The sequence below is a fragment of the Nycticebus coucang genome, chromosome 2 (genome assembly GCF_027406575.1).
Source record: "Nycticebus coucang isolate mNycCou1 chromosome 2, mNycCou1.pri, whole genome shotgun sequence".
Taxonomy (NCBI): Eukaryota; Metazoa; Chordata; class Mammalia; order Primates; family Lorisidae; genus Nycticebus; species Nycticebus coucang.
The window spans coordinates 129082940-129227118 of NC_069781.1; the positions used below are offsets into that span (position 1 = coordinate 129082940).

Consider the following 144179-nt stretch of genomic DNA (forward strand, 5'->3'; position numbering starts at 1 on the left):
CACTTCAAAATTATTCCAGGAAGAAATTAATATTTTTCAGTAGGTGATGGAGATCATCCAATGTACTTCTGAACTCTTCTAATGAAAGACAATTACTTTATGTTGCCTTAGGCTCTTTCCACCCAACAGAATGTCAGTGTCAAATTCTCCAATTAAAAGGGACATTTTTTTTGAAAAAGACTAATAAAAACTTGGAAGAATAAAGTTAGTTTGGCAACCATGCTAGCAAGCAGAACTTCCTATCAAGTAGCATGGCACCTACTGCCGGGCAGTAAAGACACCCAGAGAAGTCCCCAGGGCTGGGTTCAAATCCTCAACCTGCCACAGAAGCTCTATAAGATGAGCAAATCACCTTTCAGATGATGCATTTTCAAAATGTTTAGCAGTGAGCCACTTTTCTAATAAATCTTACCCAGAGTGCCAATGTATTGAAACCACGTGTTACAGGCTACGCTGCGTCTCCTCCAAAAGAGACATGCTGTAGTCCTAACTCCCGGTACCTCAGAATGTGATATCGGGTCTTCACAGAGGTGACCGAGTAAAATGGGGTGAGCCCTAATCTAATCTGGTGGTGTGGACACAGAGACACACACACAAGGAAGGTGATGGGAAGAGATTCAAGGAGAAGATGGCCCTCTGTCGGCCTGAGGCTACCAGAAACTGGGAGGGAGGCCTGCAGCAGGTCCTGCACACACACACACACACACACACACGCACATTCTGAACTCCCTGCCTGCAGATGGAGCACAGCCCTCCCTACACCTTGATTTCAGACTTCTGGCCTTCATAATTGTGGAGAGGAAGAACAGGTGGAATAGCCGAGACTCCTGAGGCTCCACCCACGAGCAAGGCACCACACAGAGCATGTCAGCATGTGACTTCCTTTTGCAAAAGGAAGGGGAAGAATTTTTTCTGAGTTCCTATTTCCACATGCATAGAATTGAAATGTGAAATCTCAAGAGTCAGGAAGGCAAACCGTCAAGACCCTGTTGCCTCCCTTTTTATAGGCACCATGCTCTGTGTTTCTAAGTCTCTGCTTCAGTGAACCCCCAAGTTCCCAACTCCCTCCACAAACTCAGAGAAAGAAACCATCTGCAGAGCAGAACTGCCTCAGAGCTCAAAAGGTGCATCCTCGCTAATGAACAGGAGTCTGGCTGGACAGCCCGGGCTGCTTGCCAAACTCATTTGTTTCCAGAATTTCAATTTGCCAGTTGAAGTTGCTGAGAATTAATAGGCCTCCAAAATATTTCCTCAGATGCATAACATAAGAGCTGCCAACTCTAGCCAGTTCCAATGATGTTAGAAGAAGCAAAGTTAAAACATAATGAAAAGAAAGAGCCGAGGTGCCATAAAGCACCCTCCAAATGGAAGCCATTCCAAAGGAACCATCAGGAAATCTGCCACATTCATAGAGAGGAATATTCATTCAAAATTCAGTTTCTAGTCTCAAGTGTCAGCAGGCTACTGCTGAGACCAGGGAAAGAGAAGCCTTCTTCTACCCTAAACAATAAATAAAGGTTCAAATTTACAGGACTATTCACTTAACACAGTCCAGATGGTGTGTATAACCTTCCTTGGAGGAAATGTCAGACAATTTTAACTGAAACAGAGAATAAAAAGCGAAGTAAAATGGAAAGAGGATCCTGGAATCCTGATAAAATGTTATTTCTTTAAAAACATGAGAGGGCACCTTTGAAAAATAAACTGATCAAATTCTTGTTTCAGTTCTGGCATGTAAGGAGTTGACAAGTAAAAAGCTGAACAAACTGAAAAAACTGAAAAATCAAAATTTTTTCTAGATCTGTTAGAGAACTGAGTTCATAAGGCAAACTGATGCCCGCCACAAGAAGAAAGATAAACAGACAGACATTAAAAAATCACAGCTTACCAGAACAAACACCTACAACAGAAACCTCCAGAGGCGCCAATACTGGAATAAGAAAATCATCGCTGTAACTGATGAATTACTGGAGGCTCCCTGTGGACAAATCTGAGAGTTAAAAATCTCTGGAGGGACTCAGTCACTGGAGCACAGTACTGCAATCATATCTCAGTACCTGCAGACATAATGATAGAAACTTCTAAAACAGAAAACCAAAGAGAAAAAAGACTGGAAAAAAAAATCAGAACAGAATATCAAGAACAACTAGGATAACTGTGAAAGGTATAACATATATGGGAATACCAGAAGAAAGAAAGAAAGGAGCAGACACTGTATTTGAAGGAAGAACGACAGAGAATTACCCAAAATCAAAGTCAGACCAAAAAAAAAAAGTTACACATGGGTACACAGGCACATCATATCCAAACTACTGAAAATCAAAGATAAGGAAAATAATCTTGAAATACTTCAGAGAGGAACAAAACACCTTACCTATACAGGAGCAAAGACAAGAATGCCACCTTCTCCTCAAAAACCAAGAAGAGAGAGAAGTGTAATATTTAGTACTGAGAGGTAAAACAACACCAGCCTAACTGGGTTATAGCTTTCATGTGAGAGCCCCAAATTAGTTTCATAGTAGGGCTGAGTACATTGAAAGCTATAACCCAGTTACAACTTAACAATAGGGGGAAGTGGGAAAGTGAGGGGTGGGTAGAGGGAGGGGGATCGGTGGGATCACACCTGTGGTGCATCTTACAGGGGTCTTTGCAAAACTTGGTAGATGTAGAATGTAAAGGTTTTGGCACAGTAACTGAGATAACGCCGGAAAGGCTATGTTAACCACTGTGATAAAAATGTGTCAAATGGTCTATGAAGCTATGAAGCGAGTGTATGATGCCCCATGATCATATCAATGTATACAGTTATGATTTAATAAAAAAATAAAAAAATAAAAAATAAATAAATAAATGACACAATTAAAAGGGAAAAAAAAAAAAAAACAACACCAGCCTAAAATTCTGCAACCTCTGAAATTATCCTTCAAAAGTGAAGGAGAAATAGAGACTTTTTCAGACAAAAATTGAGAGGATTTATTATCAATAGACCTGCCTCACAATAAATGTTAAAAGAAGCTCTTCAGAAAGGAGGGAAATGATATAGGTCAGAAACTCAGATCTACGTAAAGAAGAAAATCAGATGCTGGTGAGAGTATGGAGAGAAGGGAACACTTACACATTGCTGGCGGGAGGGCAAACTAATACAGCCTCTTTCGAAACAAGTATGGAGAATCCTCAAAGAGCTAAAAGTAGACTTTCCATTTGATCTATTACTACCATTTGCACTAGACTGTTTATCACAGCTCAATTCACAGTTGCCAAGATGTGGAAAGAACATAATGGCCCATCAATTCACAAACTGATTAATAAACTGTGGTGTATGTATTCCATAGAACACTATTTAGCCATAAAGAAAGAGATTTTACATCTTTTATATTTACCTGGGAAGATTTAGAGAACATCCTCCTAAGTAAAGTATCACAAGAATGGAAACGCAAGCATCCAGCATACTCAATACTAATATGAAACCAGTAGATGAACAATTACATGCTCACATAAGAGAAAAACACAATTAAATTTGAGTAGGGGGGAAGAGGAGGAAGGAGGGGGAAGGAAAGGGAGAGAGTTGGTAAGCTCTTAATTAACAGGCACAATGTAGAAGAAAGAAAGAAAGGACAGAAACTGTATTTGAAGGAAGAACGACAGAGAATTACCCAAAATTAAAGTCAGACCACACTTGATATATGACACACTTCCTAGGTGAAGTCCTCAACTACTACTTGGACTTTACCTAACAAATGCAAACAATGTTTACACGTTCATGTTAATCCGAAATAAAAAAATTTTTAAAGAAGAACAACATCAGAGAATCAGTAAGTGAAGGCAGTATTTTAAAATCTTATTTTAATAAGATGTTAATGCTATGTGAATATGTAAATAATTTATATACTAGACAACAGCTCATTCAAAATAGTAATAGTAACACATATTCAATTATTAAAATATAGGTATTTATATTTATGTATAAGTGAAATGAATAATAGTAATGATATAACGAACAGAAGATTGAGAATTATTTTCTTGTTATTAGGTATTTGTACTACCTGTGAAGTGGCATAGTGTTATTTGAAAGTGGACACCAGTTATTTTAAATATATGTTGAAAACTTTAGAGAAACCACTAAAAGAAGGGGAGAAAGTATAACTAATATATTAAAAAGGAGAGAATCATATAAAATGCTCAATTAAAACCACAACAGGCAGAGAAACCATAGATGACAAAAATAAGAACAAGGGCAATAAATATACAATATAATAAATCTTGTAGTAATTAATCCAACTACAGCCATAGTCATCTTAAATATTAATGGTAGTAATATGCCAATTAAAAGACACATTATCAGAGTGAATCAAAAAACAAGACCTAACCACATGTTGTTTATCAGATGCCAATTTTGTTTTATTTTTTTATTTATTTATTTTTTTTGTAGAGACAGAGTGTCACTTTTTGCCCTCGGTAGAGTGCCATGGCCTCACACAGCTCACAACAACCTCCAACTCCTGGGCTTAGGCCATTCTCTTGCCTCAGCCTCCCGAGTAGCTGGGATTACAGACACCCACCACAATGTCCAGCTATTTTTTTGTTGCAGTTGGGCCGGGGCTGGGTTCTAATCGGCCACCCTTGGTATATAGGGCCAGCGCCCTATCCACTGAGCCACAGGTGCCACCTCCCCCCACCTTTTTTTTTTTTTTTTTTGAGTCAGAGTCTCCAGCTGTCACCCTGGGTAGAGTGCCATGGTGACAGCTCACAGCAACCTCCAACTCCGGGACTTAAGCGATTCTCTTGGGATTCACCTGGGATTACAGGCGCCTGCCACAATGCCCAGCTATTTTTTGGTTGTAGTTGTCATTGTTGTTTTTGGCGGGCCTGGGCTGGATTCACAACTGCCAGCCTTGGTGTATGTGGTTGGTGCCTTAGCCACTTGAGCTACAGGCACCGAGCCCAGACACCAATTTTAAATAAAAAGACTATATAAATTAAGGATGAAGGGATAGAGAAATAAATACTAAGCTAGCATGTATACTAACCAGAAGAAAGTGGGAGTAGCTATATTAAACTCAGACAGAGGTGACTCCAGTGCAAGAAATGAAGAGGAACATTATGTAATGTTTACAGGATCAATTCTCTAATGGAACATAATAATTTTTATGTGTGTGTGGCTAACAACAGAACACCAAAATAGATGAGGGAAAGACAAATAGAAATGCAAAGAGAAAACACTATTGTTTTGGTTTTGGTTTTGTTTTTTGAGAAGGAGTCTCAAGCTGTCACCCTGGGTAGAGTACCGTGGCATCACAGCTCACAGCAACCTCAAACTCCTGGGCTTAAGCGATTCTCTTGCCTCAGCCTCCCAACTAGCTGGGACTACAGGTGCCTGCCACAATGCCTAGCTAGTTTTTGGTTGTAGTCATCATTTTTGTTTGGCAGGTCTGGGCTGGATTCAAACTGCCCAGCTCTGGTGTATGTGGCTGGCACCTTAGCCACTTGAGCTACAGGCGGCGAGTCAAGAGAAAACACTATTATATTTGGAAACTGTCATAGCCCTTCATCAGAAATGGACAGATCCAGCAGGCAGAAAATCAGTAAGGACATAGTCAAACTCTACAATACTACCAATGAACTGAATGTAAATTACATCTATAAACTACCTCATCCAAAAACAACAACATATTCTTCCCAAGACCACATGAAATAGTTACCAAGGTAGACCAAATCCTGGGCCATCGAATGCACCCTAACAAATCTAAAAGAATAAAAATCATATAGTATCTGCTGTAAGATAACAAAGGAATCAAACTGGAAATCGATGAAAGAAAGAGAATTTTTGGAAAATTCCAGAATAATGGGAAATTAAACAACACACTTCTAAATAATACATACGTTCAAAGGAGAAATCTCAAGAGAAATTAAAAATGAATTTTGGACTAAATGAAAATAGAACTACAAAAATTTGTGAAGTATAGCAAAATTGGTGCTTAGAAATTTATAGCATTGGATGCATATATTAGAAAAGAAGAAAAATCTAAACTCTAAAATTTCCCTAGGAAACTAGAAAAAAGAGCAAATTAAATTCAAAGTAAGCAGAAGAAAAAATTTTAAAAATTAGAGGAAAGGGCGGCGCCTGTGGCTCAGTGAGTAGGGCGCCAGCCCCATATGCCGAGGGTGGCGGGTTCAAAACCCAGCCCCGGCCAAACTGCAACAAAAAAATAGCCGGGCGTTGTGGCGGGCGCCTGTAGTCCCAGCTGCTCGGGAGGCTGAGGCAAGAGAATCGCACAAGCCCAAGAGTTAGAGGTTGCTGTGAGCCGCGTGACGCCACAGCACTCTACCCAGGGCGGTACAGTGAGACTCTGTCTCCACAAAAAAAAAAAAAAAAATTAGAGGAGAAATCAGTGAAGTTGAAAACAAGAAATCAATAGAGAAAAATCAACAAAAGCAAAAGCTGGTTCTCTGAAAAGATTAATAAAGTTAATAAGCCTCTAGCCAGGGTAACTAAGAGAAATGAGAGAAGGCATAAATTACTAATGTCAGAAATGAAAGCGGGACAACACTACAGATCTCATGGACATGGAGGATAATGAAAGAATATCATAAACAACTCAATGCCCACAAACTGGATAACCTAGGAGATATGGGCCAATTTCTTAAAAGACATAATCTGCTAAAACATAAAAAGCAGACATCTGAATGGGCCTATGTCTGTTAGAAAAACTGAATCAATAATTCATCTCATATTCCTATACTTATAGGAATCTGAAGTTAGAAGAGAATGTCTCCACCAAATGCTTATACCCATCTCAGAATATCTGGGACATGGTTTTTCCCCACTAGCCAGTCATGAGCTTTACAAGATCCAATACAGACATTTGTGTCAGGAAGCCTGTATTGGTCAGGGTTACTATCATTAGCTACTATAATAATCCCACCCCCAAAAAAAACAAATTCATCAATGACCACTGACAGGATAGACCATTGTAAGCTAGGCAGCTCCTCCAAGCATGTGTCAGACACTGAGCATTGGCTCAGCCAACGGGTCTTTTTAAATTCCCTCTGGATCTTCTGCATTCAAAAAGTCTACATCACACAGGACATTTTAGAGCCCAGAACTGAAAGCAGCAGAAATGACTTCTTCTCCCCACATCTTTGGTACAAACTCCCAATGTACAATATGATACCAGGTAGACCTGGAGAGAAGCAGTTTAGCTGTGTAGCCAGGAATGAGTGGAAACCCAGATACCTGCATGCATGCAGCTCAGCCAACAGTCTCTGTGATTCCTGGAGTTCTACCAAAGGCAGGAACATCTGGAGAGGAAGGAGGGATTCTTGCGGAAGCAGTGAGGGAGAAGGAAGAAGATGCCACTAAATTCAACCCAGCTCTGTCAGAGAACAACTTTGTGATCTCGGCCCAGATGTTGAACCTCTTGAAGCCTCATTTTCTCATATATAAAGCTGAAAATAACTAGCTCAAGGTCTGTTATGAGGACTGATTGAAGCAATGCATTAAGATACAAACTTTAAATAATTCAAGAGCAAATACTGGACCCTTCAACCAGGGAAGGACTTTGATAATGTAACCAGGTGGTGGAACTGATGACGCCTGCTGCTGGGAGAGGTGTTTTTAACAAGGTGCCCAGCCTCCATGTGTCCCCTATTCAAACCCAGAAGAACCTGCTCAGCACATAGGCCCCGCACCCCCGCCCTGGAGCCTCCAGTGCAAGGAAAGGAAACAACTTCAGGTGCAGGTTTAACTGGATTCAAACAGTGGTATCCTAAGAACAAAGCAAGCTGATAAGTAGAAATTCCCTCCTCTCTATCTAGACAGTGACCGTTCGGTATTTGCAGGAAGAGGAACTGAAGGGTTGGGTGTGGTGGTGGTGTTCTTGTTTGTTTTTGTTTTTTCTATTAACCTAAAGACATTGATACCAGCACACTTCATGTTCAACTTGGAATCCATCCAGAGCAAATGGAATTGACTGGAGCCCTGAAGGCAGTAATGTGACACACTGAGGGTGACCCGAGTCCCGAGTCGACCAAAAGAGCCACATCCCTCAGCCACATGCCCAGAAGGCATCAGGGCCTCCTCCGCCTTCCTTCCAGGCCCAGAAAACATGCTACAGCAGGCCTAGCCCATCTTCTTCGTGGCCAGGAGGAAGACATGGGTGTTTGCACTGAGTCCTTCCAAATGACACCCTATTTCTTTTGGCTCTATGCCTGAAATTAGGAAAAGGATTTTATTCTAAATCTAAACGCTTAGGGCTTCATCAGCTAAAACACCTGATCTCAGGGCTGCCTCCTTCCCATTAGCACGAGGAAATCACAAAGGAGCCAAGTTCCTTCTCGCTGCTGTCTCCACTGTTGGGGGTTGTCTCCACTGAACCAGGTGTTGAGCTAGAAAGTTCAACCGAGACACGCTGGTAACTGGAAGTAAAAACGAACGGAAACTGGAAATAAAACTGGAGCTGTACAGGCAGTAAGGACAGAAAGCAAAAACAGCATACAAACGTTTCAATAACGAGAGAGAGATTTTATTTAGGAGGAAAAAAAAAGAAAGTTTAGAGAATTGGAAACGAGTTCCCCTAGCGAAGGAGGGAAGGTGAAAGAGACCAAGATAGAAACGCTGTGCAAGGTATAAATTACCCTCTCCCTTCAAAATTGGCTGCAACTCTTTCCTGGGCTTCTCTGCACCGCCCGTCAGTATTGCTGTTTTCTGTTGACCACTGATTGTCTCTTTCTATTGGTCATTGGTTACCTAGGTTACTTCATAGCCATATTCTTATTGGCTCTCCAGACTTCCTGGTTCGGCAGGCCTGGTTTTCCGCCCACCTTCCTTGAAGCCCCTTTCTTAGCGTCACTTCTCGTCCACCATCCTTGGGACAGAATTGTTGTCACAGTGCTTACAAAAAGGCAGACCAAGCTCTAGGCTTTTCACTGCTGTCGAGGGCAGGGAAAAGAGAGGGAAGAGAGGTCAAAAGGCAAGGGGGAAAGATGCGCGCCAGCTTATCTTCTTCCTTTTTATCAGGAAAAAATAAATAGCCTTCAGAAGATCCACCAACAGACTTCACTTAAGTTTCTTTGGCCAAAAGCATGTCGGATGGTCACACTCACCTGCCAGATGTCTGACAAATTGCACTCTGTAGTGTGTAAAATGTCTCCCTAAAAAAAAAAAAAAATGTTAATAAAGAAATTGAGGGAACAGATATGAGGGTGGCAGCCAGCAGTATGGCTACAAAATATATCCAGAAAGCCAACAGAACTTCACTTGGGGGAAAAAAATTGAATCCGGAGTTGGGACTAAGTTGGATGCAATGCCCTATTTAGTGACCTCTTCTGACAGTTCGTTTTCACGGTGCCCCAATGCCTAGAACAAGGCTAGTGAGAGAACATCAGCCTCACTCTCTCAAATAGCTCAAAATGTGTGCATTTCCACATAATTACTGATTTCCTCAACAGATTCAATGTCTAAGTTTATCTTCACTTTAATCCAATTTCATGCCTGGAGCAGAGGGATTCCAGCAGCAGGTCTTTCTTAACCTTCTGATATCATTAATTATTGCTACATTGGGAGTTATGGCACAGAACAAGCAGGTTTTTAAATAGAAATCATTTGTCTCTCAGCAGGGAGACTCAACGGCTTTATTTCTGAACATTCAAACTGCTGCACTTGAGTAATCAGGGTTCATGGTGATCTCCCGGCACTCACCTCCAAGCAGAATAAATCCTTCTTCTTTGGTTCCCAGATCAGCCCAATTTGCCACCTGTAGCGGGAGGAGTCCATTTCCTCCTTTAATTGTTGAATAGGGTTTTCTGAAAGGAAAGGCCAGCCTTTCCCTGAGCTCTGGGCATTTGGTCATACTTCCTGGTGATTTTCTGCTAAAGGAAATCCCCTAACTCATTAAAAAATAATAATAATAGATTAATTGACCAGTTCAGTAACAAGCCGCTCCAGGACCCAATAAACTTTGCAAAGAGTACATTCCAATTACAACTGCGCCCAGCAGGAGCCCTGTGGGCAAGCCAGCATAATCTTTCTCAGCACGCAGGAATTTTTATGTTTTCTTCTCCCTTTATGTCACTCTTCTGCTTCAGCGTGGGCTTTGGGTCCATCTGCAGTTTCCATTGACAGACCTGCCACTTGGACTCCGGTGATTCAGAGTGCCAGCAAACTCCTGAAAGCACCAGGGTGGCAGAAAGGGTTACTGCAGGCTCGGGTTTGCAGAATTCCTTGAAGTGGAGCATTTGGATTGAGTAGAGACCTTGTCCCTGGAAACATCTGGGATGCTGAAAGAGTCCTGGCTGACCGTGCAGCTGCAGCTCGCCCCCCACACACTCGGGAGAAGGTCAGCGGGAAGCTGGGATTTGGTAACTAGCCTGATTGCAAAAGCAGGCAGAGGAAGTGTCGCCAAGTCTGCGATAATGAACCTGCTGAGAGGCAGCCGCTGCTTCTCTATGGGGCTGTTCCCTCTAGGTCCTAGGACAAGCTGCACCATCATTTGGAACCCTTTGACACCATAAAAACATTCCTCTGGAAAGGGCATCAGAGTGTAAGAGATTTCATGCAAAATCAAATTCCAAATCAACTCAACAAATGTTTATTAAACGTCTCCTTTGTGAGATGATAGGATATGTTGATTTGTTCCACCCTTTCACTATATACGTGTCTATCTTATAACATCATATTATACACCTTAAATATACAATAATATTAATTTCTTTTAGATAGAATCTTACTCTGTCCCCCTGGGAACAGTGCTGTGGCCATTCATAGTTCACAGCAACCTCAAACTCCTGGGCTAAAGCAATCCTTTTGCCCAACTGGGACAACAGGCGCCCACCACAATGTCCAGCTAGTATTTCTATTTTTAGTAGAGATAGGGTCTCGTTCTTGATCAGGCTGGTCTCAAACTCCTGAACTTAAGCGATCCACCCACCCTCAGCCTCCCAGGATTACAGGCATGAGCCACTGCACTCAGCCAATATTAATTTTTTTTTTTTTTTAAGGAAAGAAAGAAAGAAGCACCTCTGATGTAGCAGCTCTGACGTAGAACTCATGGGTTGCAAAAAACTAAGCCAAGGCCCCTCGCCTTTCTTGAATCACTACTGAACTGTCTCTACAAATAAAGCAATGACCTAGAAATAAAGTCCAGCTGTAGCGTTCTCAACTCAGCCTGTCTCTTCTTGACCCTTATGGGTTTTTGTTTTGTTTTGTTTTTTCTCATTTCAACGTCCCTTCATCAGTCTCACTTTTTTTAGAGGCCAAAAGAAAAGTCGATCCCAGGAATGCAGAAAAGGCAAGACTTATTTTTCACACAAGAAAAGGCAAAGCAGGCCAGGCATGGTTGGCTCATGGCTATAATCCTAGGACTTAAGGAGGCCAAGGTGGGAGGATCACTTGAGCTCGGGAGTTTAAAACCAGCCTGAGGAAGAGAGAGGCCTCATTTCTACTAAAAATAGAAGAACTAGCCAGGCATGGTGGCTTATGCCTATAGTCCCAGCTATTCCAGAGGGTGAGGAAGGAGGATCACTTGAGCCCAGGAGTTTGAGGTTGCAGTGAGCTATGATGACACCACTGCACTCTAGCGAGGGCAACAGAACAACTCCATTGGTCCTGGGAAAATCCTGATCTATGCATAGACCTGGGATGGGGGGTAGGGGGTGTGCTCCTGCTTCTAGAAACCCACCCACATCCCTGAGACCTTCAGTGATCTCCAGTTGTACATCTCCAACCTGTCACTTGCCGTCCATCTCAAGCTTCTCAAGGGCATGAATCAGGTCTAACTGATCCCCATATTCCAAGTGAATGGCACAGTATCCAGAAGCTCCTATCTACTAAATCAGGGACTCTAAACCTGACACTGTTGACACCTTGGGCCAGATAATTCTTTGTGGCAGTGGCTGTCCTGTGCACATAGGATGTTTAGCAGTGTCCCTGGCCTCTACCCACTGGCCACCAATAGCACAACCACTCTGTGACAACCAAAACTGTCTTTAGCCATTTCATCTGGCTGGGAAACCATGAACAAAATAAATATTTGTTAAATGAATTGCATAAGAGGACACTGTAGTGTCCGAGCATTTAGCTGCACCAGTGTCGCTCTTGAATTCTAATTTCCAGTATTATTAGTTTAATCTCAAAATTCAGATCTGTTTAACCTCAAAATTCGTAGAAGACAGACCTGGAGGCAATGCTGTAAGGAGAGAAGAGGGTGATTTACTTCTCCCGAGCCTTCAGTCACAGCGTATAAAATAGGCCCTTGGGCAGAGTTAGTGAGATTTTCCCAGTGTCAGTGCTGTGGCCCCTGAATTATTTACCACAAGTTCTCAAAGCACCTCACTCCATCCTGGAAATCCCCTTGGGTGAAAAATACACTTCCTTAGCTCAAATTGCAAGTTATTTCATGATGTCAAGTCCTGGTGTCTTTGCAGCCTCATCCCGCCCCACCCCCAACCTGTCTTCCATGGTCCCCTCCCTGCCAGACACCAAGCTGACCTGACAGCATTCCCCAAGCATGCTCTGTCCTTCCTGCTCTGCCTGGCTCAAACCACTGCTTCTTCTGGTTGTCCTTGACTCTGACCCCTTCCCTGTATCCCTGCAAGGTGCCTTCTGAGGGTTTGGCTCTGGGCTCTAAGCTGACCACCCTGCTCAGACAGGGTGAGATATTCCCTCTCTCAAACCCTACCTACCCCAGCCTTACAAATGCCTGCAGGGAGGACACTGCTGTGCCCCAACACAGGGCTAGGAACCTGACCTCTGTGCAGGTTTGATGAGGAATGTCATTCACAGGTCAAAGCCCAAATCACCATTGCTGTGCCCTCATCAACCTATGTGACATTGAGTGAACGTCACTGTCCATGGTCTGAGGCAGTAACACAAAGTTAACTCAGGAGCTATGTCTGTCAAACCAGTTTTTGTTTGTTTTAGACTAAGATGAAGTTATAAATGATTAGGTTATGTTGTTTGCGTTCATTAAGTAAAGTCCTTGTTGTAGTTGCGCCTCTCACCCAGGAGGTGTGCCATGTACCCTTACTTTGTGCCTGTTAGGTGAAGAACACTAATCCCCACCACCCTCTCCTCTGCCCCCTCTCTCCTCTCCTCTGCCCCCCCACCTCCCCATTCCCTCCAACTCGAGCTTAATTCAAACCAGTTTTTTTAACATCATTTAGAAAAATATAACAACCAAATTAAACCAGATTTCGTTGTTGTTTTCCTACTGGTGATTTAGGCACCATGAGTACACCATTAGAATTCTTGGTTCCCAGAGCCTTACAGTAGCGTTCTAAGCATGCTACAAATATTCAAAAATTACATACTGCAGTGGGAGGTGTTTTTTAAAAAACACATTAGTAAAATTGGATCTATAGCACCAAGTGTTAAGCGACAATTTAAAATATTAATGCATGTTAGATGCCAAGTTATTTTGAAGGCTCAAACAGACTTCTATTTGGCAGAAACAATTTTGCATAGACAATTAGATACACGTGCAAATACTCACTGGATGGTGATGCTTATACCATTGAACTACAGTGGTTAATCAACTAGTCTCCTACTTGGCAGAGCCAATTAATCCTCCCTCCCTTTTCCACATTCTGGAAATACAAACAATTGGGGGAAATGTAGGGGGAGGACAAGAAAGAATAAGAGACACCTCTGAATTCCAAATTCTCAATGGACGCCAAAGTGTTGGGTATATGTCAGCTGCCAACAAGTATCTATATATCACATGTCATGTCTCCTAAGAGAGTATCAATTGATGAGTTGAGTAAACACACTCAAAGTCCATCTTCGATTTGAGTGGGTTTTCAACAATTGCACATCCCATGTAAAACATGAACATTTTTTAAAAATAATTAGCATATCAAAGACAAGCTTCGTTTATATATATATATACACATAAATATATAAGTACACACACAGAGACATCACACACTGAACACACAGCTATGGAAATTTGTAAGGAAGCCAGAATCTTCTAATCTCTGACATTATCGCTTGTCCTAAAGAACTAAATGATAGGAAGTTCATCAAGCAGCAGTGAGGACTGGACGTGGGATCCACAGGTAGAATCTAGCCTGGCTATTTTGTTTAAAAGTATGTGACCTGCAGCAAGATAACCCCTCTGAGTCTATTTCTTCAGTGGCAAAATAGAGAAAACGACATCAGTCTTACAAGGTTGTGGCAAGAACTGAAATACAGGAAGCCAAGTGTTCACTTTTTTCACTTGAGAACTAAGGAAAACCAGCTCACAGGTCTGCCCTGGGCAGGGCCTCCTGGTCTGCTGGGAGGGGGAGGCACTGTTTTCAGTGCAGGGAGCTCTCTCTTGTTTGCAGAGAGTGCACTTTTGGGAGTGGTCTTTGAAAGCCATACATGCATCCTGAGACTTTTCTAAATTAATATGGCATTTTATTCCCAATTAGACTGACAATGGATGACACAGCATGATTTTCAGTGAAACTAGACCGAGTAACATGAAGTAATGTAGTGTTAAGTTGTAGGCATTCCAATAATTCCAAGAAACAGCATTTTTCAAACAAGGTATACCACACTTTAACAATGACACCCCAATTTCCTGCTTTTCAATCTACCAGTCCCTTCAAATTCCCTATCCCGAGAACTTTCAAATGTATACATTCTTTCTCATGAAGTCCAACATAGCAAATTTCTACAGCATTTTTTCTCTTACTTAAATATTGTGTACAAAAAAAAATCAAGGGCAGCGCCTATGGCTCAAAGGAGTAGAGCACCGGCCCCATATGCTGGAGGTGGCAGGTTCAAACCCGGCCAAAAACTGCAAAAAATATATATATATATTAATAATAAACCCAATACCAGAACATACCTTACTTCTTATTGCTCAGGCATTTTCTAATTCACAATGTGATCCTCAAAATCTAGGCATAGACACCTGTTAGTATCTTTACACTCAAACCTGGGAATTCGCCTCATTTTGTTTTATTACCAACACTAGACCAGACAAACTTCCCCCATGTTCACACCTTCTGTTCCTTGTAGCTCAGGTTCATCTGGAAAGCAGAATGGTGTGGGCGAGAAAGGACAAAATCTCTGCCTTTACATAATGAGGCCAATCTTGCTGATTACCAACTACATGACAAAGGACAGTCACCCCTTCTGAGTTTCCATTTCCTCATACATACAATGCAATAAAAATACCTTATAACTTTGGGTTGTTGTGTCACCACTGTGTCAGGGCACCCCCCCAAAACCAAAGCATTTGGCTAAGCCCTTCCCACTGCACAAATAAAATACCAAACACAGGGTGGCGCCTGTGGCTCAAGGAGTAGGGCGCCAGTCCCATATGCCAGAGGTGGTGGGTTCAAACCTAGCCCTGGCCAAAAATCCAAAAAAAAAAAAAAAAATACCAAACACAATGTGCTAGCCTTCTCCCTTACTGACATTACTGACATCCCATCATTTTTCCAGTCAACGAAAATTTCCTTTGTGATTTTCTGCTAATGTGGCAATAAGTCTTTGATAATTCAGGAAACCATGAAAGATTTTGTGGGGATATCCTCATATGATAGTCCTTTTGGTGGCTGAACTGATGTAGCAAGCTTATTACTAACCTCTCTTTAACGTGTGCAATTTTTTAAACTTTTATTTTGAGATAATTATATACTCACAGCAAGTTGGTCGGGGGGAAAAAGTCAGTGAATTGTGTGGTGCAGAACTATTTAACAGTGACCTCATATAGAACAGGAGGACAATATCAAAACTAGGAAAGTGACTTTAGTGCAATACTATTTTTTTAAGTAAATGTATTTCAGGTTAATGTGAGAGTACAAGCAACCAGGTCAAAATATTTGATTTAGTTAAGTAGAGTTCATCTTGTGGTTACGTCCCACACACAAAAGGTCTGTCAAACCCCTCCCACCCAGTGCCCATTCAGTGAGATGGTGCAATACTATTAACTATCCTATAGACCTTTATTCGTTTTCACCTGTTTTTCCATGTTTTTGGTGTGGGTGTGTTGTATGCGCATGTCTAGGCAGTTTAGTCCCATGAACAGATTCCTATAACTACCACCACCATCAGGACACAGAACATTCCATTACCACATAGGAATTCCCTAATGCAACCCTTTGATAGTCACACCCCAAAACCAACTTTCAAAATTGATTATGGTTTCACAACAGCATTATTCACAGTAGACAAAGATTGGGAGCAAATGAAATGCCCACTGGCAGGTGAATGGATAAGCAAAGTGAAAGTGTGGTATATTCCAACAAGGAAACACTAATACTTAAAAAGGAAGGAAATTCTGACGTAGGATACAACGTAGAGGTACTTAGAGTAGTCAAATCTATGGAGATGGAAAGTAGAATGGTAGTTGCCAAGGACTGGTGGGAGGGAAGAATGGAGAGTTGTTAATGGGCACAAAAGTTTCAATTTTACAAGATGAAAAAGTTCTGGAGCTGGGTGGTGGTGATGGTTACATAACAATGTAGATAGACTTAATGCCACTGAACTGTACACTTAGTACAGTACTTAGTAGTTGAAATGGCAAGTTTTAAGTTATTTCATTAATACAACTAAAAATTTTTAAAAATGAATTTGATCGTCACAATGGCTCATGCCTGTAATCCTGGCATTCTGGGAGGCTGTGGTGGGTGGATCACTTGAGCTCGGAAGGTTAAGATCAGCCTCAGCAAGAGCAAGAACCCACAGCTACTGCAAAATAAAAACTAGCCAGGCATAGAGGCACACACTCGTAGTCCCACCTACTCGGGAGGCTGAGGCAAGAAGATCACTTGAGCCCAAGAATTTGAGGTTACTGTGAGCTGTGATGCCATAGCACTCTAGCCCAGGCAACAGAGTGAGACTCTGTCTCAAAAAAAAAAAATCCCTCAAAATTAATTTGATTGTGATTATGTGGCCTGCAGACACTCCAAGTGGACTTTGTTGCCATCAAGAAGAGGAAAAAGTATGAGATGTGTTCAAACACACAGCCCCTGGAGTCTGGAAGACCCAGGTTCAAATCCCAGCCTGGGATGTTTACTCGGTGCTTAGCTTCAACCAGGCACTTAACCATTCTGTGCCTCCATTTCCCCATCTGAAAATGGCAATAATTATGGAACATACCTCATAGGGCTTTTATGAAGATTAAATAAGGTGATTTTTTTTTTAAAGATGCTTGGCCTGTGTTTGGCACTCAATGAATGAAAGACCTTGGCCTGTAAGGCCACCACCCTCCTCCCGTGTGCCCAGGACTTGCCTGCATGGTGGGACCTGGGACTTTCTGAAAGGGGTTGAGATAAGGTTTCCAGGTCAGCCTCTTCCACTGAACAACCTGTGAACCCAAACTCACTCCCAGGGCCCTCCAGCTAGTCACCCACCCCATTGCAGTTTTATCACATTTCTACTGATTTTAAGTCAAAACAGTTTTGTGAAGCTTTTTTGTTTCAGTCCTAAATCCCACTTGCCCTGCATTGGTAGCTCAAAAAAATGTGAAAGGTCAAAGAAAATATAGGCCAATGAAAATAGCATTGCAGCAAGAAATTAATTGCAAAGCCTGTTTAATATGACAGGGGATTCCCTAAAATCCTATTACGCCGCTCCCTGCCTCCCTCCGTCGTGTGCACTGATTCCGTGCACAAAGGCCAGGGCAGGCTCCCCAGTGCATTGCTGCATTAATTTGACATTTCTGGCTCCAATTAACCTTACATTTCAGCTATTTTCTAAAGATTGTTCTTTTAATTTATGATAAGGTTATTTTTTTTTTCTATTGGTGTTTCACTGGCTTGTGCACAAAGGCCTATTGCAGAAAATCCAGCCCACTTTCTCCATGTTTCACACCATTGTTTAAACTTTGCCCATTTGTAAGCAGAAGGGTTGAGGAGAGTCAGTTTCCTGTGATGCATGTTAGCATGGACAGAGAAGGATTCCAGTAGAGCTGGCTGAAGTGACATTTTGTTGGCAGAGTGGCATTGTGAGGCAGGATCCTGTACTCCAAGGCAAGAGCAAGGAAACAAAAGTGTAAACATAATGATAGATTCTGACTAGGTAGTTCTAGATGCAAATACCACCTTCATCTCCTACCAACTGCTACCATGGGCAACTTGGCTATTGCTGTGGAGCCTCTGGTGTTCTCATACACCAGAGGGTCACAGCCCATCCCTCTGCAGAGTATTAAATAATAGATCAGGAGGAAAGTGCCCTTTCAGAAGAGGCCTTCAGGACTCTGTTTGCCTATTTGCCTCTCCTAGTGTCACAGACAGGTCCAGAGCAATGGCCAGAAAATTATGGCCTAAGTGAAACTATGGCCCAAACTATGGCCTACAAACTGGCCCACTGCCTAGTTTTGTAAATAAAGTTTTATTTAAACACATTCATGCCCATTCATTTATTGTCTATGGGTGCTTTTTCACTGCAATGGCAAAGTTGAAATGTTCTGACAGGCCCCAGAAACCTAAAATATTTACAATCTGGCCCTATATAGACAATATTTGCCAACATCTATTCTTCTGGAAGAAAAACAAGCAGAGAGGCCACAGGTCATGGCACCACAGGACTGCTCCTTTACCACTGTGGTCTAGCTTAGGTGGTGATTGAACCCTGGCAGGATGGAGGACTAAGGAAGGTGCCTGTGTGTTTCTGCCTCCTCTGCTGTACTGCAGCCCCAGAACAAGGCTTCAGCTGGTGCCATGGCTCATGCCTCCTACTCAACACAGGACACTGAGATATATAGTTCTTAGTTTTAATAATCTATTTCCTGAGCTACCCCGACTCTAAAGATTTATCTTTCAAGTGGAAGCCCATTATGAAGGTAGGTCTGCCCTCTGAAAATATAGATGTTATTTCCTTTAAAGATAGTTTGAGCATAAGTTCTATACCCTCTCAACTTTTAGTTCCTTGCATGGGAAAGTAAGGTATGGTGCCATCTATACAGGACAGATGCAGGGGGAGAGAGGTGACGAAAATGACCAGACATGCATCCTTTTCTCCTCAATGCCCAAGGTCTGGTGAGAAAAACACATTTATAAAAATAAAACCGTGTCAAATGAGCTTCACTGCACCACGCGGAGTCCCAGGAAATGGTTAGACATGAAGAAGCACAGCCCCGTGCAACCCTGATGAGTTGCAATCTTAGCAAGGGATTGACCAGCAAGCATGACAGTTGTTTCTTCTGGGGGCGGACACACAGCTGGAGTCAGAAGTGCAAGAGGTCTATAAAGCCAATAGGGAACAGGACCAGGAAGGAGGCCTTGAACTTAGGGTGCAGGTCAGGCATGTGAGGAAGAAGAGGGAGAAGGAAGGGGAATTGGAAAGGAATAGCCTCCTCCCAGAGGGACAAAGTCATGGCCAGTCCACAGGAGGGTTCAAATGAACTCGAGGGTGTTGAGATCATTCCAGTCAGGATTCAGGTCATAGAGCTGAAAAGACTTCATCAACCATGCACTTCTTCACCACTGCACTGCCTTTTTTCCCTCTGGTCCTGAAGTCTTCTTCTACTCTTTTGTTTTATAAGCCTCAAAACTTACGTGTGTAAATATATATTTTTAAAATTCAAATATATCGGCCAGGCATGGTGGCTCATGCCTGTCCTCCTAGCGCTCTGGGGGGCCAAGGTGAGTGGATTTCTTGAGCTCAGGAGTTCAAGACCAACTCGAGCAAGAGGGAGACCCCGTCTCTACTAAAAATAGAAAAATTAGCCAGACGTTGTGGCAGGCACCTGTTGTTCCAGCTACTCAGGAGGCTGGGGCAAGAGGGATCATTCGAACGCAAGAGACTGAAGTGGCTGTGGGTGACTTTACCAGGGTAACAGAGTGCGATTCTGTCTCAAAAAAAGAGAGAGATTGATAGAATTTGAGTAATCATTTCTCAGAAGATTACTCTCTTCATAAACGTTTAGCCCACTTTTATACCAGACCAACACTTTAATGAAACTGTTGCTTGGTGAAATGTCTGGGATCGTTTCAAAGTGCTTCCTGTAATGACAGAGAGAGACACGGGCATCCTGTCAATGCTGTGAGCTCCCCCCATTAGTTAACAAAAACTTTTCCAGCATTTGGTACCCACAAAAAGGATTAACAAGATGCTTTTTGTTGGGTTTTTTTCTTTTTTTTTTTTTCACACTTCAGGCATCAGATGCTGGGTTTTAAAATACCCTACATGGTGTGAACTTAGCTTTCAACATCAAATGCAGCTTTTCCAGGTTTGAAACCAGGTGGCTGAGAAAAAAGGATGTTGGACGGCAAAATGCACAAGTGCAGAACACCGTCTTGTCTTGTTAGATCAACGTACGCGTGGGCAAGTGTGGCCTTTCCCATGTCCAAAGAGACAGCTGGAGGTCATCCAGATTCTAAGCTCCCATCCCCCGGGCATGCGTGCATAGGAGCATGCTCGCACACATACACACACATACACTTTATATCAGTTACTAAACACACCAGCTGCAGCTCTGTGTGTCTTTGCCTTGATGCCTGGTTCCAGCCATAGGCATATTTGACTTCAGCATAAGGCAGAGAATGCTCAGAAAATCCCTGAGGAAACAAAGTTACTCTTCCTCCTCCCCTCTTAAAAAGAAATAGCCCTGTACACCTTAGATGTCACTAGCATTTTGGAACGTTCTGATTTGTTACATTTGAATGACCAAGAATGGCTTCAATAAAAAATATTCCCTAAGCATCTGCAGTATCTGGGCCTTGTTGGCTGTGTGACACAGCTGGCGATGTGTGTTGCTGGTTCCCACGCTCATTACACATTTCCAAGTTTAGCCTTTGTGAAGGGCTTGTGGCTATTCTGATTTTGCTGCATGCTAAACCTCAAAGAAGGAAGGTGGGCAATGCAGTAAAAAGCAACCCAATTTCACATCATAAGATCTGGCACAATGCTCCTTCTGTGTCCTGATTCAGCCTCAACGTCAACATCTGAAAAATGGGTCCATAGCACTCCCCTAGAGTAGTAACCCAAGTCAAGATTCAAATCATGTAGGTGAATGGACTTCATCAACCATGCAAGGGCTTGCAAATTAAAGAATCCATCCTTATTGCAGCCGTTACATATATAACTAAGCTGAATACATAACTATCACCAAGGAGAGGGCAGACCAGCGCCTGCCCAGATTTGAGGAAGCTCAGTGCTATAGTTTGAATAAATGTCCATTCCAAAACTCATGTCAAAATTTAATCACCAATGTGGCAATATTGAGAATGGGGCTTTTAAGAAGTGATTGATGAATGGGATTAACCATTCATAGATTAATGAGTTAATGAGTCATCACAGGTATGGGACTGGGGCATCCTAAGAAGAGACACCTGAGTCAGCACATTAGTGTGCTCAACTCCTCACTAAGAGATGTGCTGTGCTACCCGGGCCTCTGCAGAGAGTCCCCTCCAGAAAGAAGGCCCTCAATGGGGGTGGTCCCTCAACCTTGGACTTGCATTCATAACTGTAAGAAATAAATTCCTTTTCTTTACAAATTACCCAATTTCAGGTATTCTGTTATAAGCAACAGAAAACAGACTAAGACATTCAAGAAGTCAAGCGCTTCTTCCCAAGGAAAAATAGTATTTATTTGTTTATTTATTTTTGAGACAGAGTCTCACTCTGCCACTCTCGTTGAGTGCTGTGGCATCATAGCTCACAGCATCCTCAAATTCTTGGGCTCAAGTGATCCCCTTGCCTCAACCTCCCCAGTAGCTGGGACTTACAGGTGCCTACCACAATGCCCAGCTAGTTTTAGAGACGGGGTCTTGCTCTTGCTCAGGCTGATCTCTAACTCCTGAACTGGAGCAGTTCCCCCATCTCAGCCTCCAGGCACCTACAAAGCTCAGTCTTTGGAAAAATCAGGCTCCATTTTTGTTATGTTTAGGCCTGACTGAACTCATCATTTGAAAATGTTTAATCATAACCTTATAGCTACAGATATTGAGAGCTCACTATTAAGCTGAAAAGCACTGTGTTCTTCAACCCTCATAACAATCCCTATTTTATAGATGAGGAAAGTCAAAGCCCACAAGGTGAGATGACTTGCTGTAGGTCATAGAGCTGAGAAGGAGCTGTGCTAAGGTTCAAACTGAGCACTGTGCCATGCCCTGTGTGCTTAATGGCTGAGCTGTCCTGCCTTCCAGGGGGCTTCCTCAGAACGATCCCTCTTTGGTACTGTTCCTTTATATATCTTAAACTCACAGGAATATTCCAGAGAGCATGTCAGGCAAACACCAGGACAATGACGGTAGAACAAATGAAAGGAAAGGCTGTCACTGCTGGGGGGCCTAATGCAGCCACACATGAACCCCTCCCTCCCCCTCTTCCAGCTCCTGTCCTCCTAAGACAAAGACACAAAGGACCTACTCAGTCCCACTGCCCACCTGCTACAGCCCTACAAAAGGGGTCTCTAACTACCCCGCTCCCAGGTACGGATGCCACCTTTGCACTACCCAAGGCAGGTCACCCTCCCCTTTCAATAAACCTGGCCTGAACTTCTTCACTCCAGTCTTGGTGTCTGGGTGCCACTGCGTACACCTTTAAATTATTACATTTGCACCTCATTTCCAGGAAGACCACTCCTAATTCCCAGGGGACACCAGTTGTCCCAGATTAATTATTAATAGCTTCCTCTTTCACTTTTGGTAGTGGTCAGCCCAGGACAATAAACTATATGATCATCCTAGGCCTAAAACTTTTTCAAGAATAAATAGACATAAAGTGAATTATAAAGGAATTCCCAGAGACAACCTTTGTGGAAATTGCTGTTTCTCTGCAAAAACCTTGGCAGATATTACCTCACACTTTAAGAATCTTAGGCTCCAACTCCTTAAACTTTCCCTGGATTATAAATTGGAGTATTTTTCTATTAATCTGAATACCCAACATCTTAGCATGCAACACCACTCCTCCAAACCTTATCCTGATTTGATTAATTCACATTGTATTCCTATATTAATATATCACGTGTACCCTATAAAGATATATGCCCATAATAATTAAAAAATAAAAACTTTTTAAGCTTAAATATTAAAAATATTCTGTTTTAAAATGTTGTCACTTGCTATCTTAAAGTATGAGTTTTTGTGTCTGATTCTGTTTTGTTTTGCTTTTAAGTTACTTTCTGACTTCAGTTTACCTATTTCTAATTTATTCTGTGAGTACAAGGAATAAAGGTGACAATTATTTAAATCTTATCCCAACTGCATAGTTCATTTTAACTATGTTTACACTAACGCTGATTAATGTGTATATTTAATTGGGTTAATAAAGAGTCTCATTTTATAGAGTTATTTCCAGTTACCTCTGTACACTATAGCTAGTTGATAAGGAAAGTTGAACATAAAAATGTAAAATTCCTAAATCTTACCTGTTTAAATGTGGTATTTGAGTTAATAATAATTAAGCCATACTTACTCCTCTCTATATGTAAAGGGATAATTTTCAGAAACTCTCCTGTTAGTCTCTGGAGAGCCATGCCTACAGGACCTCCAAACTTCAAGGGGTCAGAGTGTCAATCCTATTTCTTCAAGGTACCAGGGAGAAAATAAAGAACCTTCTGGGTGTGAATCTCAGAATGTAAATTAAATGTCAGAGTCCCTAAAAACCTGAATTCTCTGCAGAGACTACAGCTTTTGTCCTTGAGACCTGATAGCCAATGTCCACCCACTCCTGGTGGTCAGCACAGGACACAGAGAAACACGGCATGGCCACCTCTGAGATGTGGCTCTGCACACTTCCTCCTCTTGTCTAAGCTGGGGAAACTGCAGACAGACAAAATTGTTGGTGAAAGAGTTTCAACTTAATCAACCTTATATAAACCATCCATTTTCCAGGAACAAGAATTTTTTGAAGCTGCCTTTGACATAATGAAATTACCCATATTTCAAATTCTTTTCTCAGAGCCCCAGAGCTGGAACATGAGTTTCCTGCAAAATCAGGACCTCTAACCCCTTCAGTGCTGAAGTGTATCCCAGGTTGGGCCACTGATTATCTCCTTTTTATTTGAGCTAGTTTCATTCAAAGGATAAGACATCCAGGCCTTGAGCACTTGACCCTTCTGGAAATATTTAACATCTGAATTAAACCGACAGCCTTGGCCATAAGTGCTCTTGGTATTTTATGTCTGAGGCTATTTTCCCCCAGCATTTAATCACCAAAACATAAGTAGATAAAGACAACTCTGATAAATTGTGTTCCCCGAACTAAATACCATCAAGGAAATGCTTTATTTTCTTTTTTTCACAGCAAGTGTTACAAAGTATTCTACACCCTCTGTGTCCCCACTGGATTCAATTATTCTGGAAACAAATGTTATTGTTCAAAATGAAGATCCAGGGGCTATTAGTGTGATCCAACAGCTGTACCAGGGGTGAACCCAGAAGCAATGAGGCAGAGATGTGGGTGGAGGCCAGGAAGCCTGCTCTGATGGAGGATCAGAGGTAATAAAATTATACAGCCATCTTGTTTACTGCCCTTTTGGGATTAATGCCAAAAGGCCCATTCTACAACAATTGACTGCAAAAAGCAATAATGGGGCTTACTGGCCATTTCCAGAAGGCATATCTAGACCACCTTCTTCCCAGTGAATCAGTCAACAATATTTATTAAGCATCTCCATCATATAAAACATGCTCAAAGTGCTGTAGGCATATAGAGAAGAAAGAAAATACTACGCCTTCCTTGAAAGTGATGTATTCTTCTCAGGGGTGAGCTGCATACTTATTTCTTACAAATTAACAGGCTGGACACCAGGGGTCTCAGAGAATAGTAAGACCTCACCCCAAGCTACAGGAGGCATGATCTGGAGCGTCTTCCCCACTACCGTCCTGCCTGTGGCTTTCATGGTCCTGTTAGGCCCCGTGGATCTGGCCATAGCTGCACTCAATGGATCAAAACCTACATCCAAGGTATAAACTTAACCCTTCTGAAGTCTGGCACAAACCAGTGGTGGTCTTTCTTGAGAAGGTGAGTCACCTGACACAGAGCAGTTGGAGATGTGGTCAGCCAAGTAGCCATAAGACCACATGGACTCAGCTTGCAAGAGAGGCTGGACAATGGAGGAGACAGGATACAGACACCAGCAAGAGCCTGTGTAGCCTACATACCGGGGGGGACCTCAAGGCCCTGGAGAAACAGCGGCTGACCTTGAAGCTTTGGTTTGTGAAGATTAAACAGGCACTTGGGGGAGCCAGGCAAGGGCCCCTGAACTATGGGGTGCAGGACCTGTGTATGGCCTGGGCCTGAGAAATCTAAAGGAAAGAACTGAACCAAGGTGGAGGGTCAGAGTCCCAGAGAGGGATCTGTGGGCTGGAGCCTGTCTTGGGAACATTACAAGAGGTCAAAGGTCTGAATGAGGTGCGCACCATCCCCTTCACAAGAGCCCTAGCCCTTGAAGGACCAGAAGACACATTTGAATAATAAGGAGGGGGCTCTGGAGATAGGCCTGATGCAGATAACTAACAGCACCTCACAGTAGCATGAGTCAACGCAAGGGACTGAACTGTGACCCCAGAATTCATACATTGAGGCCCAACCCCCAATGTGATGGTATTTAGAGGCCTTTGCTACATAACTAGGTTTATTTTTTTTTATTAAGTCATATATACATAGATCATGAATACATTTATGCCTTTGTGGTATTCAGTGTGTTGATTATTTGTACAAGTTGGAGTGCTTACATCCTACTAATTAACATAGCTTTCACCTTATTTACTTAATCACAGTGTTAAGACATTTGTGTTCAATACTTGACAGATTTGACCCTTGCAATATGCTCTATAGGTGTGGTCCCTCCATTAACCCTCCCTCTATCAAACCACCCTTCTCTCCCATCCCTCTCCCATTCCCTCCTTCATCCTGGGCTATAGTTGTAATTCATCTTTCCTATGAAAAGGGTGAGTGATTATAAATTGGTTTTATACTAGTACTGAGTACATTGGATTTTTTTCCCCATTCCTGAGATACTTTACTAAGAAGAATGTTTTCCAGCTCCATTCATGTAAACATAAAAGAGATAACGTCTCCATGTTTTTTTTAATGCTGCATAGTATTCCATGGTGTACATATACCACAATTTATTAATCCACTCTTGTGACCTTGGAGTCGCAGCTTGCCTCAGTAGAGGTGGCACGCAGTTACCACTCTTCTCTCTCAGCTCATCTCCCAGTCTTCAGTTTTATTGGGTACTTTCTGGTCATTATCCTTCCCTCTGGATGGGAGCTTCTGTCGAAAGCTGGCTCCAGTTGGCCATCTTGCCTTTGTCCAGAAATTCAGGTAGGCCTCGTGAGATCCATAACTAGGTTTAGATGGGGTCATGAAAGCAGAATCCTTGTGATGGGGCCAGTGCCCTTGTAAGAAGAAATAATAGAGAGCTTGCTCTGTCTTCTTCTGCCATATGAACACCCAGCAAGAAGGGGGCTGTCTGCAGCCCCAGGAGAGACCCCTCACCAGAACCAGGCCAGGCTGCCGCCTTGACCTGGGACTTCACAGCCTCCAGAATCATGAGAAATAAATGACTGTTGCCTAAGTCACCCCAGCTGAGGTATTCTGCAATTCAGCCTGAGCCAGCTAAGGCAAAAACTAAAGCTGCTCTTATCTCTTCTCTTTATCTGTATCCAGGCTTTAAACTTGAAGGTGACAGAAGCCAGAACTGGCAACCTAAAGGAAGAGAATCAGGCAAAGCAAGTGAGCTGACCCTATACCCTCCCATGGGGCACCCAGCCATCTCTAGTCAGGAAGGGGAGACACTTTAACTTCAATTAGATTTGGAGTGTCAAGTATCACCCTGGACCAGACATCTTCACTTCTGATGGAGATTGCATTTTCAGCAGAGGCTATAGGACCCTCTTTTTACTTCAGGGGAATCCCTGAGATCACAGAGCCCAGGCACCATGGAAAAATCCCCTCTGAGAAGGGACAATGGAGAGAAACACAGTCCTATTTTGATCACATCCCCAACTAATGCTTATTCAGAAAACCAAGCAAAAGAGACAGGATGGGGGGAACAGGTGACCCTTGAGGAAGGTTTTAAGAATGAACAGGGCTGAATGAGTCCGGGTAGGGAAGGAAGAAGGACAGGGAAGGAATTGTAAAGGTGATTTGTGGCCAGAGTGAGAAACAGTTTAGGCAAAGAAATGGCATGAACCAAGCCCTGTCTGGAAAAGACCTGACTGAAAATAATGAAATGGTCGAATTGGAAGTGAAGCGATCAGTTAAGAATTCACAATGCTTGAGAGCTCAAGGTTTGGTGGAAAAGAGTACTGTGCTTGGACTCAGAAACCCAAGTTTTGTGCTGACTTTGATAGTTGATAGTAGCTGGCTGTGTGACCCTGGACAAGTCATCTCTCCTTCAATCTCTCTCTTCCTCTATAAAATGGAGAGGATGAGAGTGATTTCCAAAGTCCTTTCTGGCCTCAACATTTGGTAAACCTATTCTTGTGACCACTACCAGAGAAGTGCTGTGAAGTAATTACAACATTTGAAGAAACCACTGAGTTACCATGGGTATGTGGCCACCTACAATACAAGCCTCACCTCTCAGTCTCTCTTGCACCATCTGTGGCCATGTGGCTAAATTCTAGCCCCTGTAATGTAAATTCAAGCATTACAGGGCAACTTATAGGGACTGTCCTTGACATCTGGTACGAGTCTTCTTAGTCCTCTTCTCATACCTGCCAGCTGGAATTTGGACAAGATGGCTGGAACCCAAGCAGCCTCCTTGAGACAAGGAAGAGGAAGGGGCTTATTAAAGATGTGGCGTTAACAAGATGGAAGATACCTGGTTCCCTGACACCAGAGAGGGATGTGCTGGGCTTGGAATGTCCTTCTCCAGATTTCTACATGAGAGAAATAAACAATCTTTTTAAGGTAAAAAAAAAATAAAATAAAAAAGAATTCACAATGCTTTAGCCAAGAATTCATTAAGGCCTGAGAAACAGAAGTGTGGAGGCAGCAGGGGCATTCAAGGGTGGACTCAGCACCATTTGATGCCTGGTCAGCCACCTGTGGAGATGACAGAAACAAACAGCCACAAACTTTCCAGCCTTTGGGACAAAGAGGGCAGGACACTTTGGAGCTGGAGAGAGAAAAGTTTTCGGGAAATATTTGCAACAGTCAGGGTTCTCCAGAGAAGCAGAACCAATAGAAGGAGATTGATCATGAAGAATTGGCTCACATGATGATGGAGGCTGCAAGTCCCCACCTGTGGTGTGGGGTGAAGTTGTGGAGGGATGCGGGTGACCTCTAGGAGCTGAGAGCAGCCCTGCCATGGACCTGATTCTTACCCGGGTACAGGAGAAGGGGATAGCCAACTCCCAGAGAACCCTGTCAGGTCCTGCTCAGACTTCTGACTTACAGAACTGAGTGCTGATAAGTGGGTCCTTTCAAATCACTAAGTGTGTGGCAATTTGTTACACAGCAGTCGAACAAGAGTACAATTGCTAACTCTCAGTGCTCTCTCTTTGCCAGGCAGTTATAAGTTGAGCTCATTCAATTAATTCTCACAGCTCTCTGAGGTGCAAGCTCTTAGCATCCTCGTGTTACTGACAGAAAACGAGAGCACAGAGCATTGAGCCAGCTCTCACGCACTTCCTCTAACAGTTCATCAGTGTAGAAATTCCGGGAGGCTGCTGGCCACCCCCCTCAGGGCTCTGGACCAAACCCCTCATGCTTTTAGTCATAATTCATCTGAGTGGTGCTTGCCACCCACTCTGCCATCAGCATTCCAGGCTGACCTTCTTCCCAGCTAGGGAATATTGGTCTGCTAGGGCAGCTGTAACATAGTATCACAGACTGTGGCTTAACCAAAAGGAATTTATTTTCTCACAGTCTTGGAGGCCAGAGATCCTCAAACCAAAGTATCAGCAGCAGGGTTGGCTTCCTCAGAGGCCTCTCTCCTTGGCTCACAGATGGTTGTCATTTCCCTTTGTCTCCAAATGATCTTCCCTCTGTGCATGTCTGTGTCCCAACCTCCCCTTCTAATAAGGACACCAGCCATATTGGATAGGGCCCATTTATAACCTCATTTAACCTCCATTACCTTTGTAAAGACCCTGTTCCCAAATACAGCCACATTTTGAGATATGGGGCAGGAGTTATGATTTCAGTATATACATTTTAAGGGCACACACCATTCAGCCCATGACTGGCAGCAAGTCCAAAGTCAAAGGTTTAAGCAAACTTGTCAGAGCCCAAGGGAAAGGCTACCTCCCAGTGCCCAGCAGGAGTTCACCAACTAATACCTAACAGAGCCACTGACATTTCCATCCCTGCCGTCTCCCCACCTGTATCCAAGATCCTCAGCACTGGGCCGTCATTCCCTGCCCCGCATTCCAAGAAGATACCTCTTAGAGTGCCAGGTACCATGCTGCAATCAGCTGGTCCCATCAGAATCTCAAAGGAGAGCAACATTTAGCATCTGAAGCAGGGCCAAGGGCTGACATTAAGCAAATTTCAAGGGTTATTTAAAATTAATTGAGTTTAATCATACAATGATTTTATAATTAGTCATAGTGTTCTTGTTTCTATGTGGGTGAACCCCAAGCTCTAAAGAAGAGGACTGAATTGGGCAAACAAGGGGCCTGGGCAGCGGCAGGAGGCAAAGGCAGGGCCAGGGAGGAGACAGTGGTGTGCGCCTGAGCCCATGAGATGTGAACGCTGGAAAGGGTAGGGTGGGGTTGCTGCAGGCAGCCACTGACTTGAGTCTTGGAAGGACAAGAAAATTCAGGTGGACAGGTGGGGAATGGTGAACCAGAATAGAGTGACAGCTCCTGGAAAGAAACACCATCCCTGCTTTCCAGGCCCTCCCCATCTTGTCAGACTTCTCATTCATGAGCTAAGAGTCTTGCTCACTAGAATCCAAAAAGTCTCCATAGAATGAGAAGGATACTATTTCCCCTGCTGGGGAAATTGTCAGGAGTCCGGGAGCTAGCGTTTGGGGTTGTAAGCCCCCTTCCCTGCAAAAGGCCCTCCTGCCGCCATCTCCCACCCCACATGTGCCCCTCCTCAGTTCACAGCCACGGTGTTGCCCTTGTTGCTTTTTTTACATCTCCAGATTTCAGCCTTCTGGTCATTTCACACACAGGCACACAAGAACACTACACACACTTACATGCTTAGTCCTCCAACCAGCTCGATTATTTCTTCCAACAGAACCCCACATCTTCCCAACTGTTCTCACTTCTACTGAGTCTCTGAGGCAACAGTCCAAAGACTTTAGCTTGGCTCTCTGGTCCTACCGTTCATCAGATAGCCACTTCTTCTAGTGCAGTGCCAGCTGTATCCCCGAGGCACCATGGTGAGTGAGGTCAGAATGAATGGCTTTGGTCGTATTGGACGCCTGGTCACCAGGGCTGCTTTTAACTCTGGCAAAGTGGATATTGTCACCATCAATGACCACTTCATTGACCTCAACTAAATGGTCTACATGTTCTAGTATGATTGCACCCATGGCAAATTGCATGGCACAGTCAAGGCTGAGAACGGGAAGCTTGTCATCAATGGAAAACTCATAACCATCTTCCAGGAGCGAGATCCCACCAAAATCAAATGGACAAGGCAGGCGTTGACCAAGTTGTGGAGTACACTGGTGTCTTCACCACCATGGAGAAGGCTGGGGCTCACCTACAGGGGTGTGCCAAAAGGGTCATCATCTCTGCCCCTTCTGCTGATGCCCCTATGTTTGTGATGGGTGTGAACCACAAGAAGTATGAAAACAGCCTCAGCATTATCACCAATGCCTCCTGCACCACCAACTGCTTAGCCCCCTTGGCTAAGGTCATCCATGACAACTTCATCATCGTGGAGGGAATCATGACCACAGTCCATGCCATCACTGCCACCCAGAAGACTGCGGATGACCCCTCTGGGAAGTTGTGGTGTGATGGTCATGGGGCTCTCAGAACATCATCCTGGCCTCAACTGGTGCAGCCAAGGCTCTAGGCAAGGTCATCCCTGAGCTGACTGGGAAGCTCACTGGCATGACCTTCTGTGTCCCCACTATTGGTTGTAGATCTCACCTGCCGTCTGGAGAAGGCTGCCAAATACAATGATATCAGGAAGGTGGTGATGCAGGCATCAGAGGGCCCCCTCAAGGGCATCCTGGACTACACCGAGCACCAGGTCGTCTCCTCTGACTTCAACGGTGACACCCATTCTTCCACCTTTGATGCTGGGGCTGGCATTGCTCTCAACGACCACTTTGTCAAACTCATTGCCTGGTATGACAATGAATTTGGCTACAACAACAGGGTGGAGGACTTTATGGCCCACATGGCCTCCAAGGAGTAAGAACCCCAGACCACCAGCCCCAGCCAGAGCACAAGAGGAAGAGAGAGGCCCTCAGTTGCTGGAGTACCCCTGTCTACTCAGTCCCCCACCTCACTGAGAATCTCCCCTCAACACAGTTTCCACACCAGAGCCTCTAAAGAACAGGAGAGGCCTAGGGAGCCCTACCTTGTCATGTAACATCAAAAAAGTTCCCTGAATTAAAAAAAAAAGACATTAGCTTAAAATATATATGTATGTGTGTGTATGTACATACATATATGTGTGTGGGTGTGTGTCTATCCTGGAAATTTATTGAAAATTCAGAATTATGAGCCCCACTCAAGGCAATTTAACCTCTTCTAGGCTTGGGGCCAGAAGTTTGCGATTTGAAGAGCTGACCTTGACACAGGTGTGCAGAGGGTATAGGATCACACCTCCCCTGAGATGTGTTTTCTTTGCTCCCTGTGCTTGCCAGGTGTGGAGCTCTTTGGATACCAGAAGGTGCCAGAGGCTGGTCTCTGACCATCTGGAGTTTTGCTGCTGCTTAGAGAAAAAACCACGTTAAGGCACCCCCTAAGGGTCATTTCCATCAGTCATGTGCTCATGACATCTCATTAAGGCACTTACATGCCTAAGTGGAACTGGCATTGTTGACCATCTAGCAACCTGCCTGCCCAAGGCTGGGGCATCCAACACCACCCCTGCTTCTCTCCTGCAGAGAGCTGCCCACTGAGACCTCTGGCAGGAGTTAATGTGTTTCTTTTCAGAGGTTCTATAACTCAAAAGTCCCTTCTCACACCCAATGATCCGAATTATGGGTTCGCCAGAGTTATCTGGCCCCATGTCAGGATCAAAGCTGATACCCAGGGTACCTACCACTGCCCATTGTGGGTGTTTTTGACCACAAGAGGTAGACAATCTGGATTCAAACAGGTTTTTTAATATGGACATTCATTACTTCCTATAACAGGGCATCCAGGATATTAGGTATTCATCTGCCAACTCAATGGTGTCATCAAAGATTGTGGAGGATCCTTACTTCCCTTCCCCTGGTCCCTGGGTGGTCCAAGGGTGAATGCTAGCAGAGGCCTTCCATCAGACAGGTGGGCTATGTCCACCAGGTCGGCTGGAAGGAGAACATTCTTACACTGCAGGAGGGAGAAGCCCTCCCACATGAGGAGCTTCAAGTACTTTTCTGATTGGGCCAAGGTCTGTCCTGTGTCTATCCCTCAACTCAGCTCAGTCACCAAGCTGAGGGTCTGCCACAGGCTGGCTCCGCATTCGCACTTCCCGCCTCCCACAGCTATACCCGAGGCAGGAGGAGTTAACAAAAGCAGGGGCCCTTTGAAAGAAAGCAAGGAACCTGGATGCTGGGTGGTTGGCACCAGCTCCTATAACATGGACTTATCTCTACATCAGCCTGGAATCAGACCCCCTTGACAGATGCTCAGAAGTTGGTGTGTGCTCGGTGCAGTCCCTCTCTCCAGAAAGAAGGGGCTCATAGGGGAGCGTCATGGGCAAATCTGGGCAAAGCCAGCTTCCCCCCATTGCTAGGCCTTTCATCAGTCATAAGGATTTTCAGGTCTTTTTAATGGCTTTTCTCTAAGCACCTGATTAAACATTAATGAAAGGTCATGGTCATAGAGCTAGAGACCTCCTGACACAATCCCTTTGCTTCTCTGCGCTTCAGGAAGCCTCCTACTTCCCATGGCTGAGAGGCCCATGGACAATCTGCCAGTGTTTCCTCATTGCTTTGGTTTGTAGGAACATTTTCAGGATTGCAGGCATTTGTGGCTCTAGTTTAGAGAGTTTTGTTTCCCCACAAAGCACTTACAGCCCAGAAGAAATGGATGGGCAATGTGATGGGATTTCTGCATTCAAGGCCACCTTTCCTGTAGGTTAGTATTATTGATCACCCACACTTCAGGGCCTGACAGATAATCAATAGACCCTGTGGCCCAGATATGTGACTTGGCCTGTGGGGCCTTTAAAAACAAGAAGTGAACATGGCAACTCTGGTTCACGCTTTTCATACACGAGAATTACATTTTTTTTCCCCAGAGCTGCAAAGCTATTTCTGCTCAAATTACCCCAGCCATCTTAGGAATGCATAATCAGACCATTCTTTTCATTTCTTTTTCCTGGCAGATAGTTCTGCAACCAACTCCAAGCCATTAAGAGCAAGCAACAGGCCAAACTTCAGAAAAAACTATTTATGCCCCAAAAGAGCTAGGATCCCAGATCACCATTCTTTAGGAGGAACCATTAACCTTGCAGGTGAAAGATGTAAAAAGTAATGAGGGGGGAGGAGCACAAGATGGGGGTATAACCTGCTGGGGGAAGAGAGTGGATTGCAGAAGCCAAAAACACAAGGACTATGGCTGGTGATACTGACATTGACATTCAAGCCGTGAACTGAATGGAACGGGGGTGAAAGACTCTCAAAGAGAAATAGAAGACAAAAACCTCTAAAACCATCATATCCTTCAGAAAGCATGCCCTGACACAACCCCGTCTAGACCACAAGCCACCTCCTCAGTGTATCACATTTGAACATATCTGTGACATTTTTGGTGTGCATACGTATATATAGATACACACACACACACACATATATACACCCTACTATTCCCCCAAGTCTAGGAGATTACTGAAGTTAAAGGCAGAAATTGTAACCGTTCACATCTAAATCCAAATCCCAAACAAAACCCAGCACCTGATAGACTCTCATCAAAGCCTCCTACTGATTGAGGGAGTGAAGGAACAAATGAGTGAATCAGTGAATAAACTTACAAAAGAATGGATTTACAAATGAGTAAGTAAGGAGTGAGTGAACTTATGAATGGGTGAATGAATGGAGAGTGGCATCCAACCAACCACAGAATATTAAGATGCTAATATTCTAGAAATCTACAAAGGATAACTGGTTAGGTGAAATTAAAAAAAAAAAAAATAGACATTTGCATCCAAAGTTGAGTCCAAATCTTGGCTCCACTAGAAAAGTGAGTTTAGGCAAGCTAGTTAGCCTCATTGCACACAGTTGTATCATCTGAGAAATATAAATGATGCACGGCCCACATTATGGAGTGGTAATAATAATTAGGGATAAGGTCTACTCAGTGCAGGGCACGTGTTTGGCACTGGGGCAGTTGTAGCTATAATATTAACCAAGCCCTGCAGGGAGGGGCATAACCAAAGATGGTGCATCTGTTTTTAAGCCAGGAAGGGCTAGCCTCACAAAGTACACCAAGGTCACTTTAAGATATCAGACTTCTGGGCCAAGCGGCCAAATATAATAGTGCACAACATCCCTCTTCCCAATTTTGAAAAGGATAATAAATTCTGATAGGCCATCAGTGAACATTCCCTTGAGGAATGTGAATGGATAAACCAGGAAAGTCATAGATGCTGCCTCTGTGCAAATGAAGTTACAGTAAATATAATATGAAGATACCAAAAGTGCCGACACTATGCTAGGCTGCGCTGCAGTAACAAACAGCTTCAGAATCTCAGTGGGGTAAAAATCACGTTACATGTCCCTTGTAGGTCAGCGACAGGACTCTGCTCAGAGATCCAGGCTTACTGAACAGTTACCCTCTCCAATGGTGCTGACCTTCAGTGACAGAAGGAAAAAGAGCTCTAGGGGACGGGAGGTGTCTCATCATGGCATTCAGTCAGTCTGTAGATGACATGGTCCACACACAGTCAGTGCCTTGAGCTAATCACTTGGCATTACCCAACCATGAGGGGGATTAGGAGGTGCAACCCTGGCACATGACTAGAGAGGGAAGAAAGGGCAACACCTGGCGAATAGCACTTACGGGCACCACACACCACAAGAGAAGCAGCAGCAAGTCCTTCCAAACCAGCCCCAGGCAGTGGTGCCCACAAGAATGACTGAAAGACAAAGGAATCACACCCCTCCCACGATTTAACAGCTCTGAGTGGAAGGGGCACCATTGCATTGCAGAAGACAGCTTTGTTCTGCATTTAGCAAAGTGTAAGGGACTCAGAATTTCTTTCCTGATCTCTTTAAAAGTCAACTATATTCAATGGGTGGGGCCACACTTACAGCGCATCTTAGAATGGGTACAGGTGAAACCTACTAAATGCAGAATACAAATGCCTATCAGGGGTCCTCAAACTACGGCCCGCGGGCCACATGCGGTGGTGTGAATTGTATTTGTTCCAATTTGTTTTTTACTTCAAAATAAGATATGTGCAGTGTGCATAAGAATTTGTTCATAGATTTTTTTTTTTTAACTATAGTCTGGCCCTCCAATGGTCTGAGGGACAGTGAATTGGCCCCCTGCTTAAAAAGTTTGAGGACGCCTGGAATAACTAAGAAAATGCTATGAAGGCTACGTTGAACAGTTTGATGAGAATATTTCAGATTGTATATGAAACCAGCACATTGTACCCCTTGATTGCACTAATGTACACAGCTATGATTTAACAATAAATAAATAAATAAAAGCCAACTATATTCATATCAATTGGGCATCCCCATCATATCGCAATACTACCAGTATTGGGTAAGAACAGGGCAGAACCACTCGAAAATGTGAATTCTTGTGCAGGAGTGGAGAAAGTGCTTCTTTCCATAATTTGGAAGTGAGTTTAAAAATGCACAAAGAAGCTGAAAGCCTTCTCTTAGGTGTGCCGTGAGTTATTAGCAGCAGCTTTGCCAGGTTAACAGGGAACTTAGGAAAGGACCTCATTTTCCAGATTAAGATCATTAGGGAGTTTACTGGCAGCTTGCTTTCAGAATCTCTATGTAACCCATTCTCTGAGGCCTACCTAACATTAACTGGGCTCCCCCTTCTTTGACAGGTGGAAGGCTCAGTGCTCCCCAAGATATCGTGAGCCTCTTGGATCTTACAGGGATCGGCCCCCAATTTGGGGGCTTCTTTTCTTGCCACCTCTTCACCTCACCTGCCCAGAGAAACAGGAGCCACGCACAAAGGCAGGAACCAACCCAGGCATCTGAACAGCAGAGGGTGTGGAGCTCAGGAACAAGGCTTGGGACCCTGGAGAGGATCAGCTGGTTGGGGGCCTGTCAGAGAGTCTTGAGCTCCACAGAAGGAGTTAGATTTTATCCAGTCATTGATACAAGGCCAGGGAAGGATTTAAACAAAGAATGGACCCTGTTACGCTTCAGAGTTTAGAGGAGTCCCAGGGAAACTCCAGACATTGGCTAAGAAGTAGGCAAAGGTGAAGAGAGAGAGCTGGGTGAGGATGCTCTTTCAGGACTCCTGGTGAGAGGACATGGGTCTGTCCCCAGAATCAGGGAGAGTCCCAGAGTGGGGGACTATTTGTGGAATAACTGAGAAAGTGAAGTCACAGGCCTTAGTGATTAACAACAGGTGTAGTGTACGGGAGAGGCAAGAGTTCAGAGGGCCCTGGAAATCAGCCGAAGCACAGGGTGTGGGTGCACAGAATATTTCCAGAAAAGAGCCAGTTGCCCAAGCAAAAAGAAGGTAGATGCTCCCTTGAGGAGCAAGAGAAGACATGGCCAGCAATGTTAGTGACCTGGAAGGTTGAGGGTGGCAGGGACTTTGTGTTGAGCAAGACCTGAATGTTTTAAGGAAAGAGATGGCAGGATCAGGTGGCTTATGCTGCCAACTTGCCTATCTAGACTGGGGAAACCAACAAGGACGAGCCTGATGGGCTAAATTGCCTGAAAACACAGACGGCAATGTTTATATTAGGGATGCAATCATTTTAAAATACATCCACAAATTCTTCAACACTGCTCCTTTCAAAAAGTGCAACCTAATTCCCCTTCCCTAAAGTGTGGGCTTGCTTACAACGAATAGAATATGGGGAAGAAATGGTATCTAGCATTCAAGACTAGGTCTTGAAAGATCGTCCTCCTAGCTCTTTCTTCCTCTTGGATCAGCTGCCCTGAGGAGAGACAGCCACCATGTCATGAGGATACTCAGCCCTGCACTGAAGGGAGACGAATGTGGCGAGAAATTGAGCTTTCCTATCAAAAACTAGAGGGAAAATGAGGCCTCCTACCATTATCCACATGAGTGCTCCTTCTCAGAAAAGGGCCCCCTCACCCCGACCCAGTCAAGCCTTCCAATGACTACAGCTCCAGCCAACATCCTGAATAAACCTCATGAGATACCCTGAGCCAGAACCAGCCAGCTAAGGTGTTCCCAAATTCCTGCCCCTCAGAGACTGTGTGACATAATAAATGTTTGTTGGTTATAGCCATTGCATGTTGGCTTAATCTGTTACACAGCACATGGTAACTAATGCAATGAGATGCCCAGGGAATAGCTGGAAGATGAATGATAACATGGAAGGGAGGAAGAATACAGCCTAGACAGCCTTTGCCAAAGTTTAGAAAAGACATACGTGGTGCCGAAGGAGGGTATTGGGAAGAGAAAGGAAGGGAACATCCATGTCTGATAAAAGATGGAAATTCTAGGAATTTCGGCAACCAGTTGATCATGAGATGGGCAGGGAAGAAAGATTTCAAAAATAATTCCAGGGTTTGGAGCCTGAGTGACTTGAAAGGGACCTATGTGCCTTTGGAAATAGAAATTATGTGGGTCTGTCATCATCGTCATCAACATGGTTGTCGTCACCATTGTAAGTTTTGGTATTTAGAACAGTTACCCTTCTAAAAGGAGATATTTTCAAAAATGGCATGATCACACGTCAGAGGGATCCCAACCTTGCCATTTCAATTTTGAAGCAGCCAAGGCATGTTCTGCAACACTAAAGTTTCCATGTAGGTATTTTGTTTTCTAAAATGCCCATAATTACTCCCTGAGTATTTGAGGAACTTGAAGCAGGCATGACCTTTTTCAATAGTCAAATGAGCCAGATAAAGTCGTTTCTGGAAGCATCTCCTAGCACTTCAAACCACTCCATGTTGACCAGGGAGCTAGCTCACATGCACATGGGCAGACAGCCGCCCCACCAGAATTCCCAGCTGAAACAAAAATTGCAAGAGCTACATCGATTGAGCTATCAACACTTTGGAGTTGAGCAGAAAGTAGAGGGACTCAGCTGGACGTGGGGAGGAAAAAGCAGTGGGTGTTGACAGCATCTTCTGTAATGGATTCTTGAGTCAGATGATCCCCTTCTGCTGGATGTCAGGGCAGCAGATGTACATGACCTCACAAGGGTCAGGTGCAACTAAACATTTGGCAGAAGCTGAGGATAGCCCCCCAGATAAGGTACAAAGAAAGCTAGTGGGGCCCTTTTCTTTGCCTCCCTGTGAAGGGGCCCCAGAAACACCAAGGGACTTTAGGGTTTACTGGAAAGGTAGAAAACCCTCTGGATGTTGGCCTGCAGCCAAATAAACTCATTCTCCCACACTGAAGTTACTTCAAGGGAAGAGAAAGGCTAGTAAGAACGAGACTAGTAAGGAAAGTCATTTCGTTCTTTATCTTGTTTGCAGATTTCTCCACTTGCTTTGGTGGAGGGCACCAAAGCACAGCAACTGTGACGAGCCCACCATGACATAAAGACAGTTTCTCCCTTGACTGGGGTTTTATTGGGGCCAATTACTTTCTCAACAGGCAGGTACTAAACACCTACTGTGAGTTCCACTGCCCCTGACTCTGAGCAAGAGAAGCCCCCTGAACAGACCCCACATCTGCAAGCCATGCTGCCCAGGCTTACTGGGCTGGCTGCCCCCGCTCCACTGGACCTTTGATTCTCAATCAGGGTGACTGTGACACCCAGAGAACACTGGGCAATGTCTACAGATAATTTTTGATTGCCAAAACCTCAAAAGTGAGGAAAGTGTTCCTGGCATCCAGGGTTTAGAGGCAGGGGGTGCCACTAAACATGTCATAAGGCACAAGACAGCCTCTCTCAGTGAAGAATTTTCCAGCTCAAAATGTTATTGAGGCTGAAGCTGAAGAATCCTGGCCTGGATTGAGAACTCCACGCAGGCAGACACTGGGCCTTCTCGTGTTCCCTGCCTTGTTCCAGGGTCTCAGATACAGAGACTGGTTCACAGTAGGGCAGGACAGGATGAGGGAAAGGTAAGAACAGAAGGAGAGAAGGATGGAGGGAGGAAGAAAGACACAGATCAAATGGTCTGGAGAGATTTAAAGGCTAGAGGAGGCTGGGCATGTGTGGTGGCCCCTGTGGTCCCCGCTACTGGGGAGGCTGAGGCAGGAGAATCACTTGAGCCCAGGAAGTAGAGGCTTCAAGGAGCTACAACTGTGCCACTGAACTCTAGTCTGGGTAACAGAGGATGACCCTGTCTCTAAAATAATAAAACATTAAAAAACATTTCTTAAAGGCTCAATAAAGGGTCCTTACTAATTTTTGGCTTGCCCAAAGTGCTATAGTCTCCTTGACAAGAAAGTTTTACCATCCTTCCAAAATTCAAGCCCGGTGTGGATATCCAGCCAGCTGTCCCTCCTAGCACATAGGGCAATGTCACTCTTAGTCAGTAGCCCCGGACCTTCCAGTTTCCCAGAGCCTCAGAAAAGGTGGCTGTTTTTCCCCCTCCACCCTGGGTCTGCACCCACTGTGGCCATGAGCAGTCTTGCACATTGACCACATCCTCATCCCCAGAGCTCACTGCACACGCACACACGTGCACAAGCATGCATACAGGGAACGATGTGCAGGACCACTTGGCTCACTGCTCCCTCCTGGGCTAGTGACCTGACATGGTGTCATCCCCGGTTGAGTCCTGAACCCTTACATTCCAGAGAGATCTCGGTAGTGCCTCACTCTCTCCTTCCAAGTTGCCATGAGAGAGAACACAAACCCCAGTGAGACGGTGTCACGCAAGGCCAGTACGCCACCCTCTTCCTCAGGGGCCAGTCCTTTCCCTGGGTACCTCCAACCACCCAAAGGAAGGCATCTCCTGGTGAGCACCCCTGGCTGACCCCCTGAGCAAGAAGCAGAGTGAAGAGAGGCTGTCCACAAGGCGTCTGCACACACTGCTCTACCCAATAATGCAGGAGTATCTCCATTCCACTGAAAAGTCCAGTCGTTCTGAGCTCACCCAGGAAGTTTGTACTGGTGTCCATGAAGCATGCATTCCAGAAGACCATGAATACAAACCATGGCCTTGAGGAACCAAACAGCAGCCTCACTGTAGGGATCCCCAGAGACTTTTCTCCTTTCAGGGGAGGGAAAGTGCCTATAACATACATGTCTTTTGTTCTCTGTATCCAAGAGCTTTGACACTTGGGGCTTTGCTGACCCTGAAGGGACTGCTCCTTCCTGGAGTAGCTAATTCCTAGAAACAGTCGACAACTTACCTCCAACCCCTAGAATATATTTCAGCAGCAAACCAACCAGTCCAGAACCTGTGGCCCTGGCCCAGCCACCTGCACCATTGGGCTCTCACCCTCCAGGCCACCATCCACCCATCCCACTCACTCCAGGGCCAGGTGCCAGACAGATAGGGACAGCCCCTGTGCTCCAGAGCCTGCTGAATTCATTCTAATTAGCCAATCTCAAGCCTTCCTATCCTGCCCAACCTGTGCTTCCCACGGAAACAACAACAGTTCTTCTTGCCCATATTCTATCCCCCAACCACCAGGACGGACCCCAGGGCTTCCTTGAGGGGTGGTGGTGCCTCCTCTTCATGGGAAACTGTAATTGTTACAAGCTGCTTCTTGGTGACAAGTATGTCTGTATCTGAGTGTCTTACTGTACCTGATTAGAACTAACCCAACGTACCCTTAAAATAACACCAGACGTACAGACCTCGTGGCTGGCATCCACGATGCCTGTGTGCATGTGGCCTGTAGCGTGGCGGCATGGTGTCCCCATGTCAGTACTGGGGGGGGGGTGCAGGAGAGGCCGTGAGGAGGTGAGGATGGGGGAGGACGCTGTCCTGTGGAGGCACTGACTGTGTGGGATCACGATGCCCTTTACACACAGCATCACTGCCACTTTGAACCCAGAAGAGTCTCAGGTGCAGTGGAAAACTTGTGTTAATCACTGGTAGAGCCAAGACTCACACGTGGCTTGTCTTTCTGTCTTTTCAGGCCTGCCTTCCCCATGGACACTTTAAAGTTTAAAGCTTCCCAAAAACCCTACATGTGAAGAAGAAGAAAAAAATTATAAAATGTATGTGGTGGATGTATAATTCTTTCAACTGTACTGCATGTTTAAAAAATTGCCTTAAAAATACTGGAAAATTTAAAAATGAAAAAATTGTGTCTTTTTTTCTTCTGTGGGACCAGTGAGGACCAGAAAGGGTATGTCTATAAGGTGTCAATGTTGCTCTCAATCCCAGGGTCCATGTGTCCCTTTGGTTCAATTCTCCGCCATCTCTCCCCAGTGACACCCAGTTCTTGGGTCATCTCCAGGAGCCAATGGTCAGCCATACGTTCTAATGTCTTCCCCCTTCTTGGGACATTAGCACTTTAGCAGCATTCCAAGCACAGAGAGGGGGCCCAAGGAGCGATGGAACTTCGCAAACACAAAACTATGCAGCAAAACCGCCACAGAGGTAAAAGGTAGATTGTTCCCAGCCACAAGTGCTCCGTGGGGAGGACTTTATAGTGGAGTCCTGGCAGTAGGGACGAGAAAACGGCATTTGGGAAGCGTGGGAACCGCTGGCTTCACCCATGCCTTAATTCGGCCTTCCTGCGAGAAGCCAGGAGGCTATTAAGGTCTTTCAACCACAGCCTGAAGTTTTATTCTGAGCCTGCATTGAAAAGAGAGCCTCCTCCTGATGTGATGATGGGCATCTGCACAGATCTCCTGGTAGCACAGAGAAAGAAACAGCTTGAGCTGGAGAAGGCACTTGAAGAAAGTTCTGGTTTTAAATCTGCTTTCAGATGTGACACCCTGAGAAGGAACAAAGTCACTTATGCTGTGTTCCTGCATAATTACCAAGGCACACTGGACAAGCAGCAAATAAAGAACATTCTATTTTTTTTTTTTAAAGGTACAGGTACCGTACGCTTCAAAAGTGTCAATGTCATCAGAGACAAAAAATGCTGTGGAAATGTGTTCCAGATCAAGGGGCCTAAACAGACATGATAACTAAATACAGTATCTCCCCCTAACATGGGTCCTGTGCTATGCTGGGCGTGGGGAGGCGGGAAGAGAATACTACAAAGGACATTACTGGATCAAGTGACAAAATTAGAATATGGGTAGTAGATGAGACGAAAAAGTTGTATCAGTGCAAACTGATAATGGTGGTAACCGCACAGTCATTACATAAGAGGTAGTCTCTAGTCTCAGGAAATACCTCACCAGAGAATTTTGGAGGAAAGGGGCCATGATTCATGTGATTCACTATCCAGTAACTCAGAAAAAAAAAATTACACACAACTAAAACTGGATAAAAAGTACACGGGAGCTCCTTGTACTATCTGCATTTTTGTACCTCTTATACATTTACAATTTATTCCAAATAAATGTTTGGAATAAACATTTTTTTAAATCTCAATGTTTTTAAATCTCATCTTTGAGTAACTATAGGCAAAGGGAAAGAATGTTCCACTGTTATAACATAAGCTGGGAGCTAAGTGTGTTGGGGTATGGGTGGGGATCAGCTTGGGGCTCAGGAAAGGACCCATTCCAATTTTTTCAAGTACCCACAAAGTTCCAGAAGCTGCCCCAGGGCCTAGCACAGTGGGGAGGTGGGGGAGGGAAGGAGGCAGAAGTGACAGGCCAGGGAGCTTACAGACAGGAGGAGGAGGCAGGGGGCAAGCCGAAAGTCACACCAGTCAGTGGTCATCACAAACTGTGGAAAGCTCTAAGGGAGAAATTTAAAAGGATCTAAGATAGTAAACTGGGGGACCTATGGGGAAGTAAAATGGGAAACCTAAGTTAGAGTATGGCTAGGTGTGGTGGCTCCCACCTGTAATTCTAGCACTTTGGGGGAGTTACACCAGAGGATCACTTGAGCCCAGGAATTCAAGACCAGCCTAGGCAACATAACAAGACACTGTCTTTACAAAATCGTTTAAAATTAGCTGGACATAGTGGTGCAAGCCTGTAGTCCCAGCTACTCAGGAGGCTGAGGCAGGAAGATCACTTGAGCCCAAGAGTTTATGGTTGCTGTGTGCTAAGCTGATGCCATAGTTCTATAGCCTGGACAACTAGAGCGAGACTCTGTCTCAAAAATAAATTAATTTATTAATTAAAGGGCATTTCAGGAAAACTTAAGAGCTGAAAAAAGGCATAGGAGCCAGACATTTGGGGGATGGTCTGATAGGTTTTACTCCTCCATGAGCCCTGGAGCACTCAGCAAGGGAAGGGCAGGGACAGCTCCCAGAGCTCAGGGCTTGCAGAATTAGGTAAGCAGGGCCCACTCTGACATGAGGGGCCCCACCCAACTCCAGGGCACCATCCACACAGCTGTCTCTTGAGATTGTACTTCGTGCTCATACCCCTCCCCTCCAGTCTGGTTCCTGCTGGTCTGTCTGCCTCTGGCCCTCCTGGTCGTCTCACCTTGTAGCTGGGGTCCTGTTGCTCTTCTTCAAAAGATGCCTGGTTCTAAAGCTGCAGCCCTCAGCAATGCCTACCATGAGCCAGGAGGTTTGCTGAGCCCTTTCCGTTTAATCTCCTAGATGGTCTCAAAGCTTTGCCCTTTGGTGGCCTGTACGGCTTCTTTGGGAAGCCCAGGGCCTGCAGAGAAAACTGATCTTAGAGAGATGAGGCCTCCAGTGGAACAGTCCAGAGCACGGGGCCCCTGTGGCTCCCCTCTATCCCCAAAGCCAGTGAAGAGACATGAATGCTTCAAAGGGCCCCCAGCCTTTTAAGGCAGACCGCTCCGGAGGGACACACTACAGACCCGTGAGGCCCCTAGCTTCAAGGAGCGGAGGCCCTGCACTCAGAGGGCCCAGTTGTGGATTCTGCCTCTGCCCTTCACAGGTGAGTTGCCTGCGTCAGCCTTCCTGTGCCTCCATTTCCCCACCTGTAAATGGGAACAGGATGGTCCCCCCTCCTAGGGGGTGGTGGTACTGAGCTTGCTCCCATTGCGGCCATCATGCCTCATCCTTCAGGAGCCTGCCACCTGCAAGAAGGGGGTTACTGGAAGTGCCTGCTGCCACCCAGCCTGGTGAAGCTGTGTCCTGGGCTCTGACCCTGAGCCTGCCGGGGCCCAGTTCCCACCCAGTCTTGCCATCTCTCCTCTGCCCCCGCACGCCCAGAGGCCCGTGTTCCTAGTGCCCGGTCCTGATGTCGCCCAGGCCCAGCAGATTGCTCTTCCTCTCTCAAAGCTTCTGCTTTCTCTACGGTGTTTTCCTAGTCCCTTGTCACCGCTGAATTGATTGCTCAGACACACAAAAGAAGGAGGGATGCAATCAGATTAGAGACTTCCCGTGAGAAGAAAATAGCGTGTCGCGACTTTTATGAGCCCTTCCCCACCCGACTGGTATTAGGGCCGGTGACCGGAGATCTGCCGCCGCCGCAAGGGGCGGGTGGTTGTGGGGGGGGAGAAGAACGCGGAGCATGGAGAGGGAGGCTTGTAAAGTCCTAAAGGGCCTTCCAGCTACAACCCTGCAGGCAGCATTCCCTCCAAAGGCTCCTGGCTGCATATCATTTCCTGGACATCGGAGCGAAGCAGGCTAGCTGTGGCCGCTGTGACTACACTTCGGGGACCCTGTGGGACGCGGGGCAGCAGGGAGACGGGCAGCAAAGTGCAACAGCGCCATCTAGTGGCTGTGCGGGGATTGGCGCCCCGCGACCAGGGTCCTCCACCCCGGCAGGAAAATGTGGTCCCTGCGATCCGCGGTCACAGCTCAGTCACACGGCCTCTGAGCTTCAGTACAGGCCACGGAGCTTACAGAATTTTGATTCCTTGGGCTGGGTGTTTTAGTTAAGAGTCCTAAAGGGGACGCTGTAACTGGATTACTGGGACTCCTGGGCGTGGGGAACCCTGTGCGGCCCTCTCCCCTACACCCCACCCACCGGGGTGTCAGGCCTGTCTTGAGGCCAGCCCCAAAGCCATCACAAACAGGCCTCCGGACCGTTCTTGGGGAAGATAGCCAGGCAGAAGGCAAGTTATCGCCCTGAGAATACATCAATGTCACCCAGAGAGCTTCTTAAAACACAGATTCCTGGGCCACCCTGGAGAGGGTAAAGGGGCACAGGGGTATAGGGGTCCAAATAATTCAAAGGCAGAGTTTGTGCCAAGGAAATAGAATTCCAAGGAAGGCTGGTCTCCTGGGAGACAGATTGGAGAGATGTCAGAAATTCTCCCCTAACCAAAAATATTTCCCCTACCCTCACTCTTTGATTTCATTCCTTTGAGTTAGAACTGTACAGTTTTCAGATTGTTCTTTATAATAGCTAAAAACAAGAAGGAGGCTAAATATTCAAGAGGGGCAAAGTGGTTGTGTCACCCTGATACAGATATTTGATGACATATCCCACATAATTAAGTATGATGGTTAAAAACACCAGGGTAGGCGACACCCCTAGCTCAGTGGGTAAAGCGCCAGCCACATACACGGAGGCTGGCGGGTTCAAACCCGCCCTGGCCAGCTAAACAACAATGCAACTGCCACAAAAAAATAGCCGGGCATTGTGGTAGGGGCCTGTAGTCCCAGCTTCTTGGGAAATTGAGGCAAGAGAATCCCTTAAGCCCAAGAGTTTGAGGTTGCTGTGAGCTGTGACGCCACAGCACTCTACCAAGGGCAACATAGTGAGACTCTGTCTCACAAAAAAAAAAAAATTGCACTGGGGTAAAATAAATAATGCTCAACTTTTAAAAACTATGAAGTAAACTGCATTTAGGATATGATTGCTAATATGGAGTATAATGCTGTACTTTTTAAGCAAAGGGTCCCTAGATATAGATACCAACTATAGCAGTGTACTTCTGGGGCAATGTGTGGAAATGTAGCGAGACATGACCCAATCAAAGGCCAGGGTCCCTGTTCCCATTCACTGTCTCAGAGCTTCCTGGGACACCCAGCTCTGCCCCTGCACATGCTACACAGCTATCACCTAAAACTCAGGCCAGGATGCTGACTCAGCTGTGTGCCCAGCCTGCCCCACCCCGGTGTCACTTCATGGAGGGTCAGCACACCATCAGGCATGCCACCAGATGTGGCAGGGTCCAGGTTCCCTGGAGGGCTCTTTCTCTATATGCAGGCTTTCAAGTGACACATGGGGCCGACTGGTCAGAGCTGTGGAGGCTGTGAGCCCTGACCCTGACTTTAGGGACCTCACCACCCAGGGTGACTATTCACAGGTGGATACTCCCACACTCCTCCCAAACAGTACTCTCCCCTTTCCATCTCACTGACTGAACTTGCATCTGGTCCTTGAAAGCCTCGGGCTGTAAAAAAAAAGAGAGAGACAGGTTCATGAGAACTCACCCCTCATTGATGGGTTAATCCATTCATGGGTAAATGGACTAATGGGTTATTGTGGAGGTGGGTGAGTTATCAGAACAGTGAGTCTGTTATAAAGCCAGTTTGGCATGCACTATCCCCTTGCCATATGATCCCTGCACTATCGGCAAGAAGGGCCTTGCAAGATGCAGACCCTTGACCTTGAACTTTCCAGTGTTCAGAACTATAAGAAATAAATTTCTTTTTTTATAAATTAAAAAAAAAAGAAAGAAACCTCGGGCTGTGGAAGGACAATTCACGCCATGCCCCCTGCCCCCCAAGTCTGTCCCAGCCCTCGGCATAGCACATGGCCCATGGAAGTCAAGAGCACACTGTCCTCAAGCCAGGAGTCCCCAAAAGCAGGTAGCACCCTGTGGCTGGGGGATTTGGGGTGCTTCTCTTAATAACCCCAGCTTGGCTTGACTAGGGGAGAGAAAGGTGCCTCCCATCTCTCCCAACCCACCCAAGGACCAGGCCTGGCTCCCACAGTTCACCCACATCTCCACTCACCACCCAAGGGACAGGTTTGGCTGTCGCTCTGCATTCCTTGCTCCCAACCTTCCACCTGCCCACCCCACCCCAACCCCAGTTCCATTCCCATCATTAGGAACTAGGGCCGCTGTGAACTGGGCATTTACCTTAACCTTCCCACTGGATACTGCCAAGGAGACATCCTTCCTATTTTATAAATGGAGCAAAACCAGCCCCGAAATATACTGGGTGCTGCTGCCGCTATGGCTGCTGCTGATAAAACAAGACCAAGAAACACATTTTTTTTTAAAGGGGGGAATGAACATGGGGCCAAATTTGTGATAACGCAAAACATAAAGGAATCCAAATCATAGTTGAAGGGTGAGATGTCTCTGGATCCACAGCCCCAGGATTTTCTGGATCTCTCCCCTGTTGGAGGGTGCCAAAGAGCTAGACACGCTGCGAAGGAGGAGGGGCAGGGGCTGCACAGAAGACTGGGGAAGACCCCACCCCCTCTCCCACCCACCCCAACCCCCAGGCTCCTGCTGAGGAGCCACATCCCTGAGAGAGGCCTCCAGCTTTTTTTTTTTGCAGTTTTTGGCCGGGGCTGGGTTTGAACCCTCCACCTCCGGCGCCACACGAGGCCTCCTGCTTTTGACTGATAGCAAACAGAGTCAGGTTGCATTTTAGTGAGGGAGTGGGAGTCTTTATTCATTCATTGGCAAGCGTATGGGATTAACAAAGAAATTAGGGAAATTTGGAATCTGCATACCTGGGTTCACAATGAAAGCTAAACATTTTTTCCTTAAAAAGAAGAGAGATACTTAGCTCCTCATACGAATAAATCGCAACTGTATTATCTGTCTTGTCATATCTGAAATCCGGGATAAGGGGCGGCAAGCATAGTTGCGTACTGACACAGACCAGCTCTGTTCGCGTGAGGGCGGGCGGGCAGGCAGCGGCCAGCAGTCTGTGCTGCTGCTCTCCGCCTCTTTTCACTTGTCAACAGCAGTTTCCAGCTGCAATTAAAGACGCCCGCTTGGGGACCTCGGCGCGCGCCTGGGCGAGCCTTGGTCTGTGCAAGGCTGCCACCGTGTGGCCACCGCGGGTACGTCCTCGGGATGGCCACAGGTGGACATTCATTTTGATTCCAAATCTTGGCTACTGCGAATAGCACTGCCAATAGAGATAGCTTTCCATAAGCTGAGTTCTCTTCTTTTGGATATAAATCCAGCAGTGGAATTTATGGTAGTTCTGGGTCTTATGGTAGTTCTAGTTTCAGTTCTTTGGGGAACCCCTGTACTGTTCTCCACGGAGTGGCTGCACTAATTAACTGTCCCACCAGTCCCCCTTCCTCTACATCTGCACCAGCATGTGTTACTGCCTTTTGGATAAAAGCCATTTCAACTGGAGTGAAATGATATCTCATTGCAGTTTTGATTTGCACTTCTCTATACCTGTTGGCCATTTGTATTCAGACACCCAACTTTTAAACTTTCAGCTGCTGATCATTTTTTCCCTAAAAAGAGAACTAAATCAAATCTGAAGATTTTCAGTTGCTTCCTGGAGAAGATGGGGATTTTTAAAATTGTCTCATAACAAACAAATACACACCCACACAAGAAAAAAACACAAACTCACGTGAGGGGAGAAGGGGCATTGGTGGGCTCTTACCTAACAGGCACAATGTAAGGGTATACGGCACACCTCCTGGGGGAAGGGCAAAAACTACAACTTGGACTTTTCCTAATGAATTCAAACAATGTAGCCCAATCGTCTGTATCTTCATATTAATCTGAAATTAAAAAATTTTTTTCATTAAAATTTTCTCATAATTAGTTGGCCCCTTGAGATTTCTGCAAGTAGCCAACAAGTTGGATTTATTCCTTCATCCAGAAGGGTTTGTTCCCTGGTATTTCTTAGAACAAAATACTCAATGCTTAGATACCCTTAAAACCTACTTCCTAGAAGAAGACCTATTTGTGAGCTCAGTGTATAGCAGTGAGTGTCCATGCCCACTGCCAGACCCTGAGCCCAGAATGCAAGCTTCCAAATGACTGGATTCCCAGTGTTGCTTGTCCAGCCTGAACCCATTCATGAGTGTGGGGCAGAAAAGCTCTTAAGAAAATGTGCCCCCTGCAGAGACTGGGACTCTGGTCACTGCATGCAAAGGACATGAGATCCAGGGACATCATTCCTCTAAGTAATGACTTCTTTGTAGATTTTCCATATTCATTTTGTAATCAAATTATCTTTCTCTCCAGTAACTTTCCTTAGATGGGAATGAAAGGACACACATTTAGAAAACACAGGCGGTGCCTGTGGCTCAGTGAGTAGGGCGCCGGCCCCATATGCCGAGGGTGGCAGGTTCAAACCCAGCCCCGGCCAAACTGCAACAAAAAAATAGCCGGGCGTTGTGGCGGGCGCCTGTAGTCCCAGCTACTCGGGAGGCTGAGGCAAGAGAATCGCGTAAGCCCAAGAGTTAGAGGTTGCTGTGAGCCGTTTGACGCCACGGCACTCTACCGAGGGCGGTACAGTGAGACTCTGTCTCTACAAAAAAAAAAAGAAAAAAAAAGAAAACACAATCATTGCGGGTTCAAACCCAGCCCCGGCCAAAAACCACAAAAAATAAAAAAATAAAAAAAAGAAAGAAAACACAATCATTGCTACTGCAAGCTCAAGCAACCAAAAGGAAAATTAGACTTTGCCAAAGTTAAAAACTTGTGTATTTCAAATGACATCAAGACAGTGAAATGACAACCCCCAGAATAGGAGAAAATATTTGTAAATCCTATGTCAAATCATACATTATTATCCAGAATAGAATACAAAGGGCTGGTAAGAACATGGAAAGATGTCCAACATCATTAGTCAGTAGGGAAATTCAAATCAACACCACAGTGAGATACCCCCTAGGATGGGTGTATCAAACAGAAGGACAGTGACAAGGATTGGCTGAGATGGGACAGAAGTTGGAAACTTCATAATGGCTGGTGAAATGTAATATAGTGCAGCCACTTTGAAATATAACTTGTCAATTCCTCAAAATGTTAAATGCATCCTCGGCACCTGTGCTCAGTGGTTACAGCGCTGGCCATATACACTGAGGCTGGTAGGTTTGAACCCGGCCTGGGCCAGCTAAAACAATAATGACAACTGCAACAAAAAAATAGCCGGGCATTGTGGCAGGCGCCTGTAGTCCCAACTACTTGGGAGGCTAAAACAAGAGAATGACATAAGCCCAAGAGTTTGAGGTTGCTGTGAGCTGTGACATCACAGCACTCTACTGAGGGTGACATAGTGAGACCCTGTCTCACAAAAAAGAAAACACTAGAATCAATCTCAGAAACTACATCAACTGATAAATGCCTAAACAAAATGCTGTACATCCATCCCATGGACTATTATTCATCAATAACAGGAATGAACATGTAGGTCAGTACGAAAGTTTTGAGACAGCTGTTGTGGCAGTCCATTGTTTCACGTCTAAGAAACGCAGCTGACAGCATCCTCTCTGCGTCACCCGAGCTTGCAAGCTTCAACTTGCTTGGCTTATCGGTGCTGCTGGGAAGCCTTCGTTTCTGTTTCTGTCCTAGCAGATTTTACATTTCTTAATTTTTGTGTGTCTCAAAATTGACCATGTGTTGATGATACTCACGGCAACATGATGAACCTCAGCGAGCTCAGTATGAAAGAAGACAGCAGCAAGGACCCCGTGTGGTGTGAGCCCACTGTGTGACATGTCCAGAGGACACGCAGCCACGGAGGGAGAATGCAGAGGCTGCTGAGGGTGGAAGGCGGGGGTCAGAGGGAGACTGCTAATGTGTACAGTTTCTTTGGGGGGGTATTGATTGCCGCGGACTGCCCTGTCGGTGGGCTTCAGTCCGAGGGAAAGCAGGGAAACGGAGTCAGGTTGGTTGAAAGGTCGACGCAGGAATGACAGTCTGGCACACTACGGGTTAAAGTATGCAGCTGCAAAATTTACTGAGAGTATATGTTGGTATTTATACATTTTCTTTCCAAGGTTCAAACAATGCAATCTTTATTTTGCTTATGCTTATAAATTATCTTTGTGTCTGCATATGCGGTTTATCATGCATTACATGTTTTCAAGGTTTTGCTCTCCGGAGGGAGGTGGTTTATCAGTAACACCTGCTTACTCCTTCTTTTCTCAGGAATGTCAAGGTTTGCAACTTCTCTCAGTTCTGTAACTCTTTTCAGTTTCTTATGATCTTATTTTTAAAATAGTTGGACATATTCTTTTATGTATAATGCTTGACTACTTTTATATATATTTTCTATATATTTTTACTCTTATTAGTAATTATACTTCGATTCATAATTGATTGTTTGTTAAACATTAAACTACTCTATTGATTTGTATTACATATGAAAATTAGTGAAGCAAGATGTTTTTCTAAGTAAAGTTTTACTGCAGGTGGTGATAGTGCATGTCGTGTTGGAACATCTTGTTTAAACGTCTTGTTTGCTGTGCCTGCATTGTCTTAGCTCACTGACATTCATGGTGGGAACATGCTGTTGTGCAGGCTTACTTGGAGCCACTGAGTCTGGCACAGTCATACTTTTTGTGCTATATCTGGATCAGTAAACCATTGTGTTCATTCTTTAAAACCTTATTGATTACTTATCAGGACAAACAGACATTCAGTCTAACATGCACGTACACTGTAACAGAAAGCCATACCCTTAGGTTAATGCGATAGAAAAACAGCATGCTGGGCAACATTTCTGTTGCTGCGCACACTGGGGGTGCTGGGGGCTTTGCTCCGGGGAGCACAGACCTCCTTTCCGTCATTTTACAATGCGGACAGCGCCACCTCGCTGCGGCTTGGTGCCGAGGGTGCGGCAATTGATGGTGGTGGTGATTGCACAACTCTGTAAATATGCTAAAAATCGTTGAACTATGTACTTTAAATGAGTGAACTTCACGGTTTGTAAATTATAGCTCAATAGAGGTGTTAAAAAACAAGAAGCAGAAACACAAAATGAATAATAAACAAAAATGATTTAATAGAAACAACAACACATGCGAACGCAAGCCTGACGGGCAGTCCCCACACACTGCGTGGAAGGGACCCTTGCACATGGCCTAGCCCCCACACAGACCGTGCCACTGCTGGGGAGTGGCAGAGAGTATCCCCTTCTAACTCAGCAAGGTCAGTTTCCACACCCTTAAATGACGACCTCAGCACATCAGTTTTTCTTTGCTGAGAGGACTCTTTTATTGAATAGCACTTCATCAGATCCCTGGGACACTTTTTCATGTAAACACAACACCAACCATTCCATCACAATGTTCACGGCACATCCCGGCGTGTGAAAGCTTATATGTGACATCACACGGGGGGCCCTCTCGGCTGCAGACCTGACCCTGCTTTTATGGTCTGTGTCTCCTTCACAGACAATCCCCATGTAAGGGGCAGGGGGCCTTCAAGATATCTCTACATGGAGTTCTAAACTCTATTTCTGTTCAACTGAACCTCTTTGTACTAGGTATGAGAGTGAAAAAAACTCCAGTAGAACATTCCAGAAGAAACTCCTACTTGAAGCCAGCAACCACACCTCTCTTATATCCCCAGGGCCTAGCACAGAGCTTATTCCCGAGAAAACACACTGGTGTCTGCTGTACAACAGGATGGGTGGATGGATAGACAGATGGATGAATGGACAGACAGATGTATCAGATGTGTGTATGGATGGACATGGCTGAAGCTCCCCTGGAAAAGGAATGTATCTCTCTGGGAACCTCTTTGGTGCCTGTGTCCTCCCAGTTACACCAGGGCTGGAGCACACAAACCTGTAAAGGGTTTTTGCAGCCTGGACCAGATGGGTGTGGGCCTCCCTGAGCTTCCTCACACTTATATAAGGAAAGAGGCATGTTCAGGAAAACATTCATGTGGTTCCAGCATGGGTGTACCAATTTATCCTAAGGAATAGAAACCCCGCTTAATGAATGAGTTTCTAAAATCTTCTGAATTGCCAACAATTAGCTTGGAAAAATAATCCCTAAGTCCTGTACAGTGCTTTATGCTTGACAAAGAATATTTATTGTCAGGTATTCTAGAACTGAGTCCACTCCAGAGGCCTAAGGTAAGTGGGGACAGTAGAGTCACTGTCTCCTCAAAGATGACAGGGAAGGCTCAGCAAGGACAGAAGGCCAGTCTCTGGCCACATGAGCTCTCAGACTAGGCCCCTGCCCCAGGCCCAGACAGGCTTCTGGAAGACTCAGGGACTGGGCTGGGGCAGCTTATGCCAGGGATCCCCGTCCAGCCCCGCCTCTTCCGCTGTCCTCTTGGCTTCCTGCACCTCCAGCTCAGCCCAGCAGGCTCTCTCGGGCAGCCCAGCTTCCTCCTCTTTCACTCCAAGATCTTGACCATTATTTGAGCTTTCCAGTTCTTCCCCACAGGTCCTCTCCTGAAGTCAGAAAAGAATACACAGGCCTTCCAATTCAACACAGTAACATATCGGGTCAGCCCGGACTGGCCAGGACTGGCATTCAGGGCCTGCAGGTATGCTGGCCTGGCTTGTCCATGCTGAGATTCAGAACAGATAAGCCAGGTTCAAACGCTCCTGGCCAGCCACATGGAAACCATCTTTTTAACATAAGAGCACATATTTACTGAACAGAACTGAAGGACAGCTCAGCAGCTTGGGGACACTCAAGGACAAGCAGGGCAAGGAAATGCAACTTTAAAAGTTGGGGCCCTGTGCTCTGATGTGCAGATGTCCCCAGGTACACACCCATGGCGTTTACAGCACACCAGACACCTCTGCTTCCTCTGAAAAGCCTTCAAAGCTTGAAAGGAGAATTGGGCATCAGCAGAAGCAGCCAAGTACAGACTCTCTGTTCAGAGCCGGGTGGGTCTCAAGTTCGGCCACCTTTCCATGGTGAGCCAAAGGAAATGAAAGCTCTCATCCGTCAGATGGCCAGAGCTAGTATCAGACAGGAAACAGCTTTCTAAGATGATCTAGCAGTTACTGGGCTATTTTATGCCTCTGATATTAAATCTTCTATCCCAGAATAATTTATTTTCTAAATTAAGGAGTATTCCCCCAAGATGCACAATTGTAAGTTTTGGGATTTAAAATAATTATCAGATTTTTAGAGATTCGAAAGCAAAGACCCTTCCATACCAGAAGACTGTCACTATGATGTTGTCACAATTACTCTGTGTGAGCAAGTGCCTGGCTTGGCTTCGGGAAAACTTAAAATCTTATGAAGGACCTGAATGGCAACAATCCACGAAGAAGAATCCACCCTTTTCACCAAGACCCTACTCTACAGTCCCCCAAATTATATGGAAACCTAGCACCACATTCCACTTTCTTGCAATTTGGGCTTGTGGGGTGGGAGGGAAGAGAAAAGACAAATTCGTCTTGCTTTTGTTCCGCTTGAAAGACACTTGTCCACAGCAGAATTTAAAATTCAGATTTCTCAGTGATGCATGGTTACAGCCAATTCCCACGTGTCCCTGTTTTGTTCTGGCCAGGCTTAGAGAAGAGAACCATGGAAAGTCCAATTACAAAGGCCTCTCCTCACATCACCCCTTCTCCCTCCCTGCACTGCCCCTTCCAAGGTAAATCGGCAGCCCACTGCCACCCAGACACCCACAGCCACATTGGCTAGGAGCTACCTTACAGGTTCAGACCTTGTCTTCACTGAGCAAGGACAACATGATTACTAAGAAAACAAGAAGCTCACAAATGACACATCACCCCCGTACCTTGTTGCCTTCACCATTAGCGGACTGTCTGGGTCTGTTACCCTGAGAAGTCTGTCCATGACCGTTCACGCCCACCTCCTCCTCCTTGGAATTTCCTGGGTATGCTGCCCTCCCCCAAAGCAAGACAACAGGATAAGAAATGAGAGTGACCCCCAAAGGGCTAGACAAGCATCAGGTTAATAACACAATGGGGACCCTTCCAAACGTACCCAGTTCCATTCTCTCGACTTTCACTATGACACTTGTTACAGTGCTCTCTCCAGGGGACAGGAACACCTGCCAGGTGTCAGGAGATACCAAGTGGGTGTCTGCTCAAATATTTCTGAGCTGGAATTGTGACCTGTACTTCTAATGATCCAGGCATTCAGTGGAGTGGGGTTTCCAGTTTGATTCCTATGTCTTCCTTTGCTCACTGGTATTTTTACTCAAAAGAGAAGCCATGATGTTAACCCAGCCTCCCTATCCTCCTACCAAATCAGCACCAACTTAGAAAGAAATGAATTTCTTGTCCTACTGTGTGTCTTCCCACCCCACACTCCTAAATCTGTTTCTGTGGTGGAGGGAGGTAGGGGCTATTCAGATCCCCAAGAAAAAAATATGTGGTTTTGCATATGAGCTGAAAATACATATGTAACACATTTTGTTTACTGAGGAACAAATGTATTATCTAGTTGTTATCTATGTAAGTAAATTTTTAAGTTTATTTACAGCACTGTATAAATTAGCAAAATTTGGTTTGACAAAATTTAATTGCAAGCACTTAAAATTACCAGCATACTTTAGTTATCTTGGCTATGTAGAATTTTTGTATTATGTACTTAGCTCATAAACGAGTCCAGAAGCTCAGTCAGCTCCTTCACTACTATGCCCCTAACACCTAGGATTATGCCCGGTGCACATGTGGGCGCTCCATTAACAGTCATCAAATGAAGGAAGGAGAGAATTGATCACATCGATTTTCCACCTTTCCTGATGCTTTTGTTAACAGCTATCAGATGTTTACTTGCATTTTATTCCTAACCAATTAAGATTCAGTAAATCTGTTAAAATGAATGCACTCATTTGGAAGTGCAAATTAAGCATCTGAGGACCAACCACACAGGTTACCTTACCATGTTTAATAAATCACCACCCAGAGCTGCAATGGAACACAATGACCACTAGAGGGAGCCACAAAACCCCTCAAAGAGCAGCGTTAAGCAGGGGAAAAATTAAGTCCAGCGTGGTAGTTTCAGTCCTCAGCACATCCCAGCATAAACTGCTCATGCCTGTAATCCTAGAACTCTGGGAGGCCAAGGTGGGTGGACGCCTGAGCTCAGGAGTTGGAGACAAGCCTGAGCAAGAGTAAGACCCCATCTCTAAAAATAGCCGGGCATTGTGCTGGGCACCTATACGGTCCCAGGCAAGGAGATCACTTGTGCCCAGGAGTTTGCGGTTGCTGTGAGCTAAGATGATGCCATGGCAGTCTACCCAGGGTGACAGAAAAAGACTGTCTCCAAAAGAAGAAAAAATTGCTATCACTGCTGCCCTGTACCATGTACAATTCACCAGAAGAAGCTGGAACAAAATTAGAACCGGAGCTCGCAAGGCATCAGCCTTTAATCTCAAAATTCTCACCTCGTTATATACAATCACTCCAATTTAAAAAATTAAAAGTAAAAAAAAATAAAAAAGTGAGCAAAAAAAATAATAAAAATTAAAAGTAAATGGAATAGAAGTGTTTTTTTTGTTTGTTTGTTTTGTTTTTATGATCCCTGTGGATGACAATTAAATCCATTAAAAGGTACTGGCTTCGGCAGCACATTCACTAAAATTGGAATGATACAGAGATCAGCACGCCCCCGTGTAAGGATCACACACAAATTCGTCAAGCGCTCTGTATTTAAAAAAAAGAAAAAAGAATCCATTAAAAATTCATCTGGAGAAAGAAAGCAAAACTATGACCTATAGATTGAAAAAAATACAAATTTTTAAAGCAGTGCTTAATTATTTCCTGCCTCCAGCAACATTTTGTAAAAGAACATTTCATTGTTGGCATAATCAATTTCATTGTTTCCGGTAAAGAAACTTAAGCGTGTGAAAGGCTGCTCGGGAAAACACATTCAGCTGGAATTAGACTCGTATTGGTCAAATTTCAAAGGCTTTGCATATAACTGAGTGTAGGAAGAAAGAAATGTCCCACAAACTCCTTCTCTCAAAAAGCCTGAATAATCTGTAAATGTTTTCAGGGCAATGATAAGACACAGATGTTATCAGCAGCCGGAATCAGGCAAACCTTCCAAGACCCAGTCCACCCATCAGGCTGCTTCAAAAATAGATTTTTAAAACATTTATAAAGAGTTCAAGTTAATTTCCCTTTGAAATGTTGTAAAATGTTTTTATGCCTTATTTAGAGTAAGCAATTGGTTCCACTGGGCTTCTGGCTTACAGTTCTATTCTGATGGCACATAAAATTATAGGAAGCCTCCAAAATAACAGTCAGAAATAGAGGGACAAGGGAAAGAACTTGAAAAGCAGAGCAAGTTAAGAAAGCAACTCTAAATAAAAACTCAGATCCAATTAAGTAGCCTAGTGAGATTTCCACAGAAGATTCCAGAATCAGCACTGTTTGGTAACCCGTGGGAAGTTCTAATCCACTTACACTTGCTGATTTCTGTGAAGGGAGAAACAGGCTAGAAACTGCAGAGCATCTGGGCTAATCCGGGAATGTACTTTGAAGCCCCCATTCACCAATTTGGAACAAATCTGGGATGTCAGCACTAACTGTCATAATGGTTGCAAGATGAAGCTGGTTGGCTAAAAATCTTCCTAAGTGAATTAAAATTCTGACTTCAGGCCCTCAGGGAGACAGAAGGTGTGGGTGAAACTGGAAACTGGCCATAATTTTGTACAGGGAGTAAAAAGACCAGAGCTTAGAATTACTTCTTATAAAATATAGAATTTTAATAATCTAATTATACCCTAACTATAATGATGACCCTTCTTCCTTCAAGGGACTCGAGCATGCTTCTGGAACATTCTCTGTGCAAGTTCCCTCGTTTGCTGTTTTAAAGTGAGAGCTGGTGAAATCTCAGAGTGAATTAAAGTGACAGGTTTGGCATCTGACTCCCAGCTCAGTTTCCTCTGACCAGACCACACTGACTCCCAGCTCTTGAAACAACCCTGGGTGGAATTCTCTGGGAGGAAGCCATTTTTCTAATTAGGGGAAAACCTCTTCCCCTTGTGTGATTTCCACTCCAATATGCAATTCATTTTCTGTTCCCACTCTCAGCCAAGGAAATGCAACATCCAAGCACAAAGGCCTTGTGTGGGTACCTGCAGCCTCGCTTGGGAAGCCCGTCCATAAACCCACACAGCGGTCAGCTCAGGGCCTGGGGATCTGCACTGGCTTCCCTTCCTAACACAATGCCACAGGGCGAGTCACTTAACTGCCTCATTAGGATCAGAGTCACAGTCTCTCCAGGGCCCCTCCTTCCCTGGTGCCTGGTCACCCCATTAATATCTGTAAAGATCCATTAAGCCCTCTAGCTGAAAGGCACCATAAAAGCAAAAACGAACACTATTATCATCAATAAACTGCAAGGCACTCTAGCCTGTCACCTCCTACGGTAAATCAGTCACCACGTGGGGAGAAGGCCTGGCACCTCCACTGCCCATCAGCGCCCTAACGAGCCACCTGCAGCAGCAGAGATGGCATTCAACACTGACAGGAGCTCCCGGCCTAGGAGGGATGACAAGCCACGGCTTTAATTTGGACAGTTAATTTAAACTGTTAGAGTCTACACCTACACGCAGAACCTGCAGCCTGGAGGTGGCCTGGCCTGGCCTGGCCTGACCTTTAGTGCTGAGCTGAGGAGGACCCAAGAACATAGTCAAGAAGCAACTTGGAAATCCAGACGCAAGCCTGGCTGCAATCCCCTCTGGCTATTTAAAGGACATCCCACCCCTGCCTCCCTTTGACAGGCACCACTTAAGGCCCTATCTTCCTGCCTTGAAAAAACCCGCCATTAGAAGCCCAGCTGGCAAACTCATGGGGCTACTGTCTGGATTAACCAAAAACTGAAGACACTGTGTGTGTCTGTTGACAGAGAAATAAATAACATGTCCATGTGACACCATCAAACCATGCTGCCATTAAAGAGGACAGAAAGGGGCTGGGCATGGTGGCTCGCGCCTATTATCCTAGCACTCTGGGAGACGAGATGGGTGATCACCTGAGCTCAAGAGACCAGCCTGAGCAAGAGCGAGACCCCATCTCTAAAAATAGTTGGGCATTGTGGAGGGTACTTATAGTCCCAGCTACTTGGGAGGCTGAGGTAACATGATCACTTGAGCCCAACAGTTTGAGGTTGCTGTGAGCTATGACACCACAGCACTCTACCCAGGGTGACAGAGTGAAACTCTATCTCAAAAAAAAGAGAAATAAAGGCCAAAGGGACAAGATAGTGTTGGCAGAATCTTGTCTATGTAACGGTGCCACTTACGCCAAGGACGGGAGGCCTGCCTGTTGCTGTGATCCCTTGTGTGTTTGTCTTTCAAATTTTCAACCAAGCGCACATATAACACCCCCACCCAGTCTCACCCTTTTCTGAAATGGCACCTCTGTGGGGCTCACTGGATCACTGTGATCTGCACCAGTTACTGACACTGCTGGAAATAATTAGGCCAAAGTGCGCTGTTTTCAGTCCCACTCACAGTCTGGAAGTCCGGCCTGCTGAAGCTGAACCTTGAGCCAGATGTTGCTGCGCTGACCCCAGGCTCCCGGGGTCTCCACCTCCCACAGGCGCCCTCGCTCCTCCGGCCAGGCTCGCAGGAACCGCCTGCAGACTGAGAGGAAGGAGGCAGCGTGACTCAAGAAGGCCCTGCCCAGCCCTGGGCCACAGGAGGCCAGCACTCTGGTGGCCCCAACACGGCCACTCAGGTACTTCCTCGTAGCCAGCACAGCTCCCGGTTCTGCGCCCTGCTGCACTCAAACCCACGTTTCCATCAGCCTGCCGAGGCCTCCTGCTCACCTGCCTTCCCGTGTGCACATCTCCAGCGTCCCAGCCATGTGAGTCTGTGCTGAGCTGCAGAGTACCACAGACTGGGCAATTTAAACAACAGAAATTTATCCCTCACAGTTCTGCAGCCGAGAAGTCCAAGATCAAGATATCTCAGGTTGGTTTCTCCGGCTACCTCTCTCCTGGGCTTGTGAATGGCCATCATTTCCCTGAGTCTCCACATGGCTGTTTCCGTGTGTGCCTCCCTGGTGTGCGTGACCTTCTCTCCTTGTAAGAACATGAGTCATACGGATTGGGGAATGACTCCTATGACTGCATTTAAGCTTGATTATCTTTTTTAAAGGCCTTATCCCCAGGCTGGGTGCGGTAGCTCACACCTACAACCCTAGCATGCTGAGAGGCTGAGGCAGGTGGATCACTTGAGTTCATGAGTTCGAGACCACCCTGAGCAACAGCAAGGCCCCCATCTCTACTAAAAATGGAACAAGTAGCTAGGCATTGTGGTGGGCACCTAGAGTTTCAGCTACTCTAGAGGCTGGGGCACGCAGACCACTTGAACCCAGGTTTGAATTTGCTGTGAGCTACAATGCCACAGTACTCTACCCAGGGTGACAGAGTGAGACTCTGTCTCATAAATAAATATTTTAAAAGGAATGAGTTTCTATCTGTTTCCATTTTTAAATTAAAAAAAGGAAAGTTAAAGGCTCTATCTCCAGATGCAGTCACATTGAGGTCTTTGACAAATGAATATGGCAGGATGTAATCCAATCCATAGCACCACTTGTGGGGCGCAGGGCAAGAGGACAGAGGGAAACCTACAGATAATGTTGCGAGTTTGGTTCCAGACCACTGCAATAAAGCACAAACCAAAGTAAAGTGAGTCACACAAATAGTTTGCATTTCTGCACATAAATGTTTGTACTACACTACAATCAATAACAAGTGTGCAATAGCATTTCACCTCAAAAATGTGCATACTTTGGGCAGTGCCTGTGGCTCAAAGGGGTAAGGCGCCAGCCCCATATGCCAGAGGTGGCGGGTTCAAACCCAGCCCCGGCCAAAAAATGCAAAAAAAAAATTAAAAATGTGCATACCTTAATTTTAAAAATGCTGACAACCATCTGAGCCTTCAGCCAGCCATAATCTTTTTGCTCAGGGAGGGTAATGTTCACGGTTGGTGGCTGTTGACTGACCAGCGTGTTTGCTGACAGTTGGAGGTGACTGTGCAATTTCTTAAAATAAGAGAAAATGAAGTTTGTTGCACCAACTGACTCTTCTTTCACAAAAAGACTTCAGCAGCCTGTGATGCTGTTTCATGGGATCTGACCCACAGTAGAACTTCTTCAACCCTGCTGCTGCTTTATAAACTTAATCCTTTGTTGTAGTTTCAAGAACGTTCACAGTGATTTTCTTCTCAGCCACATAAACGATGTGTGTTTAGTCCATTTTGACAGCAGAACCTTAGAAGAGACAAAGTTGGGCATGAGCCCCGGAGGGATTGGTGATGAAGGTCCGGAGCTTGTCCTGGTCTTGCTCAGCCGAAGAAGTGCAGAGGTTTTTTCTAATGATTTAATCGAGATTTGGTAATTGAAGAGTTCTTGCTCAACTAGTTCTTGATCTAGGTCACTTTACAGATGAAGACACTAAAGCCTGGGGAAGTTTTCTCACCTATGTAGCTTTTTTAAAAAGTTTGCAGTATGTAGGTTTCCTGAATAACTTGTATGAAAATGTTCTTGTTCCCTCATTGGCTTAAAATTACACTGATAAAACTGTATTTTGAAGAAATTGGGGGGAAAAAAACAAGGTTCACAGCATCTTCACCAGGAGTAGATTCCATCTCTTCTTTGCTCATCTATAAGAAGCAACTCCTCATCCGTTAAGTTTTGATCATGAAGTTGCAGCACTTCAGTCTCAGCTTCCGATCCTAGTTCCCTTGCTATGTCTGCCACATCTGCAGTCCCTTCCTCCCCTGAAGTCTTGAACCCCTCAAAGCCATCCATGAGAGTTGGAATCAAACTTCTTCCAAACTCCTGTTAATGTGGATATTTTGACCTTATCTCATAAACCACAAATGTTCTTAACGGCATCTAAAAGGGTGAATCCTTTCCAGAAGGTTTCAATGTCCTTTGCCTAGATCCATCATAGGAATCACTATCTATGGCAGCTAGAGCCTTATAAAATATATCCCTTAAATAATAAAACTTGAAAGTTAAAATTACTACTTGATCCATGGACTGAAGAATGGACATCATGTTAGCAGGTGTCAAAACAATACTCATCTCCTTGCCTGTCTCCGTCAGAGTTCTTGGCGGACTGGGTACATTGTCAATGAATATTTTGAAAGGCACCTATTTTTTCTGAGCAGTAGGTCTGAATAGTGGGCTTAAAACATTCAGTAAACTGTGCTATAAATATGTGCTATCATCTGGGCTTTGGTGTTCCATTTCTAGACCACAGCAGAGTAGATTTAGCATAACTTTTTTTTTTTCCTTGGGACAGAGCCTCACTCTGTTGCCCAGGGTAGAGTGCTGTGGCATCATCATAGCTCAAAGCAACTTCAAATTCCTGGGTTCAAGTGATCCTCTTGCCTCAGCCTCCCAAATAGCTGGGAGTACAGGCACCTGCCACAAGGCCCAGAATAGAGACAGGCTGGTCTCGAACTCCTGAGCTCAAGCAATCCACTGGCCTCCACCTCCCAGAGTGCTGGGATTACTGGTATGAGCCACCACGCCAGGCCAAGCTGTAGCATAATTCTTAAGGGCTAAGAAAATTTAGCAATTTTTGGAATGGTCAATGAGCATTGGCCTCAACATAAAGTCACCATCTGCATTAGTCTCTAACAAGAGAGTCAGCTTATCCTTTGAAGCCAGGCATTGCTTTCTCACTAGCTATGAAAGACCTAGATAGCATCTTCTTCCAATAAAAAGCTCTTTCCCCTGCAATGAAAATCTGTTGTTTAGTGAAGCTACCTCCATAATAATCTCAGCTAGATGTTCTGGACATTGCTTCAGCTTCTACACCAGCACCTGCTGCTTCACTTGGTACTTTAGGTTACGGAGATGGTTTCTTAAACACCATGGACCAACCTCTAACAGCTTTAAACTTTCCTCCTGCAGCTTCCTCGCCTCTCTCAGCCTTCACAGAATTGAGGAGAGTTAGGGCCCTTGGCTTAAGGCAATATTGTGGCTGTTTTGATCTCCTCCATATCACCAATAAGGCTGTTATGCTTTCTTATCATTTACGTGTTCACTGGAGTAGCACTTTTAATTTCCTCCTAGAATTTTTCCTTTGCGTTCACAATTTGGCTATTTGGTCCAAGAAGCCTATCTTTCAGCTTATCTCAGCTTTCAACATGTCTCCCTTCCCTAAGCTTAATGATTTCTAGCTTTTGATTTAAAGTGAGTGATTTGTGACTATTCCTTTCACTTGAACAGAGGCCTTTGCAGAGTTCTTATTTGGCCTGAATTCATTATTGCTGTGTCTCAGAGAACAGGGAGGCCTGAGGAGAGGAAGATGAAAGAACGGCCAGTTGGTGGAACAGTCAGAACACACCACATTTACCTACTAAGTTTGCCGCCTCATGTTAGCGTACAGTTTGTGGCATCTCAAAACAATTACAACAGTAACATCAAAAGTTACAGATCACGGATCACTGTGACTGATATAATGATGATGGAAAAGTGTGAGATATTTAGAGAATTATACAAAAACATGAAATGAACACATGTTCTTGGAGGGGGAAACGGTGCCAATAGGCTTGCTTGGCTCAAGAGTGCCACAAACCCTCAACTTATAAAAAATGCATTATCTGTGAAGTGCAATAAAATCTATTTTCAAAAGGGACAAACCAAGCTAACAAAGTACTATATGGGACATACTCAACCCTCCTAGCTTACTAAATATAACTTCCTGACAACAGGGAAAGCCAATTTCACATTTGGAATTCTTAGACTCCTTGAAGTTTTATACCAGAATATGACAATACCACACTGAGCTGGCCCCCAGCCGGCAGCCCATCCCCTTGTCCTCCCATCCCAGCTGCCCACAGCCCAAGGGGCCTGTACACACATATATGGGCACCCCACATGCACTCCATCCACAGTCCAGCAACCTCTGTCCCTGGTGTCTAGGGACATGCCAATTGTGGTGTGGCCCACCCTCACCAGCACAGATTCAGGAACAAGGCCCACTCAGGCCCTCAGCAGCCTCTGGTAGGAATTCTGGGGTCCCTGTTTAGGAGTAGAATGGCCCCAGGTGGCCACATCCCTGGAGCGTGTGGAGAGGGACATGGCTGAAAGAGGGCAAGTGGGGGGCCCAGGGCAGGAGTCCCTCTTGTGCAGGAGGAAGGCAGGGCTGTACTCAATGAAAGCCTGACAGGGACACCTGTGTGGCTAAAACACCGAGAGGAGAAGCGTGGCTCAGAATCAGCACCTTCACATCTTCCTTCTCCACAGGCGAAGACAGAGAAGGGGCAGCACTGGCCCTTAGATCCTCTGTCCCCTGCGGAAAGCACTCTCTTCAGCTCCCCTGGCAAGACAACCCTGAATCCTGAGACAGCCTGCACTGGGGGAGGTGGAAGAAATCAATCAGAGTCCTCAGAACTAAAGCTCTAACACAGGGGAGATGGCAGCCTGCAGGTGTGGCCAGAGGACCCATGTCCTGGGCCCTGGAATGCTCCATCACCTGAAAGTGAGCTCCCCAGTGCAGGAAGCTTCAAGCACTCTTTGCAGAAACTCAAGGCCCTTCAGAGTTTAACAGCAGACTAAGAGTTCGAAAATACAAAGAAACAACAAACCCACTTGAGGAAAAAGCATGTTTTCATTCCGACTTCAGAGCAACAGAAGTCTCCTTGCCTTTCCTAACCTTATGCGCGTATCTATTATAACAGAAGGGCACTGGAAACTCAATACTAAGGATTCAAACACACTTGCCCACCAAGAAGTGAGGCAGGGCACAAAGTGGGTCCTTGAGAGATGCTCTCCCGTCTCTCCCACCCATGCTGACCTAGAGTGCGGCATTCAACATGACAGCCTTTTGATCCTCCTCTATGTGGGGAGCCGTCCTGGGCAGTGAGAGCTACAGAGGAGCTGGGACGCTCAGCACGTTCAGAGCTTGCCTTAGCCACTCAGTTCCTGCCTTCCCTGCAGTCGCAGGGCTCTCCCGCAGCTTCCAGTTCAAAAGACAAAGTGATGAACTATGAGCTTCAAATGAGAGAGCAAAGACACTCCAGGTCCGCCTGCAGCAGCCAGCAGCAGCCTCTGCATTCACCTCCTCTCCGAAGCTATTGATTTGGTTCTGATTGTTTCTAAATCCAATTATTTCTCAGCTTGGCAAAGCTTCTTGGGATCAAAGATGACGTCTCAGTTTGTGCTGAAGCAACGGGAGATTTCTCACAAGGAAGGAAAACCCATGTGCATGTCCCTGGCCAAGGCCTGCATCTCTCTCCAGAAGGAACTTCCCTCTCAGAATCACCTGAAATGCACAAATCACTGTTAACCAAATGCTTTTTATACAACATCAGGTGGCTTTACCTCGGTACATGGCCGGAGAAATCGGGCAACTGATCCCTAGAGCCTCGTCCTCTGGGAATGTCTCGCAGAAGTCCCGCAGCATAGCCATTGCAAGGCCTTGGCGACGGTGTTTTCTCCTGACAAACACAGTATCGAAGACAGGCAGCAGGTAGCATGCACCAGTGCCATCGCCACACAGGCTGCCTGTGGGGAAAGCAAGAAACAACGCTGTCCCCTGGACTTCCTGCTGATCCATTAGGACCCTACAGGGCCCCTGCACAGCCAGGGCCATGGTTGTACCTGCAAGCAGGGTTAGCATCACAAGCTAAGCAGCTGATGCTTTCAAAACACCAGTTCCCCAGTTGACTGATTAGTTTTCTTTAAAATTTCATATTATTGGCCAGACTCAGTAGCTCGCGCCTGTAATCCTAGCACTCAGGTAGGCTGAGGTGGGTGGATCACATGGCTCAGGAGTTAGAGACCAGCCTGGGCAAGAGCGGGCAAGATGTCTAAATGTAGACAGGCATTGTGGTGGGCACCTGTAGTCCCAGCCAACTGGGAGGCTGAGGCAAGAGGATCACTTGAGCCCAAGAATTTGAGGTTGCTAGGGGCTCAGAGTCATGACTCCATGACACACTCTAGCCTGGGCAACAAAGTGAAACTCTATCTCAAAAAAAAAACAAAAAAAAAAACACCTCATGTTATTAATTGCTACAAGGGCAACCACCACATCACTGGATTTAAATGAGAAGTGAGCCAGAGAGGCTAAGCAAGGCAAGGCCACTCATGCACCCAGCATCCTCAGTGCCAAAGCAGTGTCTAGGCAACATCAAAAGTCTCCCAGCAGGAGTGAAGCCTGAAGTCAGGAGATGTGGGCTGGGAGACCAGCCTGGCCCATCATCTCTAGGGTAGAAGCTAGTTCCAGTAAATCTAACAAGAGCTTACTGTGTCCAACTATAGTGCCCTGTTGCCCATGAACTACTGATGCCCTGTTGCCCATGAACTACTGATGACTTTATTGCAGCAGCACAGGAGTCAACAGTTGTCAACCTCCCAACTTCACCCTGAACTTTATTGCAACCAAGATCAATACCAGCACAATTGGCATTTCTGCAGTGAGAACCTGGCCCTGCAGCCAGTCACCTCTGTCATTGCCCTAATCAGAAAATCAGTTCTAAATGGAGCCTACTACCTCACCTTCCACTGTATAGGTGCCATGCCCTAGATGCAATGGAAAAGGAAAATGAATATGCAGCATATTCAGCTCCTGATGGAAGAGATGGCATTAATATTTGTCCCTGACAAGATTCAGAAAGTGATTTTCAGAAAAAAAAAAAAAAATGACTCAGATTCTAATAAGCCAGACTGAATTGCAAAGAAACACACTATCACAGAGATGTATTTGTACAAATGGCCACAAGTATTCCCTTCCCGTATCCACAACCCTTTGCATCTGATCTTGAAGCTCCTCCCATCAAGAGATGAGATCCATTGCCCCTCACCCTTAATCCAGGCTGGCCTTGTATGCACACTGAGTAACAGAATGAGGCAGAGTGACAGTGTGACAATTCTAAGCCTGGGCCTTATGAAGTCCAGGTCTATTCTCTCTCAGATCCCAGTGATGCCACATAAATAAGCCTCAACCAGCCTGCTAAGGGAATACGACCCACCCATTCCTGCAGTCCCAGCCCCAAGAAGCAGAGCCACCTACCTACCAGACAGACCACCATGGGCACAGAGCAAGTCCAGCTAGACTAAAAATACACCCAGCTAAGCTCAGCCAAAACTGCCAACCAAAAGTATTGTCAATAGTTATTATTTTATGCCAAAAATGAACTAAAAAAATAACCTATGGCCAATAAGGAGCCTCAATTCACTTGAGACAATAATTATAAAATATTTTGGATTTCTACCTCAATGTGCTTGAGATGTTAGTGCAATTTATTTGAAATTATATTACTTCAATTTACAGAAGATAAGAACAATGTTCTCTTAGTGGTGAAAACTTAATGAAGTTACAAAGATTTAAAATTCGATAGCGATGCAATTCTATTCACACTAACATTAAAAGGAAGTAAATACTGGGAGGCGCCTGTGGCTCAAAGGAGTAAGGCGCCAGCCCCATATACTGGAGGTGGTGGGTTCAAACCTGGCCCCAGACAAAAACTGCAAAAAAAAAAAGTAAATACTTAAGAATATATCTGACAGAAGAACTGTAAACCTTGAACACTGAAAACTATATATCATTGAGGAGAAATAAGAAAGTTCTAAACAAATAAAAAGAAATTCCATGTTCTAGATTGGATAACTCTACACTATTGTTAAGATGGCAAATTTTCTCAAATTGATGTTGAAGTTTCATGTTAGCCCTATCAAAATACCAGCAGGCTTTTTTTTTTTTGAGACAGAGTCTCAAGCTGACACACTGGTAGAGTGCTATGGTATCACAGCTCACAGCAACCTCGAACTCTTCGGCCTAAGCAGTTCTCTTACTTCAGCCTCCCAAGTAGCTGGAACTACAGGCGCCCACCACAACACCCAGCTATTTTATTGTTGTTGTTGTCATTGTTGTTTTAGCGGGTTTGAACCCGCCAGCCTTGTTGTATGTGGCTGGCACCCTACCCAATGAGCTACGGGTGCCAAAAGGCTTTTTTTTTTTCTAGAAATCAATAAGCTGATACTAAAATTCATAAGAAATGCAAAGCCTAAATTTAACCAAAGTTTTGAAAGAGGAGGGCAAAGTTGAAGTCTCATGCTACCCAATTTCAAAGCCTATTTAAAGTCAAGGTAAGGAAGACAGTGTGATACCAGCACAAGGTCAGGCACACAGATCAAAGGAGCAGAACTGGGAGTCCAGGAGTAAACTCTTATACTTTTATTTCATCACAGGTAGCAAAGCAATTCCATGGGGAAAGGATGGGCTTTTTAATAAATGGTGCTGGGAAGATGAACATCCGTATTCAACACCAAGTGCTGGCAAAGACGCAGAGCTACAAAACCTCTAACCTTCTGCTGGTGACACTATAAAATGATATAATTATGTTGGAAAACATCTGAACATAACCAGTATCTACAAACGTTGAACTTGTGACTAGCTAAAAATTCCACTACTAATTATATAACCTAGATCAGTGCTTCTTAAACTTTTTCTTATTGTGGCCAATGTAAGGATCCCTTTCCTAAGCACCATCCCCCAAAATTGAATATAAAAGAATGGGACTGTATTGAGTAGTGTTGAGCTTTGAAGATCCACCACTGTATCTAAGTTTTTTTGCTCCCCAAGAATCAATGTTTGTCCCCTTGGGAGCAATTAGGTCAGTGGTTCTCAATCTTTGGAGTTTGTGAGAATCAGCTAGAGGGCTTATTAACACAGATTGCTGAGCCCTACTCCAGAGTGTCTGAGTCAGTGGGCCTAAGATAGGACCTAAGAATTCCTATCCTCTAAAATACATGAGCAGCACAAAAGTGTAACTGAGGGGGGCGGGCTCTAAAAGTTAGATCTGTGTATCAATGAAGGGATGCCTGGTCGTCTTGACTAAAAGTATTCCAAGCCCAGGTTGAGACGTTATAAACAGGATCCCTCCATGGATTAGTATAGGGCGTCTAAAGAGATCGGGCTAGACCAGTGATTTTCAACCAGTGCCATGAGAGGAACTCTTAAGTGTGCCACAAAAATGCTTAAAGATCACTAATTACATTATTTTCAAAATAAGTTCAAAACACAGTTAAGTATATTCTTATTTTTTTACTCTTTCTTTTTGATCAACGTAATTTAAGGGTGCTGTGGAAGTTTAACTACAGGTTCAAGTGTTCCATGAGATAGAAAAGGTTGAAAAACACTGGGCTAGACAGCCATCTCTGAACCATGACCACCCAGGCCACCTGCATACAGACAGCTGAGCTGAGGATCCAGGATCCATCCACAGGGAACCAATCCGCAGGCCGGCTGGGCCCATTTGAATGAAAGGAGACAGCACTATAATACATCAGAACCCTTTAAGGCAGGTATGGCTACGGGCCAGGTGGGCATCAGAGCAAACTAAAGTCCAGGTTATGAGGAAGCAGGAAAAATAGGTGAGTAAAGCTGATTTGCAAAGACAAGACTGGAGCAGCTGTGGGTGCCTGTCCCACCAGAAGGGGCCTGGTGGCAGCCCTGAACTTCTCCTCTCCCATCCATGCCTTTCTTTCTTGCAAGTCCAGGAGACTTCCTATTCCTCATAGTGCCAACCCCCTGCTCTGTGGGTAAAATAACACTGCGCTCTTGCCACTCCATTTTGGGCTGCTTATGTTTCTACTACAGTCCAGAAGGTGACCTGGGCGCCCCCATCTAATGAGAGAATAATACAGGAGGTGCCTATAGCCCTGGGAGTCTGGGGAAGGCAGAGAAGAAGACATTCCCAGTGACAGCAGAGCTGAGGCTGACTCTGTGACATCACTGCCATCTCACGGTCCCACGCCTATCTGGGTTGCACGCCACCTGATTTAATATTTTTTAAGGGCTGCTCTTATATTTCTGACTTTCATTTGTGTTGGGCTCTCAAGAACCTGAAATGCAAAGTTTTGCTTTTTATATGTTTATACAAAAACCAAAATGCTTATTAGCTCTGCCTTAAATTGGCTGACCGTTCACTCCCCAAGCCATTACTTCATCCCTCCCACGCTCACAGTTTTGTGGGCTGGTGATTTTAGAATGAGCGGTAAAGTGAAACCTCACTAATTTTGATGATCTAGGGAGAATTTCAGCATGAAATAGTGCAATAACTAGTGTCAGTATGTTATCAGAAAGGCAACTATAGAACAATCAAACAAAGGGAGAACCTCAAACCAGCTATTAGCAAAATATTTGTCCAAAGAGAGGTCTACTTGCCCAGGTACAGTGGCTCACACCTGTGATCCTAGCACTCTGAGCAAGAGCGAGACCCCATCTCTACTAAAAAAAGAGAAAAATTAGCAGGGTGTAGTGGCATATGCCTGTAATCCCAGCTACTCACGAGGCTGAGACAAGAGGACACCTGAGCACAGGAGTTTGAGGTTGCTGTGAGCTATGATTCCATAGCACTCTAGCCTGGGCAGCAGAGTGAGACTCTGTCTCAAAATTCAAAACAAAAAATAGAGAGAGGTCTACCTGAAAATAGTCATTCTATATAAAGGTACCTACTGGCTTGAAAAATGAATGAGTCACTCAGCAATAACAAGCCACAAACTACTGATACACACATTGACTTGGATGACTCTCATAGGCATTACAACTGAGTGACAGAAGTCAGTCTCAAAAGGCTAAACACGTAGGAATCCATTTATATAATATTCTAAAAAAGATAAAACCATAGCGATGGAACAAACCAGTGGTTGCCAGGGATAAGGTGTGGGTTCTTTTTTTTAGGCGGGGCGGGGGGGTAAAGTGATGAAGCTATTTTTATTTTAATTATGATTGTAGAGTATAGGAACCCATACATGAGTTAAAAGTCATAGAACTTGGGTGGCGCCTGTGGCTCAGTGAGTAGGGCGCCAGCCTCACATACCAAGGGTGGCGGGTTTAAACCCAGCCCCGGCCAAACTGCAACAAAAAATAGCCGGGCATTGTGATGAGTGCCTGTGGTCCCAGCTACTCGGGAAGCTGAGGCCCTAAGCCCAAGAGCTGAAGGTTGCTGTGAGCTGTGACGACACAGCACTCTACCGAGGGTGACAAAGTGAAACTGTCTCAAAAACAAAAACAAACAACCAAAACAAAGGCAAACAGTATATGTAATTAAAAATTCCCTAGTAATCACATTAAAAATAAATGTTAAATTCTTTAAAAAAAATAATTCATAGAACTTTCTAGCACCCCAAGAATCAGTTTAACTCTATGATAATTTTTCTTTTTAGTTTTTTTTAATATTACTGACTTTGTTTATTTTTTTAATTAAATCATAGCTGTGTACATCAATATGATCATGGGGCACCATACACTTGGTTCATAGACCATTTGACACATTTTCATCACATTATGATAATTTTTTTAAGCAAAATTTAAAGTCACGGACACATACAAGAATGTGCTAAGATGCTTATAGATGTTTAACAATGGATACTTTTCGGTAGTTAATATCTGGTCCTTGTGATCCTTTTTATGCAATGTATTTGTACATTTTTTTTCCTCACAGGATGAAATTATAAACCTCAGCCTAGCCCAAGTTAAATTAACAGATATTCTCAATCATGTGGATCTAAATTTATGAAAAGAAGTTGTCCTGCTGAAAAGTGGAGAAGCATGTTGTGTACTGTGGCCATCCTGAACACCAACACATTATATAACACTGTGACAGGCACCAAAACCGGAGCCAAGATTCCAGAATCATTAACTGCTCTGAACCTCGGGTTGATAAACCCCATAGTCAATTAAACCACGTGAATTCACTAGTGAATTCTCATAAATTATATATGTAAAAGTATTATAAAACATAGGTAATCACCATCTAAATGAGTTTTGTTTACTTTTCTTGCATGACACTAATAACAAGCATTTTTATAAATTTACCTAAATAAATTCCTCTCTCAACTTACAGAAACAGATGGGAAAGTGAGGGATGAGACTCTATGATCTATATCTGATCAGAATCTCTCTTCGGTAATGATGGTGGAAAAAGTGGTTGTGCAAACCCCCATATGTAACAATGACTTTAAGGTAAATTAGAAAAAGGTTTAAAGACACTGCAAGGCATCCAAAAGCAGATAGAAGCTAGAGGAAAATTTAGTTTCAGTAAATTGCAACTGGAATAGGTAAAATACATGAGTTTGCAGTTTACCAGCCACAGGGTGTCATTCTACCCGTCAAGGCCACAGAAAGCACGAGTGTGAAAAACCACAGGCTTACCAGCTATTGTGTCAGATGCAGAATTCAGCACTGGGGAAGCAGCAGAAATGTAAAGAGGAAAGTCCTGGCAGCATGAGAACAACAGAATGAGGGAGACTCAAATTCAGAGCATAAGTTTCCTAAATCCCTGGGGCTATGGCTAATCTACACGAGTGAAGGAGACCCCAAGGGGATCCCGGAAATCGGAGACCAGAGAGATATCCACTCTGAGACACGGTAACACACAGGATCAAATCTGTAAATTTAACACCTTCCTTAATCGAAGATGTTCCTCGATCTGGGCCATTCTAGTGGTAAAAAGCAAAAGCCAAATGGTTGAAGGGTCAGAGTACAGAGGTCAAAACTGGCAGAAGCAAAGAAACCATAGTGGGTAGGTAAGCCACATCCACACCCAAACCTCGGACCACCAATTTTGCAGACACGGGGCCATTTACAGTTTTGAACTCAGGCAAGTTAAATGCCTACCTAGAGCAAAACTCCAAAAATCCTCAGAAAACACAAATTCAAACAATATTCAACTGCCATATAGTTGCAACATATGGTTTCGATCAAAAATTACTAAACATGTGAACAAACAGGAAGGTATGACCCATACTCAGAAAACAAAAGGGGATCGATATAACTGACTTTATTATAACAGCAAATAAGAACTTCAAACAGTCTTTATAAATGTATTCAAAGAATTAAATAAAAATATGTGTTCAATGAATAAACGGATAGAGAATCTCAACAAAGAAATGAAAACCATACACACAATAGAAATTCTACAGTCAGGTCAGGTACGACAGCTCACGCCTATAATCCTAGCCCTCTGGGAGGCCAAGGCGGGTGGATTGCTTACAGTCCAGAGTAAAAGAGAGAGAGAGCCAGTGAGACCCATGTCTACTGAAAACAGAAAAATTAGCCAAGTGTTGTGGCAAGCACCTGTAGTCCCAGCTAAAAGGAAGGGTATCACTTGAGGATCACTTGAGCCTAAGAGTTTCAGGTGAGCTATGACACCACTCTACCCAGGGCAAAGGGGTGAGAACCAGTCAAAAAAAAAAAAAAAAGAAAGAAAGAAAACATAAATCCTACAGCCAAAAAGTACAATAAAATACATTTCCAATGAGTTCAACAACACATTATAGGCTTGGCACCCGTAGCTCAGTGGTTAGGGTGCCAGCCACATGCACCCGGGCTGGTGGGTTCAAACCCAGCCAGGGCCTGCTAAACGACAATGACAGACAACAATAACAATAAAAAAATAGCCAGGCATTGTGATGGGCACCTGTAGTCCCAGCTACTGGGAGGCTGAGCCAAGGGAATCACTTAAGCCCAACAGTTTGAGGTTGCTGTGAGCTATAATGTCACAGCACCTACCAAGGGCAACATAGTGAGACTCTGTCTCAAAAAAAAAAAATAAAAAATTCTATGAGGTGCCTGTGGCTCAGTGGGTAGGACACCAGCCTCATATACAGAGGGTGGCGGTTCGAACCCAGCACCATCCAAACTGCAACAAAAAATAGCTGGGCGTTATGGCGGGCACCTGTAGTCCCAGCTACGCGGAGGCTGAGGCCAGAGAATCACCTAAGCCCAGGAGTTGGAGGTTGCTGTGAGCTGTGATACCATGGCACTCTACCAAGGGCAATAAAGTGAGACTCTGTCTCTTTAAAATAAAAAAAGAAAGAATTAAAAAAAAAAAAAAACACATTATGAATGATAGATGAACCAGAATGGAGATCAAAAGAAATGAGTCTCACTCTGTTACCCAAGCTAGAGTGTCACGGCATCATAACTCACATCAATGTCAAACTCCTGAGCTCAAGAGATCCTCCTGCCTCAGCCACCTGAGTAGCTGGGACTACAGGTGATTGCCACAATGCCCAGCTAACTTTTCTACATTTAGTAGAGACAGGGTCTCACTGTTGCTCAGGCTCATCTCAAACCCCTGAGCTCAAGTAATCCAGCCGACACAGCCTCCCAAAGTACTGGGATTATAGGCATGACTGGCCTTACATAATGTCTCTTAAAAAAGGAAAAATTAAAGAAAGCAAATTTTAAAAAGGGACCAATTCCTTCAGTAAAATGGTACTGGTCACTGACCCTCCAGCCACAATCTTTTAACCTAACACCGTTATTGCCAGACTCCCTGTCTTCTGAGGTAACGTCTCTAAAGCTTGGCACCCAGAGGCCTTTCACTGCACATGTCAGCTATTAGCAATGGTATTTTTCCTGACAGCTAATTGGTAACATTAAAAGAAAAAAATGAAAAAGTGTTGTGTTTGCAAAGTCAGTTTACACCCTTAACTGCAACAAGTTTCTAAAAGGGGACACATGGCACTGGGAATCAAAAGGACATGCTTTTCACCCTGTCTGCCAGTGAGATGAGAAGTACGGTGAAAAGGAAACCCACACCTTGGGTTTATTTAAACCAGAGCTTAATTAGGGAGCCTTCCTGTGCCACAAGATTCCTTCCAGGTAACACCTGCTTAGCGCGCTAAGTTGCCTGGCCCCCGTCAAGAGAGCCTTCCCTCACCCCAGCCTGCAGGGGGTGCTGGTGTGCCCCTCACCTGTCATTTTGGTTGTGTAAAATCCAACAGCTGCTCCGCGTCTCCACAGAATCTTAGCTTGCTCCTTCACAGAGTGAGGTAGGAAAAACATGTCATCATCATCCAAATTTCTCTCCAATCTTCCAAAAATAATGACATTCAGAACAAAAAGCACAATCCTCTCCCCAAATGACTGAACCTTTAAAGGGGAGGGGAGAGAAAAGAACAACAACAATCATGTGAGACCAGAGAGGAAAATCAGACACAATAAATCTGTGCTTGGACTCCAACCCAGGCATCATCCGGGCCAGGTATGTGCTGCGCCATCATAGTCTAGGCCAGGCGTCCTCAAACTGCGGCCCGCGGGCCACATGAAGCTGTGTGAATTGTATGTGTTCCTGTTTTGTTTTCTACTTCAAAATAAGATATGTGCGGTGTGCATAGGAATTTGTTCATAGTTGTTTTTTTTTTTTTTTTTTAACTATACTCCGGCCCTCCAACGGTCTGAGGGACAGTGAATTGGCCCCCTGTTTAAAAAGTTTGAGGATGCCTGCTCTAGGCTTTGTGCTCAAGAGCCAACATGCGAATCCTGATGTCTCACAGAGGTTTCCCTCCACTGACGCTCACCAGCGTGGCCTCAAGAATGAGGAACATTGCCAAAGGAGACTTCCACGTCCCCAGGGCCATGGACGTGGAATGTTAGTCCACATAACACAGTCACACACTAACAAAACAGGAGGTTAACAGCTGGAGGGCTGGGACAAACCATTTCTAGCACATTCTCACTATGCAGTCCCAAAATAAACCCTATCTGTCATTGTGACAACAGCAGGGTCCAGGCCCCAGATTTCTGGCCATTAGAAAAAGAACAAACAATTGGGGAGATCAATCACTACACCAAAAGCAATTGATTTTCAATGGCTTATGACAGATTTGGAACCTACATTAGAGTCCCAATCCCAGAAAATTACCAGGATTTGATACCCACCCTGTCCTAAGGCTGTAAAGTAGAACCTTCTTGGGCCCATAGCAATATCATCATAAGTGAGGAAATTAAATGGTGGTCAAAGTCAGGCCCATGCAGAGTTAAAAACTTTCTCCTTCACAAATCAAAATGACTTCATGCTTTCTGCCTGTTAAAGTCCTCTGCATTTGTGTAGCCCACGGATGGCAAATACGGATCAGAAAACCGGGTTCCCACTCCTGGTCCTCGCTGTCTGGCTAAGCCTGAACATGGTCTCAGAACTCTCCTATAGGCAGCCACAAGCAACTGCTAAAATGTAGCACAGGAGATGGCCAGGCATGGTGGCTCAGGCCTGTGATACAAACACTCTGGGAAGCTGAGGCGGGTGGATCACCTGAGCTCAGGAGTTGGAGACCAGTCTGAGCTAGAGCGAGACCTCATCCCTAAAAAATAGCCAGATGTTGTGGTGGGTGCCTGTAGCCCCAGCTACTCGGGAGGCTGAGGCAAGAGAATCGCTTGAGCCCAAGAGTTTGAGGTTGCTGTGAGCTGTGATGCCAGGACACTCTACCGAGGGTGACAAAATGAGACTCTGTCTCAAGAAGAAAAAAGTAGCACAGGAGATGAAACCCATCAGCCATTTACAAAGCGACAGTACTGTGCACTATTTCCCACTGGAATTTACTCCAACAACACTGCCATGTGACAGCCTGCGTGTGGGTATATGTTATGCGTCACCGCCAGATCAACAATGCCATGAACTAGTCTGTGACTTCCATACCGGTACTGCCATTTGCTGCTTAACACCCACCTGGGAGACCTGGGTCATAGGTGAGGAAATTGAAGTTCAAAGACTGAGGTAGGTGACTGCACTTACTGATTTCCCTGCCTCCTTTCAAAGAGAACTTGAGGCAGCTAGACAAGGGCTGTCAGAGGCAGGCTCCAAACAGGCCACGGCTGCTGCATCCAGCCCTTTCTGCATCTTCGTTTGGCAGAAGTGAAAGTATGAGAAAGAGGAAATTTAATACAAATATTAATGCTAGGTTTTATATTGAATGCTTGACCCATCATAATCATGGCATGTGGTTGTGGGTTCTCAGCCTGGATTTGCTGGGAAATCTATAGCAACTCACAACCTCTTTGAGCCTCGGTCTCCTCCAGTGGTCAAGGGAAAATATCACTTAAGTGACAGGACACTTGGGTGTTTTTCAAGAGCTCTGATCACAAAAATAAGACAGCATGGAGTACCCCAGCAAATACACAAAGTTCAGTGCTATGCATTGGCCAGAATGTAAAATATTTCCCCTTTATCTGGAGCTAAATCTTAGATGAGAAAAAAGATTTGGGGAAAACACACCAGCTCAGCTCTGAGAAACTGTCACATTTTGTATCTCAGACTGTGGCAGCCAAATCAGGTTCCGATGTTGAGAATAACTAGCTGGTCACAAAACCAGATTGGTGTAATGTGGGAGGTTATATTTTTCAACTTACAAAACCAAAACATTCAGAGGAAAGCCAGAAGAGAAAAGCAGGCTGCATCTGGCAGAAGGGAAACATCCAATCAAAAGCTGGCAGGAAAAAAAAGGAAAAAAAGAAAATGCACTTAATTTGTCCAATTTCATTACAGGGGGAAAAAATGTGTGACATGTGATTTTGACTTAGAAACGTTTCTGAAAACACAAACCTAAAATCCAGTTCTAATCCCTCATTAGGACAACTAATTATGTTAACAGAACGAGCATTAAAAAAAGTTTTTCTTTTTTGAGGGGGTGGTGGTGGTAATTTGTGAAGAACAGCTGGCTAAGAAACAAACTGTCATTAAAAGGAAAAGAAAGGGGCAGCGCCTGTGGCTCAGTGAGTAGGGCGCCCGCTCCATATATGGAGGGTGGCAGGTTCGAATCCGGCCCCGGCCAAACTGCAACAAAAAAATAGCCAGGCATTGTGGCAGGCACCTATAGTCCCAGCTACTCAGGAGCTGAGGCAAGAGAATTGCCTAAGCCCAAGAGCTGGAGGTTGCTGTGAGCTGTGACGCCACAGCGCTCTACTGAGGGCAACAAAGTAAGACTCTATCTCAAAAAGAAAAATTCAGTCTAGACCCAAAATTCTACAGAGAGGGAAAATATCTCCAGGCATAGCTGGGTTAGGATAGATCTTTACAGAATGGTTCATTAAATGGAAATCAAATCCAAATTTCTTTCTGTTCACAACAAAGACATTTTCAGAAAATGTGTAGGGTTTCCTCATCTAAACTTAGAAGAGATGATAAATGAAAAGAAGTAGCCACTCTCATTTTGAAAAATTAAAAGAGCCAATCACCTTCCTCCCAACATTGAGAACAGCCAATCACTAAGTAATCAGCTGGCCCAACAGTGGAACAGGAGCTGGGGCAGCACCACAAATGGGTATGTCATGCTCATCTTCCGAATCTCAAGCCATCATTAACTTGCTGCAAGAAAACACTTTTTCCTTTTTTTTTTTTTTTTTTGAGACAGAGTCTCACTATGTCACCCTCAGTAGAGTGCTGTGGTGTCATAGCTCACAGCAACCTCAAACTCTTGGGCTTAAGCAATTCTCTAGCCTCAGCCTCCCAAGTAGCTGGGACTACAAGCACCCACCACTTCACCCAGTTATTTTTTGGTTGCAGTTTTCATTGTTGTTTAGTAGGCCCGGGCAGGGCTTGAACCCACCAGCCTCGGTGCATGTGGCCGGTGCCCTACTCACTGAGCTATGGGTGCCGAGCCAAGAAAACACTTTTCAAAATAATACCCACTGAGTCAATTAAATTCACACCTAAATAAGACAACCCACAGAATGGGGGAAAAAAATTCCGAATCATATATGTGATAAGGGATTTGCATCCAGAATGCTGTATATGAACTCTTTAACAGTGAAAAGTCAAATAACTCAATTCAAAAGTGGGCCAAGGATCATGATAGACATTTTGCAAAGAGGGTATACAACTGGCCAATAAGCACACGAAAAGATGCTCAACATGCTTAGCCATCAGAGAAATGCAAACCAAAATCACAATCAGATACTACCTCATACCTACCAGGATGGATAACATAAAAAAAACAGACAATATTAAGTATTGATGAGGATATAGAGAGATTGAAATCCTCAGACTCTGCCAGTGAGACTGTAGAATGGTGTATATACCCAAGAGCACCAAAACTGCATGTCTCCACAAAAACTTGTACACGAATACTTACAGAAGTATTTTTTCTTTTTTTTTTTTAATTTCTTTTTGCATGAGAAGACTGTCCCAAGGCATAGAAGTATTTTTCATAATAGTCAGAAACTGGAAACAACTCAAATAATTGAGTCCATACAATAATGTATGGAGAATATAAAAACTGTGGTATGCCCACATAACAGGCTATTATTCAGCCAAGAAAAGGAATGAAATACTAATACATGTTACAATATGGATGAACCTTGAAAACATTATGCTAAGTAAAAGAGGCTAGTCAGAAAATAAAACCACACATTACATGATTCCATTTACATGAAATGACCAGAATAAGCAATGTCCATAGAGACAGAAAATAAATCCATGGTTTCCAAGGGCTGGAAAAAGAAGGGAATAAGTGGTGACTGCTGATAGGTGTAGGGGCTTCCTTTTTGGAGTGATGAAATGTGATGGAATTGATAGTGGCCAATATAGAATTTTGTGAATATACTAAAGGTTACTGAATTATATATTTTAAGAGTGAAGCTCATGGTTTATGAATTTTATGTGGATGAAGCTGTTTTGTTTAGGGAGAGGGGCAAGCCCAGAACTAAATTTTTTAATTGTACAGCAAAAAAAAAAAAACTAAATTATCAACTTATTCTCTGGACTGAACCTTAAAGAATACTGACATTTCATTCAGCATTTATAGGACCCCATGAGGGGGACAGAATGACATTCCAGACAACTGTGAATAGACCCATGATTTTCAAGACTGCAAAGAAGCACTGCCATCTTTTTTCCTACCTACAGAATTAAGATAAATATACTAATCAAAGGAAAATAGAAGTGAGGAATACAGCCCACAGTCTCACCTGGTTACTATGTTCCTCCTCAGCCTCTACCCCACCACTCAAAGTTCAGCAGAGAGGACTCTGCCTCTGGGCCCCTGAGGAGCTGCTGGAGTGCTGGCCTTCACATTTGCAATCCAAGGTCTCTGCTTTACAGATGTTCTACAGAGCCACAGCTCTTCAAAGATCACCAGGTTAGAGATACAGAGTTTTTGTAACCAGCTAAATCACTGACTGGCTAGTGACTCAGCCTCTATGTCTTCCTCAGCAAAACAAATACCTTGGCAATTTTGAAATTAGATCATCCCTATAAAGAGTCTCAGGTAATGCATAGGGTAGCATCTGACACAATTCTCACTCACAGTAATGCCAGTAAACATTGTCTGAACACCCTAGGCAGGACTGTTTCACCAGAGAGACGGTGCAGATTAAAGTTTTAAAACTTAGACATGAGGAGCCACTCACGAAAGTAAAATAGACCTACTCATATCAGATATCTGTTGTAGACAGCCTTTTATTACTATTTTCCCTGCTGGCAGGGTGTTATGGACAGAATTGTGTCCTCTGCCTCCAAAAAAGATGCTGAAGCCCTACCCCAATTGTGATCCTACTTGGAAATCAGGTCTTTGCTGATGATGAGGCCAAGATGAGGGGATCAGGGTGGCCCCTACTCCATTATGCCTATCGTTATAAAAAGAGAGGACTTCAACAGAGATAGACACACAAAGAAAGGAAGTGCCGTGAAAGCACAGGGAGAAATCACCTACAAACCAAGGAACCCCGAGGCTGCTGGAAGGTAGGAGAGGCCTGGAACAGAGATTCTTTCTTATAGCCCTCAAAAGAAAGCAATTCTGTGGATACTTTGATTTCCGACTTCCAGCCTCCAGAACTGTGAAGCAATCCATTTCTGTTTCCTAAGCCCCCGTTTGTGGCACTTGGTTACCTCAGCCCTAAGAAATGGATATACAAAGGTAAACTGACTTAAATTACTAATATGATACTAAGTACCATGACCATTTAAAACCTCTTTTGCAATGTTGGTTTTAAATTATATCAACTCACCTTCAACAGCCCTTCTCTTACAGGATCAGAGGTTCTCAGTACCTCTTCCGTGAACCACCAGGATTTCTTTATATAAACAGCCACAACTAAGGAAAAGGCAGGAGAAAATGATGAGAACACGGCAAACAGCCAGCAGAGGGGCAGTCTGAACCTCTGACAGTGCACAGGAAAGATTATTCGTGGGTAATGCAGGTGACATTTTTAGAGCTGACCCAGGACAGAAAGAAACTACTCTCACCAGAAGGGGACTTTTATAGGGGTCATAGGTGGCCTCTCATTGACTCCAAAAAGGATATACTCAATCTTGCTAGGCAAAACAGGATACACAACACTACAGACAAATTCAACAGGAAAGAATCACCTCCTTTTCATGTTCCAGATATTTATCAAATTCCCACCAAGTACCGTAAGTCGGAACTCACCAAATTTAGTAAAACAACATTATCTAAAACCAAGCTACAAGAGCATTAACCAAGTATTCAACATTAACTCTGTCCAGCCAGCCTTTCCTCTCCAGAGATCCACAGCATCTAACCTGCTGTGTCAGTTTCCTATCAGGGAACTGTATTATCTCTGACAATGATTCCAAAATTGACAGAGCCAGCTGGGGGAGAAGGCCAATTAAATGCTTGACACCTACGTCCATTTATTCAGTTTAATTCATTTCCAAAATGGCGCCTACTAGAACTTACAGGAGCTTTATAAAGCCATAAGTATTGTTTTCCTGCTTAACAAGGTGAATCAATAAAGGATGTTCGATTTACTAATCCAGTGTGTTCCTATAATACAGACGTTTAATTTACTAATACAGTTTCAAACAAGAGATGTACTAGGATTTAGTGTTTATGTGGTATCCTGCATGTTTCACAATGCACCACAGAGCACTCATTAGTCACATGTACAAACTGTCACAAAATAGACTGAACTGTTGGGTTTCTTTCCAAAACTCATCTTAAACTGTTAAGTCTGTATAGCACATATAACACATGACAAGGATGGCAAAGCCCAATCAAATTTACTGGTTTAAAATAAACTGCCCTCAAAATCAACTTCTGAAAAACAAAAAACAAAATCAGCCTTCTTGAGATCAGGAGCTTTTCTTTTCTTTTTTTTTTTTTTTTGAGCCAGAGTCTCAGTATGTCACCCTCGGTAGAGTGCAGTGGCGTCACAGCTCACAGCAACCTCAAACTCTTGGGCTCAAGCGATTCTCCTGCCTAAGCCTCCTGAGCAGCTGGGACTACAGGTGCCCACCACAACACAACACCTGGCTATTTTTTGGTTGCAGTTATCATTGTTGTTTAGCAGGCCCGGGTGGGGCTGGAACCCACCAGCCTCAAGGTATGTGGCCCGCGCCCTACTCACTGAGTTACGGGCGCCAAACCGAGAGCAGGAGCTTTGGATCAATAAAGTATGATACTGTTTCCTCCTAGTCCGGAGGAAACAGGAAGGGGAAATGGTGGCAGAGCACTTGCAGAGAGGCTGTCCCCAGCTCAACAAGGACAAATGATGGCTCCTGGGGGACTGACAGATGCCACAGAGCCAGCCGCAAGCCATCACTACTAAGACCCTGGAGCCAGCAAACTTGAAAAGTTAGAACATGGAAACAAACTTCAACATACATGTTTTTAAGAAGGAAAAATACAACCCTGATCAATATCCTTTAGCCCTTCATCACCCAGGGACTGAGAAGAGACTGGACACTCACAGAGGGCTGTGCCAAGAGCAATCGACAGGGTGCTATGAAGAGTCAGCCTCACTGAGCCAATTTAATTTCCCTGCCCCCCAGAGTGACAGGTGACATGGACCACACAGAAGATGTTAGTAATGGATTTATTTCTATGACATGCCAAAGTTTCTTAAACACGTTGAGACAGTGAAGTCCCCAAGGCTAATTCCCAGTGGCCTGGATTCATCTGAGGCTCAGCAGGACCAGCTGAAGTCAGCATAACTGTGCTATCCTAGGCATTCAGGGCTGATGATTAAGCTTCCATCCTTGCCCCTGGAAGTTGGGAGCCTGCAGAGAAAGGAAGGAAGAGGTAAACAAGCCGCCCCAATTCAGAGCAGGGCGTGATAGGGGCTGGCATCGAGTGTCATGAGGACCCAGAGGAGGGGGTTGACTGTGCTGGGAGGAATTGGGGAAGTGTCCCCAGAGAGCTCTGCTGGCTCTGGATTGCTCAGTTAGGTTTCAATAGGCACAGATGGTAGGCAAGGCCATTGCAGCCAGGGGTCACCTGTGAGCAGAGGGCTCAGTGCCCCGCAAGTCCAGGGCCACATTGAGAGCACCCCAAGTACAGGGGTAGCTGGGTGAGGGCTGGACAAGGAGAGACAGGGCTGCTAAGAGCATCTCAGCAAGACATTAGCTTCATTCCCTCACAAGCCTCTCATGAACTTCAGCATCCACAGGGAGCAAAGGGGCCTGGGCTTTTTAGGCGTGGCCTATGTACTGTGCCTGATGTGGAAAAAGGAATTTGGACTGCACAGACAGACAGAGCTCAAATTCTGCCACCTCCAGTGACTAGCTGAGTGGCCTTGACCTAGTCTCTCCCCAGCTTTCATTCACCCACCTGTCAAACACAGACCACAAGATCCTCTTCTCTGGTTATTGTACAGGTGAGGTGACCTCACCAAACTGCTTTTCCTAAGGTGTTTGAAGCTTTCCAGTAGTTTCTAGAAACTTCCTCCACCTGTTCCAAGCATTGCTTAGGGATTACAAAGAAGCATGACAAGGCTTTGTTATTCTCATTGTCGGTGAGGCAGTGGGCAGTGCTCTGTCAACACTCTGTCTCTGCCTGGGAGATCCTCCTTCCAACCTGTCTTTCTGTTCTGGTTTTGCACAGAAATGTCCGACTTTACAGCTTGAGGTCTGCCATCCTGTCTGGTGGGTGGATGCTTCTCACACATTTCCTCACGTCCATTCCTGTCACCATCAGGCCCAGTAAATTGGCCCAGGTGTTCCTTGATCTCCCCTCCCCCGCATACATGCCAGATTCAGGCACACACGGGACCTCCCAGCCAGATTTTTAAACCTTTCATTTTGCCTAAGATTTCTTATAGGAGTTACATCCTTTTTTATCTGATTTGTGAAGCCAACAAATAAACGAAACACTCATTTGAAAAAGCGTGATTTTTCCACAGTATAGGTTAGAGAGCTGTTTGTCACCTGTCACCTTGGATAAATGGACTGTGACAGCCAGGAATGCTGCCCTGAAAAGGATTTTGTGGCCACAGCCAAACACAGCAAGAAAATTGCAGTGAGCAAGCCTGATGCCATGGCATTTTAGCCTGGGCAACAGACTGAGACTCTGCCAAAAGAAAAAGAAAGGCAGACAAAAAGAAAAAAAGGAAGGAAGGATGAAGGGAGGGAGGGGACAAGAAGGGACACGCCAGAGCACTGTGCAGAAAAAGGAGAGGCCAGAAAGGAAAGACCTCGCAGAGTTTCTGCCTCCATACCCTGTTTTACACTGCAAGATGGGGAATGGTCCTGACGTTTATTCAGCAAACACTAAGTGCCTTGACACGAGGGACCCAGGACAGAACACATGGACCACCTGGCCATGACCACACACTGTGACAAGGGCTCTAAGAATAAGCTTCCATAAGAAACCTGGTCAGGGGCTGTTTAGGAGGGAGGAGAGTTCCATGACCAGGCCTAAGGCAGAAAGACAGTGGCCAGCCAGGAGCCCAGGTCAAGGCATCAAGAGCCATAACAAGTCACTAGGAGAGTCCAAGCAAGTAAGAGTCACAATCAGAATCGTGTTTTAGATAAGAACAATTGATTATGTCCAGGTGAAAGGAATTAGTTCTTTCAAAATTATAGGGAACTTATTTGAAAAGGAAGAGTATCGGCTCGGTGCCCGTAGCACAGTGGTTATGGTATCAGCCACACGCAACAAGGGTGGCAGATTGGAACCAGGCCTGAGCCAGCTAAGCAACAATGATAACTGTGACAACAAAAAAAAAAATAGCTGGGCATTGTGGTAGGCGCCTGTTGTCCCAGCTACTTGAGAGGCTGAGGCAAGAGAACTGCTTAAGCCCATGAGTTGGGAGGTTGCTGTGAGCTGTGACGTCACAACACTCTACCAAGGGTGACATAGTCAGACTCTGTCCCAAAGGAAAAAAAAAAAGACAGAAAAGAAGGAATATCATCTATGTGATACCACATGGCAGGTGCATGCTGTTACACATTTGTCCAGACCCACAGAATTTTCGACACCAAGAGTGAACCCTGATGGCAATGACAGGCTCTGGGTGACTGACAATGATGTGTCAACTGATCTCCATCAATAGCAACAAACGCCCCACCCTGCTATGGGGTGCTGGTCCCCAGGGAGGCTGAGCCTAGGGCAGGAGGCAGGGAGGAGAACATGGGAAATCTCCGTACCTTCCTGAGCCTGGCACTGTGACACCTAAAATTGCTCTAAAGAAAGAAAGTCTTGAAAGAAAGAAACAAACAAAAAAAGCCACACTGACCGAGGATGGAGAATGGATGGGGGCTGTGAGGACAAAGTCTAGATAGAGTAAGAGGGACGGGCTGCGGCAGCCCTGCTGAGAATCTCGGGGGTAAAGATCAGCTGGGGGTGGACTAGTCCCCTGCAGAAGAGAGAAGGGAGTAGAGAGGGAAGTTGCCCCTCGAGAATGCAGGTGCTTCAGTCAGGTGGACACAAGGAGGGGGAGGAAGAGTACTGTGAATTTCCATTTCCAAATACCTCTTAGAGACAGCAGAGTGAGGGTGGCGGGAGGCAGCTGGACACACAGCCCAGAGCCAAGGAGAGAGAGGGGGTCCATGTCCTGTGCCGCCACGGGAAACCAAGCAGGGTCCATTCCACTCACACACATCTCCACACACTACAAATTGTCCACACCCTGGCCCCAGGTCTGTGCCTCTTCATCATAGCTGAAGTGGCTTCAAGTGACCTGGCTGCCCCCACCCACCTCCCACTCTATTGCTCCCTTAGAGTCTAAGTAGCCACTGCCCCATTACAAATCTAAGAAATATGTACTTCCAAAAAAAAAAAAAAAAAAGCACACAGTTAAACCAAAATGACAAGCCATCTTCCCCAAAGCAAAATACACGTAGGGAAAAAATGCTGAAAAGTTTTGGCAGAGCCCAGCACATAAACACATTCCAAGGCATTGCATGACTTTTACGCAACATTGACTGAGCTGGTCAATAATTTAAGGGGAGGGGAAAAAAATCTGAGTTGACATAGCAACTGTCACATCACATTACTCGGCCTACCATTTCCATACAGATGTCTTCCTTAAAGACAAACACTTCCCCAGATGCCCCATGAACTTGGGCGCCTCTTTGCCATGGAGAAGGTAACATCTGGTTTGCAGTGGGTTTGCATCAGCCTCCCTGTGTTTCTCAGGTCTTCCTTGCCTTAAGCAATTTTGTTTTCATGAGTCTAGATTTTAATTGAAGAAAGATGGAGAGAGGCGGGGTGCTCAGATCCTGAGGTACGGCCAAATGCAAGGTGCTAGGAGCTGAAGGAAACCCACACCAAGGCTAGTCCACCTAGGAAAGAAATCCTAAAGTCCCCAGCTGCACCAAGGCAAGCACAACCGGTCCCTCATTTGGGAGGAAAGCAAAAAGAGCCCCCCCAATCCGTGGTACAAAACCTTCAGTATGTCTCCAAGAAGTAACCCACCCTCACCACCGCCCCAGCCCCCCAAAGACAAAGGCTCTATCCTTGACACTTAGAATATTTTCCTTGGAATGTCCCTGTTTCTAAATACCATTAGTCCCTTGGTAAGAATGACAAGTCTTTGTTTATGGAATGCTGTTTTCCCCTAGGTTTAAATCCAACTCACAGTAAGTGTCATAAATTAACAGGCAATAAAGAAGGAAATCCTAAACCACAGTCAACATGTGTCTCCAAAGCACACTGCTGTCACCACCACTAGCTCTGCAATCTGTACTCTTCACGGCTGGAGAAAAACAAAACTCTCCGCTCATAGCATGGAGCTCCCCGAGGCTGTGTGAAAACTGGCATGGGTCACTACTTAGCCTAGAGGCTGCCTCACACTCGCCAAGTGTCCATGGCCCCACGGGCACCTCAGCTGCCCAAAGCTGAGGTTGAATTTCTAGCCAGAGCTCTTTCTCCCCAAATTATGAAAACTGCTTAATTGGGGCGCCCCCCACTGCAGAAGGTGGGATGATTTGCTCAGCCTTGGGCTGACATTTCACTCTGTGTTACCCAGAAAGAAAGCACAGGCTGAAACATAAAGACACTGGTCCTGTGGGATCACAGGAGGCATGTCAGCATGCAAACAGGGTGCCTGCTACCCAGCTGGTCCCTGCAGTAGGCTCCAGGGAACCCCACTCCGCATCCTTTGTGTTCAGGAGTCTGCTGGGACGTCATGATCAAAATCAGAAAACGTGCAATCCCTGCTCAGACTTGAGCAGGTCAGCAAGCCTCTCGACTCACCATCCCAGCATGGCTGTCTCTACATACCACCCATTCTGTAGAGTTAAGGTGATGGGCCCCTCCTGCTAGACAGAGCTGGGGTGAAGCCCGTCCAACCCACCAGAGGTTCTCCATTCAAGGCCCACACGTGGGGACTAGGAGCTGCTCTAACTGGGTCCCTTTCTGAAAGTCAGAAACTCACCCCCACCACTCTCATCTGGCCTTCCATTTGTGACCCATCCCCCAAATCACAACAGCCACACAGGGGTGAGGGGCACCCCAGAAAGGGCCTCTCAATTTAGAGGATATTGTCTGAGGCCTGTCAGGGACACAAAACCCTTTCTACCCTCCTCACCCACCACCTGCCCCAAACCCAGTCCAGGGAGGGTCTGGCCAGAGGCCCTCCATATCGCAATCCCACCAGGCCCAGGACGGCCACTCAGGAGGGGGCTACGCCACAGCTCTGGTTTCATCTGAATGTTTGCCTTGGCCCTCACTGTCACTGCAGGCTATACTGGGCATGCTTTTCCAGGAAAAAAATCATCATTTTTCAATCCCTTGCTTGTTTTCCTCAGGGTGCATGTGATGTGCAATCATCAAAAACTGTAAATAAATTAGCAGCAATTTGAAGGGCAAGTGTTATGCTTGGTCACAAACCGTCCTGGGAGCCGGCTGGAAGGATAGATGTTCTCATCAGGGACGGCAACAACTGCAAACACTATTACTTCAGTCCTTTCCTCAGCCCCGCTGCCTCCTGGCCTCTGTTCCCCCTGTGCTGAGAGTTAGCAAATGCATACCCCCCTGGGGGTGCCGGCCACCCAGCAAAGCCCAGAGGAGCTAAGTGGCCAGACCCTTCCCTTCAGACAGCTTATAATCTACCCAAGAAGATCACAGGGAATTACGGGGTGGGGGGGGGGGGACAGTCACAAGTGAGTGACTGCAAAATGATGTGCCCACAATGAAGGTGGCCCTAAAATCCATGTCACCCCCAGATGGAAGATCTGGGTCCAAACCCCTCCTCCAGCTGCCCAGTCTTACTTCCTGTGCCTTTGCTGTCCCATCAGACAGGAGCTCAGGCTGACTTCATCCCCAGCTTTTCCTCCTAATGTACCAAACATAGTAAGCACCACCACCAAGGCAAGTGGAAACCTTCCTCACCCTCACTTTCAACCTACCCTATGTTTCTCCAGCCTGTGCCCTCCCTGCAAGGCAAGCCCAAAGCTCCTTTGAATTCAATGGCTTCTCCCTCTTTCCAACCCTCCTTCCTTCCAATCACAGATAGGGCACTCTGCTAAGGGGCAAAGCTCCAGCGGGGGACCTTGCCTCTAAACCCAGCCTGGTCCCCATCCTCCTAACATCACTGTACATCTTACTAAATCCATACTCCCTTCAGCATGGCCTCCCAGGCAGATAAGGGCTGAAAACACAATGAGATTTTGTGAAAGGAAATTCAAAAAGTTCAAAGAAAAGTGGAGTGCTTGGGAGGCAGGGAGGACCTGGGCCGCAGCCTGTGAGAGCGCCAGGCACAGGCACCCAAACAAGTGGATGGTGGACAACTTATCAAGCTTCACATCTCATTTTGGCCAGATTGCCACTTCCCAGCTAAGAACCAGGGATGGCTCCCTGCTTCCCCCATCAGGAGTTTCCTAATTCTAGAAACTTCTGTGGGTCTTTGGCATCATGTCTCTGTCATTTGACTCAATTACAATTTGCCATCTTTAATCAGCCCCCAGGACATTCTCTGCTCTGCCATCTGACCCCTGGGGTTTATATGAAAAAGAGATATCAAACAGACATTGTCAGAAATAGAGCTGAAAAGAGAAAATCTGGCAAGGCAATCAGCAAGTTTCCTGACAAGGGTAATAGAAAGAGAAGGTCTAGCAAAACAAAAGGCAGGGACCAGGAGCCTGCAGAGGGCGTCCATCAGAAAGCAGCAGATGTTACAAAGGTGGTTCCATACAAAGGATGGGAGAAGGATGTCCCCAAACCAATGGCAGGTCCCCAGGCCAAGCTTAATTCTGTAAGAACAAGGTGGTGAGGACAGGAGAACTGAGTAAGCTCAAGTAGGCTAGAAATCTGGCTCTCGGAAGCAGGGTGAGCCACGTGGGTAGGCTGGCCAGACTAGGAGGGGGCACCCGGAGGAGGAAACATACTGGCTAGACGCCCTCACAGCCACCGAGGACCACTGTCACCGGAAGGGCAAGGGTCTCAAATTAGAAGCACAGTTGACAGCTGGAGTGGAAGGACAACAGTAATGCATTAGCTACTTTCAGAGAAGCTCAAGTCTCTAGCCCAGTATATTTCAACCTTTTTTAATCTCACGGCACACTTGACCCTATAATGAAACTTCTACGGCACATTTAAGTTATATTGGTCCCAAAAAAAGAGTTAACGAAGATTATTGTACCCTCAATGAATCCCCAACAATAAAAAAATAAATTAAAAAAAAAAAAGAGTTAAAGAAGAATATACTTCCTGTGCTTTGAACTTGTTTCAAAACTAATTAATGATCTTTGAAAACTTTTCGCAGTACCCCTAAGATCCTCTCATGACACCCCAGTTGAAAATTACTGCTCTAGACCCAGTGAATTGACCTCCTAGGGCCAGAGCCTGTGAACACCATCTGAAGTGGAAACCTGCACACTCTGGAACATTCAATGCCAGGAATGGACCCAAAAACACAAACCAGTGCTGCCCCAGTGAGAAAGGGGAAGAAATCAGTCTTAAAACTAATGCCTGGTTCACCTAACAGCCCCTCCTGACAAAGGTCTGCAGTGAGTGAAGTATAAGGACCAACAAAAGGAAGCCTGGATTTAAAATCAGCATGAATTCACCAAGACCTGATAATCCCAAACTGGCCCACTTCCTTTTTCTGAGAGTGCTTCCAGGCCTGGTATTAGGAGAACAATTAAACATAAGTCATCTCAATGTCAGCAGATGAACTTCCACTCTTCATTTCAAGTGTGCAATTCATAATGTCTCTTGAAATAGCCTTGTGGATGGGACTGGAAATGTGTGCTAAATAACAGACTGGGTGTGAATAAAAATCAGCATTTTTTTGTAGTTACTTGGATGACAAGGAATGCATACCTTCAAATGACACAAACTAGACAGCCAGAAGGAAGTGTTCATATAACTGGATGGAAAGACCTATTTTTTTAAACAAGACAAAATATTAGACCAAGGAAAATATAATGGAAAGCATAGGTATAAATCTTCATGTTGTTGGATTAAGTACTAGCTTCTTAGACATGACATCGAAAGCATGAGCAACAAAACAAAAAAAAAGTAGATATCATAAAAATTCAAAAAAGGTTTGTGCTTCAAAGGATACCGTCAAGAAAGTAAAAAGAAAACCCACAAAATGGAGAAAAAAATGTAAAAATCATACATATGATAAGGGACTTGTACTCAAGATGTGTAAAGACACGTCATTAACAGAAAGACAAATAACCCAATTTAAAAATGAGCAAAAGGGCCAGGGCACAATAGTTCATGCCTGTAATCCTAGCACTCCAGAAAGCCAAGGTGGGTGGATCGCCTGAGCGCAGGACAAAAGCTGAGCTTCCCTAACACAACATGCAAAGACAGAAGAGAACAAGCCAGGAGTGGGTGCCACGTGGAAGAGACCAGAGTCCTGCAGACACCGTGCGTAGTCTCTCTCCGGAATAGTCCTGTAACTGCCCTGTGAAGCAAGTAAGATGTCCTCATTTTGCAAAGGATAAAAATGATGCTGAGAGAGGGTAAGTAACTTATCTGGGTCACCCAGTCAGTCTGCAGAGCCAGGATTCCAAGTCAGAGCTGTCACCAAAGTCCAGGTGCATTCCTTTACGCTGCCCAGCCACAGGAAGAAAGGGGAAAAGCAAAAGACCACCAGCTGATGGCAATCTTGAAGGGTAACTGGTTTTGATTTAATACAGAAAATCAGAAAAAGGACAGAACATTTTTGATGAGAGAAGTTATTTGTTCTACTTTGTAAACACCTGAGATCGATTCATAATTAATAGATAATGCTGGCTGTGGGGGCTCATGCCTGTAATTCCAGCACTCTGGGAGGCTGAGTCAACTGAATTACCTGATCTCAGGAGTTCTAAACCAGCCTGAGGAGGAGCAAAACTCCATCTCTACTAAAAAGAGAAGAATCAGCCAGGCGTTGTGGCAGGCACCTATAGTCCCAGCTTCTTGGGAGGCTGAGGCAAGAGAATCGCTTGAGCACAAGAGTTTGAGACTGCTAGGATGCCACAGCACTCTACAGAGGGAGAAAAACTTAAGACTGTCTCAAAAAAAAAAAATTAACAGGGCAGCACCTGTGGCTCAGTGGGTAGGGTGCTGGCCCCATAGACCAAGGGTGGCAGGTTCAAACCCAGCCCGGGCCAAACTGCAAAAAAAAAAAAAATAGGCAGACATTGTGGCGGGCGCCTGTAGTCCCAGCTACTCGGGAGGCTGAGGCAAGTGAATCGCCTAAGCCCAGGAGTTGGAGATGGGTGTGAGCTGTGATGACACAACACTCTACAGAGGGCAATAAAGTGAGACACTCTCTCTTAAAAAAATAATAATAATAACTGATAAGGAGAATAACAAAAAAGGGGGAAATAAGGTCCTTGGGATATACAGAAGTAACCAAAGAAAAGGGCTTCCTAGCAAACTTCAGGCCTATCCCTCAAAGGACATAAGCCAGCCTCTGTCCAAAGACGTAACCCAGAACGAGCCACAAGAGCAACAGGGACAACAAGGACACTTACTTCTGGAACTTGCTTTGTGGAACAGCCTCCTTCCTAAAGGGGAAGGTGGAAAGCTTCGTTCCCTCACCTTAACAGCAGACTGCCAAGCTCAATAACCACTCGCCACCAGGGAATCTGCTAGTCCAGGACATCTGTCATTTGCTCACAGGGTTATCAGAAGTTACAGTGATGGATTCAGCCAGCTTATCAATAATTAACTCAAATACGGAGCTTATCAAAACAGTTTCTAATCCTTTAAGCTTTCATTTAAACACACATACTCACAACACACATGGCCTTCGCAAAAAGAATTTCTCCCAGAAAATGATAAAGGAATTAGCAATAGCGTTCTCCACGGTCACAGCTGAGCGTGGAGGTGAGGTGACACATTTGTCAAAGCTGTGAAGAGGGTCCTTGATACCATCACTGCTAGAGAGTCCACATGATTCAAGCCACAAGACATGCTTTGGAAATGTGCGTTGCTCTTGTCTGCTTACAAAGACCGGATTAGAAAATCATGAAGCTTCAGGAACACCTGAGGGCTTTTTTGAAATCATGCAAAATCACAGCCAACACAATAGAGCCCACAGCGGGAGGAAAACATTTGGAAACTTTATTTACGGCTCTATTATAATTAAGGAAGGGTCTGCCATGAGATTTCTTGGAGCTTATGAATATTTATTATGGTACATTCTTCTTGAAAACAACAAAAAAAATTAAGTCCAGTATAAATGGGAAGCAGATTTATAAGAGCCGGTCATATGTTTACATTACGCAATTTGTAGTTAAAGACCTATAACAAGAATACTGTTAAATGCCTCAAAGGGAGCGGGGGAGTAGCTGATATTTGGACATTTTCTTAAAATGAGCGAATGACATTTTTAGAGTTTTTGACAATCTGTGTACTAGGGGTTCCTGTGGGCACATCTTGTTGCCTTCACTAACCCGGGAGTGGAGTCACAAGCTCCAGGCAATATCAAAGGCTGAGGTTGTCACAGCTTCTTTGTTCATGGCAGTCAAAGCTCTGCCGGCCGGAGACAGGAGACACCCTGAACCTTGACTGGAAAGCTTTCACACAAATCTCAGCCACCTCCAGCCCTGAAGCACTGAGGAGGCTTTGCCAACATGCCAAAACTCCCAGATAATTAGCTAAGCACACCACGTTTCACACTGAACAAAAAGCGGGGCTCTATGCACATGCTGGACACCTTGCCCCACAAACCTTGGGCTTGGTGACACCAATTGAGCAGGGCATTCTCTAAGTACAAACCCCAGACAGACGTCAGGTGACAGCGAAAGTCTGTCCCTAAGACAGATTGAGAGAAAAAGGAGACAACCTAAGCCAGGCGTTGTGGCGGGCGCCTGTAGTCCCAGCTATTCGGGAGGCTGAGGCAAGAGAATCGCTTAAGCCCAGGAGTTGGAGGTTGCTGTGAGCCATGTGAGGCCACTGCATTCTACCAAGGGCCATAAAGTGAGACTCTGTCTCTACAAAAAAAAAAAAAGGAGACAACCATTTGCAAATGTTGTTAAAGACTCATGACCCCATATCATTTAAGGAGGGTCAACCAATTAAGGTTTAGTAACATTATTTCTTATTAGGAAATAATAATTTGTTTCCCTTTGTTTAGAGACAGGGTCTTGCTCTGTCAACCAGGCTAGAGTGCAATGGCATGATCATAGCTCACTGTAACCTCAAATTCCTGGGCTCCAGTGATCCTTCCACCTCAGCCTCCTGAGCAGCCCAGACTACAGATGTGAACCACCAGGCCCAGCTTATTTTATTTTTTTTTAAAGATGAGGTTTCTCTATGTTGTCCAGGCTGGTCTCCAACTCCTAGGTTCATGAGACCCTCCCACCTCAGCCTCCAAAAGTGCTGGAATTACAGGCGTGAACCATCTCCAAACCCAGTCTATTATATGTTTTATTATAGTCATTATAAGATACCTGCAAAATTCATTATAATAAAGGAAAATTTTTCTGTGGAGTATTAAATTTAAATTGAGAGCACTGACAGGTCACAAACAAGTGATCACCTTCAATCATTGGTGCCCTGGGCTCAGGGGGACCAATGGGGATACAACCCTTCTCTCAACATCACACTGCCCACTGCCAAAGGCCCCCATATCACTGCCCCAGATGCAACTGAGCATGGCCATGCCATTTCTCCAGGACACACTCAAGAAGCTGAAGTCCCATCACAAATGGTCTCTTCATAATGCAGAAGAAGAATAAGTGAGTTACAGTTTACAAATACTTCACCAGAAAGAAAAAACAATTGTCACTTTGCAAAAAAATCCTCCACCATGCCCCAGCTGTGTGATGTTAGGCAAGTTACTTCTCCACTCAGAGAACTCATGTCCTTGTCTGTATGTGAGGGATGAGAATGGTCCCTGGGCTTCAGAGAGCTGCTGTGAGGCCCCAGCAATGAGACCCAACCCAGTGCGTGCAACTCTGTGTATTGCTATTAATGAGGATGGCAAGTGCTAACCACAAAAGCAGCCCTGAGTACTACCATTGTGGGCAGGAGTGTCTTCGATACAGAAGCCAATTATCTGTGTAAATAAAGAGAAATACTAATGCACTACTGGATCCCTGAAAGCTGAAAATAAACCAGTTCTGCCTCAGTGTTCTTCTAAGTTCAGCCTACAAGCACAACTATCATCTCCTAGGTATTTGATTCCATCTCTTGCATATGATAAAATCAAGACCCTTGTTTTTATTTTATTTTATTTTATTTTTGAGACAAAGTCTCACTATGTCACCCTCGGTAGAGTGCCGTGGCATCACAGCTCACAGCAACCTCAAACTCTTGGGCTTAAATGATTCTCTTGCCTCAGCCCCCCAGGTAGCTGGGACTACAGGTGCCCGCCACAAGGCCAGCTATTTTTCTTGTTGCAATTGTCATTGTTGTTTTAGCAGGACCGGGCCAGGCCAACCCGCCATCCTCGGTGTACATGGCCAGCGCCCTTCCCACTGAGCTACGGGCACTGTCCAAGACCCCTGTTTTTAAACTCCATTCGAAACCACCAACCTGTCTTTGTAACCTGGGGATTTACCAAAACCAGTATCTTATGCTGAGGTTCATCACGGTACATAGTGCAAAAGCAAACAGATGAAGCTTCAAGTTTAACCTGAAAAATAATAAAAAAAGAAAACCATTTTGCTCTTTCATGATAATAATAGCACAGGAAATCACTTAACAATTAATCAGCACAATATGCATTAAAAGAATACTGCTACACAGAGGTTAATGGGACAGGGCCCAAGCAACACGGAGATGGAAACCTTGCCCATTCTGACACCTGCTCTGCTGACCAGAAGCCCTGCGGCTCTCCCTTCCTCACACGCCATCACAGCAGCCTCTGCATCCTAGTCTTAAAGACAAAGGAACACATACCACCTCAAGCCCCCTGCCAATGGACTTCAATTGTCCTCCCAGGGCCGTGGTGGCCACTCTAAGGACGCAGCCCAGGAAGTGCCTGCCTCCACCTGGGATGACACTCAGCCTGCATGCTGCCCTGGCTTGGTCCCAGCAAGCAGTCCCAAGAAATACACATCTTCTCTGGGCCCTATAGGCCCATCTCCAGCTCTTGTCAGCCTCAAGGCAGAGATGTTCAACTCTCGATGCCAGTTTGTTACATAAGAGCAGAACCAGGGTCATTAACACTAGGATTGTCCCAGAGCCCTCTCAAGCACTCACATCCAAAAGCACTCATTGTGGCCATCAAATACACCATTCCAAAGCAAAAAGATTTACTTCCAAAGCAGAAAGTTCCAGTTACAAAGGCTGTCTGAAAACCAAGGAGGGTGGCCTAATGAAGTGCCTCACACCTATAATCTGAGCATTCTGGGAGGCCGAAGCAGGTAGATCTCCTGAGCTCAGAAGTTAGAGACCAGCCTGAGCAAGAGTGAGACCCTATATCTATTAAAAATAGAAAAACTAGCCAGTCGTTGTGGCAGGCAGCTGTAGTCCCAACCACTCAGGAGGCTGAAGCAAGAGGATCACTTGAGTCCGGGAGTTTGAAGTTGCTATGAGCTAAGATGCCATGGCACTCTACCCAGAGCAATAGAGTGAGACTGTGTCTCCAAAAATAAAAAGGGAGAGAGAGAAAGAGAAAGAAAGAAAAGAAAACCAAGCAGAGTATAAGAAAATTAGAAAAGAATGTGAGGGCTTCATTAGGCAAGCAGGTTGCTTGTAAAACTTTACAGCAAGCCTCCAGTATTCCAGAGAGCAGATTCTTAGCCAGTCCCGAGACCCGTAAAGGTCTTGGTGTATCCTGGTCTACTGTGTCATTTTAACGTAGAGTTCCTGAGCTGGCCCTCCCCGCAAAGAGATTATGTGCAGCATGGTCCATCTAGGAGCTGCTTGTTACAAGGCCATTCAACCCAGTATTTACAAAGCTTTACATTAATATGGAAAGATGCCTGTTGTAGACAATACTGTATTCAGCAAGGGATCTTGCCTAATGTTAAAAAAAGTCTGTAAAAAAAAAAGATTTATAGTGATTAAGGGTGGATGATTTTATTTCCTCTGTCCTTTCTCAAATTTTATGCAATGAGCATGTGCTGTTTTGTAACAACAAAAATCAATAAGTTTTGTTGTACTTTTAAATGTGATAGGAAAATTTCAAGACTGGAAAAAGTTAATAAGAAAAGATTTGGGGGAAGTACCAGAGAGATACGGCATGATATACCCTCAAACCACTTCCTTATTTGTTTTGTTTGGAAAAACTTCCCTGGTTTCAAAAAGAAAAGTTTAAACTGCTGAGAGCACAGAGGAGGTCCAAATATTATTCCAAATTAGACTTGAAATAGTCTAATAGCTCATACTGAAATGTATGCCCATGGTAGGCCACAGTTCTCTTTCCTTAATTAACTGCTAACATGGTAGGAAACCAAGCAATTGCATTCATGAAACATTCTTTTCTTAGAAAGGGGAGAAGCAAACAGGTGTAAAGTCATGTTGGCATTTCTATCACATTAAAACAACTTAATTTTACTGTCTTCTTTTATTATGTTTTTGTTATTAAGACTAAAATTATTCGATCACTGACCAGACTATACATGATGAGGGTGAGGTTGAAAGTAGTATAATCCATAAATATGTGTGAAATAAAAGCAGATGACTGGAACTGCATGGTATAGTACTTCACTTTTGCATTCGGGCCCCTGCCCCGATGCCCCAACGCCCCCATGCTCCATCCAGTCCCGGCCCTCGGCTGCCCCCAGGCTCGCTAAACCTAAGCCTAACAGAGCTGTTTTAACGGCCACTAGGGGGCGCTGAAAGCGTGGCGGACTGCGACCTCCCTGTGCGGATAAACAATGTGGACATCACTCAAGGGAACTGGATTCTGCGAACTAGCATCTCCAAAATCTCAAGAACGCCACACTATAAACTGTACCAGCCATTGTTTTCATTAACTCTGGATCGACTTCAAAACCCTATATTCCTCAACCAACTTTGCACAGCAGATAGCAACAATTTCTCTGCCAAGAGTGAAATCTTACAAATACTAAACAAGAAAAGTTTGTCTCTTTCAACAGATCAGCCTCAAAGCCGAAAGAAAGGTGACCAAAGTAGGTACTCCCCAAGATTCACTGTTCTTTTCACATACTGTGTGGAGGAGAAAAAAGTTCTTAAAACTAACACAGTTTTAAAATGTCACCCACAATCCCACTATCCTAATAAATAATTGTAATTTGTTTCTTTCCAGACCCTATTCACAAGTAATAGAATCATATCAGTGTCAGAAAGTATACTCAATATAATTCCATCACAAATCACACAATTTTAAAATTGAATCAAAACAATCCAAAGACCAACCCTTCCAAATGAGGAAACTGAGGCCTAGCTAGGCATTACACACAGCATCCCATTTCATCCTCATAAAGGGTACTAGGAAATAGATGTTACTGTCTCAGTTTTAAAGATGAGACTACTGAAACCAAAAAGCTTAAGACACTAGCCCAAGGTTGCATTGCTGGTAGGTTAAAGTGGCAGACACAGGAGTCAGGCAGGCTCACTGCCGGGCAGAACTGGACTCACACTCAACTTCAGAATCCCAATCCAGGATTGCTTCAGATTCTCAAGGTGGGCTTATTCTAGTATTCACTCCTGAAGTTTGTTTTGTTTTGTTTTTAATCTGGAAAACTTTGGGGCAGCGCCTGTGGCTCAGTGGGTAGGGCGCCAGCCCCATAAACTAAGGGTGGCGGGTTCACTTTTTTAACATAGATGACCCCACTTTTTTAATGTAGGCAAGATCCCTCACTGAATACAGTACTGTCTACAACAACCAGCCCTGGCCAAACTCCAACAAAAAATAGCCGGGTATTGTGGCAGGCGCCTGTAGTCCCAGCTACTCGGGAGGCGGAGGCCATAGAATCACTAAGCCCAGGAGTTGGAGGTTGCTATGTTGCCGTGATGCCACAGCACTCTACCGAGAGCAAAAAACTGAGACTCTTTCTCTAAGAAAAATAAATAAATAAATAAGTTTGGAAAACTTTCAACAACATTCTACTCTCTAAATTAGATTTCACAGAGCTCTGCACCAAGGCAGATCATGCATACCTGCTCCCCAGTGGGAAGAGAGAAAATCTCTGGGGAGGTCCGAGCTCCTTTCCCAAGTGAGGTATAGTAAGCCAGAGCTGCTTCCTGATACCCCTCGGGATCATCTTCCAAAATATCCACTGGGTAAATGCCTGCTGGGGGGGAGGGGAGGCAAGAAATGACATTAGTTCCACCCTTTCATTAAAGGAAAGTCACTTATTTCTTAAAGATTACAAGAAAGTCAAAAACCAATTGCATACTTGATCTATAAATATGTTCACCTCTTTCCAAAAAATGAAAAAGAAATTAAGCAGCGCAAAGGAGGCACTAGAGAAAAAAGAAGACATTCCCAATGGCAGGCTCGGCACGAACCCCAAGGAGATGACATGTGAGCCCTCTTAGATTGTTGCGCAAACTTCCTTCCATACACCCAAACTACCCAATGATTTCCTGAGTACTTTCAGTAGGGTTAGCACAGTGGCCACATAGACAAGAAGGAAGCTTTAGCGCTAAGAAGAGCTGGTTAGAACTTGACAACTTTGTCAAAATCTAGCTTGAGCTGTTGGTATTTTGTTAGCTCGCGTTTGCCATGCACATTCGTAACACTGTGCAGCTTTGCTCATTTCACTGGGATACTCTTGCAAAGACGGTAAGTGCACTGGTTAGTATGAGTTCTTAACCTGCATGTCAACATGTATATAGACCATTGCGCATGTTAATCTGAAAGTTATTCTCTGACTTCCTCAGCATCTATTTCCTATCACCACATTTTTGGAGGAAAATGATATCCTTGAAAACTCATACATATTGACAGCATCCAGTTTCAGCTTAGAAGCAGCACTTCAGTTTCCCCCTCCCCAGTGACCAAAGACTTGGCTGGGCCAGGCACAGTGACTCACACCTGTAATCCTACCATTCTGGGAGGCCAAGGCAGATTGCCTAAACTCAGGAGTTTGAGACCAGCCTGGGCAAGAGCAAGACCCCCGTCTCTACTAAAAATAGAGAAATTAGCCAGGTGTTGTGGTGGGCACCTGTAGTCCCAGCTACTGGGAAAGCTGAGGCAGGAGGAAGGCTAGAGCCCAGTTGAATTCGCGATTGCTGTGAGTTAGGATGAGGCCACAGCACTCTAACCTGGGCAACAGAGCAAGACTGTCTAAAAAAGAAAAAAAATGCACTGATATAAATGTTTCAAATAAAGACATGAAGAATTGGTGGGCCATTTAGTGTGGTCAGTCAAGTATGAACTTTGAGATGTGTCTAAAAGAAATTAGGCAACCCTATAATCAAGATACACTGCAGAAGGCACACACCAGGGAGAAGGTGATATGTCCTCTCCACACATACACACTCCTCACCACAATGATCCAAGACACCCCTGGCAAAGTGATCCGCTCCCCAGCCTGAACCTATGGGCCCTCCCTACTTCTCACTGGGCCCTGCAGGTAGACAGCTCATGGGCCCAATGGCTCCAAGGCAGCATCCTAGTTCCTTCTTCAGGGACCACATTACATCTGCCCCTAGGACCAAATTCACTCTGTACCACCTCTCTGCCACCGTGGTGGGCATTCATCCCTAACTTAGCTCAGGACCTCAAAATCCCATAATAGCCTTTGCCCTGCCTTCTCCACCCAAGCACCCTCCACCATCCACCCATTCAAGTAACAGCCAAAGCTGATGTTCTGTCAACTCCAGATGCCAACAGGATGCTGAGGCCTGCACACCTCTTATCTCACTGAGTCCAACCTAAGTTTCATTTACAGATTAGGAAACTGAGGCTTCAAGAAGTTGTTTGGCAGCCAGGCTCAGTAGCTTACTAGAGTGGACCAGTGGTCCAAATCTGACAAACAATCTTTACCAAAACACAGGGCCAGCAGCAAGGAGTAGTAAGGTTGCAAGGCGCAAACAAGCACATTATCAACCAGGCCCAGAGAAGTGACTCTGGCCCCTGTGAGGTCCCCTCCTGCGGGGGAGAGTGGAAGGACACCATGGTCACTCAGGTTTGCAGGGCGGGGTCATCTCACCCAAGTCCACCCAGCCAGAGACCCAGCTGCCCTGGACGTCTGGGGAGGCTCTGCCTGGTTCCCGTAGGCTGCTAAGGGTTGCCTGGCATCACTTCTAGTTGTATGTGGTCGGGAGAAATGCAATGAATGTGTTTTGCTCCTTCCACACCATGAAATAATCTCCCCTACAGGTTACACTGCTGTGGCCATCAGATCTCCTCAAAGAACTCAGTAGTCTGTGTCCCAGAACACCCTCTGCCCCAGGGCACTAGGGCCTGGACACCTAAGGGCCCACAGGGGCAGGTCCCTAGGGTCTTCTCAGCCCCCAAGCCACCAGAATGCTCCTGAGAGTATTGTGAACCAGGGCTGTCTGTGTTGTGTGAACCAGGGTCCTGGGGCCATAATAATTAACCCTCCTGGACTGCAGAATACTTGAGAAGATCTTAATGCACACAAAATAATGTGGCATCCATGCTCCAATTCTAAAATATCTGAAGCAGACACAAACTCCTGTGCCCCAGGAAGCAGGGCCACCAAGCAAGCACTGGGGGCAGCCCCACAACCCAGCCTGGGGGACCACGAATTTATCAGGGGCCCTGATTTCTGGTGAGCAGTGTGCTTCACTGCAACTCCCCAGTGTTTGGGGTTTGAATTAGTTCTTTCAATTGCCTCTGAGGTCGGAAAAGCTGGGCAACTTCCCTCTTACACAGAAAATGTTTGGGTTAGCTTTCTGGAAAATGGGGGCAAGGGGCACAAAAATAGGAGGGAGCAGCTCATGCCCACCAAGAAGGAAGATCCCTTCCCCCATCCAGGAGGAAGCACAACCCCCGCCCAACCCAAGAAGGAATAAGACCGCTCCCCAATGCAAAGAAGGAAGACCTCAGGAAGACAAACTCCCACCCCAAACCAGGAGAAATGAAGGCACCCTCCTCCAATCCAAAGAGGAAGAAACCCCTCTCAGGACCCCGCCCATCCCCAGCCCAGGGAGAGTGAACACACACACACACACACACACACACACACACACACACTCTGCCTGGGAGGAAGGAAGCCCCTTCTGCCCAGAGCCTCCTACCCCCCTCAAACCGCAAGACTCTGCCTTGGGAAGTAAACAAGTCTGGGGCCTTTTATGCAGCGCTGGAGGCCCAGCCAGGCGGCTATGCTCGCTCCCACTCTGCTGCTGAGGGGAGACAGGCTAGAGCACCAGCTTCCAGATGTGACATGCTAACAGGCTTTAATGGCTTGAACGGAACAGGAAATATTTTTCCAAAGCCAAAAGAATGTAATCTTTTCAGTACAATGTAAAATGCTTTTATGAAAAAGGCACAAGGGTTGAAACAATAATTCACTGCAGACTGTAAAGAAATTGGAATTCCCCCAGCAAACCCCCAGTTTAAGAATTCACTTTAAGCCTACATTGGTATAGTCACTTTAAAATTAAAAATAAAGGTGCGTCTTAAAGCGTTCTTCTAGGAAAAATACTTAAATTGTGCAGGATCTTTGTTTTAAAGCTCAGACTGTATCAAAAGGGTGAATCACTCCCCCCACACCACTCACTGCCTGTCCCAGCAGTCACCAACATTCACAGCAGCCTAGTGTTCAAGGTCTTTCCTGGCACTTTTCAGTCCTTCCTACGTAAACAATAATGCCAATGAATGAAGACCTTGAAAGGGTCAATGCTTTGCACTTCATCATTCATTAAGTATCACGTATAGAATATCTTTTCAAAGATTACCACAAAGATTAGGAGAATTCTTTCATTTTAATAAAGTGTGATTTTTCTCATATGGAACTATTACTGGGAGAAAACATTAACAAAGATATTTTAAATTTTACAAGCCTGGCTCTTAGGAACTCAGACTTTGCTGAAAGCCACGATCTGGCAGTAACGACAGGGCGTTATGTCATTGGAAAAACTGGCTGTAATCGCTTGATTTTTTTAATACTGTGAATTGTCATTCTTCAATTACAGGAAGAACAATTCTTGTTCAGGGTAATGCGGGAAAAAAATTTGAGGATACAAAATTATGAAGTAGTATTTAATTCTTATTTTTATAAAGAATGGTGAAAAGTAGATAAAGCTTACGCAGAATCTTTTTTTTTTTTTTCATTTTTCACACTGGTGGTCTGTTTTTTCTTTCACAAAGCAATTTTTTTTTCTAAAAGGAACTTACTATCGGGCGGCGCCTGTGGCTCAGTCGGTAGGGCGCCGGCCCCATATACCAAGGGTGGCAGGTTCAAACCCGGCCCCGGCCAAACTGCAACCAAAAAATAGCCGGGCGTTGTGGCGGGCGCCTGTAGTCCCAGCTACTCGGGAGGCTGAGGCAACGGAATCGCTTAAGCCCAGGAGTTGGAGGTTGCTGTGAGCCGTGTGAGGCCACGGTACTCTACCGAGGGCCATAAAGTGAGACTCTGTCTCTACAAAAAAAAAAAAAAAAAAAAAGAACTTACTATCAAAGAGATCCTAATCAGAGACGAAATCTACCAAGTGGTGCTAAATGACTACTTCTAGGCTCAGCAGAGAGCTCGAAGACCAGTTTCTAACCAGACAAGACAGGAAGCATGGGGCAAGAAGTCTGGTGTTGTACACCCCCACATCAGTGGGGACTGCCTAAGAGAAAGAGATTCCAAAGGCCACCTCAACTGCTCAGAATTCAGAACCAGGAATTTATCGGGGGCCCTGATTTCTGGTGAGTGGTGTGCTTCACTGCATGGTCCCATCCTCAGTGCTGTGTGTCTTTAAATCGCTCACTCTAAGAAAACCCAGAATTCACAGAGTTCATCATAAGCCTGCAAAGCACAGGAGACTTTAAAATTGGGACCTACTTTTAACTAAAAATATGATTAATCAAAAACAAAAAGAGGGCTGGTGCATTCAGTCAGTAGTGCCCACGGTGGCATGAGGCAGCTGAGGTTTGTGCACACATCACTGCCAATTGCCTGATAGTGTGCTGGTGTTTCCTCAAGTGCAGCCTGTTTGGGATATGCTCATGAAAGGGGGTTTCTGGTCGGTTGAGGTGGCTCACACCTGTAATCCCAGCACTCTGGCAGGCCAAAGAAGGAGGAATCCCTTGAGCTCAGAAGCAAGAGCAAGACTCCATCTTTACTAAAAATAGAAAAATTAGCCAGCATTGTGGCAGGTACCTGTTGGCCTAGCTACTCAGGAGGCTAAGGCAGGAGGACCACTTGAGTACAGGAGTCTGGGGTTGCTGTGACCTAGGCTGACACCACAGCATTCTAAAGTGAGACAGTCATCTCAAAATAGAAAAAAGAAAAAGTTTAGAAAAGGGTGGCATTAGGCAGCTCTCCAAAATCAAGGCCTTTTAGAGATGCTACAGCAACAGAATTTGCTTAACTCAGCATTTATTTCCCAAATGTATTTAACTGGGGACCCCTTATCCCAGAACACTAACAGATGACAAAACACCTTTGAGAAGAATGCTTTGAAATAATGTCAGAGTGGAAGGACACATCACTGTGAGGTGGACAGCAAACAGGCAAGTGCCTGGAGCTCAAGGTCAGAGGGTGAAACCCACCACCAGGAACGACGGCCACAGTGTCAGCACAGCCCCCTCTACATGGAGCAGCAGAGAACAGAAGGTAAGGCAAATAAACACTCGGATATTTTTGTTGTTTTGAAGAGCATCTGATTGCCAATATATTCTTAGCAAAGAATTAAAAGAAAAAGTTGGAAGACAGAATGTAGAATATGTTAGAATTTTTTGAGCAGATGAACAAAATTGTCAGGGAATGAAAAGGCGCTGCTAAAGGTCCGCAGGTGGTGGCAGTGAAGGTTTTATTACCAGTAAATGACAGGCAGCCTGTTGCTGTGTTATCACATATTTAGTATTGGCCAACTTGCAACTTGTCATTGCCTTGGCTGAGAATAAAACACTCGCCCCAAATCTAAGATGGTAAAATATGCAGATGACTTTCTGTGCCACCCGCACAAAAGTTTATATAATCCTAATTGCTTTTAATACCAAAGTCTTGTAATCTGAGCATTGGTGCTTCTTACTTTTAGGCAACTTTACAAGAATAAAACTATTATTTCCTCCTGAATCAAAAGATAGGAAGTGAACTAAAACACACTGTTCCTTTTGCATTCAAAGAGATGTCACATTAGGGGACAATGTGTCCCCACATTTGGGGGGCAGATAGGAAGAAATAATATCTCAAGTATCTGCTTCCTTACCAATGATAGCTAAAGAGAGGTCCTCGCCTTGACACAACTGTAGGAAGTTCAAGCTCTCCTTGACCCTGACTGTGAGCTACCCTGTCCCATTGGTCCCTATTTGTCTAATCTTTACTAGGAGGGAACAGGAATTGGGTACATGCATAGAGCAACATGGAAAGCCCAACTCTTCATATCCTGAATTTAATTGACCAAGAACTTATAAAAATACCAAGCCCCACTGTCAATAACACCACATCAACACGTGGTGGCCCCAAAGCTGGTGGGAAAGTGCCACGATAGGGCAACTGTCCAGGATGGATCCAGAGCCCTGAACCACACAGCACACACAAGGAAAAGAAGAAAAATAACCCCTTGTCACCGTGCTGCATTTATCCATTAGGCACAGAATAACATTTCTCAGAACTTACCTCCAAACCATGGCTATTAATGGACTTTATAAACATTCATCCAAAAATCACAACCCTGTATGTTCATCTGTTACACTTCAAACAATAAAACGTCTGAAGAGGAAAAAACAACCTGTCTCTATCGGGCATGCCTGGCTCTGTGCAGAGCAATGAAGGGAGGGGAAAGCATCCTGGTCCTTCTCTGCACAGCCTGGTTCTGGGGGGTCAGGCTGGCGCGCACTATTTAAGTACTTAGACTCGCGCCCCAGATCTGCTGCACTAAAATAATGGATGATTATTTATTATTTATTAAATGGGTTTATCTTAAACCGTGACAATGATTTACTTAAGGAAAATGTAGTCACTTCCAAATACAGTAGAACCTCTGTAAGGTGACCACCCAAGGGACAGTAACAAACTGGTCAAACCTGGCGGTGGTCAACATAAGGAACTAAGCCTAGTTCCGTGCACCATGTGGTGCACGTCTAGTCTGTGACAATTAGGTCAACTAAAGGAGGTGGTCAGTGTAGGAAGGTGGTCAGCTATGGAGGCTCTACTATAATTGGGAATGTATCAAGATATCTGTATTTTTATAAGAGTACTGGACTCATTTGTATAACACTGAAAAGTCAGTGAAGAAGTACAGGCAGAATACTAATATTTACATCAAGATTTGGGCAGCGCCTGTAGCTCAAGGAGTAGGGCGCCAGCCCCATATACTAGAGGTGGTGGGTTCAAACCCAGCCCCAGCCAAAAACTGTAACAACAACAAAAAAAATAGTAAAAAATTGAATATTCTGCCTTCTGCAGATAAACTCATTGGGAGAAAATTAGAAAAAATAGTGATATGTTCTCACATTAAAATCTTACCTTTGCATAGAGTTTTCCATTTTACAGAGGGCTTTCACATATCCTGGCCTGCTGGAAACTAACATCAACCCTGGGAAGGAAATAAACCACGAAGCACTAACCTCACTTTTCAGATGTGGAAACAGAGGTGCACAAACAAGAATTTAATTAGTAATGGGGCTGGGACTCAAACCCAGATCTTGAGATTTTTAGCAGTCTTTACTGACTCATCTCACTAATTCACATCGTGCTAACCACATACTGTGCAAACGGCAGCAAGGGCTCGGCATAGCGCTGTTGAAAATAACACTGAACGTGCACACCCATGTTCACGGCAGCATTATTCACAACAGCCCCCAGACAGAAGCAACCCATGGGTCCATTGACAGATAAACGGATTGACAAAGTGGTCTGTATACACAGTGGACAGTACCCAGCCTTGAAAAAGATGGGACTCTGGGCGGTGCCCGCAGCTTAGTGGTTAGAGCACCAGCCACATGCACCAGGGCTGGTGGGTTCGAACCCAGCACTGGCCTGCAAAAAAAACAAAAAACAAAAGCTGGGCATTATGGCAGGCATCTGTAGTCCCAGCTACTCGGGAGGTTGAAGCAAGAGAATCACTTAAGCCCAAGAGTTTGAGGTTGCTGTGAGCTGTGATGCCACTCCACTCTACCAAGGGCAATAAAGTGAGACTCTGTCTCAATTAAAAAAAAAAAAAAAAAAAAAAAAAAACAGGAAGGGACTCTGACACATGCCACAACATGGATGGATTCTAGGGCATTATGCTGAGTGAAGCCAGGTGCAAAGAACCAGCATTGCATGGTTCCACTTATATGGAGTGCCTATAATAGCACATTCATAGAAACAGAAAGTAGAATGGAATGACCAGAGGCTTGAGGGAAGAAAGAATGCGGAGTTTTGTTTAATCAACACACAGTTTCTTTTGGGGATGATGGAACATCCTGGAAAAGAATGATAGTGAAGGTTGAGCAACAATGTGAATGTACTTAATGCCACTGAACTGCACACTCTATTTTTTTTTTTTTTTTTTGAGACAGAGTTTCACTTTGTCGCTCTTGGTAGAGTACTGTGGCATCACAGCTCACAGCAACCTCAAACTCCTGGGCTTAAGCGATTCTCTTGCCTCAGCCCCACAGGTAGCTGGGACTACAGGCACCTGCCACAACACCTGGCCATTTTTTATTGCAGTTGTCATTATTATTCAGCTGGCCTGGGCCAAGTTCAAACCCGCCACCTTCAGTGTACATGGCCGGCACCATAAACTGTGCTATGGGCCCCAACCCATTTTTTTTTCTTTTTTTTTTTGAGACAAAGTCTCACGCACTCTTTTGCCCTGGGTAGAGTGCCATGGTGTCATAGGTCACAGCAACCTTGAATTCTAGGGCTCAAGCAATCCTCTTGCCTGAGCCTCCCGAATGGCTGAGAATATAGGCACCCACCACCATGCCTAGCTAGTTTTCCTGTTTTTAGTGGGGATGGGGTCTCCCTCTTGCTCAGGCTGGTTGAGAACTCCTGGGCTCAGGAAATCCAGACTCAGCCTCCCAGAGTGCTGGGATTACAGTTGTGAGCCAGCGTCCTGGCCAATCTGTACACTTTAAATGGTTAAGAATGTAAATTTTATGTTATGTATACTTTAACACAATAAATAAAATTAGAAAAACACTGAGGTTCTGGTGCCTGCCTTCAAGAATTTTGTTTTATATGGAAAACATGATACATATCTATAATTGTTTTACATTGGTTTTGCTATGGCAAAACATACATAAAAATTGTTAAAATGGTAAACTTTGTTAAGTACTCCCCATTCCAGGAACAAAACATGCCTTCCTCAAGCCCCCATACTACTTTCTGAATCTATCAATTTGACAACTCTAATTACTTCATATATGTGGAATTAGTCCTTTTGGAAATGGCTTATTTCACTTAGCAGAATGTCTTCAAGGTTCATCCACTTTACAGCATGTGTCAGAATTTTCTTCCTTTTTAAGGCAAATATTACCACTGTATAAACATTTTCTTTTTTTTTTTTTAATTAAATCATAGCTGTGTACATTGATATAATCATGGGGCATCATTCACTAGCTTCACAGACCGTTTACCAAGTTTCACATATACCCTTGTAAGATGCACCGCTGGTGTAATCCCACCGATCCCCTTCCCTCTACCCACCTCCCCCCTCCCTTTCCCCTTTCCCCCTATTCTTAGGTTGTAACTGGGTTATAGCTTTTATGTGAAAACCCTAAATTAGTTTCATAGTAGGGCTGAGTACATTGGGTACTTTTTCTTCCATTCTTGAGATACTTTACTAAGAAGAATATGTTCCAGCTCCATCCATGTAAACATGAAAGAGGTAAAGTCTCCATCTTTCTTTGAGGCTGCATAATATTCCATGGTATACATGTACCACAGTTTGCTAGTCCATTCGTGGATCGATGGGCACTTGGGCTTCTTCCATGACTTACCAATTATGAATTGGGCTCCAATAAACATTCTGGTACAAATATCTTTGTTATGATGTGATTTTTGGTCTTCTGGGTATATGCCCAGTCGAGGGATTACAGGATTGAATGGCAGATCTATTTTTAGATCTCTAAGTGCTCTCCATATCTCTTTCCAAAAGGAATGTATTAATTTGCATTCCCACCAGCAGTGCAAAAGTGTTCCCTTTTCTCCACATCCGCGCCAACATCTCTGGTCTTGGGATTTTGTGATATAGGCTAGTCTCACTGGAGTTAGATGGTATCTCAAAAGTAGTTTTGATTTGCATTTCTCTGATGATTAAAGATGATGAGCATTTTTTCATATGTCTGAAGGCCGCCCACCTGTCTTCTTCAGAGAAGTTTCTCTTCAAATCCCTTGCCCAGCCTGCGATGGGATCCCTTGTTCTTTTCTTGCTAATGCGTTTGAGTTCTCTGTGGATTCTGGTTATTAAACCTTTATTGGAGACATAACCTGCAAATATCTTCTCCCATTCTGAGGGCTGTTTGCTTGCTTTACTGTGTTCTTGGGTGTACAGAAGCTTTTTAGTTTGATCAAGTCCCAGTAGTGTATTTTTGAAGCTGCTTCAATTGCCCGGGGGGGGGGGGGTCCTCCTCATAAAATACTCGCCCAGACCGATTTCTTCAAGGGTTTTCCCTGCACTCTCCTCCAGTATTTTTATAGTTTCATGTCTTAAGTTTAAATCTTTGCTCCAGTGAGAGTCTATCTTAGTTAATGGTGAAAGGTGTGGGTCCAGTTTCAGTCTTCTACAGGTTGCCAGCCAGTTCACCCAGCACCATTTGTTAAATAGGGAATCTTTTCCCCACTGAATGTTTTTAATTGGCTTGTCAAAGATCAAATAACGGTAAGTAGTTGTATTCATCTCTTGGTTCTCTATTCTGTTCCAGACATCTACTTCTTAAACATTTTCCTTATCAATTCATCCTTTCAAAGATGTCCGGGATGTTTCAAACTTTAATCAGGGGTCCTCAAACTACAGCCTGTGGGCCACATGAGGCAGTGTGATTGTATTTGTTCCCGCTTTGCTTTTTTACTTCAAAATAAGATATGTGCCGTGTGCATAGGAATTTGTTCATAGTTTTTTGTTTTTTAAACTATAGTCCGGCCCTCCAACGGTCTGAGGGACAGTGAATTGGTCCCCTGTTAAAAAGTTTGAGGACCTCTGTGACATGTGAACAGGGGTGTACAAATCTGTTCGAGACCCTGCTTTTCAATTCTTTTGGGCGCATATCCAGAAGCAAGATTGCTAAATCATGGGGTAATTCTATGTTTCATTTTTGAGTAACCACCATTTTCCACAACAACTGCACCTGTAAAATCCCCATTAGCAATGGACAAGGATTCTAGTTTCTCCACATCCTCTGCAACACTTGCCATTTCTGTTTTCTGGTGACATTGTTTCATCATAGCCATCCTAATGGGTGTTGGTGATATCATTGTGGTTTTGATTTGCATTCGCTAATAATTAGTGATGACATTAGCGTCTTTTCATGTGCTGATTGACCAGGTGTATATCTTCTTTGGACCAATATCTATTCACGTTCTTTGCCTATAGAGTCATAATTTTTAATGTCAACTTTGAAAAATTTGCCATCAGTAGAAAGGTAGACATTCATTCAGAAGGGGATAAATGGCGAGGCTGGTGTCTGTGCAGCAGGAAACCAAATCAGAAGCAATGCAGAGTTCAGGCAAGCAATGATGTCCCTCGGGACTAGTAATGGCAGTGAAGATGGCAAGAGAGATATGGTAGACTTGAGCAGGTTTTGGCAGTGGACATGGCAGAATTTGATGCTAACTGCATATGCAGAGTGAGGCCCAAGCTGACCTACTTTAACCCTTCCCCTATAGAAGTCACCAAAATTAGGGTAGGATGTGGTGACTTATGCCTGTAATCCTAACACTCTGGGAGGCTGAGCTGGGTGGATTGCTTGAGCTCAGGAGATGGAGACCAGCCTGAGCAAGAGCAAGACCTAGTCTCTAAAAACAGCTGGGCATTGTGGTGGATACCTGTAGCCCCAACTAGTTGGAAGGCTGAAGCAAGAGCATCACTAGAGCCCAAGAATTTGAGGTTGCTGTGAGCTATGATGCCATAGCATTCAACCAAGGGCAAAAAAGTGAGACTCTATCTCAAAAAAAAAGAAAATCAACTGGCAGCTTTCAAATTGTGACAGACTATTGCCAATGTTAGTTTATCAACCTATTAAAATTCTAGCCTTCTCAAAAGATTAAACTCATGAACATTCCAAAAGAAGTGTCAGATGTACATTACTCTAAAATACTAAATATTGTTTATTTATGAGCAATAAATAGTAGATGAAAACACCCACACAAGCAAGAATGGCTTTCATATACTAGACTAAGGCCTGAGGAAACCCACAGCTATGTGGGCATAAGGGCAGGGTACAAGCTTTGAGTTTATTCAGCCCTGATTTTAAAACTTTCTGAACATCTGATAAAAAAAATTGACATGAAAGAGTCAGCACAAACTACAGAATCAGACCCACTGAGACTGCAGATGTTTAGTCAGTACGTAAGATAATGATATTAAATATGTTTAAAAAAACTTAAAGAATTTTTTCTCTTTTTGTTATGAGACAGAGTCTTACTGTGTTGCCCTCAGTAGAGTGCTGTGGCGTCACAGCTCACAGCAACCTCAAACTCCGAGGCTTAAGTGATTCTCTTTCCTTCCCCAGCCTCCCAAGTAGCTGGGACTACAGGTACCTACCACAATGCCTGGCTATTTTTTTTTTTTTGGTTGTATTTGTCACTGTTGTTTGGTAGGCCCAGGCCAAGTTCAAACCCCCAGCTCCAGTATATGTGGCTGGCGTCCTAGCTGCTGAGCTACAGGCACCAAGCCTTAAATAAAAAATATAAAGTGCCCAGCCAGGCACTGTGGCAGGCACCTGTAGTCCCAGCTACTTGGGAGGCTGAGGCAAGAGAATCACTTAAGCCTAAGAGTTGGAGGTTGCTGTGAGCTGTGATGCCAAAGCACTCTACAGAAGGTGACATAGTGAGACTCTGTCTAAAAAAAAAAAAAAAAAAATTTAAAGTGCCAAGATTTTTCAATTTGCCCAATAAGATTCTAAGGGGAAAGAACACAGAACTTTCAGAAATGAATGTCTTAAATAACTGATGACCTAAAAAATATATCTGAAGAAATTATCCAGAATGCAGCACAGAAAAATACACAGATGGAAAACTTGAAAGGCAAATTAAAAAAAATGGAAAATAGAATGATGAGGTCCAGTTACAATCTAATTGAAGTTCCAGACAGAGAAAACAGAATAAGGAAGAGTCAAGACTTGAAGAAATAATGCTTGAAATTTTTCCAGAATTAATGAAAGATGCCTACCATTGGACTCTGGGATCCCAGCTAATCCCTAAAGCAAGAAAGATAAAAAAGAAATTCCACCTAAACACATTGTAGGCAAATTGTAAAACAACAGACACAAAAGGATGACTGTAAAAAGAGCCAGAAGAAAAAGATCCTTCCAAGAGAAAGACATTAAGATTGACAGCTGCCTTATCAACTGCAAGTATGGAAGCCAGAAGACAATGGGATTTTTAAAGTGCTTAAAGAAAAAGAACTTTCATTCATTCTCCATCTGGCAAACTTCCAAGCACAAGGCAAATTAAAAAAATATTTAGAAAAACAACACCCAAGGGAGTTTGCCACAAGCAGATCCCCCCCAGAGTTGTTTCTAAAGGATACCTGCACATCAGTGGAACGGAAAATGACCCCAGGAAGGAAAGGTTGATAGTCAAGAAGGAATGAGGCTCAGTGCTCGTAGCTCAGTGAATAGGGCCCCGGCCACATACACTGAGGCTGGCGGGTTCAAGCCCGGCCCAGGTCTGCTAAACAATAATGACAACTGCAACCAAAAAAAAAAAATAAAATAGCCAGGTGGACTCATGCCTGCCTGTAGCTCAGGGCACCAGCCACATGGACCAGGGCTGGTGGATTCAAACCCGGCCCAGTCCTGCTAAACAACGATGACAACAAAAACAACAACCAAAAACATAGTTGGGTATTGTTGCAAGTGCATGTAGTTGGAGCTATTTGGAGGCTGAGGCAAAAGAATTGCTTAAGCCCAAGAGTTTGATGTCACTATGAGCTGCGATGCCATGGCACTCTACTGAGGATGACATAAAGAGACTCTGTCTCAAAAAAAAAAAAGAATGAGAGCAAAAACAAATAAGTAAGTACATGGATAAAATGTAAGTTGATGCTGAGTGTACAAAACAAAAACATTTAAAGAGATAAAAAAATCATAGAACTAAGGTGTTGCATAACAACAGCAAATAAATAAGAAAGGGTGTAATTGAAGAGTGAGCATTCAAACTCCTTATATTATTCTACAGAAAGTTTTTTTAATTATTAATTATAGACTAAATTAGAGTTAAGCATACATATTAAGTTTTTGTTTTTGTTTTTTTAGAGCAGAGTCTCACTATGTCACCCTTGGTGGAGTGCTGTGGCATCACAGCTCACAGCAACCTCAAATTCTTGGACTTAAGCAATTCTCTTGCCTGAGCCTCCCAAGTAGCTGGGACTACAGGCACCTGCCACAATGCGCGGCTATTTTTTGGTTGTAGTTGCCACTGTTGTTTGGCAGGCCTGGGCTGGGTTTGAACCTGCCAGTCCCAGTATATGTGGCTGGCGCCCTAGCTGCTGAGCTACAGGCATGGAGCCAACATATTAAGATTTCTAAATTAACCCCTAAAAGAACAGGAACAGATATTAAATTTCAAAACAGGAGGGAGAAAAAACAAAATCGGGGCAAGTGTGGAGGGGACTCAATTAATTTAAAAGAAAATAAGAGGCTGGGCATGGTGGTTCATGCCTATAATCCTAGCACTCTGGGAAGCCAAGCCAAGTGGATCACCTGAGCTCAGGAGTTCAAGACCAATCTGAGAACAAGTGAGACCATCTGTCTACTAAAAAAAGTAGGAAAAAAAAATTAGCCAAGCATCGTAGTATGTGCCTGTAGTCCCAGCCACTTGGGAGACTGAGGCAAGAGGATTGCTTGAGGCCAAGTGTTTGAGGTTGTTATGAGCTGTGATGCTATGGCACTCTACAGAGAGTGACATAGTGAAACTCTGTCTCAAAAAGAAAAAAAAAGGACAAGAAATAAAAAGGATAGGGTGGCACCTGTGGCTCAGTTGGTACGCCGGCCCAATATACTGAAGGTGGTGGGTTTGAACCCGGCCCCAGCCAAACTGCAACAAAAAATAGCCGGGCATTGTGGTGGGTGCCTGTAGTCCCGGTTACTCAGGAGGCTGAGGCAAGAGAATTGCCTAAGCCCAAGAGCTGGAGATTGCTGTGAGCTGTGATGCCACAGCACTCTACCCAGGGCGACAAAGTAAGACTCTGTCTCTAAAAAAAAAAAGGAAATGAAAAGGAGATAATCTGTTGATAAGCATGTTTAACTGTTAGAAATAAAAGCAGATATTTAGCAACAAATAAGTAAATTTTTCTTTTCCAGAAAGATAGTTTTTATCTATGTATTTATTCCAAGTATTTAAATGGATTTTAAGGGCAGTGCAGTGGGGAGGGCACCGGCCTGATATAGCAAGGGTGGTGGGTTCGAACCTGACCCCAGCCAAACTGCAACAAAAAAATAGCCAGGTATTGTAGTGGGTGCCTGTAGTCCCAGCTACTCAGGAGGCTGAGGCTAGAGAATCACCTGAGCCCAGGAATTGGAGGTTGCTGTGAGCTGTGTGATGCCATGGCACTCTACTGAGGGCAATAAAGTAAGACTCTATCTCTACAAAAAAAAATAAAATAAAATAAATAGATTTAATAATATTTTCATTTTATTTTATTCATTTATTTTATTATTTTATTTTCTAGAGACAGTCTCACTTTATCGCCGTCAGTAGAGTGCTGTGGCATCACAGCTCACAGCAACCTCCAACTCCTGGGCTCAGGCAATTCTCTTGTCTCAGCCTTCCAAGTAGCTGGGACTACAGGCACCTACCATCACGCCCCACTATTTTTTTTGTTGCAATTTGGCTGGGGCCGGGTTTGAACCCGCCACCCTCAGTATATAGGGCCGGCGCCCTACCCCCTGAGCCACAGCCACCGCCCTAATAATATTTTTAATTTAGCTTAAATCTACATTGTACTCAAAAATAATATCTTGGGTGGCACCTGTGGTTCAAAGGAGTAGGGCGCCAGCCCCATATGCCGGAGGTGGTGGGTTCAAACCCAGCCCCGGCCCAAAACTGCAAAAAATAAAAATTAAAATTAAAAAAGAAATAAAAATAATATCTTTATTTAATATTCATGTATGATGAAAAAACGAAATGAGGCAATGCCTTTCCCCAATATATTCTAGTAACAACCAAATGTGGGCAGCACACGTGGGCAGCACAAATCACCTGTTAGAAAACAAAAAGGTTGAAAAACCCACCAACTATAATTCACATTAGGCAGCTCTGCCATACACACACACCCCCCAAAAATAATCAAAGGGCCAGTCTAACATAGTTCAACTGGGCAGGGCGCAGTATTGAGAGGAAGAGTGTAACGAAGTGGTCAAGTCTCCACAAAATCAAGTTCTCACACACTTGCTACTAAATGAAACTATTCAAGGACTTTGATTAGACTTTATTTCAACAAAATGCAATGAGTAAATGACCCGGCTTTCTCTCTGTTAATGGAACTTGCAAGTCGTGGTTAGACACTTGGTTTCCAAGAAAAACACATTTATCTCAATTACTGGGAGTTGAGGAAACAAGCAGTCTAGGAGGGTTTGGGCCACAAGTTACCACCCTTCCCCACCATTCCCACATGCACCCCCTAGGGAGCTCCCCTCCCTACCACCCCCCCCAAGAGTTTAGCTCAGGCCTCAGCCTGGGAGGTGATTCCTGGTGTCTCCCTGAACTGCTTTGGAGCAGCAAAGCAGCTTTGTGGGAAGGTTTCTTGACACTGGCATTGATTTAAACAGGTTCCTCTTAGGGAGATGAGGCCACTGCCTGTGGATATGGAATATAGAAGGTTTGAAATGAGAGGGCCCCCAATGGGCCTGAAAAGGAGACAGGAAAGACAGGGAGAACAGCAAGGCTGGGGGACATGACTGGATTACAACAGACAGTGGCCACTGGGATCACACAGGCAGGTGCCCCACTCCCACCCAAGCTTGATGACCACCGGCCTTGGAAATGCAAACCCATGGAGGATGGGCACAGTAGAAGCCATAACTATTCTAAGCCATGGCTGTTGTGCCCTGATATGCCTTAATACAAGGACCCAGACCTTCGGGTGCTGCTGACAGTCATAGAATTGCAACTGCTTCCCACACCCCAGAAACTGACTTAAAAAGTCACTTAGGGCGGTACCTATAGCTCAGTCAGCAGGGCAACAGCCACATACACCTAGGGTGGCGGGTTTGAACCCGACCTGGGCCTGCTAAGCAACAATGACAACTGCAACCAAAAAACAGCCAGGCGCTGTGGAGGGTACCTATAGTCCCAGCTACTTGGGAGGCTGAGGCAAGAGAATCACTTAAGCCTAAAAATTTGAGGTTTCTGTGAGCTGTGATGCCATGGTACTCGACCCAGGGCAACAGCTTGAGACTCTGTCTCAAAAAAAAAAAAAAGTCACTTGACCTCTTGGGGCATCTGACAAAGTGCTTGAATTTTGCCCTGAAGTTTCTCTTTAAGCCACAAAACACTGCCATTTTCTGGAATCCTGTTTGGAACTTGCCAGGGCTGAGCTACAAATCAGAATATCAGAGGAGCCCGAGCCAGCCTGCAGATGCCAGAAACCCAGCAAAGGCCAATCAGATAGTGACCAGACTGAAGTTTCAAAGGTTAGAAAGACAACGCCTCAGCACCCTCCCATCACCCAGACCAAGTGCTGACTAGCCAGGTCATTCACTCTGTCCTGCCAGGCTAGTACTGGACCCTGTGGACAGGGTCAGGACAGCAGGCATCTCCAGTTCAACCTCATGCCATGGAGATCTCCATTTGTACAAATATAATATAGCCCCTGACATCTAGAAATGGGGTGAACGTGGGCCCTCTATAGTGTAGCTACCACTATGTGGCAAAGAATTCAACACAAGAGGGGTATACAGAGATTCGGGCCATTAGGGGGACCACTCTGGACTCGGCTCTCCCAAGGCGTGAATCCTAACAGTCACTCACTAGCCAAGCGACCTCCAGGCTTGGAGGTCAAATGACTTCATCTCTGTGCTTCAGCACAGCAGTCCCCTCGTGTCTACAGTTTCATGTTCCTCAGTTCTAGTTATGTGCAGTCAACCAGTCTGCAAATATTACATGGAACACTCCAGAAATGAACAAATCCTAAGTTTAATTGTGTGCCTTTCTGCGTAGGGCAACGAAATCTTGCACCATCCCACTCCCGCTAAGATCTACCCCTGAAATTGCAAGAAGCAAAAAGAAATCCATGAGAGTATGCATATACAGGGCTTAGAACTATCCCAGGTTTCAGGCATCCACTGGAAATCTTGGACCATATCCCCACAGTTAGTAGGGGACAGTGTATCTACATTTACTGTTAAAATCAATTAACCAATGCGTAGAAAGGGCTTACCGCACTACCTGGCATACAGTTAAGTACTCCTTAAAGTTAGTTCACCTGACATGTATTTAAGCCTCCTACATCCTCCTACAGCCACCTGTCCTCACCTTTACCATCTCCTCAAGCTCAACCTCCCATTTTCTTGTCTCTGCAAACTTTTTTTTTTTTTTTGCAGTTTTTGGCTGAGGCTATGTTGGAACCCACCACCTCCAGCATATGGGGCCGGCGCCCTACTCCTTGAGCCACAGGCACCACCCCCTGCAAACTCTTTTGAAATGGCAGGTGTACCAGCCCCCCATCCAGGGTCCAGAGGTATTCCCCCCACACACACCCTCTCTCCTTCTGGGCCACCTTAGACCTGCATGCCTTCAGCATGGCTTCTTTTCTTTCTCTTCTCCCCTTCTTTGTGTCTTCCTCTAAACCAGGTCCTCACACACGTCCCTCTTGGAGCCATCTGCCTCTGTCCTCCAGTTCCTCATCTGTTCATGTCCCGACGGACAGCCTTTCTGGACTTTCACCTACTCAGCTCTCTCTCCACTAAGTACCAGGGTCCCCAGCAGAGCTCAGATACAGACACTGGCCTTTCTAGAACTCTCTGTTTGAATCCTTCCTACACAAAACTCTCCACAGTTCCAGTGGGAGGCATGGCATGAACACTCTGCAGTCATTACATCTCCGTTGCATCATGTTTCGCCCTGCTTAGAGTCAGTTCCCTCAGGGACATCACCACAGTCTCTGTCCCCCATCCCAAACTTGAGTTACCCTTGGTTTTCCTCCTTGCTTACTAGCTTTCCTGTCTACCAGCCCTCTCTGTTTTAGTATCAGTGCAAATTGTCAGAGCACAATTTTCAAAATTCAAACGCTAATCTGACTTTCTAAATGAAGATCATTAAATACACAAAGGCTTAATTTTCAAAATTCAAACGCTAATCTGACTTTGTAAATGAAGATCATTAAATACACAAAGGTTAGCTTTGTGTGTAAACAGAAGCAAGGTGGTCAGAACAAATGGCCTTCTCAGTTAACCATGGACCCTGCTGTCAGCTTTTATGCACACAGTGTCTCACCAAATCCTTACAAGCAGGTCAAGTCTTTATTTTATAGATGAGGGAAGTCCAAGGCAAAGGATGAGGGCAGTAACAGAATAGGGCTGTGTCTTTCTTTTTTCTTTCCATTGTACTCAAGCTGAAATGACAGCAACAGATGGTCTGGTGGAACCTAAGAAGGTCTTCAGCATCAGGGAAGTTAAAAACACGCACACTCTCCAAAATCTAGGGGGGAAGGGAGAGGAAGAGGGTAGGAGTTTGGAGGGTCTGGGGAATAAATATGGGTGTGGCCCTGGGGTAGGTCTAGATGACCAATTACTGGTGATACCCCCAAGGCCCTTTGGATTGTCATGCCAGGCCCCCCTCCCAGAAACCAGACACAGCAATATTGACAAGCCTCAGGCAGACACCCAAGGGGGATATCCCAGGCCTTTTCCCTGTATTTCACCACCGGAGCTCACTGGGGGATGCAGCCTTACCTGAAGGCATCATTCTCAGGGTCATGCTTCCTTGCTAAAGAAAATAGAATTCCCAAGTAGACATGATTTGCTCAAGCCTTTTGGAGAAATGGGCTATCAAAGCTTGGGCAACAGTTCAGCTGTGCAAAACTCCAACCCATTAGGCCCTAGCACACGTGGAAATGATTAATGTGCAACTGCTGTGTGTCATCTGGGCCATCAGTGACCATCAAAGCTGCAGCAAACATTGCAAAAACACAGGAAAATCTTCAAACTGTTTTAAGCCAACTATACTTTTCCAGGAGATGAAATTACCATTACTTTTCCCATTAAAATGCAAGAAGGCTGGGTAGAATAGGAGATTTCTAAAGCAAGAATTGGAAGGAACCCTCTGACTCATGGAATCGCTCCCAGGCAGAGGGGAATGAACTTCTGTGACCATCTCTGTGTAACATTACGGTACAGTAAGCCCCTAAATGGGCAAAATCACTTCCATTTTGTAGATGAAGATAATGAGATTTTAAAAGTCAGTGGTTTTCCTTGCATTTTTGTCCAACATGTAAGCTAGAAATAGCAGTCACTATCCATAGCCAGGAAGACTAATTTTCTAGAAAAAGCCATAAGGAACAACAACACACACACAAAAAAAATAAAAACTAAATAGTATCTCCCTCTCCAAAACAAAAGACAAAACCCTTTCCTAATGTGTACAATTAACTGATGTCTTACTAACTCACTAAAATCGAGAGAAAAACAACTCAAAGTGACAGCTTTCAAATACAGGTCATCAAAGCAACTAGCCCTTGCGGCTGCCTTAGAGTAAAAGGCAGAGAAGTCTTCACCGGATTTACTTCTCCCTTACAGAGATGGGTGGCGAAGCAAGCAGCCAGTCTGAGATTCATTGCTGGGCGGGTGGGGGAGGCGGCCACCTGCGGCCGGGGCGCCTAGCGGGCTGGGCTGGGCTGAGTGTGCAGGTGCCGGTCATGGAGCCCTTCTTTTCTCAGAAACCAAGTCCCAGCTCCCACAACCGTGCCCCCACGAAGGGGTGGATGAGGAGGGAAGGAGGCACTTTCTCAGCATCCAACGCCCTAGGTCCCATCCGAGCGCGCCTTCCTTTGGGGGCTGCCAAAGAGCCCGCTGGAGTTTTACTCCAAAAGCTTTAAGATTTAGACGCTGCCCCTGCTTTCCCGGGTTCTCCCAAAAGAGGGCCGGGCACCGCACCACATGCGGCTTCGGGCGCCGGCTCCGGTTCCAAGGCCAGAACCGGCCCGCGTCCCAGCGACCCCACCCCTACCCCGTGCCCCCGCAGGTCGCACGCGGAGCTGCAACACGACTTCTCCCACACTGTGCGCTTCCCCTTGCACAGACAGGGCCACCGAGGCTCTGGGAAAGCAGGGGAATCGCCGACGCTCCCGACCCTGGGAAGCAAGCCCAGGTCAGTGGTCTTCATGCCCGGTGGCCCCGGGGACGGCGGGCAGAAGACGTGACGGAGGCCAAGTCCCCAGTCGGGGCCGCGCGTGGAGTTCGCGTCTGGCAGCTCCTCCTCCGGCTCCTGGGATCATTTTCTCCCCTTTCCCATTTGCCTGGGACTTAAAGGCGCCAGGGGGTAAGCGTAGGACCCCTGCCCGGACAGCAACAGGTGTGCGGCTCGGGACACCGCGGCGCCAACTCCGGGGAAACTCTCCCTGGCCGAAGAACGCTGTTTACCGGCTGGTTTTGCAACGCTCGGGCCTAGAGCTTCGGGCGAGGCGAGCCGTTGAAACCCGAGACGCGGGGAGGGCCCCGGAGCCTGGGGCCAGCCGGCAGCGGATCCCTTACCTGCGGCTCCCTGCCCGGCCTCCGCCTCCGCCTCCACGCCGCCGCTGCCACCGCGCCGCGTCGCGCCCCCGAGGACGTCCGGGTCCCCCTCCACTCCTTCCACTTCGGAGCTGGGCTCCCTCATCCCCTCACCTGGGACTGCCCCTGCCCCTGCCCCGCTGCCTACTTTGCATCCTCCTCATCCCCTGTGACACCTCCCCCCTCCTTCCTTCCCTCTCTCCCTCCCCTGGGGCTGCGCCTGTCGCCTCTTCCCCCGGGGTCACTGCCTGGAGCTGTCTTCCCACTGCCAACCTCTGGCTGTCTAAACATTTTGCAAAACCTTCAACTCCAACTTCTGGTATGATTCACCCCCTCAGGAGTATTTATTATTTCTCTTCATTTTAGGAGAAAACAAAGTGTTCACGACCCAAGGCACATACAGTACCCCTGGGCCTGAACTGGGCACCATCTCACGCCCCCTCCCTCACACCCTCTTACTTGTTTTATTTGTTTCTTTTTCTTTTTCTTTTTTTTTTTTTGCAGTAATTTGGCCAGGGCCTGGTTTGAACCCTCCACCTCTGGTATATGGAGCCAGCGCCCTACTTAAGCCATAGGCACTTGAACAAGAATCATTTGCATTAACCCTTTATGAAAATCTACACTGTTGAAAAATAGTTCATGGACAATGAAAGGCACACATAACAAAACATCCAGTAACTTTTTGCCCATTTCAAAGCCTTTCCAGTTTTTCCTGACAACTGTAATATATCTGTTTATTTTGTATATTAAATTTTCGGGCTGGTATTCACTTGAAATAGCAAATTCTGTGAACTAAAATAAACTTTTTTTTTTTTTGTAGAGACAGAGTCTCACTTTATGGCCCTCGGTAGAGTGCCGTGGCCTCACACAGCTCACAGCAACCTCCAACTCCTGGGCTTAAGCGATTCTCTTGCCTCAGCCTCCTGAGTAGCTGAGACTACAGGCGCCCGCCACAACGCCCGGCTATTTTTTGGTTGCAGTTTGGCCGGGGCTGGGTTTGAACCCGCCACCCTCAGCATATGGGGCTGGCGCCTTACTGACTGAGCCACAGGTGCCGCCCCCAACTAAAATAAAATCTTAAGGCTTCCCCCCAGCAGACGACCTCACCCTGCCACTTAACCAAGGGGATCACCTAAAACTGAGTTGTTAGCCAAGAGAAAGAAGATCAGAAGATCACTTGTCTCCCCGTGCCCCACTCCCTTTCTTGGAGATGTCCCCTATTGACTCATTAACAGGCCCATGACTAGGCAAGAACTACTTGCAGGTCCTCAATATACCTAACAAACCACTTAAGTCTGGGCACGTGTCCGGTACCGTCTCTGAATAACAGACCCTTTATCTCAAGATTTCCTTGTAGCCAACTCAAAGCCTAACTCTTTCAGCCAACTGTCAGCTAAAGAATCTTTAAACCCATCTATAACCTGGAAGCAGCCTGCCCCCCACCCCCCGAGATGTCCTACTTTGGGCGGGGGGCAAACCAATGTATAGCTTTCACACATTGATTTGTGACTTTACCTATAATTCCTGTCTCCATGAAATGTATAAACCAAACTGTAACCCCACCCCTGACAGTCCACATGCTCAAGGCTTCTTGGGTGTTGCTCCGGGTCATGGTCCTCAAATTTGGCTCAAAATAAACCTCTTTATATTATTTTGCAGAGTATGGCTTTATTCCCACCGACGATTCAAAGGCAGGCCATTTCTTCTTGCCCTATTTCAAGGTGATGAGATGTAGGGATGGTTTTTCAATGCCAACAGATAAAGAACCCAAGACCTCCACCACTAGTGCCATAACAGACAAAGGCCTGGAAATATGTAACAGAGAACGGCATGGGAGAAAGTGGAGGAGGTTAAAAATGGTTTTTGTCTCTTCAAAGCCCCCCCTCCCTTTTTTTTGAGACAGAGTCTGTCTCTGTCGCCCTGGATAGAGTGCCATGGAGTCACAGCTCACAGCAATCTCTAAGTCTTGGGCTTAAGCGATTCTCTGGCCCCAACCTCCCAAGTAGCTGGGACTACAGGCACTTGCCACAAAGCCCGGCTACTTTTTTGTTGCAGTTGTTCATTATTGTTTAGCTCACCGGGGCTGGGTTTGAACCTGCCAGCCTAGATGTCTGTGGCTGACGCCGTAACCACTGAATCAATGTGCTACTGGCTCCAAACTTTTTTTTTTTTTTTTTTTAGAACAAAACCTACATCCCTGCCTCAGGCCAGTGGCCAGGAGGAGCAGGGGAATTGTTAGGTAAGTAGTTAGCTAAGTCCTGGGGAGGCAGGAACACCCTACCAATCTACCAATCAGAACTTTGTGGGCAAACTACAAAAAGATATAGAAGACCCTCTAGCCCAGCACTTCTCAACCTGTGGGTCGTGACCCACAGGAACTGTATTAAAGGGTTGCGGCATTAGGAAGGCTAGAGTCTAGCCTGACAACATGTACAATAGAGTCTTGAAGGTGACCTAAAACAGCCTTAAGACTAATTATTATGTGGTCCACTCCCTGCCATAGATTCTCAGAGAGGCTGGTGGAGGTCCACATGCGCAGTAAGACTCTGGTTCCAAGGTGACCTCTGAACCATAAGGTAGGCCTGACCCTGGGAATATAAAAGAGAACCGCCAGCCATAACTCTTGGCCTCTGCCTACTTGTCCTGGCAATGGAGCTCCATTTGCTGTCTGACTAACGTAGCCTGCTTTGCTAAGCTTTCTTACTCTATAAAATCATGTTTCTCTTCTCCTATAAACCCTGTTTCATGCTTGCCTTACTGTGAAGGTATGATCATTTTATGACTAAGAGCACTCCATGAACCCAGCAGGACCCAGGCACTGGCCTTGAAACCCAACAGAATGTCTTTTTTCTTTGTGCCAGAGGAGATAGCGCAAGGGAAATGTCTGGGCAGAGGCCACTAGATCTGACAGGTTCTGGCCAGAACCCGGTGGGTGTGCAAAAGAAAGGAGAGGAGGCCTGTTCAGGAACAGGAAAGACTTTAATAGAGGGAAAAAGCAGAATAGACAGTGAGCAGGTATCAGGTTAGCTACCACAGTTGCAAAAGGCTTATAATTAGCCTTATCAATATTGCTGGGATGGGGAAGTGAGCCCAGCGTACAGCTCAGGACTCTTTAGTGTGGCTCAGGATTATGGGCACACATGGGTAGGGTATTTCCCAGAAACCCTGTCCTTGAAGCACTCCAGGAGTCTGGGGAGGAGAATGGCTGTTTTCTGACCTGTTTTTCTGAGTGTGATCTTGTATTTCTCATAAGGTCATTTTAGCTAAAGATAGGATTAATCCAGGCAGAGGTCACAAGATTTGTATTAGCCCAAAATGGGATTAATCAGAATCTTTAAACTCAGTACTTCTGTTCAGAGGGCTGCTGCTGCTTTTGAGATGGGAGTCTGCCAGCCTCCTCATTTGTTGGGAAATTAATAAACTTACCTTCTCCTCAAACCTCTTGTCACCATTTTTCTGATGTGCATGCTAGGGACTAGTGCCAAGCCTTCTGTAACTGTACCTCCTCTTCTCTGGCAGAACATGCTACAGCTCAAACCTCCCTAAAGCTCAATCCTGGACTGGCCCCCTCATGCTGTTCTGCTACCCAAACACCATAGGGGCAGGGGAAACTTAAGGCAGATTAATAAGAGAAATATTTGTTTCCTGACTATGCACATGGGAGGAATCACAATAGTGATTACCCAATGTCTCAATGATGGTACCATATCTTTATAGATGCCTGGTAAAAGGGAGGGGAGAATGTGTAATATAGGTGCCAGTGTGGTTGCTAGGGAGGATGAATAGATGGGGGAACAGAATGACTTGTAACTTAACCCAGGTGAAAGTATTTAAATGATTTGGCCCTTGTCTGTTAGCATTCTTAATCTTCTTTCTTGCAAAGTATTGTGATAACTGGGAGAGAAAAGGAAGTCAGTTTCCCCCTTTGATCAGGTCAGTCCAGTTCTGAAAAGCCTTTAAATCAAACTGGTTGTATTTTGGGGGTGAAATTCTTACTGGATAAAGAGGGTCCAGCCACCTGTCACTGTCCAGCCAATATGCAGAGAAGGGGACAGGTCTACATGTTTTAGGAGCAGAAGGCCAGCGATTCTGGAGAACAGTGAGAGTAGCTTCTCCAAGACTATTCTTCCATTTCCAAAAACATCGTTTTTTACCTAAAAGTTAAAAAAAATACTAACCTTTATATTAAACAGTAATTAACATTTATCTTAAACAACAGTACTTGCCATAACCCATGATCCATAATAAACAGTAATTAATATGACCCATAGATAACATTCCAATTCAAAAGTTAATCTCTTAAATCAATCGCCCTAAACTACTCAAATATACACCTTCAGGTTAAAGCTGAATTTATAAAACAATGAGAAAGGGAGAGACAAAGTCAAGGTCATGTAGGACCTAAACTGACAGACTAGCTGTGTCATCTTGGCCCAAGCCTGACTGACTCCATCTTCTTCTCACTACATGTATTCTCAACATTTTCTTAGCTCCTTCATACCTATGGGGCTCTACCCCTAGTATGGATCTGGAACTCATCTGCCGGACTTATCCTTTGAAGGAGCTAAAGAAATTTAACCCCAAAATAGGAGTCCCTGGTATAAAGAATATTTTGAGTTGAAGGCCATTCAAGGTCAAGAAACTCTGGATGAGAACTTCCCTATATTTGCCTAAACTGGACTGATCTGAACAGAGGATCAAAGGGAATAATGACTCCCCTTCGCCTTTCCTGTTACCCCAAAATATTTCAGGAATGATGGATAAGGATATAAGTGGATCTTATCCAAATTGTTCAGGTCATAAACATCTGCCTCTCAGGTTAATCTGTAAGTCAATCTGTTTCTCCCCTGTTCATTCATCCTCCCTAGCAACCTTTTATGCCCTAAACTCTTCAATTCCTCCCTCCCCTCTAAAAAGCCTATGTAAAGACAACCTGAACTCCCTTGGAAAATTGGATTATCACTCTGTGATTTCTTCCTGTGCGTAGAGTAAGTGAATCCTGTCTCTTAGTAATCTCCCTTAATTGTGAGATTATCCTTGAGTGAACTTTCAGTGGAAAGGTGAAATTTCCCCTGGATCCCCAGCCCAAGAAAGCCTCTTTGAGGACCCTCCCAGATGCTCTCACTGTGCCCTCCACCTGCTGAAGATGAGACATCTCCTTGTGTGAAGAGTAAGAGACTAAGAGACCGAGCTGACACCAGAGGCAGGGCCTTGAAGATCAGATGTCAAAATAAACAACTAGGCAAGGTGTAGCTCTCAGGCCTGTAATCCCAGCACTTTGGGAGTCTAAAGGTGGGAATATCACTCTAGCTAAGGAGTTTGAAGTCCCGGGAAGCTATGATGTCACTTCTTCTTGCTAGCCCAGGTTACAGTAGGGCCTGTAGGGACTCTGTCCCAAAAAATAAAATAGGGCCCAGCCTGGTGATTCATGCCTATAATCCGGGGGAGGCCAAGGTAGGTGGATTGCCTGAGCTCAGTAGTTCCAGACCAGCCTGAACAAGAGCAAGACCCCGTCTCTGAAAAATAGCCAACTGTTGTGGCAGTGTTGTCCCAGCTATTCCAGAGCCTGAGGCAAGAGAATTGCTTAAGCCCAGGAGTTTGAGGTTGCTGGAAGCTATGACACTCCTGGGCGACACAGGGAGACTCTGTCTCTAAATAGTAAATAAATAGATAAATAAGCAAAATAAAATAAAATAAAAACAACTCTTAAAGCAGAAGCTAACTAGAGGGGCTAATAGCCACGGCAAGAACAGGCCTCAAACTGCTTGTCAGTTATCTCTGCCACTTTGCATGACCTTTGGCTAATTACAATATAATTCATGTGGTTTTTTAAATTTTTCTACTGTTGAAGCCACCATGACAGTTTTGAAACAACTCTATAAATACAAAACTGGAGGGAGCCCAACACTAGGAATTACTACTCAAATTCTTAGTTAAAGCCAAGCCCTTGGACTTGGATATTCCTCCCCTCAATTGATAACACAAATCCTAGCACTCTGGAGGCTGCGGTAGGTAATTAGTATAGTGGAGTATTCTTATAGAAATTGGAAAATTGTCAATGAAACAAGGGCTATAATGTACATAGGAATTTAAGATAGATAAAGTAGATAACTCACTTAAATTAGTGGAGAAAGAATGTACCTCTTGCCGGGCGCGGTGGCTCACGCCTGTAATCCCAGCACTGTGGGAGGCTGAGGCGGGAGGATTGCTTGAGCTCAGGAGTTCGAGGCTTGTCTGAGCGAGAGTGAGACCCCAACTCACGAAAAAAATGGAAAAACCCAGCCGGGCGCAGCGGCGAGCGCCTGTAATCCCAGCGGCCCCGGAGGCTGAGGCAGCAGGGTGCCCACAGCCGGAGTCCGAGGCTGCGGTGAGCTCCGACGCCACTGCCCTCTGCTCAGGGCATAGGGTAGAACTCTGCCTCGACAAAAAAAAAACAAGGCAAGAATGTACCTCTTGTTATCTATTTACTTATTCTCTGTCACCCAAGCTAGAGTGTGGTGGCATCATAGCTCGCAGCAACCTCAAACTCTTGAGCTCATGAGATCCTCTTGCCTCAGTCTCTCTTATAGCCGGGACTATAGGTGCCCACCATGATACCTGGCGAGTTTTTCTATTTTTAGTAGAGACAGGGTTTACCTCTTGCTCAGGCTGGTCTCCAACTCCAGAGTTCAAGCAATCCATCCTCTTCGACCTCCCAGAGTGCTGGGATTATAAGCCTGAGCTACCACATCTGGCTTTAGTACTCACTTCTGACACTAATTGCCATTAGCTCTAACCAAAAACAAAAGAAAAATCCCATTTATAATGCATACAGAGAAATGGGGGGCCCTGAAAGGCCTGGGACACGTGACAGTGTCTTCCATTCCAAGACGACATTAAATTCTGCCTGCATCCCCCATCTGGCCTCATTTATCTACATAGGAATTTCCTCAGTGTTAAGAATACAAATGTTCTAGTCATTCCCAAGCTATTCGTGAAATTTGAAAGAAAAACTCAGTATTTAAACAGTAAGGCTAGCAAGCCACTGGATTTTAATAAGTAAACAAATTCCTATTGCAACAGTTGTTACTTTTCAGTTAAGGCAGTCTTTTAAAAAAAACATGAGGGGCATAATAGCAACAAATTGAAGGAAAAATATAAGACAAAAGAAAACTACAGGCATAGGGAGCATAGGGAAAATATCACCTTATGATATAACAGAAGATTACCAGGAATTAAAAAAAAACTAATTTGCAAGCTGTTAATTTGGAATTCATAGATCAAGTTAATAATATCCAGTATCTTTATACCAATTTCCAATGGGATGCTGAAGATAATCCCGGCAATATAATGTGGTTTCTAACATACTAAATTCCTGATTGTTTTAAAATAGTTACAGATTCAAATGGTTGTTTCAGAAATTTACAGAAGTTTCAGGTTCCTAATTTTTAAATAAGTAAATGCTGTAAGCATTTAAGAGGTATGCTTTAGTAGGATGTTTATAAACATAAATGCATAACATCTGATACCTGCAAGAAGCTGAAAAAAGGCCAGGTACAGTGGCACATGCCTGTAATCCTAGCACTCTGGGAAGCCGAGGAGGTGGATTGCCTGAGCTCATGGGTTCAAGACCAACCTGAGCAAGAGCGAGATCCCATCTCTAAAAATAGCCAGGCGTGGCGGCACCCGTAGTTCAGTGGGTAGGGCACTGGCCACCTACACTGAGGCTGGTGGGTTTGAATGCAGCCCCAGCCAGCTAAGACAATGACAACTGCAACAACAACAAAAAATTGCCGGGCATTGTGGCAGGTGCCTGCAGTCCCAGCTACTTGGAAGGCTGAGGCAAGAGAATCACTTAAGCTCTAGAGTTTGAGGTTGTTGTGAGCTGTGACACTATGACATTCTACTGAGGGTGACATAATGAGACTTTGTCTCCAAAAAAAAAAAAAAAATAGCCAGGCCTTGGGGCAGGCGCCTATAGTCCTAGCTACTCTGGAGGCTGAGGCAAGATCATCACTTGAGCCCAGGAGTTTGAGGTTGCTGTGAGCTGTGACCCCACAGCACTCTACCAAGGGCAACAAAGTGAAACTCTGTCTCAAAAAAAAAAAAAAAGATAAAATAGAGATTTAGGCTCCTGCCTACCTGGGTGTAGGAGCTAAACCCCACCTTGAATATCAAGGTTGGGTAATGGGTTGAGGGAAGATGCTACCATTCGTTCTTACCAAATAAGAAATTTTCGGGTGGCACCCATAGTACAGAGGTTATGGTGCCAACCACATGCACCAAGGGTAGTGGGTTTGAACCCAGCCAGGGCCAGCTAAACTTCAATGACAACTGCAACAACAAATAAAAAATAGCTGGGCGTTGTGGCGGGTGCCTCCAGCTACTCAGGAAACTGAGGCAAGAAAATTGCCCAAGCCCAAAAGAGTTTGAGGTTGCTGTGAGCTGTGACACCACAGCATTTTACCAAGGGTGACATAGTGAGACTCTGTCTCTAAAAAAAAAAGAAAGAAAGAAAGAAAATCTCTTTTTCCTTTTTTTTTTTAATTTTTGACAGAAAATTTTTAAAAATCAGAAAATCTTTTTTTTTTTTTTTTTTTTAAATTTTTGACAGAATCTCATTCTGTCGCCCAGGGTTGAGTGCCTTGGCATCATCATAGCCCACAGCAACCTCAAACTCCTGGACTCAAGCAATCCTGTTGTTTCAACCTCCCAAGTAGCTGGGACTATAGGCACCTGCCACAATGCCTGGCTAGTTTTTCTATTTGAAGCAGAGATAGGGTCTCTCTCTTGCTGAGGCTGGTCTCAAATTCCTGAGCTCAAGCAATTCTCCCATGTCAGCCTCCTAGAGTGTTAGAATTACAGGTGTGAGCTACCATGCCCAGCCTATAAATAATTATTGGAATCTAGTCACACCCATTCGCTTACATATTGTATATGGCCGCTTTGACACTACAAATGTTGAGTTACATCAGAGACCATATATGGCCACAAAGCCTAAAGTATTAATTATCTGACACTTTATAGAAACTGTGCTCTAGCCCCAACTGGAGTATGAAGATGTGGGGGATAAAATAATAAGGATGGGAGTGGTGAATCCCAAATACTGCCTTGGGGGCCAGGCGATGTGGCTCACACCTATAATCCTAGCATTCTGGAAGGCCAAGGCAGGAGGATCACTTGATCTTAGGAGTTCAAGACCAGCCTGTAAATAAGATGAAATCTTGTCTCTAATAAAAATAGAAAAGTTAGCCATGTCCGGCAATGACACCATAGCACTCTACCCAGGGTGACACAATGAGACTCTGTCTCAAAAAAAAAAAGAAGCTGGGCGTGGTGGCTCACGCCTATAATCCTACCACTCTGGCAGACCTACATGAGTGGAGTGCCTGAGCTCATAGGTTCAAGACCAGCCTGAGCCAGAGCAAGACCTCATCTCTAAAATGGGTGGGCATTGTGGCAGGTGCCTGTAGTCCCAGCTACGTGGGAAGCTGAGGCAAGAGAATTGCTTCAGCCCAAGAGTTTGGGGTTGCTGTGAGCTATGACACTAAGGAACTCTACTGAGGGAGACAAAGTGAGACTCTGTCTCAAAAAAAAAGAAAGAAAGAAAAGAAAAATTAGCTGGATATTGTTTCAGGGGCCTGTAGTCCCAGCTACTTGGGAGGCTGAGTCAGGAGGATCACTGGTACCCAAGAGTTTGAGGTTGCTGTGAGCTAGACTGACCCCAGGACACTGTAGCCTGGGCAAGAGAATGAGAGTAAGTCTCAAAAAAAAAAAAAAAATGCTACCTTGGTAGGGTGACATTTTTAGAGAATCCCTTAGTGCTTTGGCAAGAAGCAGTTTGGCTATGGATTGTACATTTTACAGTTGGGCTAAGTAGCTTATCTGGAAGCAGTGATGTTTCACATAAGGTAAGTTTTTTATTTTTTAGAGAGAGTCTTACTTTGTTGCCCTCGGTAGAGCGCTGTGGGATCACAGCTCACAGCGGGATCACAGCTCACAGCAACCTCCAGCTCTTGAGCTTAGGTGATTCTCTTACCTCAGCCTCCCATGTAGCTGGGACTACAGGTGCCCACCACAATGCCCTGCTATTTTTTTGTTGCAGTTTTGGCCAGGGCCAGGTTCGAACCTGCCACCTTTGGTATATGGAGTTGGTGCCCTACTCACTGAGCCACAGGTGCCGCCCTGTAAGACTTATAATATCATTATTTTGGAAATCAAAAGTGCTTCTTGGGGGGGGAAATAAATCAATACACATTTTCTAAAGGAATTTGACCAGTTTGATTAAATTTCATTTATGTCAAGTGTACAAAATGTGTCAGAAACAATAAGCAAACCCCTTTAATCCTTTTTCTTGCTTAAGCAGGAAGTTATCACTTGCCAATAAGAAATTTAAAACAAATCCCACAAATCTTTATGTTTGGTTGAAAACATGAAATAGTTTAGGTCTTGGGATCTTGTAATCTTGGCATCTCATAGTTTCTGTCCCTGGTGAGAGCCCGTGGGTATTGTTGCTTACTTTCCGGGTCACTAAGAGGGTTGCACCTTGCCCTTTTAATCCCAGAGTCAAAGATGATTAAAAATATTTTCCTCTTGAGAATGTAACTTGTAAGGAAGATCACTATGCTTTCTGATAAAGAAAATATCTTCTTGTAGTTGCCTTATTTGTTCTCAGGCTTACTGTATTTCATCAGCCTAAGGATTGTATTTGACATCAGCAATTGTCAGAGACCATTTGTTTTTACAATGGAAAAAGAAATAAAAGCACAGATGTCAGACCTTGATCCATATTTTTCTGAGCTGTTTTCATTTTAGAACATAGGAATGTGTTGGGATTTCTTTTTTTGGTGGAGGAAGAATGACTACAATAATAAACATATCACTGTGACTAAGTAAAAATATTTTATACCTCTTGTTTTCTTTTTTCCTTTTCTTTTTTTTTTTGAGAAAAAAATCTCACTATATCGCCCTCGGTAGAGTGCGATGGCGTCACAGTTCACAGCAACCTCAAACTCTTGGGCCTCCGCCTCCCAAGTAGCTGGGAATACAGGCACCCACCATAACGCCTGGCTATTTTTTTTTGTTGCAGTTTTTTAACTGGCCTGGGCAGGGTTTGAACCCACCACCCTCAGTGTATGTGGCTGGTGCTATAACCACTGTGCTATGGGCACCAAGCCTCTTTTTTTATTATTATAATTACAAAATTAGAGCAAATTTAAGAACTGAAGGAAATGAGTGAATTATGGCAGAGTGAAAACTCCAGGACACATTCCAGTTTAGTCAAATAAGAATGGAACATGTAGACTCAGCACCCATGGCTCAGTGGTTATGGCGCCAGACACATACACAATTTCAAGCCCAGCCCAGGCCTGCTAAACAGCAATTGCAGCTATTTGGGAGGTTAAGGCAAGATAATCACTTAAGCCCAACAGTTTGAGGTTGCTATGATGCCACAGCACTCTACCAAGGGCAACATAGTGAGACTCTGTCTCAAAAAAAAAAAAAAAAAGGATCATGTAAAATTCAAATAATAATAATTGCAGCTTCATTGTTAGAGAAGTGGTATTGTTAACAAACTAGCAGTCTTAGCCAGGGCAAGGGCTCACTCCTGTAATCCCAGCACTCTGGAAGACCAAGGCATGTGGATCACCTGAACTCAGGCGTTTGAGACCAGCTTCAGCAAGAATGAGACACCATCTCTACTAAAAATAGAAAAGCTAGCCAGGCAAGGTGGTAAACACATGTTGTCCCAGCTACTCAGAAGGCTCAGGCAGGAGGATCGATTGAGCCCAAGAGTTTGAGGTTGCTGTGAGCTAGGCTGATGCCAGGACACTCTAGCCTAGGCAACAGAGTGAAACTGTTTAAAACAAAAACAAACACACAGAGAAAAACACCTGGCAGTCTTAGCAATTAAGGAGTCTGCTTCCCCCAGGTGTAAGACTTTAACATTAGTAAACACAAGTTCTGGTACCCAAATTACCCAAATTAGGTAATGTTGTTATCAGAGTTTAACCCTGCAACAAACAGCTAGCAGTGAATGTGGGCACTTCTCGATGGCATGATCTTCTCCTTTAACTGTGACGGGGACACAAAGCCTACCTGAGAGAACTAGGCTAGTGACAAGAACCAGAGGAGTTGCTCACCAGAGGGAGTTGAGACAAAGTCCACAGGTGCCCAAGGGAGTATGAGAAACCCTGTGACTTCTTTCCAATAAGGAGCAGTACAAAGCCCAGTGCATCCCTCTCAAAACAAGGTGGGCCCTGCTTCCCAGGGTAGGTGGTGGGGGGCGAGTGGGGGCAAATGCCACTTCCCACCCATTCTTGGCCATAAAGAAGCTGGCGGCCCACACCAGGGGCCAATTAAAGGGAATGACAGTTGGTTCAGAGTCCCAGGAAGGCTTCTGGTGGGGTCTAATCCTTGACAGTGATCCCAATTAAATGGGTGCATGTGTCTATCAAGGGGCCAATTAAGCGGATGGAGCCAGGTGGTTCTGCTCCCTGACATACAGAGCATTGAACTTTCCAGAAGCAGCGTGGTGCTTGAGCCCTGCCTGCCTCCCTGAAGGGAGCTTCTCATGACCACACCTGGATAAGGGAAGGAATTATGTTTTTTCTTCCCTTTATTACACAATTTGACATTTAAAAAAAAAAGTCATTTTAAAACATAGTATTTTCTGGAAGGTCAAGATGTTGCGTAACAGGGCTTTCTCAAGAGTGGAAATAGCCCTAAATGTTAGCTTTTTCCATTATTCTAACACAATTAAAAAGGGAGAGAAATTCTACTGAGCCAAGTGGCTGGGATTGTCGCTAACATCCAGGGACACATTTAAGGAATCAGGCACGGAATTAAGCACTTTTTGCAGATAGTGTGTGGGGCGGTAGGTGCACAGCCTGCCAAGCCAGCACAGCTAGCTAGGTGCCCAGCCTCTGTTCCTCAGGGCTGATGGGGTTGGGACAGCAGCTGGAACAGGGTCACAGTCCCTACATGAGAGGGCTGCTGGTGAGCACTGTTTCACACAACAGGAAATCAGAGCTCCCGCAGTTTCTACAGCTGCTTGCAACTGCCACATTTTTTTAAAGGCAGGGCCAGAAGCTGCAACTATGGTTTTATTTTCTTTATTTCTTTAACTCACTTTATTTTTTTTTTTTTTTGAGATAGAGCGTCACTTAGTCACCTTTGGTAGAGTGCCGTGGCATCATAGCACACAGCAACCTTTAACCTGGGCTTAAGTGATTCTCTTGCCCGAGCCTCCCAAGTAGCTGGGACCACAGGTGCCCACTATAACACCCAGCTATTTTTTAGAGACGGGGGTCTTGCTCTTGCCAGGCTGGTCTCGAACCTGTGAGCTCAGGCAATCCACCCGCTTTGGCCTCCCAGAGTGCTGGGATTATAGGTGTGAGCCACCTCACTTGGCCCTTCCCTCACCCATATTAGCAGAATCAGTTTCAAGAGCAGTCAATTTCACCAAGTCATAGTGGCCAATATAAGGAGGGGCTGTGGCTGCCAGGGGGGGATTACTGAAGTGGAAAAACAAGGTCTAAACCAGGGGTCCTCAACTGCGGCCCACGGGCCACATGAGGCGGTGTGATTTTTTTTTTTTTTTTTTTTTGTAGAGACGGAGTCTCACTGTACCGCCCTCGGTAGAGTGCCGTGGCGTCACACGGCTCACAGCAACCTCTAACTCTTGGGCTTACGCGATTCTCTTGCCTCAGCCTCCCGAGCAGCTGGGACTACAGGCGCCCGCCACAATGCCCGGCTATTTTTTTGTTGCAGTTTGGCCAGGGCTGGGTTTGAACCCACCACCCTCGGCATATGGGGCCGGCGCCCTACTCACTGAGCCACAGGTGCCGCCCGAGGTGGTGTGATTTTATTTGTTCCCGTTTTGTTTTTTTTTACTTCAAAATAAGATATGTGCAGTATGCATAGGAATTTGTTCATAGTTTTTTTTTTTCTTAACTATCGTCCAGCCCTCCAACGGTCTGAGGGACAGTGAATTGGCCCCCTGTTTAAAAACTTTGAGGAGCCTGTTCTAAACAAACAACCAATTTATAGGTTGGTTTATAGAGGCCCACAGTTTCATCCTGATGGGGAGAATACCCATTACAACACATTAACGCTATTTATTTATTTATTATTTTTTCTTTTAAAATTTTTTATTTAGACTCAGCACCTATAGCTCAGTGGCTAGGGCACCAGCCACATATACCGGAGCTGGCGGGTTCGAATCCAGCCCAGGCCTGCCAAACAACAATGTCAAGTATAACCAAAAAAAAAAAAATATATATATATATATAATAGGAGTTGTGCCTGGGGCCTGTAGTCCCAGCTACTTGGGAGGCTGAGGCAAGAGAATCGCTTAAGCCCAAGAGTTTGAGGTTGCTGTGAGCTGTGATGCCACAGCACTCTACCCAGGGTGATAGCTTAGGACTTAGTCTCAAAAAAAAAAATCATTTATTGATTGATTGATTGATACAAAAGTCTCAAGCTGGAGTGCTATGGCAGTAGCCTAGCTCACAGCAACCTCAAACTCCTGGGTTCAAGAGATCCTTCTTGCCTCAGCCTCCCCAATAGCTGGGACTACAGGCGCCCAGCACAACACCTGTCTGGTTTTTCTATTTTTAGTATAGGGCTTGCTTTTGCTTGGGCTGGTCTCAAACTCCTGAGCTTAAGTGATCTGCCTGCTTTGGCCTCCCAGAGTGCTAGGATTGCAGGTGTGAGCTACTGGTCCTACCTTAGAGCACATTTTAGTCCGCTGTCCCAGGCACCCCGATCCTTGGCAAATGAAGACAGTTGGTGGCTAAACCTGTAGTTCACCTTAGGACCATTGGGAGCAACAAACTGATTCAGACCAACGTGTCCAGAAAGTCCCTGATGGCCTTCTGGCCCTCCTCTTCTTGTCTGCTGCCAGCAAACTCTGTGTCCTAAGCTGGCTATTTTCTGCTTTCAAGTGGCATCACCTTATTACCCTCCCCCAGAGTCCTCAGCCTTTGGGGCCTGGAAGTGTGGAGCTCAGAGGCTAGGAGGGGCCGGGCACCGGCCACAGCCCAGGGTCCATGGGCAGGCAGACGGTACACCCAGCTCAGAGTGCCCAGAGCCCAGCCAGCCACAGCCGCCTGCCCAGGAGGCGCAGAGGCTGGTTCCCATGTGGCTTTCATGGATTCTCAGCCCAGCTGTGTGGTGGTAACAGGTAAGACTTTAGTTTCTCAGCTCTCTCATTTACTGCTGCTTTTAGCCAGACCCAGGAACGCATGCTGGCCTGTTCCTGGTTGTAAACAATTCCCTGAGCGGGGAAACAGGTAGCAACCGGCAATGCTAGTATTCTAATTCCAGATGGAAGCTAACTTCCTGTTGTGCCCTATTAATAAACAAGGAACAGAGGCTTTTCTACTTCTGTCACTCATTCGCTTCAAATAACTCTTGAGTGGTGTGCACAGAGGTGCCCGCTTGTGGCTGAGATTCAGACCTTGTTCTTCAGACCATCAAGGAAGAAGCCGAGGCTGGCCCTGCAGTCCCTGAGTGCACACGGTATCTCTTGGGGTACAGTCTCATAGCAAGGAGGGGGGACCCACAGGCCCAGAAAGACAGGGCCTCACACAGCCCATGGTCTGCAGCCACCGGGCAAAGGAACATACAGTCCCCACTCCCAGATCTCAGGGAACCCTGAAGCACCCCAGGAGAGCACAAGTGGCAGACTCTGAACCCCCAAAGCTCAGTTTAGAAGGAATGGTCTCTGCTCCCGCCTGCATTTCACCAGCATATCCTGAGTCACCCTAGCCGCACGCCTTACCTGGTGTCCTGCTCGTCCTCAGGGCCTCATCTTCTCCAAGCTCGTTATTTTTAGTTAAATGCATTTGGCCCATTTTAAGTTTTCTGAATTGTGTTGAATGAAGGAAGAGAGGAGGATTCCTGTACACATGGAAAACTGAAAGTTGCCTGTCTTAGGCTCGGCACCTGTAGCTCAGTGGCTAGAGCGCCAGCCACATACCCCCCGGCTGCCAAAGAACAATGGCAACTACAACCAAAAAATAGCTGGGCGTTGTGGCAGGTGCCTATCATCCCAGCTACTCAGGAGGCTGAGGCAAGAGAATCATCACTTAAGCCCAGGAATTTGAGGTTGCTGTAAGCTGTGATGTCACACCACTCTACAGAGGGTGACAACAGTAAGACTGCCTATCTTAGTATTTTCAGACTAAAATTCAAGCTCCTATCAACCTTCTGAGAAAAAGAAAGTCCTTTTGAAAACCTTTTATCTCTTCACTCTCATTTGTGTTATTTTGGGTGTAGCGATTGAGTGGTTCAAATTACTCTTAAATTCCTAAGGAAACTGTACTCCAAATGAGTGAACACAATGCTTGTCACGAATGAAATATTGAAGCACCATTATAGAATCGCGTCACCCCTTAGCTTTGCCTTGTCAGCCTGCGGTTTGCTGGTAGGATTCTATCATTTGATGAAGAACCTAATAATCAGCCACAATTTGGAAATGCCCCCTGGATTCCGGAGCACGGCCTTCCTATTATTAGAAATGCTTTCAGCCGCCAGGGGGCAGCCTCTTCATTTTGTTGGATTTGCTTCATGTGTAAATCTTGCCAAGACAATTGGCACGTAGACAGATGGTGGGAGAAAACCAGGGCTCTGACAAATTGCCTGAAGATCAAGGTGTTCTGACTGGCACCAACCGTAACAACGAGGGAGTGCAAAGGGTCTGTCTTCGTTCCAAGAGAAGATTTCTCCAGCCAAGTTGAGCGCAAGCTGGGGCTGGGCACGGTGGCTCACCCCTGGAATTCTAGCAATCTGGGAGGCTGAGGCAGGTGGATTGCTTGAGCTCACCAGTTCAAGACCAATTTAAGCAAAAGTGAGACCCTGTCTCTACTAAAAAAATGAAAAACTGAGGCAAGAGGATTGCTTGAGCTGAAGAGTTGTAGGTTAGTGTGAGCTATGACGTCACAGCACTCTACCCAGAGCAACAGAGTGAGATTCTGTCTCAAAAAAGAAAAAAAAAGTGATGTTCAACCCTGCAAAACCAGTGCTTCAAACCTTCACTTGCTGAGTTGTTTTTTGTAATGAAAAACAGATAAGAGATGTAATTCTTGCTGATCTGAACATGATTCTAAAGGAGCATGTAGTTTTTTGTGAGTTGCTGCATTTGTATTATCTCAGGTTTTACGGTGATTTTTTCTTCTTAATCTCAATATTTTCTTTTTTTTAATTAAACTTTTTAAACTTTTTTTATTTTTTGCAGTTTTTGGGCAAAAAATCCAGCATATGGGGCCAGCACCCTATCCCTTTTTAATAAACTATTAATTTCTTTTTGCTGGCTGTTCCCAGTGGCAGCTAAAGTTTTATTTATTCTATAGGATTTAGTCAAATCAGAGGATATCACAGGCTTCCTGAGACTTCCTGTCCAAAACTTTTCATTCCAAAGTTTTACCTCTTTGTAAACCAACCCTGCTAGTGGTTCTAGATTTGGACATTTAGAAATTTAAAAAGGCATAATTAGATTTCCTCCCCATAATTGACTCCTACTATAACGGCTCAAGGGCTAGGGTTTGGGGTTTTAGAGACCCACGTTTAATCACAGCCTTTTCCACATCTCAGAATTTGTATGAATTGAGAAATACGTCACAGGAATCAGAGAGCTGGAATGCAGAACCTCCGCGGTAACCAGGTGAAGCTGAGTTGGAGAACGCCACCAGCATCTGTAGCCCACTGAAATGAGCACCCCACTTCACAGGCCAACCTGGCAGGGGCTCGCTTCCCTCACAGAAAGACACATTTAAAAAAATTTTTATTTTAGGTCTGTCTCTCACCTTCTCTCCCTCAGGAGAGGAACCCATTTCCAACTCTTTTTGGACATGCTCTGAACTTTCTCTTTGTTCTTCCTACATCAGATCTCTCTTTGTTACCCTCAAAAAAAACATTTCAAAATAATTGTACAGTCATAGGAATTTGTAAAGAAATATACAGAGAGGGCCCCTGCGCCCATTACTCTGTGTCACCCGCTGTTAACATCCTCAATATAAAAGCCAGGATGTTGACATTGGTGTAAGTCTGATGTGTGCGGGCACAGCTCTGTGAGACTCCATTACATGTGTTGCTTCCTGTAAACCCACAGCATCAAACCCTTAACTGTTCCCTTGCCACAAAGCTCCCTCAGACTACCTCCTTATAGCCTCACCCACGCCCTTCCTCCATCTGTAACACCTGAAAACCACTAAGCTGTTCTCCATGTCTACAATTATTTTATTTATAAATATTATATAAATGGAATTATGTAGTATGTATCCTTGGGGGATGGGTATTTTTCTTTCTGTGTTTTGTTTTGTTTTTTGAGACAGAGTCTTACTTTGTCACACGTACAGTGCTATGGCATCATAGCTCACAGCAACCTCAAACTCGGGCTGAAGCGATCCTCCTGGCTCAGCCGTCTGAGTAGCTGGGTTGCAGGTCCTTGCCAACATGTCCAGCTCCATTTTGTATGTATTTATTTTTTGTAGAAGGTTTGCTAGCTGACGATTTAAAAACAAATTGAGAAATTATACACATGCTATACATTTATTTATTTATTTAATTCCTCTTGTCTCAGCCTTCCGAGTAGGCACCTGCAGGCACCTGTAGGCACCTGCCACAATACTTGGCTAGTTTTTCTGTTTTACTGGAGATGTTTTTCTGTTTTACTGTTGCTCAGGCTGATCTTGAACTCCTGAGCTCAGGCAATCCACCCATCTCGGCCTCCCAGAGTGCTGGGATTACAAGTGTGAGTCACTACACCCAGCTGAATTCACTCATTTAAAGTTTACAATTGAGATAGTCACAGGGTTTATGCCTTCATCACTACACTTTTAGAGCATTTTCAGTACCCCCCAAAGCAAATCCATTCCCCTGGGTCATCACCACCCTTGCCACTTCCCCCAACATGCACCCATAGCCCCTGGCAACCACTGCTACACTTTCTGTCCCTGTAGATTTGCCTATTCTGGGTATTTCATATAAATGGAATCATACAACATGTGGTCCTTTGTGACTGGCTTCTTTCACTTGGTATTTTCAAGGTTAGTCCATGTTGTATCACATGGCAGAACTTGGTTTCTTTTTATTATCAAATAATAGTCCATCGTATAGATTATATTGCATTTAGTTTTCCATTCATCAGTTAATGAATATTTGGGTTGTTTCCACTGTTTTTTTTTCACTGCTGAGTAATATTCCATGATATGGATGAACCACAGTCGTTTTATGGTTAACCCTTTGTAGAATATTTGCATAGTTACCAGCTTTGAGCTTTATTACAAATAAAGCTGCTATGAACATTCTTGCATAAATTTCAAGTGTGAAAAGAAGTGTCCGTTTCTCTGAGATAAATATGGGTATCCAGCAGTGAAAATACTACTAACTGGTCCACTTTCAAATTTTTTTTTTTTTTAGACAGAGTGCTCTGAGTAGAGTGCCATGGCATCCTAGCTCACAGCAATCTCAAACTCCTGGGCTCAAGCCATCCTCTTGCCTCAGCTTCCTGAGTAGCTGGGCCTACATGCACCTGACACAATGCCCAGCTAGTTTTTCTATTTTTATTTTTATTTTTTTTGAGACAGAGTCTCACTATGTCACCTTCGGTAGAGTGCTGTGGCATCACAGCTCACAGCAACCTCCAACTCTTGGGCTCATTCTCTTGCTTCAGCCTCCCAAGTAGCTGGGACTACAGGTGCCCACTACAGTGCCTGGCTATTTTTTTTTGCAGTTGTCATTGTTTAGCTAGCCCAGGCCAGGTTCGAACCCACCACCCTCAGTATAGGTGGCTGGCATCATAACCACTGTGCTACAGGTGCCACACCTAGTTTTTCTATTTTTAGTAGAGATAAGGTTTTGCTCTTGCTCAGGCTGGCCCCAAACTCCTGAGCTCTGGTGATCCATCTGCCTGAGACTCCCAGAATGCTAGGATTACAGGCATGAACCACAGTGCCCGGCCACTCTTTCAATTTTAAAAGAAACTGTCAAACTATTTCTCAGAGTGATAGTAGCCTTTTATATTCCCACCAGCAACGCATGAGTGATGTAGGTTCTCCTCATCCTTGCCAACATTTGGTGTTATCAGTATCTCTTTTTTTAATCTACTTCAACCTCTTTATTTTATGAATGAGAAAACTGAGAACCAAATGGGTGAAATGATTATCTCAAGGTCATACCTTCTTGCTCGCGGCAATAACAGTGCTTTCTTTTGGATGATTTCCTGCAAAATAGAACCTTATTTTACCCACTCTGATAAGCGCACAGTGATGACATCTCACGGAGATTTTAATCTGCATTTCCCTGATTGCTAATGACGCTGAACTTTTTTCCATGTCCTTATTTGCCATCTGTATACCCTTATTAGTGAACTTAGTGGCTTCTGCTTATTTTCTTTTTCTTTTTTTTGAGACAGAGTCTCAAGCTTTCACCTTGGGTAGAGTGCTGTGACATCACAGCTCACAGCAACCTCAAACTCTTGGGCATGAGTGATTCTCTTGCCTCAGCCTCCCAAGTAGCTGGGAATATAGGCACCCACCACAATGCCTGGCTATTTTTTTTGTTGCAGCTGTCATTATTGTTTAGCAGGCCCGGGTTTGAACCTGCCAGCCTCAGTGTATGTGGTTGGCACCCTACTCACTGAGCTATGGGCACCGCTTCTGCTTATTTTCTAATTGGATTGTTCTTTGTTTGGGGGGTGGGGGTTCTTTTTTTTTGACACAGAGTCTCACTTTATTGCCCTTGGTAGAGTGCAGTGGTGTCACAGCTCACAGCAACCTCAAACTCTTGGGCTTAAGCAATTCTCTTGCCTTAGCCTCCCAAATAGCTGGGACAACAGGCATGCACCAATATGCTTGGATAGGTTTTTTTTGTTTTGTTTTGTTTTTTTCCTATTTTTAGTAAAGACAGGGTCTGGCTTTTCCTCAGGCTGGTCCTGAACTCCTGATCTCAAGCAATCTACCCACCTTGGCCTCCAGAGTACTACAATTACAGGCATGAACCACTGTGCCCAGCCTTACAGTTTTACTTTTTACATTGAAGTCTATGACCCATTTTGAGTCCATTTGTGTAGAAAATGCAAGACTTAGGTTGAGGGTTGCATTTTCTGGCCTATTGGTGTCCATTTGTTCCAACAACATTTGATGAAAAGCCTCTCCCTCCTCCACTGAATTGCTTTTATACCTTTGTCAACAAACAATGGGGCATATTCACGTGGGCCTGTTTCTGGGTCCTCTACAAAGAGTACATTTAATCGGACATCTGTACACATCTTCTCTACACCTCCCAGCTTGACAGTGGGTCACTCTTTTCTTCTTTTTTTTTTTTTTTTTTTGGCTCACATGAGAGTACTCTGAGAAAGCTCCCAGTTGGCAGGGTTACAGGCCTCCATGAGAAAGGGGACACGCAGAGATCCCAAGAGTGAGAGATAATCTGGGGAGCAGTGAGAGATTGTCATGGAGCACAGCTTGGCGTGTAAGAGCCCCCCATTCCCACCCCCATAGAGGCCCCACTCCCAAGGCCTGGCTTGAGCAAACTTGGGTGTCTTTGGTTTCGGGTTTCAGGCCCTTCCAGCAGCACCTGGTGAATTCCAGCTGGGAAGCAGTGAAGGTAAACACCCTCCAGCTCAGGACCCAAGAACTCAGGGTCCAGCCAGGTCCTGTTTCTGTGGCTGCTGAGAAACCCCAGTGTGCAAGCCTCTTGGCAACCAGATCCACATGGCGGGAGGAAAAACAAATGTGCAGTCCCCCAGGAGAACAGCTTGTCTTTAGTCCTTGGGTTGTGACGTGTCTGCCCTCAGCTGTTCCTCCTGCCTCTGTCTTAAAGAGAGGAGGTTAAAGGGACACACCTGGTAGGGATGGAAAGTGGCCCAAGACAAGGTCTCCTGGCCCAGAGCAGGTTCCCATTGTCCCCACTCCTCTGACTGTGCAGCTTTGGGACAGTCATTTCCCTCAGACTCAGTTTCCTCATTCACAAAATGAGGGAACAGTAGGGCTCATGCAGCAGCCTTGCTCTGAGGACCCAAAGAGGGAAGTAGATAAAGCCCCCTTTTGAAGCATAGTGCCTAGCACAGGGTAAGTACTTAATAAACGGTTATTTTTATTTTAATTTTTTTTGAGGCCACATTTCACTTTGTCGTAGAGTGCCGTGGTGTCATAGCTGTGGTGTCATAGCTCACAGCAACCTCACACTCTTGGGCTCAAGAGATCCTCTTGCCTCAGCCTCCCAAGTAGCTGAGACTACAGGCACCTGCCACAGTACCTGGCTATTTTTAGAAACAGGATCTCACTCTTACTCAGGCTGGTCTCCAACACTAGAGCTCAAGCAATCCACCTGCCTCAGCCTCCCAGAGGGCTGGGATTACAGACAGGCATGAGCTACTGTGCCCAGCACTAAATGGTTATTTTTATAAACAGCATCCTCATTATAAAGTCAGTAGCCGACTTGGAGACTATCCTCTGTCTGTGAGGAGGGATGAGGTCTCAACCTCTTCTTTTCCTTGGTGCACTTGTCTGTTATCCGTCTCCACCCAGGTGTCACTTAGACATTGCCAGCCATTCATTCGCACTGGCTATCAATTTCATGCCCCTGTGGGTCAAGGTGGAGTCTTGAGCTTATTCTCAGAGTTTCCCTGTTAAGCTGGAAATGGACAAAACCACTGGCATCAGGCATTTGCAGCAACTGTAGCACTGACTTTCTAGCCTGTCAGCCAAGATCATGGAAACTGTCAACTCTTGAGGTAGAATTTGGATTTTTTTGTTTTTTGAGACAGACTCTGACTCTGTTGCCTTGGGTACAGTGCCATGCTTACAGCAACCTCAAAGTCTTGGTCTTCAAGAGATCCTCTCGCCTAAGCCTCTCAAGTAGCAGGACTACAGGTGCCTGCCACAATGCCTAGCTAGTTTTTCTATTTTTAGTAGAGACAGCATCTCACTCTTGTTCAGGCTGGTCTCGAACTCCTGAGCTCAGGCTATCCACCTGTCTTGGCCTTCCAAAGTGCTAGGATTACAAGTGTGAGTCTCTGGGCCTGCCACTAGAAGGCTACTCTATCAGTCAGGGTCTCAGTTGCAGGCAAAGAGGATCTGCTTTACAGAGAAGATACTACTAGATAAGATATAGCTTCTGAATATTTCTGGACAAGCAGGAGGCAAAGGCCATCTCTGAGGAGCAAACATGTACCCACATATGTACACACACATACACACGTACACGCACACATTCACACATGCATGCATGTACATACTGCAGGCTGAGGGAAGTGAGTGATTAGCACACACACAAGAGGCAGGTGAGGTTGAATTCCATGATCAGCAAGCAGGTTGGACATAAAACCGAGGCTCCTCCTTTAAGTCAGACCCATGTCGTCTCAGGCACCTGTGACTCCCATAAAAGTTTATGCTATTTTTCATGAGGAATTAAAACCTCAGATTTTTCACAAATTAAGTTGAACTAAATGATCGTTCTAATCAAAGATCACCAGAGACAAAGAAACAAACTACCATTAGTAAAAATTAGCAGATAGATTTAGAACCTTAAGGACTTCAGCTACTAGAATGATCAGAAAATACCAGAACCTTATATGAAATATTTAGAGATAGAATAACAAAAATAAGCAACAAGAGCCAGGAGCGGTGGCTCACGCCTATAATCCTAGCACTCTGGGAGGCTGAGGCAGGTGGATTGCTTTAGCTCATGAGTTTGAGACCAACCTGAGCAAAAGCGAGACCCTGTGTCTACTAAAAATAGAAAACCGAGGCAAGAGAATAGCTTGGGCCCAAGTGGGAGGTTGCTGTGAGCTATGATGCCATGGTACTCTACCCAGGGCAACAGCTTGAGACTCTGTCTCCAAAAAAAAAAAAAAAGAGAGAGAGAGAAAATAAGCAACAAGAGACTATCAAAAGATCAGGCAAATTGAAAAGAAAAATAGTAGAACTTATAGAAATTAAAAACACAATTGTTGAAGTGAAGGATTTAACAGATGACTTAAAAGGCAGTTTAGAATTATAAG

The 144179-nt window shown here is 45.0% G+C and overlaps 1 protein-coding gene, 1 non-coding gene and 1 pseudogene across 8 annotated transcripts; 2 read left to right on the forward strand and 1 right to left on the reverse strand.

The window, feature by feature from the left end:
- The first annotated feature begins 30233 nt into the window (after positions 1-30233).
- LOC128598528 (glyceraldehyde-3-phosphate dehydrogenase-like) lies at positions 30234-31423 on the forward strand (annotated as a pseudogene). The gene has a single exon (XR_008383651.1). The product of XR_008383651.1 is annotated as a glyceraldehyde-3-phosphate dehydrogenase-like (transcript).
- A 20571-nt stretch (positions 31424-51994) lies between these two features.
- On the reverse strand, positions 51995-120423 carry LOC128579727 (protein FAM169BP-like). 6 transcript variants are annotated; one of them, XM_053581786.1, is made up of 9 exons: positions 120173-120422; positions 98368-98498; positions 94831-94930; positions 80669-80754; positions 74644-74821; positions 65260-65442; positions 59424-59555; positions 54729-54832; positions 51995-53418 (listed from the first exon to the last, which is right to left on the reverse strand). In XM_053581786.1, the coding sequence occupies exons 1-9, from the start codon at positions 120294-120296 to the stop codon at positions 53230-53232; spliced, it is 1227 nt and encodes a 408-aa protein (XP_053437761.1). In that variant the 5' UTR covers positions 120297-120422; the 3' UTR covers positions 51995-53229. The 6 variants fall into 6 exon arrangements, with proteins under 6 accessions (XP_053437761.1, XP_053437760.1, XP_053437763.1 ...); XM_053581785.1 differs by having other exon boundaries at positions 98368-98501; positions 120173-120421; XM_053581788.1 differs by lacking the exon at positions 120173-120422 and adding an exon at positions 118376-120041.
- On the forward strand, positions 56512-56614 carry LOC128580105 (U6 spliceosomal RNA). Its single transcript, XR_008378453.1, has one exon. It is a non-coding gene; the product is annotated as a U6 spliceosomal RNA (small nuclear RNA).
- Positions 120424-144179: the final 23756 nt, after the last annotated feature.

What these genes read in the sequence shown, in the direction of transcription:
- LOC128579727 (XM_053581785.1), bottom strand. Translation starts at nt 120,296, where the DNA reads ATGAGGGAGCCCAGCTCCGAAGTGGAAGGAGTGGAGGGGGACCCGGAC. An exon ending in GGCCGGGCAGGGAGCCGCAG is followed by an intron (nt 98,502 to 120,172) that starts GTAAGGGATCCG and finishes CCTCCCCCCCAG; the next exon opens with CAGGCATTTACCCAGTGGAT. An exon ending in TTACACAACCAAAATGACAG is followed by an intron (nt 65,443 to 74,643) that starts GTGAGGGGCACA and finishes CTTTCCCCACAG; the next exon opens with GCAGCCTGTGTGGCGATGGC.